The sequence below is a fragment of the Meles meles genome, chromosome 8 (genome assembly GCF_922984935.1).
Source record: "Meles meles chromosome 8, mMelMel3.1 paternal haplotype, whole genome shotgun sequence".
NCBI lineage: Eukaryota > Metazoa > Chordata > Mammalia > Carnivora > Mustelidae > Meles > Meles meles.
This window is the reverse complement of record NC_060073.1, coordinates 58,750,188-58,894,366: the sequence shown is the minus strand read 5'-3', so window position 1 is coordinate 58,894,366 and position 144,179 is coordinate 58,750,188. Positions and strand designations below refer to the sequence as shown.

Sequence of the window (144,179 nt, the reverse complement as noted above, 5' to 3'; positions counted from 1 at the left end):
GAGTATCTGGAAGGCTACTTGCCAAGGATGCGATTTTTATTAGTGGGAGAGTAAAAGTAGCCCACTTCAAATCTCACTCTCCTTTTTAAATTATGTTTTGTTAGTCACCACACAGTACATCATCAGTTTTTGATGTAGTGTTTCATGACTCACTGTTTGCATATAACATCCATTGCTCAATGCAAATCTCAGCTCTCCTAACTCACCAACTGTGTGGTCGCAGTCAATTCACCCAAACTTTGTCAAACTGCTTCCTCATCTGTGACGTGGAGAGGTTGATTCCTACTTCAGAGGTTACTGTGAGGAGCGCTGATGGGGGATAGTCATCTGAAGAGCACTACATGGTGCATAGCAGTGATCAAGAAGTGTGATATATTTGTAAGTCCCTTTTATCTGAAGCAAAGACCACCTCAGTGAGAAAATGATCTTAGTGCAGCCAGGTCGTTGGCCGGCTATTAGTGTGCATATTATGGGGTTGAATACACAGACAGACTTACCAAGTCTGGGGCAGGGAGTGGTAGTGAAGTCTCAGGTCCTGTAGGGATTAGTGTGTGGGGAGCAAAAAGGCTGGAATATTTATCCTATTAAGGCCCTAACTGAGAGTAAAAATTCCCTAGGGATGAAGACATTTAAAAAGACCTTTGGGATTCAGAAAGAGGCGGAAAATTGAAGCTAGGATATTTAGCTAAGGGAGGGGGGAAAACAGGGTAATTCATATTTATCCTGAAAGCTCGGAGTAGATAGGAAAGGGGTGGACAGGCACCTGCACACAAATAATACTAAAGGCTTTCTGGCATAGGAACACAGTTTTATAAATTTCGCTTTTTCTCCTGGTCCCTTCCATGTGTCCTAGATATTTACTTCTCAATGTTTCTTTTGGTTAAACTACTTAGCTTCTCTGTCAGTTTTCACTGCAAAATGGGGAGGCAATGAATATTAAATGCGATGACATATGCAAGGTAATTATTTTGCTTGGTCTGGGCCCAGCACTTGGTAAAAAATTATTTCATTATCTAACACAATGATCATTGACTGAGCATCTACTATATGGAAAGAATTATGCTAGATGTGAGGGCATAGAGTTGAAGGATCACACCTTTTTGTTCATAGTCTGGTTTGGGATGGGCAGATATAAAAATTAGTTATAATTTAATGAGACCTATAGATATAAAAGACACAGGCTCATTCAGCAGAAAAGCAGTTAGTGCTATAAAACTTAGTCAAATATTCAGAAGTAGAAAGTAGGCTTGGAGGAAGGTGCACATGAAGGAGAGAAGACAGCAGGTGTAAAACATGGCACACAAAGGATAATAGGCATTTTCTGGCAACCAGTGAAGCCCAGTTCAAAGTTAACATTTAAAAATTTTATTTGACTATAGTGGACACACAATGTTACATTAATTTCAGGTGTACAACATATTATTTCAACATCTCTATACATTATGCTATGCTCAACACAAGTGTAGCTACCATCTGTCACCACACAGCACTATTACAATATCATTGACTATATTCCCTATGCTCTGCTTTATTCCTGTGACTTATTTAAGCCTGAATCTCCCATTCCCCTTCATCCATTTTGCCCGTACTCTTACCCCAACCCACTAGAACAGAGAACCCAGAAATGAACTCTTTCCTACATGACCAATTAATCTACAAAGGAGACAAGAATGTACAATGGGGAAAAGACAGTCTCTTCAATAAATGGTGCTGGAAAAATTGGACAGCAACATGCAAAGGAATGAAACTGGATTGCTTTCTAACACCAGACACACAAACAAACTCAAAATGGTTTAAAGACCTAAATCTGAGACTTGAAATGGTAAAAATCCTAGAAGAGAACACAGGCAGTAATTTCTTTGACATTGAGTGTCAATGTCAAAAGAGATAAGTCTCTTAAGACAACGGAAACAAAAGCAAAAATAAAATATTGAGGCTACCTCAAAATGAACTTTTGCACAGTGAAAGAAATCATTATAAAAACAAAAAGCAACCTACTAAATAGGAGAAGATATTTGCAAATGACATATCCAATAATATACAAATAATGAATCATGGAACACTACATCAAAAACTAATGATGTACTGTATGGTGACTAACATAATAAAATTTAAAAAAGGGGGTTAATTTCCAAAATATATGAAGAAATTATACAACACCAAAAAAATCCAATTAAAAAACGGGCAAAGAAACTGAGTAGGTATTTTTCTAAAGAAGAAATATAGATGGCCAGACACATGGAAATATGCTCATCATCACTAATCAGGAAAATGCAAATCAAAGATAATCTGAGCTGTAGTGAGTATCCTTTCTTTCCTTTTATCCTCACAACACTTTATCAAATGCTATTGTGTGTGATACTGTCACTTTAAATTTTATTGGTGTAACCTTAGTCAAATAACAGCTCTTAGCCTCTTGTTCCCCATCTGTAAAAATGGGTAGGGTTATCATGAGATAGTACATATAAGACGTTTAATACAGTTCATGTGACATGAAAAATCTTCACTGACTATTGTTGTTATGATCATTACATTATTATCTTTCAGTCATATTCCTACACAGTGGGTTTTGTGAAGGCAGATACCAGGGTGAATTAGTCTTTGATAGTACTCAAAAGAAGATAGTAATGATGTAGGGTATAGAGAGAACACTATTGAATGAACACATGGGATTCTAATTAAATGTAGGGCAGGCAGACATGAAGATTGACTTCAGACAATAAGTCAACAAACCTAGGGATGACACAATTTTTTTCTGACATTGTCTTAGAGATACAAAGACTAGAAAAGATTCTTGCAAATGCAAATCAAAACTACAAAGATATCACCTCACACCTGTCAGAATGGCTCAAATTAACCACACAAGAAACAACAGGCATTGGCAAGGATGTGGAGAAAGGCAAACCCTCCTACATTCTTGGTGGGAATGCAAGCTGGTGCAGCCACTCTGGAATTGAAAATAGAGCTATCCTATGACCCAGCAATCGCACTACTGGGTATTTACCCTAAAGATACAAATGTAGTGATCTGAAGGGCACAGGACTTGAATAGCTATTTCTCCAAAGAAGATATACAAATGGCCAATTAGCTCAAGAAAAGATGCTCAACCTCACTAATCATTAGGCGAAAGCAAATAAAAACACCATGAGGTACTACTTCATATCCATTAGGATGGCTATTATAAAAAAACAGACAATACTAAATGTTAATGAGGTGTTGAAATAGGAATCCTGTACCTTGTTGATGGGAATGCAAAATTGTATGGTTGGTTTGGAAAATGGGATGGTAGGCAGTTCCTCATAAAATATTAAACACAAAACTACCATGATCTTTCCCTAATTCAACCTGGGTACTTCCTCTCTGACTGCTCCCAAATGAGCTTGTGAACCTCAAATCAGGATCACCACCCGTCTCTGTCTCTGGAGTTTAACTCAGACTTCAACACAAGCTCTGTGTAGAAGGCTTGCCTAAGACCAACGTGTTCTGAAGACTCTAGGTGAAGACAATTCAGTGCTTGTTCCTGAAGAACAAGACTTAGAACATGTAATATAGAATCTGGATGTTTCTGTCAGATGAGATGGGAAGCCAGAAGTATATAGTCTCAGTAGGAGCTGTTGGGCTGTCTCATGGAGAATTAGTTCAGGTTAAATGACAGAGAAACCCCTGTGAAAACCAAATTCCCCTCTCAGGACTATGGCAGAATAGCAGATGCTGAGACCAGTCATAGGAGGAAAGCATTCCCTTTGGTATTGTTATTAATGGTTGATAGTTAACTGAGTAATAAAAACATGGATGAGTATAGCTCAGTGATTTCACTGGATCCCAAATTGTGAGAGGTAGGCAGGACTAGGATAATTGTCCCCATACGTTGGATAAGGAAACAATCCAAGAAACAGAAGTTAAGTGCCTCATCAAGGTCACAAATTGGGCTTTAAACCTAATCTCCCACTCATAACCTCAACTCATAATTCCATCCACAAAATGAAACAAAGCATCAAAACCCCAAACCCAAAAAACAAAAAATAAAAACCCAAAACCAAAAACCAGATAACGATCTCGTTAAAACTGAACCCCAGGTTTCTAAGTCACAATCCAAGTACACACAGCAGGCATCCATTTGCATATTCTGAGGTGGCTCTATTTTTCAGTAGGCACTTCAGGGCAGGAAGATGAGGGTGGAAAGAGGCCCAGTGATTGTGAAGCCAGACTACACTGTGCCTTAAGGGAGGCACTGAATGCCACAGAGTGGTGAGAGAGTAGGATCTGTAGGAAGACAGAAGCAGGAACTCCTGAAGATCACTGGGACAGAAGTCTCTAGAGTGACCTCCAGGGAAGACTCCAGGCCCATCTTGGGTCCCTTTCAGGATGTTCCTCAGGGATTGGGCCTGCTGTTTCTTTTGGGAAAAGAGTAGGTGATTATGAGGATATAGCCAGGCCTCTCCTTTCCAACTCTCTCTTTCCCAGCCTTCTCTCACTAAGGAAAACTGTATCAGGTTTTCCTAAAGCCAGCAGAAAATGAACTGAGCCTCCAGCTGGGGGGTGAGAGCACGCCAGGTTATTGGTGGTAGGGAAGACCAGGTGTACACAAATCATAGTCAGGGGGGTAGTGTGAATGGGGTGAGGAGCAAGCAGACAAGGGAGGGGCTAGGTCAGTCAGCTCCTAGAGGGCTGGAACAGGGTACCTGGAGGACATAAGTCAAGGAAAGCAGCCGTGTGAGCTCGGCTGACAGAGAGAATTAGAATAACCAGGATAATGGCAGAAATCAGACTGAAAATAGTAATGACTAGAAGGAATACCCAAAGGCTAGGAGAAGTGTGTTTAACGTTTGAGGGGAACAGACTAGGTTAGTATGTATGGGGAAGTGAGCTTTGGAGTGCATGGGCAGAGTCCCTTCCTCAGTACCTCTCATACCCAAACAATTTATCCTTGTTTCAGGCATTATCTCACCTCCTGATTCTCTTGTCTTCTAGCATTCTCATCCTTTATGTCTTTCTGTTGAACAGAGGACCTGCTTTCTATCCTCCTGAAGGCTTTATCTTCTACAGATTTCAGATGCTCCCATGTTGCCATTTGAAGAAATCCTTTTCTGCTTCCCAGGGCTGTGCTTCTTCTGTATGGTGCATTAGGGACCACTTTAAGAAAGCCTTAACTAAATAACCCATACCAGGTTAGTCAATCCCTTATTAGTGCCACTTGCTTTCCTCCTACTTCACATTCTGGCCTCACCACAGTCAGAGCTGGTGTGATAGTCCTGGGACAAAAAGGAAAAATCTGAAATAGGGAGATGGAAGGACCAGGTCAGTTATACTTGCTTATTAAAGGCATTAGCAACAACTAGCTGTATCATTGCAGCATGGTCCTATAAACAGAATTCTGGCATGAGGGTCAGAAGTTGTAGAATCTAGTCTTAGCTCTGCTACTTACTTCCTCCATGACCATTTGGGGACTTAGTTTCCCAATTACATCTTTCTAAAGTCCTCTCAAGTTAAAGGGATAGCCAGTTTATAATACTGACTGAATATTTCAGGTACAGAGCCACATGCACTTTTGGGGGAGACAAAGAAACAAGTGACCCAGATTTCCTTTTGTCATTTGCTGATGTCTTGACTATGCAAACAGGAGGCATAGTACAATGACATGTAAGGGCTGGATAAAACTCTCATACCAAGCAGGTTAAGAGTGCTGGGGTCGGAGGAGACTGGATAGGCAGGGTTGGATTGTGAATGGAATCAGAGCTAGATTTCATTTAAATTTGGAAAGAAGGAAGCTTGATGAATTATTAAGGCATTTAAACAGAATAGGCAAGCTGTGAGAATGAGGTATATGGGCAAATAAACCTGAGGGCTAGATATGGGCAACAGGAGCATACAGAAAGTAAGAGACAGGGGCACTCAGGGAAGAGGGGTTACGTGTTTGAAATCTGATCTACGTAACTAAAATTGGTGAGGATTTCACAGAATTTCTATCTGTGGATGTGCTCAAAACTGGGTGGTACTCAGTAAACTTCAATTTGAATTAGATGGTAGTATATAATACACCAGCAGGAGAGGAGAAACTTTCTCCAGAGAGTCATTCATACATTTATTTAAATAGCACTTATTGATCCTCAATAATGTTCAGTAGAGTCTGTAAATATAGAAATAAGTCACAGCCCTTGTATTAGCAGCACTCATTCAAATGGACAGACATTTGCACTGGCAACAAGGATCATACTCTCCTTATGTTATTTAATTCAGGGTATTAATGAGTCCTCATTGACAACACTTAGAAAAATCTGCCCGGAGGAGTCTGAGAAGACTTTACTAAGAAGGTGGCAGGATCGTGGCCAGGTATGGAAAGGGGCAGAGGAAAGCATTCCAGATAAATAGTATGAGCTATAAGCATGCTTTTCAGGAAGTGACAGATAATCCAATGTGGCTGAAACCAGGATGAATGTTTTGGGGAATGGTGAAGAAGTGAGGTTAGTAACTTAGGCAGGAACAAATTAATAAGCATGTTGAGTAGTTTTTAATTTTCCTTGTAGCAGTAAGTTCTTATAAGCAGTTTTCAGTAGGGATAGAACATGTGGTCTGTCACATTGTAGTGGTAGATTGAGTAGGGGTAGAAGACTGAAGAGGAGGTTTTTTATTCAAATATGATTAATATGGTGTTATTTTAGTTTCAGGTCTACAGCAGAATGATTCAATAATTGTATACATTACTCATCATTCATAATTGTACTCCTAATCCTCTTTATTCTTCCCATCTCACCACCCACTACCTTCTGGCAACCACCAGTCTGTTCTCTGCCTTTAAGACTTTTTGCTTGTTTTGTTTCTTAAATTCCACATATGAGTGAAATCACATGATATGTGTCTTTCAGACTTACTTCACTTAGCATTATACTTTCTAGGTCCATTCATGTTATTGCAAATGGCAAGATGTCATTATTTATGGCTGAGAAATATTCCATATATTGTGTGGTGTATGTGTACATATCACATCTTATCTATTCATCTATGGATGGACATTTGGGTTGCTTGCATGTCTTGGCTACTGTAAATAATCCTGCAATAAACTAGGGCTGCATATCTCTTTGAATTAGTGTTTTCATTTTCTTCTGGTGAATATCCAGTAGTGGAATTACTGGGTTTTATGGTAATTCTAATTTTTTGAGGAACTTCCACGGTTTTCCAGAGTGGCTGCACCAACTTGCATTCTAAGCAACAGTGCACAAAGTTTCCTTTTTTTCCACATTCTCACCAATATTTGTGTGTTTCTTCTTAATTTTAGCCACTATGACAGGTATAAAGGGGTAGCTCATCCTGGGGTTTTCTTTTTTATAATTTTATTTTTTCAGTGTTCCAAGATTCATTAGCCATCACGGAGATTCAAATCATCCTGGTTTTTATTCACATTTCTCTGGTGAAAAGATGTTCAACATTACCAATCATGTGTCTGTTGATCATCTGTATGTCTTTGGAAAAATATCTATTCAGGTCCTCTGTCCATGTTTTAATCAGATTGCTTTTTTTGGTGTTGAATATATTCTCCCATTCAGTAGCTTGTCTTTTTCTGTTGATAGTTTCCTTCACTGTGCAAAAGCTTTTCATTTTGGTGTGGTCCCAATGGTTTAATTTTGCTTTTGTCTCCCTTGCCAGGGGAGAACTATTTGGTTCTACAGATCCATGTGTCTATTTTTGTGCCAGTACCATATTGTTTTGGTTACTACAGCTTTGAAGAATATCTTGAAATCTAGGATTGTGATACCTTGATTGCATTGAATCTGTAGATTGCTTTGTGCTTCAGATAGTATTGACATTTTAATAATATTCATTCTTCTAATACATGAGCATGGAATTTCTTTGTGTCATTTTTAACTTATGTAAAGGGGTAGTCATTATAGTGACACAGGCCAGTGATATGAATCTGGGAAGACAAAAGTCATTGAGAGGAGAAAAGCAGCATGAGAGACAATTTAGGGGCAGGATCAAGAGGCATCACTGACTTAGAAAGAGCTCCAGGAGCTGCATCTGATAGGAGTCTATGACTGGAGCATAATGAAGGGAGAGGTGAGAGGGGATAAAGCTGAATAGTGAACAGGGGCCAGACCATGCAGAGACTTGTAAACCAGAGTGAGGAGTGTGGATTTCATCCTCTGTGCAATGGTAATTCCATGAAGGTCTTGAGACTAGCCCTGGCCCAGTATAATTTGCCTGTTTAAATGGATTATTTGGTTATAGTATAGAGAATGGAGTGTGAAGCGCCCAAGATTCAGACTACAGAGACCAGTTATAAGGCTTTTGTGGTCTAGACGAAAGATGGTTAATTAAATGAGAATGCTGTCAAGGGATAAGGAAAAGAGTAGGGAGTAAATTACATTTTTTTAGATTGATAGGATTTGCTAATGAACTGGATACTAAGGAAGGGGGAAAGGATTAAATCAAGGATTATCCCTGGGTTTCTGACCTTGCTACGGGATAGATGGCCAGAATATGTGTGAGATGGACAATGCAAGGGGAGGAAATAGTTTGTGGGGAGATAAAAAGATTTCCGTTTTGGCTGTATTGTTTGATATGAGTGTGGAACATCTAAGTGGAGAGGTCCAATAGACAGTAGGATACACGCGTCTGGAACTCAGAGTAGAAGCTATGCATTTGACAATCCCCTGAATATAGATGGTAAAAAAACCAAAACAAAACAAAAACTAAAAACCAAGTGGAACAAAAGTGAGCACCTAGTAAGGTAATATGAAAATAAAAGAGGGAATAAAAGAAGACAGAAAAGGAGAAGGAGAGAGTGAGGGGAAAAATATAAGGGAAGGAGTGGAGATGGGAGGTGGCTTGGAAAGGATTGGAAATTAAATGAGAGATGAGGAAGTAGAGATCAAATATAGTCAAGTTTTTATAAAATTGTGCTGTGAAGGGGAATCAAGTTAAGGGGTGATTAGATGGAAGAGACAAAGCCAAAAAATACATGATGGTGCTGATATTAATCAAAATAAACATTGTAGAAAGGGGGGCAGACAGTAGGGACAAATAACATGTGCACAATGGGTCACAGTTTGTGAGGTCTATTCTCACATGTTTTTGTCTTTCCTCACCATAAAACTTGGAGAGATGGCTGTGGGAAGTATGTCGTGGGAAGTATGGTTATTACCTTCAGTTATAGGTCCAGAAGCTAAAACTTTAAAAATATCAGAGATTAATGTTAGTTTCTGCTGGTAGACTGATGACACAATCATTCCTCATGCCTAAGGCTTTAGAATTCTAAAACTTTTCCCTATACCGTAGTGAGGAGTTAGAGTTTTATTTCTTTAACGTGGACATGCTGAATTTGAACTGTCTGTGGAACAACAAGGTGGAGGAAGAATATAGCAACTTAAGACATTGGATTTGAAGGCAGGAAACAAGAGTTCTCAAAGTTCAGGTTTAATATTTGACATTTTCTAAATATGTGGTTGTCAGTAATTTAACTTTTAGTTTCCGCAATTCAAAAAAATGCCTATATTTACTAAGCACATTTTTGTATTCTAGATTTGTGCTAATGGTTTTAATTTTTAAAATGAATTTTTCCAGCTTTAAGATATAATTTACGTAGAATTATATTAGTTTGAGGTGTTCAACAATGATTTGATATATATATTATAAAATGGTTGCTACAATAAGTTGAGTTAGCATTCGTCACCTCGCATAGCTACAATATTTTTCTGATGGTGAGAACTTTTAAAATATTTTATTTATTTATTTGACATAGATCATAAGTAGGCAGAGAGGCAGAGAGGAGAGAAGGAATCAGGCTCTCTGGCAGGGAGCCTGATGTGGGGCTCCATCCCAGGACCCTGGGATCATGACCTGAGCCAAAGGCAGAGGCTTTAACCCACTGAGCCACCCAGGCACCCCTGGTGAGAACTTTTAAGATCTACTTTCTTTGCAACTTTCAAATATATGTTATAGTATTAACTACAGTCATCAGGCTGTACAGAATATCCCCAGACCTTATACCTGGAAGTTTGTACCATTTGTCTACCTTCACCTCTTTCTCCCATCCCTAGTAGCCATAAATCTGTTTTGTTCCTAAGTTCATTTTTTAAAAAATCTTAATTTCAATGTAAATAACATGTGTTCTATTAGTTTCAGGTGTACAACATAGTGATTCAACAATTCCATATATCACTCAGTGCTCATCAAGATACTCCCACCTATTTCACCCATCCCCCACCTACATCTTCTCTGGCAACCCTTTGCTCACTATAGTTTAGAGTCTTTGGTTTGTCTTTTTTCCCCCCTTTGTTCATTTGTTTTGTTTCTTAAATTCCACATATGAATGAAATCATATGGTGTTTTTCTTTCTCTGACTGGCTTATTTCACATAACATTATACTCCCTAGATCCATCCATGTTTTTGTAAATGGCAAGATTTCATTTTTTATGGCTAAATAATAGCTTCCCTAATTTAGATATTATAAATAATGTTGCAATAAACAGAGGTGCATGTATCCCTTTGAATTATTTTTGCATTGTATTGAATTTTGTATTTTGTATTGAAGTGTTTTTGTATTCTTTAGGTAAATACCCAGTACTATGACTATAGGATCATAGGGTCTATTTCTAAATTTTAATGAATTCCTATAATGCTTTCCAGAGTGACTGCACCAATTTGCATTCCCACCAACACTGCATAATGGTTCCTTTTTTCTACCTATTCATTTTTTAAAGATTATACACAAAAGTGAGATTGTACAGTATTTTTTAAAAGATTTATTTTTTTAAGATATTATTTATTTATTTGACAGAGATAACAAGCAGGTAGAGAAGCATGTAGGGGGTGGGGGATAGCAGGCTCCCCGCTGAGCAGAGAGCCCAATGTGGGGCTCGATCCCAGGACCATGAGACCATGACCTGAGCCAAAGGCAGAGGCTTTAACACACTGAGCCACCCAGGCACCCCGAGATTGTACAATATTTTTTATCTGACTTATTTCAGTTAGAATAATGTTCTCAAATTCCATCTATGCTGCTACAAATGGTAAGATTTCCTTCTTTATGGCTGAATAATATTCTGGTGTGTATCACATTTTCTTTACCCATTTATCCATTGTGCTAATTGTTTCACAATATCTCCATTCTCAGAATAAACCTTTAAAATATAAACTGAGAAAAAAGTGAAGAAAGCACAGATCAAATTTCTAGGAAACAAATGTTTAAGCTTTTTCAAACAGAATGATAAAAGGGATAAAAAGGAATAGAAAGATAAAGGATCCCAGAATGAAAAAGAATGGTGTAAAGTTCAGTCTTCCAAAAAGGTGGGAGTGGAACATCTCTTCCTTTGAATGTCCTGGACGTTAGAAAGAAAAGTGGGTGAAGGTAGAAGCATGTAGAAATGGAAGTTAAAGTTAGGTGAAGGAAAACAATGTTAGGTCTTTTCATGTTCTCAAGTTGGCTGCAAATACGCCTTTAGTTTGTGAGATTGCTGAGCATTAAATAAAGACCCATGGAACCCTTGCTAGAGAAAAAATTTATAGAATGTGGAGGAATGTGAAATATGAGAAGGTGCTAGCCTTAATTATTTTTCATACAGCCAAGATAGACATCTGAAGGACAGAGACACTCCTTTCATAATTAGAGATGCAGCCTGAGTTTGGAGCCAACAGGAAGACAGTGAATGTCTTGGGTAAGATTTGAACATAGCAGGGATCTATATCTTTTACAAAGTGGTTCTGGGCCGCACAAAGACCACAGAAAGCTCTTTTTCCACTCAGTTCCTTAATGAAGAGTGTCTTGTGATATTTGCTCAATTGGTATTGAATGTTGATTACCCAATGATTTAAAAAATTAATTAATTTATTTATTTGACAGAGATCACAAGTAAGCAGAGAGGCAGGCAGGGGTGGGGGGGGATGCTGAACAGAAAGACAAATGTGGGGCTTGATCCCAGGACCCCAGGGACATGACCTGAGCTGAAGGCAGAAAATTTAACCCACTGAGCCACCCAGGTGCCCCTTACCCAATGATTTTTAAGCACGTTGAGGGCAGAGATCATGTATTTCTCATAATGTATATTAGGATTATTTTCTAATTGAAGGACTAGAAATGAGATCAAGAGCTAATCCTTCCATGTGAATCGTCAGAGTTTGAAATTGAATGCTATAATTCTGCTGATACTGGATACCTTCTGGAAGAGCCCTGTGGAAGTAGACGATAGGAAGAAAATTTCCAATGTCCACGTCAATCTCCAATATCACCTCAACCCATCCGGCAGTCTTTGTGTTAATGGGAATCCCAGGCCTGGAGCACTTACATAACTGGATTTCCATTCCCTTCTGCTCAGCCTATACTTTAGCCCTGCTAGGCAACTGTACCCTCCTCTTCATTATTCAGGCAGATGCAGCCCTCCATGAGCCCATGTACCTCTTTCTGGCCATGTTGGCAAGCATTGATCTGGTCCTCTCTTCTACAACACTTCCCAAAATGTTAGCTGTTTTTTGGTTCAGAGATCGGGAGATCAGCTTCTATGGCTGTCTGGTCCAGATGTTCTTTCTCCATTCCTTCTCTATCATGGAGTCAGCAGTCCTGCTGGCCATGGCCTTTGACCGTTACGTGGCTATCTGTAAGCCCCTGCACTACACTACGGTGCTGACTGGGCCCCTTATCACCAAGATTGGTATGGCTGCTGTGGCTCGGGCTGTGACACTAATGACTCCACTCCCTTTTCTGCTCAAACGCTTCCACTACTGCCGAGGCCCCATGATTGCCCACTGCTACTGTGAGCACATGGCCGTGGTAAGGCTGGCCTGTGGGGATACTCGCTTCAACAATATCTATGGCATTGCTGTGGCCATGTTTATAGTGGTGTTGGATCTGCTGTTTGTTATCTTGTCTTATATCTTCATCCTTCGGGCAGTCCTACAGCTTGCCTCTCAGGAGGCCCGCTACAAGGCCTTTGGGACTTGTGTCTCTCACATAGGTGCAATTTTAGCCTTTTACACACCTGTGGTCATCTCCTCAGTCATGCACCGTGTGGCTCGCCGGGCTGCTCCTCATGTCCACATACTCTTTGCTAATTTCTATCTGCTCTTTCCACCCATGATCAATCCCATTATCTATGGTGTCAAGACCAAGCAGATTCGTGAGCGAGTCTTAGGACTATTCCCAAGAAAGAATGTCTACGTGTAGAGTGAGAAGCAGGTGGAGAAAGAGTGGGACAGACTGAATGCTGGAATCGGAGCAGGGGTATGAGAGGAAATAGAAGGATGCCAGAGTTTCCATGAACAAGGAGGAAAACTAAATGATGTCCTGGTATAATGAAAAAAAAATTAATTGATGCCCTGAAACTCAGTCATCAGTCTGATCAGGATTCATGGTGCAATGTCCTTTGGTAGCCTTTGGATTCAAACTGCTGACTTTGCTTTCTTCCCAAAGAGTCCACTCTATCAAGAGGCATGACAAAGGCTTGACTCACTCTATCTTTGGTAATGTCATCTAAAGACACAAAGATGCTTTCAATTTCGTTTACTAAGATTTTGAGAACCTGAGTTTCTCTCCAGAGTCACTGGGATTAGTACCTGGGAAGGACCAAAATTTCATCTGAGGCAAGAGTAACTGTAATAATCTGAAACCTGATGTCCAGTTTCTGGCTAAACACAACCAGTTTGGGGGAGCTCATGATCTTCCAGCACTACAGGTTCTAAGTCAGTTTTGCTTGTTAAAATTTATTTCTTTAATTGAATCAGCTTATGTAGTCTTTGACTTCTTTTGAGCTCTGTATTCTAATGGCCAATCCCTTTCATTAAACATTTTGAGTAAAACATGTCCTCTGACATTTTGTTATAAATCATATAACACTTTCTTTGCAAATATATGTAGCTTATGTTTTCACCAAGAATGTGAATTCTTCATTTACTTGATAATTCAGTCACAAAACATTGAGTACCAAATCTATGCTGGGTACTGGGAATACACACACACACACACACACACACACACACATATTTAAGATGGGCATGCTGTACTTATGTCTATGTCCAAAGAGAGAAAAGTCTGCTTGAGATTTTTCTCCTATCCTCTCTGTCTCCCTCTGCATCCCACTCCTTGCTCAGGCATGCTCCCTAAAATAAATAAATAAATCTTAAAAAATCTTAAAAAAGTGAAGGTGTCATGTGGAAATCTCACTTTGTCTCAATATCCTAGGTGATTATCTATCATGGGAGAGTGCTGAGTCCACATTACACCAAGGCCAAAGTTAGGAAAGATAAAGTAGGATCCAGTATACTTCTGTCAAAAGGGAATATGTATAGCTGGGGCATAGAGCTCTGAGATTGCTTTTAAAACATAACCTACCAAAACGAAATTATGCAGAAATAGAAACCCTAAGCATAACTTGTGTGAAGATTAAATCAGTAATGAAAACCTCCCATTAAAGAAAAACCCAGAAACAGAGGGTTGCATTGGTTAATTCTACCAAATATTTAAATAACTCCTTCTCAATTTTGTAAATTTGTAAATAAACAAAATTTGTTGGTTTACTCCTTCTCAAATTTGTAAACAAACAAAAAAACCATGACTCTGTACAAAAACTGTACCTATAGTCAATAATGTATTATACACTAAAAATTTGTTAAGAACACTTAATATGAGAGCTATCCTCTGATCACAATAAGACAAAATAAAGACAATTTAAAGCATCTTTAAAATTAAAGTTATGGATGGGGCACCTGGGTGGCTCAGTGGGTTAAAGCCTCTGCCTACAATAACAAATAACATGGAGGACATGGGGAGATGGAGAGGAGAGGGAGTTGAGGGAAACTGGAAGGGGAGATGAACCATGAGAGACTATGGACTCTGGAACAACCAGAGGGTTTTGAAGGGGCGGCGGGGGGGGGTGTGGGAGGTTGAGGAACCAGGTGGTGGGTAATAGGGAGGGCACATACTGCATGGAGCACTGGGTGTGATGCCGAAACAATGAACACTGTTATGCTGTAAATAAACAAATAAAAGAATAAAAAAAAAAAAGCCTCTGCCTACAGCTCAGGTCATGATCCCAGGGTCCTGGGATCGAGCCCCACATCGGGCTCTCTGCTTAGCAGGGAGCCTGCTTCCCCCCTCTCTCTGTGCCTGCTGCACTGCCTACTTGTGATCTATCTCTCTCCCTCTGTCAAATAAATAAATAAATAAATAAATAAAAATTAAAGTTATGGAAAACTGTAGTGGGCAAAGTCCATGGCAGACCCTGGTATTAACTAGTTTCCTTCTTTGAAAAATAGCATGAAAGTCAGCTGTTGGTAGACTATCACTCTTATTTATAAATATCTGAATTATTAATAAGTAATCACATCATCATCAACATCATAATGGCTTCTTGATTATATAGTTAGTGATCTATTCTTCCTGTGATTTAGGAACAATGGAATTATTTCCATTTTAGAAAAAGGAAACAGATCTGAGATCAGGGAAGTGTCATTCCAAAGTTACAAGCTAGAAATCTGCTTAGCTTCAGTCAATATGTAAAATATATGTAAAATAAGATCAGATAATTTTGCTTGGTTAAGGTGGAGATCCTCCCCTTGCAGGTCACAGTCAGACAGGAATTGGGTGAAGTTTATGTTTTAATGAGTCTCTCTTTATTAGAAGACACTGCAAGGAGTGGGTAGAGGTAAGCAGAAGCAAATTAAAGACCAAGGCACAAGGATCTACCTGAAGGGCTTGGTGTCTGGAGAGTTAAGCATGACCCCTGGGAGGTATGGTTTGTACCACAAAAGAGAAAGGGGCATGGGCTGCAGGAAACTCCAGGGATGGGAGGCCTGGGTCCCCTTGTGTTAATCCCTAGAGAAGAGGGGGAGCCTTTCATGAGCCCCTGACAACCCTTCTCAAGTGCAGCAGTTTGTGCTTCTACAACCTTTTCAGAGGAGATCAGAGGCTTGCAAAGATAAAGCCAGTGGCTCCCTTCCCAGCTCCCTCCTTCTCAAACTCCTTCCACTAAAGTTGCATGAAGCTAATGGACTGGCCAAGAATTCTACTTCAGACAAAGCACTGTGAGCAGAGCTGGACTAAGGGAAACAAGAAAGAGGTAACAGGTGTGGAGAGTGAGAAAGGATAAGGGCACTCTCAATTTCCTCCTACAGCTAGCCTCGGTATCAGCTCCCTGCTCGCTCTTCCCAATTCCTTTATTGCCTCTATTTTGGCTCTTTTTAAAAATTTTATTTTTTCAGTGTTCCAAGATTCATTGTTTACGTACCACATGCAGTACTCCATGCAATACGTGCCCTCCTTAATACCCACCACCAGGTTCTCCCAACCCCCCACACTTCCCCTCCAAAACCTTCTGTTTCTCAGAGTCCACAGTTTCATGGTTTGTCTCCGCCTCCCATTTCCCCCAGTTCACTTTTCCTTTCCTTCTCCTAATGTTCTCAGTGTTATTCCTTATGTTCTACAAGTATTTTGGCTCTTCAACTGAGGAGGTAGATGTCCTCACAGTCCAACCCAAATATTTTGTCTACAAACTCCAGAAACCCCCACCACTACAGAGGAAGACTATTTCTTTCCTATGCCAGACACTAGTTCACCTCCAAGAAGTTTGGCTGATTATTTCTAAATGCATCCTATCACTTCTCACTGATCATTTCTTTTCCCAGATTTGCTAGTATCCCTGTTCCAATTAGGAGTCTTCTGCATTAGTCAAGAGAGAGAAAATGAGGACTGAACTAAAAAGATATAGGGAGAGGTCAAAAATATGTATTTTTGAATAATGACATGTTTATTGAAACATGCTAGTTCCACCACTGTCTAATTGTCTCTTTCTAGGAAATTAGTGCTTTTTAAAATTTTTTTTTAGGAAATGTGTCTTAAGGGAAAAGATTAGAGCCATTTATTTTGGCATTATTCTTTAAAATAGTCTTTAAAACAACCTCTGCCACACTGTAAGCTCTATAGGAAATAATTTTGCAATGCCATTTCAAATATATGGAGCCCAAATAATCTTTGCAATAAGAATATGGTCTTGGAAATTCAAGATTCTGAATCAAAGAAATAAGGGAAAACAAATGTGATTCTCCTCTACTCTTTTTGAAACAGACACAATTGAGTATTATGATAGAGACTGTACAGTAGAGATTGATGCAATAGAGACTGGTTTAGAAGTGTGCACAAATTGTCACAACAGTGCAAACTTTCACTCTTGCTTAACTATCATCGGCAAAGACTTTCTAGTGGTAATCACTTCATGCCCCTCTCCAATAAAAACTCACATTTTGCTATATCCCCTATGAATTCAATCATTTTATACTTCAGTATTTATACTTGGATATAAATTTTTAAATCTTGCAAACAAAATATGTGAGCATCTCACATTTATAAATTTGAGTCCATACCCTTAAAACTCCATAGATAAAAATATCTGTAATCTTCAAAATCTTTTACTATTCCTAGAGCAGTCAGACAGATACTTTGTAAAATTTTATTTTTTCCCTCCATTTTTGGAGTTCCAAGTTCTTCCAGAGTTGCTGATGGGCTAATCATTCTGGCACCTTTTGAGTGGTGCAATGGGATACATTTAGGTTCTTCTCCCACAAGCCATATCCTTAAAAGACCTTAGGTCAGTGACTATCTTCCTGTCTCTGAGTCTTAGTTTTTCAAATTCATCATTTGGTTACCTTTTTAAGATATATTTATTGCAAGCATAACTGAGTACTTTCTGTGTACGGAGACTTATCTAAGCACTTTTGGGAGAAAAAAATAGACAAGTTCTGTGGTCTAGTGTTGACATTTTGGCTCTTGAAATAGTACAGACAGGATAAAATATTCCTACAAAACAGGTTCCTGGGTTCTGGATAGTAGGGGAAGATGACTGGATCCATTCATTCTCCTATACTAAGATTCTGATTCTGAGAGAGGTATATTTTTTATGAGCTTCAACAGAAATAGGGTTCATGCACTGTTGGACACCCTGTGTTTGGGGGAAGAAATTACAAAGAACAGGTAACTTTCATTGTGTGAGGAATTGTGATCAGGTCACAGGGTCATCAGTTATGTTCAGAAGGTAGACAGTAAGCCAGAAGAATGTAGAGACTGAGAGGTAAAGTCAATTATGTTAGGTTTTGCATATTTACTGAGGGTTAAGATGCAACAGGTATGTTGGAACATTAATCATTTATAGAGTGCATTATGTAGCAGGCACTGTTCTTGGCACTTCTGAACATATGCTAGTGAGAAATGAAAAAAGTTCCTGCTGTCTTAAGTTTGCTTCCTACAAAGCCAAGAGCTCAACTTGGCAAAGAAGTGCAAATATTAAAAACACATGGAAAAACCCTCTCCAAGGGGATTTGGAATTTATTCTGATGCATGTAACCAAGGCTGGTGTAGCTTTCTTAGAATTTCTATCCTGATTCAACATTGAATTAGAATATAACCAAATATTCTGGGCTTGGATAGCACAGGAAGGTCTGATCAGGGTGAGAAGACCTATTTTCCAGTAGTCTGGTTGTTTATGCTTCATTTGATGAAATAGTTAACATTTACTATGTATGCGAGAGGCTGAAGTTATAGAAGTGAATAAGGCATAGTCCCTTCACTCTATAATATGGATGGTATTTGGAGAAGGATAGAAACTGAAGGAAAAAACAGGAATCTGTATACTTGTTAGGCATCTTTTTTTTTTTTTTTTTCCAGTCTTGAGAGATAATAGTCCTTGAATAGTGCGGACATTAATTGGAGTAAGCAACTTTCCAACTTAACTGTGGAGGTTGATCCAGTTGGACCTGCTGACAGACTAAATCAAGGATGACTTGATTTTAGGTTGAGCAACTGGTTGGAGAGGATATAATGTCCTGAGATGTGGAATGCATATGAAGATTAATGACTTGAGAGTGAATTGAGATATCTGTGACTGCTACAATGGGATATCAAATTGTTGGATAGATTAGCTTGCTGCTTAAAGAGGAAGATAGGGAATTTATATTCAAGGTTTTAAGATCTGATAACCAAATTCATGGTAAGTAGGTAGAACACCTAGAAAAAGGATTATGTTAAAAGACTGTTACAAAGCAATATTTTCATTTCTGTCCTATATTTTAAGGCCCCTTCCCACTGGATAATTCTGTTTCATTTAAAAACATGCCATTTCCCCCTTCCTTCTTAAAAACAATTGAATACTCACACATACAACCCACATACATGCATACAAACATGCACATGCACAAATAGCCTTCCCTTTACTGTACTTCCCTGTGCAGCCAGTATCCCTTTTACTGTTGGCCTTTGCAGCAAACCTCCTCAAAAGAGGAAGCCATATTAACTGACTTTAGTTCCTTCCCACACTCCTCCTCCCCCATCTAACCCAATCAAAACAGGCATTGTCTCCCTCTATTCTAGAAAAATTTCTTACCAAGGTATCTAACCATTGCATTTCTAAACATAAGGCGAGTTCTGTTTTGGATTATCTGACTCACTAGTAGCATTAAACATGGTAATTGTTCCCTCCTCCTTGATGCATTCATTACATTCAATAGCCTATCAAGAAACAGATGTTCTGGAAATGTTGACAAGATGCCATTTTCAGTCTCTTTTGCTGACTTTTCCTCAACTCCTTACCCCAAATCCTTTCCATCCTAGTTCTTACTGTTGGGATTGAGCCCTTGGTTCTCTGTTCTTCATGAACACTTATTGTCTCTGTGATTTCAGTCTTACAGATATTATCTGTTCCCAGTGATACCAAGTTTTTATCAGCAGGCAAAAATCTCTCAAACTTCAGTCTCAAGTGTACAAATGTGTCAACATGTTCACTTAGATTTCTGATTGACCTCTCAAACAACAGATACACAGTTAACATCTTGATCCCCTCCTCCACAACCTTCCCCCACCTCAGTTGAGAAAATTCCTTTTATTGGTGTTCAAGCCAAATCTCTCCCTAACATCTTTGACTCCCTTTTCTCACATGAACAACATTTAATCTGTTAGATTCCATGGTTCTTTTCTCAAATATATCCCAAATCGGATTGCTTCTCACCACAAACAGGGCCATCCTTGTTCTTAACTAACATCCTCCCTTCCCTAATCTCTGGAATAGCCACAGAGTCTTTTCTGCTTACACCCTTACACTTTCATGCAATTCTTATCATAGAGGCTAGAAGAAACTTAAAATTTGTCAAGGATGTCATTTCTTTGCTCTAAAGATATCTTCGAGAGAAATGAACATTTGCCAAGTTCTACAAAGGGCTACAAGGCCCTGTGTGGTCTGACCCCATCTTTATGGCCTCTATAGCTCTCTCACTCATTCACATCATCTAGCTACACTGGCCTGGTAGCTCAGCTTTGAACATTAGGCATATTTCTGTCTTAGAACATTTGTTCTGACTGTTCCTTTTGCTTAGAGTTTGTCATTGAGGGCTATTTCTTTATATTTTTCATCTCTTATGCCTCACTTCCTCTCATTCACCTTTTTGTTTTGGTCAATGCTGTGACAACCACAGGTATAGCCTTAGCGCAGGTATAGCCTCACTTCAGCTGCATTCTGCCTCCGGGCTTCTCTGCTCCATTACATGGGGCACCTGCAGGAGACTGCTCAGCTACCCTGGTGCATATGTGAACCTGGAAGTATGAAGAAATTAACACTCTCTGGGTGAACACTTGCCCTGGGTGGGGTGGAAACCAGTGGATAAATATACCGCTCTTCCATGTCTCCAGTAGACAATTCTGAGGTGCCTTCTAAGTGGTTCTTCCTGTGGGACTGGACACATAGATCAACATGACCCAGCTCAGTAATGCATGCTTGGTTAGGATTCTGTGCTTTCCTGTTTCATTCTTTCATCTTATTCTTGCTCCCCATCATTTTCCCCACAAAATTACCTGTATGGAACCCCAGGTTCTGCCTTTTAAAAAGAGACTAGATACTAAGCTATTTTCTTACCTCATTCAATTGTTGCTCAAGTTCCCTTCCCAATGAGGCCTATCCTGATCTCTTTATTTAAAATTGCTACATTCTCTCTCTCTCCAGCCTCAGGACTTCTTCTCAGCCTCCTTTTTAAAAATAATACCTTCTATGCTGAGTGACATAAGTCAAGCAGAGAGAGTCAACTATCATATGGTTTCACTTATTTGTGGAGCATAACAAATAACATGGAGGACATGGGGAGATGGAGAGGAGAAGGGAGTTGAGGGAAATTGGAAGGGGAGATGAACCATGAGAGACTATGGACTCTGAAAAACAACCTGAGGGTCTAGAAGGGGAGGGGGGTGGGAGGTTGAGGGAACAAGGTGGTAGGTATTAGTGAGGGCACGGTGTTGCATGGAGCACTGGGTGTGGTGCAAAAACAATGAACACTGTTATGCTGAAAAGAAAAAAAAATGAAGTGATATATGTTTAAAAAATAAAATAAAATAATACCTTCCATTATACTATGTAACTTACTAATTAGGTTATTACTGTTTTCAAATCTTTAGTAAATGTGTTCTATGAAGGTATCAGCATGCTTTGGTCTTAGATTTATCCTTAACCAATTTAGTAAAAATATTTACCCTCCCCAAAACTTGTTGACTATATTTACTGTTTTCTGAATATAAAATTGAATGGAATATATTAATAAAAAATAAGAAATTAAAAAAATAAATAATAAAGGCAAAACCCACAAAAAACAATTGAATGGAGTTTGATATTGAGCCCTGAAGAAATTCAATACTCAGAGGTAATTAGAAACTGGAGACTGAAATGACAAGCTAAGGGAGATAGAAATAGTAGCATCAATGTACCCAACAGTAAAGAGGGTTTTAAAAAAGAGACCATTGTCAATTCAGATAAAAGTTGCTGAGAAGTCAAGTTGCTTGAAAGCAGGTAAGTTACAATGGCACCATCATTCTGGAGGTCTTTGGTGGCCCAGATGAGAGCAGTTTCAGGAAAGTAATGAGAATGGAATACATATTGGAATGTTTGATTGCCAGATGATATTTGAGAGAATGTTGAGACAGAATATAAGCATTTTCTATATGTTTTCTGTGAAGAGAGGCAGAGATTTGCATAGGAGGATATAAGATCAAAGAAGGGAGAATATTTTTTAAAGTATGGTTCTATGGAGGAAGAGAAATATATACTTAAATGACAAATAAGGCTCAGCAAACACTAATTGAACAAAAGGATTTTATACATATTCCCACTTACTACCCTCCCTTACAATTCTCACATAAAAGCAGGGGATTGCTATTCCTCATTTACAGGGGGGGAAACAGAGGCTTGGAAATAAGGGATTTATGCAAGGTCATGCAGTCACCTGATCCCAGAACTTAAGGTTTTTAAAAATTTTCTGTACTGCATGGAAAGAAATTAGTTTTCAATTTGGATATGCTGAGTGTGTGTTACTTATTAGGCATTCAGATGGGAACAAGACAGCCCAGTTATTTAGGACACTGGAATTGGAGAAAGCTAGAACTCAAACTCAGTTACAGAACTATTAACTATGCTATCTTAGACATATTAAGTTTTTGAAATTGATTTAAGATTGAAAAGAGACCAAGTTTTTTCAGAACTTGCTTTGTTCTGTTATATTGGAAATGTTTTAAGTATTATCTCAATGCTTACAAAACTTACTTGGATCCTATAAGAGAAAAGAGATTACATAAAAACAGGGCAATTCCAATGTTTCATGATTTGAAAGAAGAAAAGTGAACTAGAGGGAAAAATAAAAATTGTTAAGAATAAAGAGCATTTGTTATGGAAGCCAGATATCAGTCTTGCTAAAGATAAGAGTTCTTCTGTGATGAAAACGAAGAAGCTGGGAGATGAGTGGAGGGAAACTCACATGAATAGGGATTTTAACACAAATTTAGATGGAGAACCAAAAGGCATAGCTCCTTATTTTCTCAATAAGCTGGGGCCGAGCTGTGCTTAGAGATTTGTGGATGTGGAAAGGACCAGAAAGACAGAGCAGTTCTCTCAAATAGAACTTTCTGCAATGATGGAACTATTCTGTATCTGAACAGTCCAATATGGTAGCCACCAGTCATGGTGGCTATTGAGCATTTAAAAACTATTGTGACTGAGATACTGGATAACTTTAAACAAAATTTTGAACAAATTTAAACAGCCACATGTGGCTAGTGGCAACCATATCCAATAGAGTAGTGTTAGAGGAAACAGATACTGTGATTAATAGGGAATTAGAAATTGCAAGTTTAATTGACTTATATAGATATGCAAAGCCTAAGATTTCATGACAGAAAATTGGTTTTTGTGATTGTGAGCTTATCATGTAGAATGGTACCAACACATATTCTAAAAAATGAATTGATTTAAACATTTTCACTTTTTTTTAAAATCAGGGTATTCCTGGTGTTACCATGAGCACAGAAAAATACGACCTTTTTCCCATTCCTTTATGTAAGTGACTTGTGATATCAATTCTAATGCTGTTTAATATTCTACCTACTCAATGAGATTCAAAGTTTCTTGAGGGTAAAAATATGCATTATGCCTATCCAAGTCTATGAGGACTACTAACTAATTTTGCTTAAGGTATACGAATGGGAACAAGAGCTAATTCTGCTAAGAAGGTATATATAGAAGGTGAAGGGACCCTGTAAAAACGAACAAAGAAAACTTCTACAAACCATGACAACCTCCAATATTACCACAACCCATCCAGCTTTCTTCTTGCTGGTAGGAATTCCAGGTTTGGAGCACCTGCATGTCTGGATCTCCATTCCATTCTGCTTCGCCTATACTCTGGCCCTGCTAGGCAACTGTACCCTCCTCTTCATTATTCAGGCTGATGAAGCCCTCCATGAGCCCATGTACCTCTTTCTGGCCATGTTGGCAAGCATTGATCTGGTCCTCTCTTCTACAACACTTCCCAAAATGTTAGCTGTTTTTTGGTTCAGAGATCGGGAGATCAGCTTCTATGGCTGTCTGGTCCAGATGTTCTTTCTCCATTCCTTCTCTATCATGGAGTCAGCAGTCCTGCTGGCCATGGCCTTTGACCGTTACGTGGCTATCTGTAAGCCCCTGCACTACACTACGGTGCTGACTGGGCCCCTTATCACCAAGATTGGTATGGCTGCTGTGGCTCGGGCTGTGACACTAATGACTCCACTCCCTTTTCTGCTCAAACGCTTCCACTACTGCCGAGGCCCCATGATTGCCCACTGCTACTGTGAGCACATGGCCGTGGTAAGGCTGGCCTGTGGGGATACTCGCTTCAACAATATCTATGGCATTGCTGTGGCCATGTTTATAGTGGTGTTGGATCTGCTGTTTGTTATCTTGTCTTATATCTTCATCCTTCGGGCAGTCCTACAGCTTGCCTCTCAGGAGGCCCGCTACAAGGCCTTTGGGACTTGTATCTCTCACATAGGTGCAATCTTGTCTACCTACACACCTGTGGTCATCTCCTCAGTCATGCACCGTGTGGCTCGCCAGGCTGCTCCTCATGTCCATATACTTCTTGCTATTTTCTATCTTCTTTTTCCACCCATGATCAATCCCATCATCTATGGCGTCAAGACCAAGCAGATTCGTGATCATGTGCTCAGTCTATTCTGGAGAAAGAATGTGTAGATGCTATTGAGTAGATGGATGTTGGATTGAGGTGGTAGGGAAATATCTTAAGTAGGAAAACTGTAATCTCCATGTTTGGCAGTTCTTTAGTATGACAAGGAAAATGAGGTTTCATTCCTCACAGATGCAATTAGATCAAATTTTGGCCCGATAGCAGAGATTTGACCTTCCTGTTCTCATAAACTCATCACATGACTAAAGAAAACAAAGAAGCTTCCAAAAATGCTATTGACATCTAGGTAAAAGACAATAGGAATATTGGTTGAGGTTGGCACAAGAATTTAAGGTTTTGGTGAACTCTTCATCTGGACTATGAATGAGGAATTGAACCACATGTTTTGTGACCCAAAGGCCAATAACACTTCAAGTACTAAAACTGCTTCCATATCTTTTATAAATGGCATTCATGCCTCTTCCACTCTATTAGCTTACTACCACCCAATGTTATTGGGTCTACATTTGGATAGATCCACTTAAAAAAAAAGATTTACTTGAGAGAGAGAAAGAAAAGAGAGAGAGAGAAACGAGAGAGAAGAGAGAAGAGGTGAGGCACAGAGGAAGAGAGGGTCCCAAGCAGGCTCAGCACAGAGCCCAATGCTGGGCTCTATCCCATAATCCCAAGACAGCAAGACCATGACCTGAGCTGAAACCAAGAGCTGGATGCTTAACCAACTGTGGCACCCAGGAGCTCCTGAACAGCTACACTACTAAGCAGACTTATTTCTTCTATTAAATCAGTAGGAGTCAGAAAAGAAGTCCAAGGAACTAATAGCCAATTCCTTTGTCAAACATTTAGCAAAGGAGGCTTCTGACATTCCTTTACGTAAATTTATATCACATAACTTTCCATGTGCATATGTATTTTTTCTCACTTAGTAATATTTACTGAATGAAGAGATGAATACCATCTTTGAGCTATGTATTATGGAAACAAAGATTAATACCCTTTCCTCTTGAAGCTGAGACTTCTGAAACTAAAAAAGTTAAAATATGTAGTTGTGATAGGCTGTATTATTGTTCACAGATATTTGCTTTCCCATCTCTCTACCATGGAAGGGGAATTTTCTCACTCTTGGAATGTTAAATATTGATATGTGGCTTTCTTAAGCCATTGGAGTTTGAGTGGTCTTAAAATATTCCACGATAACGAAAAACTTCAAAATGTGTTCCTGTAGCTTGGTCTAGTCTGTCTTGCTTTTTGCTTGTGTTAAAAGAATGGGCATGTTCCAGGACAGAATTTTTCCTTCAACCTAGACCAAGAGCCTCTGACTGTTCCCTGACCCTACTCAAACTCTTGCTTGGTTTTCTTCAGTAGAGATGGGGCATTGTGCATGATAGATTAGATTACTATTAAAAAAAATACTTACTCTCTCAGGGTGTAAAACCTCACTGACTATGGGATTGGCTGTCTGCACCACTTTGGTCAATGGGGCATTAGTAGATGTGGTACAACCAGAAACTTGAAATTTGCTTGTGCAATGGGGCTCGTCATCTTCTGACTTTGCTGCACCATAAGGATATACCCTGGTTAGCCCATTTATCCAATGATAAGAGGAAAAAGTGGAGTAGAACTGCCTGATCAACTTGCAGCTTGAAGTAGAACCTTAACAACCAAACCCACCATGGATCAGCAGATTCCCCAGCTTACTTGTGCATGGATAAGCAAATTCAGCTGATAACAGCAGAGTCATCTCAGCCAATCTCCAAATGTATGAGAGATACATTTTTATTGTTATAAGCCACAGAGTCTGTGGATATTTTTTCCCACAGTACCTTCTAGAAACTAATTATCTGTCATTGTTATTTAGTAAACTGAATATAGTAAATGGACTAATAAGTATTTCCAGGCCTCAAGATCTGATTTGTCCTTATGTTTGGTACAGAAATGAACCTGCCCTTCAGGTGATACTCCTACCCTCCACAGAGAGTGATTTTGTCCAACATATAAGTCTAGTAATATATGAAATCAATTACTATGTAATAAATGTTCTGCATGACTAGTTTTATTCACAATAGTCAAAGTTGAATTATTATGTATTAATACTATGTGCTTAGATGGAACATAACAGTATGAGAATACATGCATGCTATTTTTGGAGTTGAAGTTTTTACAGTTACATAAACGATCAGGAGGATATGGAAAATGTGTACTAATTCAAACTTAATCATGACATTTCCAACAATTCTTGCACCCTAGTTCTGGCTTTTTGGACCCTGAGTAATTGTCTGTAAGTTGTCCCAACAATGCTTCTTCATGGACCCTTGACTGACTCAGTTTTAGCTATGGTAGCCCCAAACACACTGATAGCTTAGAATGGCCAACTGACAGAGTTGGACTGCAAACGAACATAAAGAAGACAAGCTTCACCCAATATTTTAATAAGCAATGTTAGAAATAAGCACAATTCCTTGAATATAATTTCAAATAGTGTTTTGTTCAGGATGCTTTCCTATCATTATTGTGTCTGTTATATCCGTTTCTTGTATTTTTCAATGATACTGTAATTTCATCTGATATTGTAATTAGTAGGTAAGTGTATATATTTTATCTCAGATATTGTAATTTCCTTTTTTGAAAGTTTGATTTAGGCATTTTTTTATATCTTTGATGTCTCTAAACATGCTCAATCTTTCCTCTAGCCTCTTAAACAGTTATAAATGTTTACTGTATATTCAACCTCCTTATTTACTAATTTTATTATCTGTACATTTTAAAAAATTTGTTTTTATTTTTCTTATGTGTATTTCCTGATAATTTTTGATTGAGTGCCAGATATGTTGAATTTTACTTTTGGGAACTGGATACTTCTGTATTATATATATATATATTCTTGAGATTTATTCTGGGTCATGGTTAAGTTGATGGAAACCACTTCATCCTTTAGGCTTTGTTAGGACCAGAGCAGCTTTTAGTTTAGGCTTAATTTGTAACCACTATTGAGTAAAAGGATTTTTGGAAAAAAAAAATCTGATGACTCATGAGGATTTCCACTCTGGCTTGTGGGAACAAGAACTATTCCCAGTCTAGTGGAGAACTGGAGATTTTTTCCTCTAATATTCTGGGGGTGGTTTTATGTTTTGGGTAATTTCCTCCCCAGTAATCACTGAATGGTACTCAGATGATGGACTGCAGATCTCTAATGCATTTTCTCTCTTCTCTGGTATTCCAACCTATGAACTCTAGCTCCTTTGGACATTTATGTTTGATATATTATTTGGGGTACCACATATGTGAAATTAGAAGTCAGATTTTTTAAGAGTATGTGATCACCTATGTAGATAGAACAAATCCAAGGACATAGCTAGATCCTGGCATCAAAAATATTTTTATTTTGAGAGCAAGAGTGAGCAGGGCAGGGAGGAGCAGAAAGAGAAAGAGAGAGAATCTTAAGCTGTCTCCATGCTTAGCATGCAGCTCAACATGGGGCCCAGTATCATGACCTGAATCAAAACCAAGAGTTGGTTGCTCAACCAACAGAGCCACCCAGGTGTGCCTGGATCCTGGCATTTTACCGCCATGGAATAGAACAAAAGTCAAGAATGATATGAAATTCCTCATATTAGAGAGATCATATGATAACTATCTTTCTCTGATTGACTTATTTTGCCTAGCATAATACCTTGAGAGGCAGGGTAGGGGGATTTTGGGGGGAGGGGAAAAAAAAGAAACAAGGTGGGACCGGGGAGGGAGACAAATCATAAGAAACTCTTAGGAAACAAACTGAGGGTTGCTGGGGGAGGGAGGGGAGGGATGGGGTGGTTGGGTCATGGACATTAGGGAGGGTATGTGCTATGGTGAGTGCTGTGAATTGTGTAAGACAGAGGATTCATAGACCTGTACCCCTGAAGCAAATAATACATTATATGTTACTTAAAAAAATGCAGTTACCATATGACCTAGGTCCACCCAAGAAATGAAAACATATGTCCACATAAAAACTTATACTACAAATGTCTACAGCAGCATTATTCAAAATAGCCAGAAGATGAAGACTGATGAATGGATTTTTAAAATATGTTAAGTTCATTCAATGGAATATTATTTGATCATAAAATAGAATGAAATACTGATACATGCCACAACATGGATAAACCTTGAACATGTTACATCAAATGAAAGAAATCAGTCACAAATGTTCACATACTATGTGATTTTTATATAAAATGTCCAAAATATGCAAATCTAGAGAGACACAAAATAGATTCATGGTTGCACAGGGCTCCTGGGGGAATGCAGGGCTAGGGAATGTGATGGTTTTTTTTTAAAGCGATGAAATGTTCTAAAATTGATTGTCGGTGGTGTTTGTATTTATCTGTGAATATACTAAAATCCATTAAATTATATACTTTTTTGTGTGAATTGTATGGCATGTGAATTATATACCTCAATAAAGCTGTTTTTCAAAATAAAAAAAAAAAGAATGACATGAAAACAGGAGTGGTCCTCAGACTTTAAATACAAAGTTGGATAAAAGACTGGAGGAGTCAAGGCCTGTGTCTCACCTGCAGACCAGTGGCAATGCAAATGTACCTCATAGAATCTGTGGAAGGATAAAGAAACAATGCCTGCTGGGCACTTACAAGGTCATAAAAGCCACATTCCTTGAAAAACATGGCAAAGGTTTGCTTGCTCATAACTGTCAGACCAGTAGCCGAGTGACCTTCTCCCTACACTTTGGGAAGTCAGCTGGTCCAGAGCTTTGGAAAGCAGGGGTGCCAGGCAGAGGCAGGAAAGGTCTGAGAGTGCCTGTTGCATGGATGGAAATACTCAAAAGAGCTTCTTCTGTTTGTTGATCACCTCCTGCATGCACCAGTTAGCAAACTGGCTCAGTGAATTGCCATCATAAGATCATAAGATGGGTATTGTCTTTAAGATGGGTGTCAGTGCCCCCGCTTTACAGATGAGAAGAGTGAGGTTCAGGGAGGGAAAGTACTTGCCTAAGGTCACACAGCATGCTTATTCTAGTGCTGGGCTTAACACCGGCTCTGAGGCTCAGCCTGAGGTCTGGACTGTGAAAATCAGTAAAGGAACCTTCACTAAAGTGGGATGGGGAGGCTGGAAGGTAGGGTCCTACCACTCAGTACCAATTACAGGAAGAGTTGTCAGTTACGGACCCCCAACAGAAGAGTCCTCAGCAGGAAAAAAAATCATCATTACAGGCTCCCTTAGGGAAAAGATGTTCACTGCCTCTCCTGCAAGAAATCTACTACTCCTGCAAATCAGCCAATGAGAAATCATCATCACCCTGAACTCTTGCTTCTCTCTGGTAGATTTAGGTTCGAAATAACCACTCTTGACTTCCTCCTCCTTCTCCATAAAATAATGCTTCTCTGCTTCATTGGGCTTGCCTATGGTCTTGCAGTAGCTTGCATGTCCCAAGTTGTAATTCTCTGCTATTCCTGAATAAACCCATTTTTGCTGTTAAAAAAAAAAAAGACTGGAGGAGTCATGAAGTGATAGAACGTCCATAAACTACAGAAGATGTTGAAGTTGTACATATGTCATCTTGTAGATTCTAAAATCCCTAATTGCCTAAAAAGGATGGTTTGCAAAATAGGAGCACAAAATGGCCTACTCGGGTAGAGAAAATCTTAGAATTCATTTCTTGCTATTTTCTTCAGCCTTTTAATATTTACATCATTGTAGGTTTCCTGATATAAAATATAACAGTATGTGAGGTTAAGTACATATTTATAGGTTATGTACAATTATAGAAATACAATAATCAATGTGTCTAATATTTGCATATGTGTGAGTATATATACACACATGTAAATGATTGAATTTATACTTCACTGACTTGGATTTCCTAGATCTACTCCAGCCATTTGTACCTCTTTCTTGGGGAAGCACGTTCTGCTTTCTGCTCTGATCTTGGCATTAAATCCCTCCCTCTTCCCAGGAATGGCACTTGGTCTGTGTTTCAGGTAGTATTGACATCAGGTAGAGTTGAATTCTAAAATATTTCTATCACCACTCTTTGAAGAGATTGCCTGCCTGTGTTTGGGAAGGGAGTTAAAGACAGAGAGACCAAACTTACCAGGACCAGACTGAATGGTCCTCGATGCTACCCTCACGATAGTATCACCTCCACAAACGACATGACTAAAAGTCCAGGGATCTGAGGACCTCTCCTTTGGGTTAGATTCCAGTTTGGGAAGTGTCTAGTCACTTTTAGTTGATGAGTTACTGTAATGCTGAGACCTCCCTCTGAGAATGTGGTTGGTTGGTCCTGGCTTTGTATCTCTCCTTAGTTCTCTCTCTCTTTTTTTTTTTTTTTTTGGGTCCCTCCTTAGTTCTGAAGCTTTTTGTGACACTGGCAATGTAAAAAACACTTTTCAAGACAAGTGCGATAATTTACAGAGAAAGAAGGATGATGTAAAGTTTGACTGTTAAAGATATTATCCTTATTTTAAACAGATGGGTATCAAAATATTTTTACAACACTGAATCCATTTAAAAGTTTGATATAGCAGTTTTATTTTACAATGCCAATATTTAATGCAATCCAGGAATTATATATTTGAACTAGAGGACAAAAATTCTAGATGCTAACTTGATTTTGAGAAATTATATATCTCTTTATGCAGTTAAGGAGTTCACTTATAAGAAGTTAGAGAATCTCTTCTTTAAAGCACATAAGCAGACCCTAGTGTTTGACTTGAAACTTCCAAAATGGGCAGAATTTGGATGGGCCTATTTTCATTCTATGAAATGCAACTCGAATACCTTAGCCTACACTTCAGGACTGTATTCTGATTGTGATACCAATCCCAATCCCTAATGATATTACACACTAGCTGAGGAACTAATATCATGTGCATGGCAATATCAGCTTATAGATAAATATGAAAATATTTGATCCTTAATACTGATTGCTAAGTCCATTGTTAGCACTTGGCTTGGGCTATAACAAACAGCTATCTATGACCCAAAGATTTTTTTCCTGAAGACTTAAGACTGCAACATCTTAATTGTATCAAGTTATAAAATACCTGGATGATATTTGATCATCTCATTCATCTGAACTTAAAGAAATTCATGCATCATAAATTCATTCATTTATCCATATATCCAAACATTTGTTGATGCCTTAAATATGTTATGGGTGGCATTTTTGTACTCATGAATTACAGGATCAGAATAGGACAGTGTGACAGACTCATATCAAAGAAACTTGAATGCTAGGATCTAGAACCACTGTCTCTTCAGCACCCAATTCGTAACAGCCCATTCTGCCCTAATTCTGTTTTATCATCTGCTTAAAGCTTATTTTAAAAATTATGCTCAGTTAGCCAACTTATAGTACATCATTGGTTTTTTTTAGTTTGATTTTTTTGCTGACTGCTCAAAGTTTTGCCCAAGAATTAGTTTGGAGTCTAAGTACAGTCTATTTGATGACTGACACCTTGTTTCTTCCAGTCTCCTGACTTTGGTTCACCTTCTTGTAAGCTGCTGTCATTATCAGGAATATCACCTTCAGGAAAGGGAGTGTGTAGGTATATAAATGGAAGGAAGATGTTTGGATCCTGAATCATGAGAAATGGAAGTTTCTATCCTTATTTAATGGGAGATAGAAAGCACAGTAAGTGAAGTCTTCTGAAAGATTCTTAATGGAATACTTCTCCCTCCCATAGCTAGTGCTCACAGGCATGTAAAATGTTCCTTTCCTGTCTTCCCTTGGTAAACAGACTTTTTCAATTTAGGATCTAGTAAAAGAGCTTAGGTGTTGTCTTCTAAAATCTTATTTTATAGATGCCAACAAAATTCCCAAATTAGTAGGTAAAAATCTCATTCAAGATAATAAAGTAAAAAAAAAAAAAAGATAATAAAGTCATTGGTCCTCTATGTGTTTTTAAAATAGTCATAAAATGTATGGCTTGATTTTCACACAAAGCTAACCCAGGAACCTAGAATTTTAGGGAAGCTTGGGAAGATTCAGATTGGGGAAACCTGCCAGTCAAGAAGATATTTCTCTTATGTAAGACTATATTGTTAATTCAGAAAGGGCCTTAAGTGGTGTGGAAGTGGATCCTAAGCACTCCTGAGGTAAGTGAGACTAAGGTTGGGTGAAACAAAGTAAGAGTGATCAGTCTGGCCAGTTTGTACACAGCTCTGCTGCTGGGGTAAAGGAATGAGAATTAGAAGGTTATAGAGGAGACCATCCCTGAGAGGATCCGGTGGGGACATGATTGCAGTATCAGTGGATCAACAGTACTAGAGAATCTAGTAAGAGACGGTCATTTTCCATAGTCACAATGTGAAGATGTGAAGAAGTATCATAAATATAACATAAGGATGTATTTGGGGTCAGAGCCCAGGTGAGGAATAAGGAAGGAGATAGTCCTCTCCTATGTGACTGCCATGGTGGAAATCTTACAGGAACACACCCATCCCGTACTGCAGTTTTAAGTTTAACACAAAGAAGAAGGTGACAGAAAAACTTCTAGGGGACTTTTAAAACCTGTATCAGACTAAACTACAAATTGGAATTAAGTTTTATAGCTCAATTTGATTTTAATTTTACTCAATTTTTAATTTTAAGTCCTATTGTGGGTGATGCAGGAAAAAAAGCTGAAGTGATATTTTGTAAAACCGAGCCTGTGACTTTGGATCTTTTTCACTCGTTATACAGGAAATGTTTAGAAGTATTTGGCCTCTTACCATCCCAAGACTAAATAAATGGGTGTTACTAGTTGAAAATCCTCAGATGTACATGAATGGGTGCTGGGGCAGCTAAGGAGACCAGAGGAAAGCTGGCTCTGTGAATGGACTTTCTGCAGAGAAGCAAAGAGCAGAGTTTCCTAGAGCTGAGGTTGATATATTCATGAATGAGAAATAACTACAGATATTCTATTGCTATTCCAGGAACTTGCTTCAGTTATTCCTCTCCTGGGTCTCTCAGTGCACAATAAAATACTATTATTATTAAAAGGCAAGTTTTTTCTTTATGTGAGGAATTATGCAGGCATTTTAGATTATCTCATTATATCCTTATAAAAAACTCAAGAGAAGCTACTATAGCTACTTTTTAAAAAAATTATTTATTTATTTTTTTTTATAAACACATAATGTATTTTTATCCCCAGGGGTACAGGTCTGTGAATCGCCAGGTTTACACACTTCACAGCACTCATCATAGCACATACCCTCCCCAGTGTCCATAACCCCACCCCCCTCTCCCAATCCCCCTCCCCCAGCAACCCTCAGTTTGTTTTGTGACATAAAGAGTCACTTATGGTTTGTCTCCCTCCCAATCCCATTTTGTTTCATTTATTCTTCTCCTATCCCCCTAACCCCCCATGTTGCTTCTCCATGTCCTCATATCAGGGAGATCATATGATAGTTGTTTTTCTCCAATTGACTTATTTCACTAAGCATGATACCCTCTAGTTCCATCCACGTCATCACAAATGGCAAGATTTCATTTATTTTGATGGCTGCATAGTATTCCATTGTATATATATATACCACATCTTCTTTATCCATTCATCTGTTGATGGACATCTAGGTTCTTTCCATAGTTTGGCTATTGTAGACATTGCTGCTATAAACATTTGGGTGCACATGCCCCTTCAGATCACTACATTTGTATCTTTAGGGTAAATACCCAGTAGTACAATTGCTGGGTCATAGGGTAGTTCTATTTTCAACTTTTTGAGGAACCTCCATGCTGTTTTCCAGAGCGGTTGCACCAGCTTGCATTCTCACCAACAGTGTAGGAGGGTTCCTCTTTCTCTGCATCCTCACCAGCATCTGTCATTTCTTGACTTATTAATTTTTCGCTACTTTCATTTTTAAGAAAACTGGGGCTTAGATTGTGAATACCTCCAAAGCCTAACAGTTATTGGTTCAGATCCATCTCTGCCTTTTACCTAAGTCCAGAGCCCAAGTTCTTACTCACCTGTCACATGACCATTTACAAATAACTGTAAGGATGTCCCCTCCCTCAACTTTACCCCAATCTTCACTTCTTCCATCAAGACTTACTTGCAGACCCAAGAGGTGCTGAGTATCTTTTCTTCCCATCTTAAGTGTGGGTGATAGAAAAAGGACAGAGATTTGAAGAGGCACATGCACCCCAATGTTTATAGCAGTAATGTCCACAATTGCCAAAATATGTAAAGAGCCTAGATGTCCATCAACAGATAAATGGGTAAAGAAGACGGGGAGGTTTTATATAAGTATATATTATATGGGACTAGAGGGTTTTGCTTATTATGCTAAGTGAAATAAGTCAGAGAAAGAAATACTGTATAATTTCACTCATATGTGGAATTTATGAAACAAAACAGATGAACATAGGGGAAGGGAAGGAAAAATAAAGGGAAAACAGAGGTGGAGGCAAACCATAAGAGACTCTTAACTATACGGAACAAACTGAGGGTTGCTAGAAGGGGAGTGGGTGGGAAGATGGGGTAACTGGGTGATGGCACTTGATGGAGGGCACTTGAAGTAATGAGCACTGAGGGTTGTATGCAACTGATGAATCACTGAATTCTATCTCTGAAACTAATAATACACTATATGTTAAATTGAATTTAAATAAAAATTAAAATAGTCATTTATGTGGAGAAATGAAATACTGTATTTGAATAAGATGTTCAGTTATTGGACTTGTCATGTCCCCATACTACATTCACTGGGGTACATTCCCTTCCATATTCTTCTGAGCTTAGCCCCTTCATGAAAGTTATGAAAGAGCCCAGACAGGACTAGGGTTGACAATGGGATTAAATGCCCTATTATAACTAAGCTTACACCCTGAGTCTGATAGGTCTGGGTGTTGTCATGGGTGGTTGTCCCTGGATGGAATGGGAGCCCACGTTTGCCTGGTATTTCTTCTCTTTACTCCCAATCATTCAATGTCATAGGGGGATGAAGCTGGAGATGGTATTTAGTTTTGGTCTATAGTAAACACAGAAGATCATCTAGAAACACCATATGGAGGTATTTCTGAGATTATTTGGCTAAAAAGTTCTTAGTAGTAACCCTACTAAATGCAATTTAAGCCGAAAATAAAAGCCTTGGAAACCACACACACTCTCTGCATTATGTAGTATAAATCACAGACTTAAGGCAATATGCCAAAGAACTATCCCATGACAAAGGTTCCTTGTCATTCCCTTTAGCACTGGTGCCACTGTTGGGTTTGAACATTTTTCTTTATTTTCTCTGAAGTCCAGGGCTGTGGTTAGGAGATAATTCTGTAAAACAAACTTTCAGCTCTGGGACTTCTATATTTTCATCAATTCCTAATTAAGAATAAAAATAAAAACAAAAATATAAGTAGATAGGTTATATTTAGCACCAAAATTTATATTCATAGAACACAAGATTTCTAAAATAAGTGAACTTGGGTTTGGCACTGGACTCTAGAATCCTTGATAAGGAGATGGGAATGAACACCCCTCATCCCAAAACAGAGAAAAATTAATATGCCCCAACTAACCTTAGTGTTAGGCATAGGATTCTGAACAAATAAAATATCACAAATTCTTTTCTAAAGTTTAGCTTAAACTCCTAGCTAGTTCCAAGTTTGTTTTCCTTTAAACATTTTTTTTTGGAGGATATGAGGTTTGAATACTGTTCTTGCTTAATCACTGACTCCTTTATATTATGCTTTCAAAACACTAAGATTTATTTTTAACCTAAGGTAATTCATCTTAGCTTTTGTAATTGTTTGTAAAATGAAGTTAAATGAACATTTTGATTTAGAACTAAAATAGACATACCATAATTCTCAATCACTAGAATTGGGAGTAGTTGCTTTATTTTTCATGCATTCCCACAAGATTCTTGTAGGTTTCTAACCTGAAGTAATCATCTTGTTACAGAACTTCTATGATCAATAAAAGGTTCAAATCATAAAAAAGTAAGTATGAACCAAGAATTTTCTTAAAAGATCTGAAGTTATTTCAAGGTTTGTATCTACTACTTAATCATTTTTACTCCATTCTCTACCCAAATTCTTTCATGTCAGTAATCCCACTGTTACTTTCTTCCCTCTTCGTCATTTTATTATTTCAATGTGGCTACTGTACTTCAGGACCATTTCAGGACCGTCAAAACAAAATCTCCTAGTGTTCTTCTGTCTTTTCCTCTCTGTTGCCAGTTAATTATTAAGAGGAAATGTGGAATAGTGTATTTCCATTTATTTAAATGGGGGAATAACCTGGCTTGAGAACTTTAACGTCTATGGGCAGGAAGGTCCCAATCTAAGTCCTATTAGATAAAGATTTCTCACATTCATATTGCCATTCACCCTCAATGAAAGGTCTTTTCTGGGGCAAGCCAAAAAGATTGGAAAACTAGCCAGTGCAGTTGAATTTTTACAAGTCTTTACTAAAAATTTGTAAATGGTCTTCGAGAAGGTTTTATAGTAGAATTTTATCTTCTACAAATTGTGCAAAACATTCTTCAAAGAGAAACTAGAAATCCTTTATAAAAAATGTCAAATAAACCTATTTCTGTGGCCTTGCAATTAATTTTATATCAAATATGAAAAGGGATACTGTATAAAAACTCATACCTTGATTTCCCCAGGTATTCCTCTCTCCACTTTGAGAAAATCCACAGTCAAGTGGAATATATTCTAGCATTTTTCTTAGACCTTTATGGCCACATCTCAGGTAAGCCCGATCTTCATGGGTATTATTGTACTGGCGTCCCCAGTCAGAGTCATTTCCTGCTATCCTTATCTGTATGCCCTGCAGATGCAGAATGGTCACTTGGGTTGAGTGCCTGCCTTGAGAACGTGGAGAAGTCTCTCTCGAATCTGTTTGGTGCGGACAGCATAGACAACTGGGTTGAGGATGGGTGGGATGAGAAGGTAAAAGTTGGCTAAAAGGATATGGATATGGGGAGGCACATGATGGCCAAAGCGGTGAGTGAGAGAAGAAACAGCAATAGGGATATAGAAAACAAGAATGGCACAAATGTGAGAACTACATGTCCCTAAGGTTTTAAGCCTAGCCTCAGGGGTGGCCAACCCCATTACAGCCCTGAAAATCATCACATAGGAGGCAGTGATGGCGAATGAATCCAGGATCAATACCAGGAAGCCAATTCCCATTCCATATAAGTTGTTGACTGTTGTGTCACCACATGCCAAGGTAACTATCGCCATGTGCTCACAATAGGAATGGGCAACGATTTGGGTCCGGTAAAGAGGCAGCCTCAGGCGAATCATCAGAGGCAGGGGTCCAATGTAGAGTACTCCACGAAGGAGGGCAACCAGGCCCAAACGACTCACTGCGGCATGAGTGAGCACGGAGGTGTGGCGTAATGGGTCACAGATGGCCACATAGCGGTCAAAAGCCATGGCAAGGAAGATTCCTGACTCAACAGTGGCAAAGCAATGGATGAAGAACATCTGGGTCAAGCAGGCATCCAGGTCAATGCTGTGGGCCCCAAACCAGAAGATGGCTAGCAGTTTGGGCATGGTAGAGGTTGACAGGACCAAGTCAATGACAGCCAACATGCACAGGAAGAAGTACATGGGTTGGTGCAGGCTGCGTTCCACCTTTATCACTGCCAAGATGGTCACATTCCCCACTACAGCCATCAGGTACATAGAGCTGAAGGGGATGGAGAGCCAGATGTGCAGGGATTGCAGCCCTGGAATGCCAGTAAGCCAGAAAGAACTAGGCACCAAGCAGGCATTATTAGACATGAACATGTTTCAGGCAGTGGAATATCCAGGAGTCAGGAGCACTTAGATTTTTTACTCTTATGACAGATACTATTTCTGGAAACTGTAGACTAGATTCTTACATTCATCCTGTGCAATTGGTGGAGCCTATAATAAAGAATTCTGAATGTCTCCTTGGTATGTTACAGATTTTATTAAAGAAACTACATGGGGTGCCTAAGTGGCTCAGTAGGTTAAATATTTGCCTTCAGCTCAGGTCATGATGCCTGGACTGAGCCCAAGGTAGATGTTTAACCACCCAGGCACCCCAAGAGCACAGAGTTTAATTCAGGTCCTGTCCTGGTTAGGGTTGCCATCTTACTGTTTCCCATCAGATTCTCAGCAATATTAAGTCTCAGATTCCCCATCCTCACCAGGGTGACTTTCTTCACACAGCCATGTTTGTGCTGAGAGGTCTCACCACCTTTTTGGTTTTTACCCAGGCAAATTCCCCACATACTTCAAGGCCCATCCTGGATCATTTCTACTCTATGAAGCCTTCTTTGGGATCTGTAGTCTATACCAGAACGGGTGAGTAGTCACTAAATTCAAACAAGCCCATGCACATTTCAAATATACTTTTAATTGTTTTTTTATATTTTAGGTATTTCCATGGCAAAGAAGCATAAAAATGGCCCTATTTAACCTCAGGGATTCCTAATTCTAGCTCCAACATAAGTTTTTACAAGGTTGCTTAATTCTTGGTCAGCCATTGATTGCTGAAAAGAAAAAGGAGTTTTGTGAACTTTAAAATATTCCACAAGTGTTCTTGTTATATTATCTCACCAACTTCAGCAATTCTTTGAATTAAGTACTTTAATATGCCAGTAAGTGATAACATGGGAAGTTTTTTCTTCAGAACTCAATTGTGAGCTTCTGTGGATTTATGGGACAGGAAAGGGAAAGGCATCTGGAGGCTGCACCACAGGGCACAAGCTTTGCCATCTAATAAACCAGATTTCCCATTCCATACCTTTATTTTACTCTGTTTCTGGGCAGGTAGCCTAACCTCTTGACAGTTCATTTTTTTCTGTATAAAATATGGAGAGAATATCTACTATAAAGGATAATTATAAGGAACAAATGAAAATTAGTATGAGATTCTTGGCACATGGCAGCAACTTTCTCTCCCTGAATTCTTACTGTTCACTATGGGGAACAGATAAGAACTTTAGATTCTGCAATTTGGAATATTTTCTTTTTCTCTGTTACATGGGACATCTGAGGAGGTCTCAAAAATCTAGGAATTACAGAGATGGGAATGCTAATAAATATACAAAATAAATAAGTGGAATAATAAATAATAAATAAAAAATAATAAATAAGTGGAATGCTAATAAATATACAATTTTATCTCACACCAAGGAGAATTAAGTTTTGTCTAAAAATACTGTGATAGACCCCCAATCCAAAGCAGAGAGAGGCCTGATTACTCAGTGTAAGGTAGGTTACTTATGAAAAAAAGAATTAATGTTCATAGGATGGACTTAAACCCAGATTTCTGATTTGTGCCAAACCCAAATTTTGTACTGGGACAAGCAGAATATGAATATTTATAAAAGTAAAATCCACCAAGTTGATAACTGGCATCTTAAGGGGTGGTCTGAACTAGATTGCAGTCCTGGAATTTTGTTACTTTACATAGAACATTGCAGAGAAACAGTTTCTGTGTCAGCCCACATAAAGGCTTCCCCACATGGACACTGTCTCCAAGTCCTATTAGAAGCTTCTTGGTAGGTCCAAGGCTTCTGAGAAAGAGGTTTTATTATGACAAAATACATAATGGATTAGCAGCAAGATAAACTTAGGTTCAACTACTGTTTCTGGGTCTGATTGAGGGAGTATATACTTCGCCTCTGCTTTCAATCCTGTTTCCTAGTCTGTAAAGTGAAGGAAATAGCTACTGTAGAGTTTCTTCATGTATTAAATCAACTGTCTATAAATGTGTGAGTTTGAGCATGCAGAAGGTCAAGTGTTAGGAAGCCTGCCTCCTGGAATAGGCACTGTGTTCCCTCCTTATCTACTACTTCTCTCTGTTCTTTGCCCTCTTCCACAGAACACAGACACATAGTACTATTTCTATAGGACCTTGGTGACTCCATATCCTTCTTTCCTAACTATATGAATAGCTCTTTTAACATGGGTATAGTCAGTTGAAGAGACCTGCTGATGGTATAAGGATTAACTCAGGAGAGAAATTTGTCTGACTGTGGGGGAAGAGACCAGAAGACCGATACGGTCCAATAGTCCAATTTTTCCTCTTGTGTTCTGATGGACAGTACTAGGCAATGAGGTTCCTGACTTGGGTTTCTCCTTTTTCTTCATAACCCAGGCCAACTTGTACTCTCTTTATTCTACTTTTGACTAGACCCAGGAAGAAGATAAACCCTGGCTGAATCAGAAGACAAATGCAGTTTCTGGAACTTGGAATTTGTGCCCAATGACTTTGTCCCCCTGTCTGAAATGTACTTACCCAATGGGAGTGCTGTCCACAGAGCCCTATGCTGTGTTACTGACAGGGGTCACCTCTTGACTGTGTACTTGGACAAATTTAACTTAGAGTCAAGGGGAGGGCATAGCCTGGATCTCTTCACTATTTTGTCCAGTGTCCTCTTAATCCAGGTGCTGAAAATAGCCAGTTCTTTCCCAAGGGCAGCACAAAGAAACCTAAACACTTTCCCCTGGACCTTCAGTTACCCTTCCTTGGGAACAGTCTTCAACTCCTAATCCCACTTCACTCCCAGCATTAGATTATAGACTTAACCTCTATTCCCCTGGCTGGGGTTCTTGACTGGCTCCAGGTTTCTGACTACCCAACCCCAAGACGGAGGTATTTTAAGGACTCCAAAGGGGATACTGGGAGAAAGTTCACAAGAGAAGGGTGAAAAACCACCAGCTATTTATATAATCCCTATGGATACTTTAGTAATTGTTTATGTTATTAAAAAAATCTAAGCTATGTCCTAGGTTTACTTTATATACTATGTATATTTCACCAACATTGTGAATTTCCCTTCTTTCTAAAAAAGCATGTTTGGGGCACCTAAACATCCTCAGTTGGCGCTCAGTTGGTTAAGTCTCTGCCTTCAGCCCAGGTCATGATCCCAGGGTCCTGAGATCAAGCCCCATGTTGGGCTCCCTGCTCAGTGGAGAGCCTGCTTCTCCTTCTCCCTCTGCCTGCCAGCTCTGCCTACTTGTGCTATCTCTCTGTCAAATAAATGGATAAAATATTTAAAAAAGCACGTTTGATTAAAAACAAGATTTGTGGGGCGCCTGGGTGGCTCAGTTGGTTAAGTGTCTGCCTTTAGTTCTTCACTTGCCTTATTGGCTCTTACTTTCCCTCTTATTCTCCTTTCTAGTTCTTGGGTGCCATTATGAAAGTACAAAGTTGACTGTTCATTCACTAAATGTTAATAAAACTTTGATTTTTCCCATCTAGCTCTAAATATTCCAACCATTTCTGGGAAGAATCTATTTTAACATACATTAAGATCCCCAAGTAGTTCAAGGGAGGATGGTCTTCTCTGTGAAGATTCAAATTAAATAACTGTTAACATCTTAGGCAAAACAGGAAGATATAGAAATTTGGATGTAGGAGAGAGGCATCAAACCGGATTTTAAAGCTCTTCCCCCCACCAGGTTTGAGATCTAACTGGCATATTACATTTGCTTGAGTTAAGGTGTATAAGGTGATGATTTGGTACATATATGTTTTCAGATATTTACTACAATAAGGTAGTTAAAATATCCATCACCTCACATGATTACCATTTTTTAAAATTTATTTATTTATTTTTTCAGCGTAACAGTATTCATTGTTTTTGCACAACACCCAGTGCTCCATGCAATACGTGCCCTCCCTATTACCCAACACCTGGTTCCCCCAACCTCCCACCCCCGCCCCTTCAAAACCCTCAGGTTGTTTTTCAGAGTCCATAGTCTCTTAAGGTTCACCTCCCCTTCCAATTTTCCTCAACCTCTTTCTCCTCTCCATCTCCCAATGTCCTCCATGTCATTTGTTATGCTCCACAAATAAGTGAAACCATATGATACTTGACTCTCTGCTTGATTTATTTCACTCAACATAATCACTTCCAGTCCCATCCATGTTGCTACAAAAGTTGGGTATTCATCCTTTTTTTATTTTTTTTATTTTTTTATTTTTTTAAAGATTTTATTTATTTATTTGACAGCGAGAGATCACAAGTAGACAGAGAGGCAGGCAGAGAGAGAGAGAGAGAGAGAGAGAGAAGCAGGCTCGCTGCCGAGCAGAGAGCCCGATGCGGGACTCGATCCCAGGACCCTGAGATCATGACCTGAGCCGAAGGCAGCGGTTTAACCCACTGAGCCACCCAGGCGCCCCCTCATCCTTTTTTTAAAAAATAAACATATAATGTATTTTTATCCCCAGGTATACAGGTCTGTGAATCATCAGGTTTACACACTTCACAGCACTCACCATAGCACATACCTCCCCAATGTCCATAACCCCCACCCCCTCTCCCAACCCCACCTCCCCCCAGCAACCCCCAGTTTGTTTTGTGAGATTGAGAGTCATTTATGGTTTGTCTCCCTCCCAATCCCATCTTGTTTCATTTATTCTTCTCCTAACCCCCTACCCCCCCATGTTGCATCTCCACATCCTCATATCAGGGAGATCATATGATAGTTGTCTTTCTCCGATTGACTTATTTTACTAAGCATGATACCCTCTAGTTCCATCCATGTCGTTGCATATGGCAAGATTTCATTTCTTTTGATGGCTGCATAGTATTCCATTGTGTATATATACCACCTCTTCTTTATCCATTCCTCTGTCGATGGACATCTAGGTTCTTTCCATAGTTTGGCTATTGTAGACATTGCTGCTATAAACATTTGGGTACACGTGCCCCTTCGGATCACTATGTTTGTATCTTTAGGGTAAATACCCAGTAGTGCAATTGCTGGGTCATAGGGTAGTTCTATTTTCAACATTTTGAGGAATCTCCATGCTGTTTTCCAGAGTGGTTGCACCAGCTTGCATTCCCACCAACAGTGGAGGAAGGTTCCCCTTTCTCCACATCCTTGCCAGCATCTCTCATTTCCTGACTTGTTAATTTTAGCCATTCTGACTGGTGTGAGGTGACATCTCATTGTGGTTTTGATTTGTATTTCCCTGATGCCGAGTGATGTGGAGCACTTTTTCATGTGTCTGTTGGCCATCTGGATGTCTTCTTTGCAGAAATGTCTGTTCATGTCCTCTGCCCATTTCTTGATTGGATTGTTTGTTCTTTGGGTGTTGAGTTTGCTAAGTTCCTTATAGATTTTGGATCCTAGCCCTTTATCTGATATGTCATTTGCAAATATCTTCTCCCATTCTGTCAGTTGTCTTTTGGTTTTGTTGACTGTTTCCTTTGCTGTGCAAAAGCTTTTGATCTTGATGAAATCCCAATAGTTCATTTTCGCCCTTGCTTCCCTTGCCTTTGCCGATGTTCCTAGGAAGATGTTGCTGCGGCTGAGGTCTAAGAGGTTGCTGCCTGCGTTCTCCTCAAGGATTTTGATGGATTCCTTTCTCACATTGAGGTCCTTCATCCATTTGGAGTCTATTTTCATGTGTGGTGTAAGGAAGTGGTCGAATTTCATTTTTCTGCATGTGGCTGTCCAATTTTCCCAGCACCATTTATTGAAGAGGCTGTCTTTTTTCCATTGGACAGTCATTCCTGCGTTGTCGAAGATTAGTTGAGCATAGAGTTGAGGGTCTATTTCTGGGCTGTCTATTCTGTTCCATTGATCTATGTATCTGTTTTTGTGCCAGTACCATGCTGTCTTGATGATGACAGCTTTGTAATAGAGCTTGAAGTCCGGAATTGTGATGCCACCTACTTTGGCTTTCTTTTTCAATATTCCTTTGGCTATTCGAGGTCTTTTCTGGTTCCATAGAAATTTTAGGATTGTTTGTTCCATTTCTTTGAAAAAAATGGATGGTATTTTGATAGGGATTGCATTAAATGTGTATATTGCTTTAGGTAGCATAGACATTTTCACAATATTTATTCTTCCAATCCAGGAGCATGGAACATTTTTCCATTTCTTTGTGTCTTCCTCAATTTCTTTCATGAGTACTTTATAGTTTTCTGCATATAGATTCTTAGCCTCTTTGGTTAGGTTTATTCCTAGGTATCTTATAGTTTTGGGTGCAATTGTAAATGGGATTGACTCCTTAATTTGTCTTTCTTCTGTCTTGTTGTTGGTGTCCAGAAATGCAACTGATTTCTGTGCATTGATTTTATATCCTGACACTTTACTGAATTCCTGTACAAGTTCTAGCAGTTTTGGAGTGGAGTCTTTTGGGTTTTCCAGATATAATATCATATCCTCTGTGAAGAGTGATAGTTTGATTTCTTCTTTCCCAATTTGGATGCCTTTAATTTCTTTTTGTTGTCTGATTGCTGAGCCTAGGACTTCTAGTACTATGTTGAATAGCAGTGGTGATAATGGACATCCCTGCTGTGTTCCTGACCTTAACAGAAAAGCTTTCAGTTTTTCTCCATTGAGAATGATATTTGCGGTGGGTTTTTCATAGATGGCTTTGATAATATTGAGGTATGTGCCCTCTATCCCTACACTTTGAAGAGTTTTGATCAGGAAGGGATGCTGTACTTTGTCAAATGCTTTTTCAGCATCTATTGAGAGTATCATATGGTTCTTGTTCTTTCTTTTATTAATGTGTTCTATCACATTGATTGATTTGTGGATGTTGAACCAACCCTGCAGCCCTGGAATAAATCCCACTTGATCGTGGTGAATAATCCTTTTAATGTACTGTTGAATCCTATTGGCTAGTATTTTGGTGAGAATTTTTGCATCTGTGTTCATCAAGGATATTGGTCTGTAGTTCTCTTTTTTGGTGGGATCCTTGTCTGGTTTTGGGATCAAGGTGATGCTGGCCTCATGAAGTGAGTTTGGAAGTTTTCCTTCCATTTCTATTTTTTGGAACAGTTTCAGGGCATAGGAATCAGTTCTTCTTTAAATGTTTGGTAGAATTCCCCTGGGAAGTCGTCTGGCCCTGGGCTTTTGTTTGTTTGGAGATTTTTGATGACAATTTCAATCTCCTTACTGGTTATGGGCCTGTTCAGGTTTTCTATTTCTTCCTGGTTCAGTTGTGGTAGTTTATATGTCTCTAGGAATGCATCCATTTCTTCCAGATTGTCAAATTTGTTGGCGTAGAGTTGCTCATAGTATGTTCTTATAATTATCTGTATTTCTTTGGTGTTAGTTGTGATCTCTCCTCTTTCATTCATGATTTTATTTATTTGGGTCCTTTCTCTTTTCTTTTTGATGAGTCTGGCCAGGGGTTTATCAATCTTATTGATTCTTTCAAAGAACCAGCTCCTAGTTTCATTGATTTGTTCTATTGTTTTTTTTTTTTTTTTTGGTTTTAATTTCATTGATTTCTGCTCTGATCTTTATGATTTCTCTTCTCCTGCTGGGTTTAGGGTTTCTTTCTTGTTCTTTCTCCAGCTCCTTTAGGTGTAGGGTTAGGTTGTGTACTTGAGACCTTTCTTGTTTCTTGAGAAAGGCTTCTACCGCTATATATTTTCCTCTCAGGACTGCCTTTGCTTTGTCCCACAGATTTTGAACTGTTGTTTTTTCATTACCATTTGTTTCCATGAATTTTTTCAATTATTCTTTATTTCCTGGTTGACCCATTCATTCTTTAGAAGGATGCTGTTTAGTCTCCATGTATTTGGGTTCTTTCCAGCTTTCCTCTTGTGATTGAGTTTTAGCTTCAGAGCATTGTGGTCTGAAAATATGCAGGGAATGATCCTAATCTTTTGATACCAGTTGAGACCTGATTTGTGACCCAGGATGTGATCTATTCTGGAGAATGTTCCATGTGCACTAGAGAAGAATGTGTATTCTGTTGCTTTGGGTTGAAATGTTCTGAATATATCTGTGATGTCCATCTGGTCCAGTGTGTCATTTAAGGCCTTTATTTCCTTGTTGATCTTTTGCTTGGATGATCTGTCCATTTCAGCGAGGGGAGTGTTAAAGTCCCCTACTATTATTGTATTATTATTGATGTGTTTCTTTGATTTTGTTATTAATTGGTTGATATAGTTGGCTGCTCCCACGTTAGGGGCATAGATATTTAAAATTGTTAGATCTTCTTGTTGGACAGACCCTTTGAGTAGGATATAGTGTCCTTCCTCATCTTTTATTATAGTCTTTGGCTTAAAATCCAATTGATCTGATATAAGAATTGCCACCCCAACTTTCTTCTGATGCCCATTAGCATGGTAAATTGTTTTCCAACCCCTCACTTTAAATCTGGAGGTGTCTTCGCATCTCAAATGAGTTTCTTGTAGGCAACATATTGATGGGTTTTGTTTTTTTTTATCCATTCTGATACCCTGTGTCTTTTGAATGGGGCATTTAGCCCATTAACATTCAGGGTAACTCTTGAGAGATATGAATTTAGTGCCATTATTAGCCTGTAAGGTGACTGTTACTGTATATTGTCTCTGTACCTTTCTGATCTACTACATTTAGGCTCTCTCTTTGCTTAGAGGACCCCTTTCAATATTTCCTGTAGAGCTGGTTTGGTGTTTGCAAATTCTTTCAGTTTTTGTTTGTCCTGGAAGCTTTTTATCTCTCCTTCTATTTTCAATGATAGCCTAGCTGGATAGAGTATTCTTGGCTGCATGTTTTTCTCGTTTAGTGCTCTGAATATATCATGCCAGCTCTTTCTGGCCTGCCAGGTCTCTGTGGATAAGTCTGCTGCCAATCTAATATTTTTATCTTTGTATGTTACAGACTTCTTTTCCCGGGCTGCTTTCAGGATTTTCTCTTTGTCACTAAACTTGTAAATTTTACTATTAGGTGATGGGGTGTGGACCTATTCTTGTTGACTTTGAGTGGGGTTCTCTGCACCTCCTGGATTTTGATGCTTGTTCCCTTTGCCATATTAGGAAAGTTCTCTCCAATAATTCTCTCCAGTAGACCTTCTGCTCCCCTCTCTCTTTCTTCTTCTTCTGGAATCCCAATTATTCTAATGTTGTTTCATCTTATGGTATCACTTATCTCTCAAATTCTCCCCTCATGGTCCAGTAGCTGTTTGTCCCTCTTTTGCTCAGCTTCTTTATTCTCTGTCATTTGGTCTTCTATATCACTAATTCTTTCTTCTGCCTCATTGATCCTAGCAGTGGGAGCCTCCATTTTTTTTTTTTAAGATTTTATTTATTTCACAGATCGTAAGTAGGCAGAGAGGCAGGCAGAGAGAGAGAGGAGGAAGCGGCTCCCTGCTGAGCAAAGAGCCTGATATGGGGCTCGATCCCAGGACCATGGGACCATGACCTGAGCCGAAGGCAGAGGCTTAACCCACTGAGCCACCCAGGCACCCTGGGAGCCTCCATTTTTGATTGCACCTCATTAATAGCTTTTTTGATTTCAACTTGTTTAGATTTAAGTTCTTTAATTTCTCCAGAAAGGGCTTTTATATCTCCAGAGAGGTTTTCTCTAATATCTTCCATGCCTTTTTTCGAGCCCCGCTAGAATGTTCAGAATCGTCATTCTGAAGTCTTGATCTGACATATTACCAATGTTGATTAGGTCCCTAGCCTTTGGTACTGCCTCTTGTTCTTTTGTTTGTGGTGATTTTTTCCACCTTGTCATTTTGTCCAGATAAGAGGATATGAAGGAGCAAATAAAATACTAAAAGGGTGGCAAAGACCCCAGAAAAATGCGCTGTAACTAAATCAGAAGAGACCCCAAATTGTGGGGGGGGGGGAGATAGGGGATAAAAAGAGGTTCAGAAAAAAAAAGAAAAAAATTTAAAAAATAAAACAAATTAAGAAAAAATTAAAAAAGAAAGAAAAAATATATATTTTAGATAAACTAGTCAAAAAACGTTAAAAATGAAAAGGGTAAAAGTCTTAAAAGTTTAGCAGAAGAAGAAAAAAGAAAGAAAAAAAATTGAATAAAAAATTGAATTAACCACAAGACTAAAGAATCATGGGGAGAAATCCATGAGTTCCATGCTTTGCTTTCTCCTCCTCTGGAATTCCGCTGCTGTCTTAGGTATTGAACCTGCTTTCCTTGATAGGTGAACTTCGTCCTGGCTGGATATTTTGTTGATCTTCTGGGGGAGGGGCCTGTGGTAGTGACTCTCAAGTGCCTTTGCACGAGGAGGAATTGCACCACCCTTACTGGGGGCCAGACTAAGTAATCCGCTCGGGTTCGCTTTTGGGAGCTTCTGTTCCCTGAACACTTTTCGTAGAGTTCTGGAGGACGGGAATGAAAATTGCAGCCTCCTAGTCTCCGGCCTGGAGGAGCCGAGAGCCCAGGGCCCCACTCCTCAGTTCGCCCCAGAGGACAGCACCCAATCACTCCCGTATCCCCGGCCTCCAGCTGTGCTTCAAGCTCACCCAGCCCATGACCAGTTCAAGGTAACCCCGAGCTGAGAGTTCAGTCCTTGGCTCCGTCTCTGTAGCCGGCTTCTCTGTTCTAACACCTGGGAGCTCTGTGACACTCCAACACCTGATCTGTCTGTGACCCTGCGGGACTTGGGGCCACACTGACCCCGTGTGGGCTTCACCCTGGTTCAGCCTCTGGAGCAATGTCCCTCAGTGGAACAGACTTTTAAAAGTCCTGATTTTGTGCTCCGTTGCTCAGCCTCTTGCCAGGAGCCGGCCCCTCCCCCCGCAGTCTATCTTCCCATCGTTTAGATTCACTTCTCTGCCAGTCCTACCTCTCAGAAAGTGGTTTATTTTCTGTTTCTAGAATTGCTGTTCTTCTTCTCTTTGATCTCCCGTTGGATTTGTAGGTGTTTGCAATGTTTAGATAAGCTATCGAGCTGACCTCCTGCTACCTGATGTAGTCTCAGCCTGCTACTTCTCTGCCATCTTGACTCCTCCTTCTGATTACCATTTTTTGAAGGTAAGCACACTTAAGATCAACATGCTTAGCAACTTTCAAGATATTGCTAACTACAGTTACCATATTATAGAGGTGATCCACAAAACTTATTTTTCTTATAACTCAAAGTTTGAATCCTTTGATAAACATCTCATTTCCTTTGACCTCCAGTTGCTGGAAAACACCATTCTACTGTTGCTAGGAGTTTGGACTTTAAATTCCATATAGAAGTGAGATCATGTGCTATTTGCCTTTCTCTGCATGACTTATTTCACTTAGCATAAAACAATAAAGGTCTGTCCACACTGTCAAATGGCAAGATTTCTTTAAAAAATTTTTTTTATTTAAATGTTTTTTTTAAATTACTTTTCAGTGTACCAGAATTCATTGTTTATGCACCACACCCAGTACTCCATGCAATATGTGCCCTCCACAACACCCACCACCAGGCTGGCCCAACTTCCCACCCCCTGCAGGATTTCTTTTTTATGGTTTTATGGTTTATAACATTTTCTCTTACTGCTATGAGGTATTTATTCTTCAGTCAACCCTTATGAGGGCACTTATGATTGCTAACTACCAAGCAGAAAGATCTCACTGCTAGTGTACAAAACTCCTATCACATGAGAAAATGTATGGTAAGGCTATTTTCCCAACCAAGGGTGAGGGACGGGGTGGGAGGAAGGAAGGAAGAGACTGAGAATGAGAGTGAGCCACCACTGGAACATATTCCGTGTGGCCCAGGCACATATTCTTTTCTCTGCATCAGGTAGTCCCATGGGTGAAAATCTGCTTCTCTGAGTATCATCTACTAGTCCTAGATCAGTGCTTTAATTGATGGATTCATTGTACAGGTCTATGATTTATTTGTCCTTAGTATGGATAACACTACAGTAAGTTATCTTATTGTAGCATTAGAGAAGGAAGAACATTCTGTCTTTCAGAACCGAACAAAGTTATGTTATATTGTGTATATCATTGTTGAATAATGGGCTACATGTCTCATAAAATAGATTAGATGGTAATCACATACCAGGTATGTTATTAAACCCAGATATGTGATTAAAAATCGCCACCAACAACAACTAAACAGGACACATATTATAGAGACTCCCAAAATGGTTAAAAATAGATCTGTATGACCCAGTAACTCTACTTCTGGGTGTATACACACAAAGTAGATGAAAACAGGATAACAGATGTAGGTATTTCCATGTTTACTACAGAATTATTCACAATAGCCAAGATAATGGAGACAAATTAAGTGCCTATCAATGGATGAATGGATAAGGATGTGATACACATACACACAGGAATATTATTCAGCCATGAGAAAGGAGAACATCCTGGCATTTGCAACAATATGAATGTACCTTGAAGACATTCTCAGTGAGGAAAGTCAGAAAGAGACAAATATTATATGACATATATATCCACATATCATATATAGATATGGATATATATGATATGTGGGCTCTAAAAAAGCTAAACTCAAAAAAAGTGCAACATAGTTCAGTAGAGAATGGGCGTGTGTGTGTATGTGTGTGTGAAGGAGAGAAGATGAGTGTTTAAAAGGTACAAACTTTCAGGGCTCCTGGGTAGCTCAGTGGGTTAAGCCTCTGTCTTTGGCTCAGGTTGTGATCTCAAGAGTCCTGGGATCAAACCCCACATTGGGCACTGCTCAGCAGGGAGCCTGCTTCCCCTTCCCCCCACCCCCTGCCTACCTCTCTGCCTATTTGTGATCTCTGTCAAATACATAAATAAAATCTTTAAAAAAAGGTACAAAACTTTCAATGAGTAGTAAATAAGTCCTAGAAATCTAATGCACAGCAGTGAATATGGGCAATATTGTATTATAATCAAAGCTGCTAAGAGACTGGATCTTAATTATTTCAACCAATGAAGAAATTATGTGATGTAATGGAAATAGCTAATTATCATTGCAATGGCAGTCACAGCAAAGCATATAAATATATCAACATGTTGTTTACTATGTGACATAATATGTAAAATTAAATTTCAATTAAAAAATTGCTGTTTAAGTGCTGAAAGAAAAAACACTGTCAACCAAGAAATCTCCAAACTATTCTTTAAAAATGGAGGGAAAGAAGACCTTCCCAGAGGAATGGATTCATTGCTGGCAGAGTTTAATTATAAAGGTGCTGTCCTTCAGGCTGAAAAAAAAGGATACCAGAGGGTAAATCAAGCATGTAAAAAAGAATGAAGACCATTAGAAACAAGGGAAATTTCATGGCAACTGTTAGGTTTTCTTCATTTATCGACCTATTTATGTATATTCTATATACACATAACACAGCACCAAAACATAGGGAGGAAAAACTGAATTGAAGGGAAAAATAGTTGGAAATTTAAAAACCATATTCAATTTATGTAATAATTAGCAAGGATATAGAAAATTTGAATACCATGAACCAAATCATAGTTGACATTTATAGAACACTATACAATTATAGTAGAACACACATCTTTTCAATCATGCATGGAACATTCTCCAGGATGAACCATATGGTATTCCATAAAACAAGTTAATAAATTTTGGACTGAAACTGTGTAAATATGTTCTCTAATTACAGTGGAATTAAGTTTGAAGTCAACATTCAGGAAATCCTGAATATATGTAAATTAAACTTCTGAGTAATCCATGGCTCCCAAAAGAAGTCTTATATGAAATTAGAAAACATTTTGAACTGAATGAAAATGAAAACATAACCTATCAAAATTTATGGGATGGAGCTCAAGCAGTGCTGTGAAGGAAATATATAGTTTTAAGTGCCTGACATATAAGGAAGAAAGATCTCAGATGAAGAGTCTAAGCTTCCATCTTAAACTATAACAAGAGCAAATCAAACCCAAAGCAGGCCAAAGCAAGAAATAAGAGTTGGAATGGCTATCTGTAAAATAAAACAGAAAAGTCAACAGAGGAAAAAATTAGACCAAAAGCTAGTTCATTTAAAAAGAACTGTTGATCAGTCTTTAGTTAAGACTCAGGGAGAAAGAGACAAATACTAAAACCAGGAATGGAAGAGGGGACCTCATTGGTGACCCTGAGTTTTGTGGGTATGGAGAGGGCATGATATATATATATATATTTAAATTTTTATTTATTTATTTTTCAGCATAACAATATTTATTGTTTTTGCATGACACCCAGTGCTCCATGCAATACATGCCCTCCCTATTACCCACCACCTGGTTTCCCCATCCTCCCACCCCCTGCCCTTCAAAACCCTCAGGTTGTTTTTCAGAGTCCATAGTCTCTCATGGTTCACCTCCCCTTCCAATTTCCCTCAATTCCCATCTCCTCTCCATCTCCCTATGTCCTCCATGTTATTTGTTATGCTCCACAAATAAGTGAAACCATATGATACTTGACTCTCTCTGCTTCACTTATGTCACTCAGCATAATCTCTTCCAGTCCCGTCCATGTTGCTACAAAAGTTGGGTATTCATCCTTTCTGATGGAGGCATAATACTCCACCGTGTATATGGGCCACATCTTCCTTATCCATTCGTCCATTGAAGGGCATCTTGGTTCTTTCCACAGTTTGGCGACCGTGGCCATTGTTGCTATAAACATTGGGGTACAGATGGCTCTCCTTTTCACTACATCTGTATCTTTGGGGTAAATGCCCAGTAGTGCAATTGCAGGGTCATAGGGAAGCTCTATTTTTTTATTTTTATTTTTATTTATTTGACAGACAGAGGTCACAAGTAGGCAGAGAGGCAGGCAGAGAGAGAGGAGGAAACAGGCTCCCCGCTGAGCAGGGAGCCCGAAGCGGGGCTCGATCTGAAGACCCTGGGATCATGACCTGAGCCAAAGGCAGAGGCTTTAACCCACTGAGTCACCCAGGCGCCCCGGGAAGCTCTATTTTTAATTTCTTGAGGAATCTCCACACTGTTCTCCAAAGTGGCTGCACCAACTTGCATTCCCACCAACAGTGTAAGAGGGTTTCCCTTTCTCCACATCCTCTCCAACACACATTGTTTCCTGTCTTGCTAATTTTGGCCATTCTAACTGGTGTCAGGTGGTATCTCAATGTGGTTTTAATTTGAATCTCCCTGATGGCTAGTGATAATGAACATTTTTTCATGTGTCTGATAGCCATTTGTATGTCTTCATTGGAGAAGTGTCTGTTCATATCTTCTGCCCATTTTTTGATAGGATTATCTGTTTTGTGTGTATTGAGTTTGAGGAGTTCTTTATAGATCCTGGATATCAACCTTTCGTCTATACTGTCATTTGCAAATATCTTCTCCCATTCCGTAGGTTGCCTTTTTGTTTTGTTGACTGTTTCCTTTGCTGTGCAGAAGCTTTTGATCTTGATGAAGTCCCAAAAGTTCATTTTCGCTTTTGTTTCCTTGGCCTTTGGAGACATATCTTGAAAGAAGTTGCTGTGGCTGATATCGAAGAGGTTACTGCCTATGTTCTCCTCTAGGATTCTAATGGATTCCTGTCTCACATTGAGGTCTTTTATCCATTTCAAGTTTATCTTTGTGTATGGTGTAAGAGAATGGTCGAGTTTCATTCTTCTACATATAGCTGTCCAGTTTTCCCAGCACCATTTATTGAAGAGACTGTCTTTTTTCCACTGTATATTTTTTCCTGTTTTATCGAAGATTATTTTTAATGGCCTCTTAGAATTTTGGAAAAGACATAAGCTAGGGTTGGCATAATTCAACTTTAGAATGTGTATAACTCCTTTAGTACCTTAAAAAATTTTTTTTATTGTGTTATGTTAGTCACCATAAAATACATCACTAGTTTTTGATGCAGTGTTTATATACAACACCCTGTTCTCCATGCAATACTAATAAAGTACAGGCCTGACTAATTACTAGAGAAGGAATTCATCTCCCCACTAGACATCTGCTTGGGTGAGACTAGAAAAAGTTCTGAGATCCTTCTGGACAGACTGCAGTACAATTTATTTACTCCTGAGTTCTTTCCCAGTCTCATCTACTTCCTAAATATTTTAAAAATCGTTCTATTTCCCTTCAATCCCACTGTTCTCTCTAAAACTGAGTATAGCTCCTCAGTAACCCACAAATGTTTAACAACTTTATCCATCATCCACACATCTAAAGACAAATGGTGAAGCAAGTACAAGATAACTGCAATGAAAGGGGAAGTTATAATTTGGAGTAGAGGAGGTTATCAAATGACCACTGACAGCCAGAAATAAGATGAATCAGTCTTCTTAGGCTGCCAAAGCAAAATACAGCAGACTGGTTAGCTTAATAAAAATTCAGTTCTAAACAAGATGGGATTGGGAGGAAGACAAACCATAAGAGACTCTTAATCTCACCAAACAAACTAAAGGTTGCTGGGGGTAGCGGGTAGGGAGAGGGTGGCTGGGTTATGGACATTGGGGAGGGTGTGTGCTGTGGTGAGTGCTGTGAAGTGTGTAACCTAGCGATTCACGTACCTGTACCCCTGGGGCTAATAATACATTATATGTTAATAAAAAAATAAAAATAAATTCAGTTCTAGGGCGCACCTGGGTGGCTCAGTGGGTTAAACATCTGCCTTCAGCTCAGATCATGATCCCAGGGTCCTCTCCCTCTGCCATTCCCCTGCTTGTGCACACTCTGTCAAATAAATAAAATCTTAAATTCTCAGTTCTGCAGGCTGGAAGTCTGACCATGGTATCAGCATGGTTGATCTACAATAAGGGCTCTCCTGGATCATAGTCCACCACTTCTTTGCTATGTCTTCATATGGCCTTTCCTTAGTTGTGCATACATGAAGAGAAAGTGAGAGCTTTCTAGTGTTTAATTCTATGAGACCCTACCCTTATAACCTCACTTAACCAAAATCAATTCTTAGAGGACCCATGTTCAAGTAGCCATACTGGGGCTTTATGATATTTGGGGTGGGGTGGGGTAAGGTGGGGAAACACACATTCAATCCACAAGTTACTCCATGGATGCCCACAAGACTTTTTGCCCCTTTACCTGATCAAAGAACTCATTCTATTACCTGGAAAGTCATTTGTCAGTTAGTTGAAAGATTGCATACACTGGGAGATCTATCCTTGAACTTTGTTTTTTTTCTTTTTAAATAAAATTTAATTATTTTTTCACTGTTCCAGGATTGTTTATGAACTTTGTATTTCAATGCCATCCCTAACAATGACCCTGAAAGGAGTCCCCTCCTGGGGGTATATGGCCTCAGTACAATTCCTAATTAGTGGTGGATGGAGAGAAACTTCGGGATTGCCTCAGATACTGAGTAATCACAGTGCTCCCATTTCTCCACTCTCTGGTTTTGCATTTTAGTAACAATTTAACTCCTTTAAAGCCCAAATTGAAGTTGGCAGTCTATCAATTTGTAAGGACCACTTTGGTTAACAATTACAGAAGTTATGTTGAATCATGATCTCTGTACAAATCAGTGTTCTGAAGGAATGCACTAACTCCATATGCTTGTTATGAAGAGGCAGAGACCATGGTTGTGATACTGGTTTTCAAGGTCAATAGTATAATGGAGTAGTGCGGCAGGAAGAGTGGTTTTGTTTCTATAGGTCGTATGTTCAGTTTGGTGGGGTTTATGGCTGGCAGGAGTTATTTGGGATATAGCAGCTAAAAATCAACTACAGTTAAAGCCAGCAGAGAACACTTTGATCCCTACTCACATTCTACAACATTTTACATTGCTCTTTTTTTTTTTTTGAATATAGATTTCTCCCTTTTTGTGCTTTCACCTAGTAAGTCTTCCTTACCCTAACTTTGTTCATGGGAGGAAGAATCTGGCCTACTCCTCAAATTTTGGATTTGTCACCTTCCTTATTATATAAGCCAATTCCTTAAGATTACGCCTACCTACACACCCACCCACCCACTCTTCTGGTCTGTTTTTCTAGAAATCCCTAAACTCAGCTTTTGGAAATTAGAAGAAGAGACTTGTAAAAGTGAGTTTTCTAAATTGATTCTAGTGTCTAGAATTGGTTCTCTGATCTGATTATATTTAAAAACACCACTGTTTCCAGCATTAAAGAATGAACAGTTCATGGCATTATAGGTCAATAGAGATACATGAAGTATTACCACGGATACTTGTAATCGAATACTTTTAGGAGGCAAGGTTATAAGTGACCCTGTAGGACAGCATCAAACATTTGTTAAGTTAACAAGTAGAATGGAATTGGCTGGTTATTCCTAATGTCGCTGGATAAAGTGGGGGAAAAAAGATGAGCTCCAACGTTCTACTTCCCAGTTCAAGAACTATATAAATGACCTGAAATTGTCTATGTGTACCCTATGGCCACAGGCCTGAGACTGCTGGGGGAAAACAAATAGAAACGACACAGATTATCCTGGGACTGGCTCAATTACAGTGCAAGTTGAACTCAGTCTTGCAGGGTCTCTAAGAAAGTAAGGGTCTTGACTGGGAAGAAATGGGATCCTGAAAGTTGGAATGGGGATATAGGAGAAGAACCTGATAAGGCTGAGACATTGAGCCCTTTTATTCTGATGAATCTTCTTTGCCAGTGAAAGTGGCCTGTCTGAAGGGGATTAATCCTAAATTGGCTGAGGAACCTGTAGTGGCTTCCCCTAAGGCAGTTGTCATACAGGATAATGCAGGCTCTCCTTGGGATCCACTTCCACTCTACTTTTAGGCCTATTACTATGCTCAAGTTCCAGAAAGAGCTCTAAAGATGGGGTATAAAGTGTCACCTATGAGAAAAAGCACTATACTCTAAAAGAACTCAACTTTTTGGGACACCTTGGTGGCTCAGTGGGTTAAGCCTCTGCCTTCAGCTCAGGTCATGATCTCAGGGTCTTGGGATTGAGCCCCGCATTGGGCTCTCTGCACAGCAGGGAGCCTGCTTCCCCCTCTCTCTCTGCCTGCCTCTCTGTCTACTTGTGATCTCTCTCTCTCTCTGTTACATAAAGAAATAAAAAAAATCTTTAAAAGAACTCAACTTTTCTAATTCATACAGACAAATCCAGAGAATATGTGTGGTAATGGACACTAAGTGTGTTGGGTAATAGTGGAAGGAAGGTCAAATGGGATCTGGTTAAGTTTATTGAGGGGAGTCCAATAAGCAGAGATTCCAGATTTAATGTTGCAACTCAAGGAGTTATAAAAGGTCTAACAGTGTGGTTTATTGGCTAAAACATGGACCAAAACATGGCCCACAATAAATTAACTTGAAATGCCAAATCTGCTTTGGAAAACTCTACAGAAAGGAATTCAGAGACTGGAAATGGAAAGTTAAGGTAGATCTGTCATTTAATTTCTGTTTGCCCACCCTTACAGGGTCCAGAGAATATACCTTTCACCCCAACTGTGACAAATAAGTTTGTCAGGGGAACCCCAGTGTCTTTGAAGAGCTCTATGATTGCTCTTTTCTGTAGGTCAGACCTTGGAGTACATGCAATGGGAGTAATCCTGCAATCCCAGTATCCAAGTGGTAGCACTTAATTGCCAGAGATATGGTAGGCATGTTTACGGTGATGGGCAACAGAGTGAAAGTACCAATCAGGATTTTCTGAATAGTATAGACCTATGGCTTTGACTAGTTGATCATGGTATTCCTAGAAATGAAATAGACAGGAAGTCTACTAAATCCTTACTTGATCTGTAGAAGAAAATTCTAGGTAAAGTCTAACTTGACTCTCAAAAACAGTCATGGCCCCTCAGTCAGTTCCCAGACCTGAACCAGTTTACAGACCCACAGCCTCCTGAATGAGTGGGAGGCTGAAGCCTCTTTAGGAAATAATACCTTGTATACTACCCTAAGTTTATACTGTTAGTCTTTCTCCCAATCTTCCCAAGATACATATTGTTTGTATCCAGGGTAACTGTTCCTGGAGGGAAAAATAATCAGACCTTTTGGGGAACTACTAGACACTGGCTCTGAATGGACACTAATTCTAGTATACCCCAAATGTCACTGTAGTCCAATCAAAGTAGGGCCTATAGAAGTCAGGTGATTGAGTTTCAGCTCAAATCCACCATACTCTAGGCTAAGCAGGTACCCAAATCCATCCTGTCGTTATTTCCCAATTTCAGAATGCATAATGGAAATGGACACACTCAGCAACTGGCAGGAGCCCCCTACTGCATCTGTGTAGGTTTCATTGTAACGAATGTACTGTTCTGGTTGGGCATATCAGTAATAAAATTGACTATGTGTCATGTGTCAGGGACAGGGGGTATATAGGAAGTCTGTACCTTCTGCTCAATTTCACTGTGAACCTAAAACTTTTCTATGAAATACAGTCTACTACATTCAGGGTCCTTCTACCTCAGTGAAACATTTATGGGTTCAGTATCATGAGGTCTGTTGAGATACCCCTTCTAAAGTGAAGGATCAGCTGTTGCACTTGGTCCCTCCAATAATCAGAAGGGGCACAGTGCCTAGTGAGCTCCTTTGTGTTTTCAGACAAGATATTCCTCATCTGCCATTCCGTGGGTTGCCTTTTTGTTTTGTTGACTGCTTCCTTTGCTGTGCAGAAGCTTTTCACCTTGATGAAGTCCCAAAAGTTCATTCTCGCTTTTGTTTCCTTGGCCTTTGGAGACATATCTTGAAAGAAGTTGCTGTGGCTGATATTGAAGAGGTTACTGCCTATATTCTCCTCTAGGATTCTGATGGATTCCTGTCTCACGTTGAGGTCTTTTATCCATTTCGAGTTTATCTTTGTGTATGGTGTAAGAGAATGGTCGAGTTTCATTCTTCTACATATCACTGTCAAGTTTTCCCAGCACCATTTATTGAAGAGACTGTCTTTTTTCCATTGTATATTTTTTCCTGTTTTGTCAAAGATTATTTGACCATAGAGTTGAGGATCCATATCTAGGCTCTCCACTCTGTTCCACTGGTCAATGTGTCTGTTTTTATGCCAGTACCACGCTGTCTTGGTGATCACAGCTTTGTAGTAAAGCTTGAAATCGGGTAACATGATGCCGCCAGTTTTGTTTTTGTTTTTCAACATTTCCTTAGCAATTCGGAGTCTCTTCTGATTCCATACAAATTTTAGGATTATTTGCTCCAGCTCTTTGAAAAATGTCGGTGGAATTTTGATCGGAATGGCATTAAAAGTATAGATTGCTCTAAGCAGTATAGACATTTTAACAATGTTTTTTCTTCCAATCCAAGAGGAGAAAGGGGAACCCTCTTACACTGTTGGTGGGAATGCAAGTTAGTGCAGCCACTTTGGAGAACAGTGTGGAGATTCCTCAAGAAATTAAGAATAGAGCTTCCCTATGACCCTGCAATTGCACTGCTGGGTATTTACACCAAGGATACAGATGTAGTGAAAAGAAGAGCCATCTGTACTCCAATGTTTATTGCAGCAATGGCCACAGTCGCCAAACTGTGGAAAGAACCAAGATGCCCTTCAACGGATGAATGGATAAGGAAGATGTGGTCCATATACACGATGGAGTATTATGCCTCCATCAGAAAGGATGAATACCCAAGTTTTGTAGCAACATGGATGGGACTGGAAGAGATTATGCTGAGTGAAATAAGTCAAGCAGAGAGAGTCAAGTATCATATGGTCTCACTTATTTGTGGAGCATAACAAAGAACACGGAGGACATGGGGAGATGGAGAGGAGAGGGAGTTGAGGGAAACTGGAAGGGGAGATGAACCATGAGAGACTATGGACTCTGAAAAACAACCAGAGAATTTTGAAGGGGCGGGGGTGTGGGAGGTTGAGGAAACAGGTGGTGGGTAATAGGGAGGGCACGTACTGCATGGAGCACTGGGTGTGGTGCAAAAACAATGAACACTGTTTCACTGAAAATAAACAAATTAAAAAAAAAGATATTCCTCATCTGGGTATGTTACTTGGGCCCACTTACTGAGTGACCCAAAAATCTTATTTTCAGTGGAATAGGACATGTAACAGACCCAGGCTACTGTGTGAGCTGCTCTGCCACTTGGACCATATGATCCAGCAAATCCAATGGTGCTTGAAATATCCTTGGCAGGTAGGGATGCTGACTGGAGCCTTTAGAAGGCCCCTATAGGTGAACTGTAGTGCAGGACCTTAGGATTTTAGAGCAAAACCTGCCATCTTCTGTGGATAACTCTCCATTTAATAAACAGTTCTTAGTCTGCTATTGGGCCTTAGTAGAGGCTGGATGCTTACACATGGGCCATCATGTTACCATGTGGCTGGAGATGCTCATCATAAACTGGGTCTTACCTGACCCACTAAGTCAAGAAGTGAGTGTGAAAGGCAGTACTCCATCAAATACAAGTGGTCTAAATATGATCAGGCCTAAGAAGGCCCTGAAGGTACAAGGTACATGAAGCAGTTCAAATATTCATGGTTCCCTCCCCTAATATACCTTTTCTTTCTATGCCTGTACCTAGAGCCTCATGAAGATGAAGACAAGACTTAAGACTCACTTAAAGATGGCTCTCTAAAATATTCAGGTGCCACCTCAAAGTAGGGAGTATAGTACTTGAAGCAGTCTTTCAGGGACATTGCTGAAGGACAGAGGTGGAGGGAAGCCTCTGCAGTGGTCAGAACTTTGAGCATTTGGATTTCTTTTTCTTGGAAGGCGAAAGGGCCAGAGGCACAATTACATATTGGTTCATGGGCTGTGGGCAATGGTTTGGCTGGATAGTCAGGGACTCGAAGAAACAGAATCAGAATAATTGTTAACAAGGAAATCTGAGGATGATAGACCTTTCTGAATGGGGAAAAAAGCCAACAACAACCACCACCACCACCCACAAAAAAACCAAGCCAAGATATTTGTGTCCATGTGAATGCTCACCCAAGGGTGACCTCAGCAGCAGAGGATTTAATAATCAAGGGGATAGGACAACTGCTCTATGGATATCAGTGAGCCTCTTTTCCCAGCCATCCTTGCAATTACCTAATGCGTTTACAAAGTGGACTTGGTGGAAGGAATGCACGGCCTCAGCAATATGGACTTCCACTCACCAACACCAACCTGACTGTGGTCACTGGTGAATTCCTCATCTGCCGTAGCAAAGACTAACACTGAGTCCCTGATGTAGCACCATTCCCTGAAGTGATCAGCCAGCTACCTGGTGACATTGATTACACTGGACTGCTTCTACACATGGAAGTAGAAGCATTTTTGTATATCTTTTAGAGAAATGTTGTGTTTAATGGTAAAGTTTAGCACACTCCAGCACCAGCCATGGCCTGAAGTTGAAGCAGCAGGGTCAGGTAGGTGACCCTCATGGAACCTCACATGGTGAAGAGGATGAGGAAGGTGACTATCAGACAGAAGAGCCCCATGGCCTCAGACAGGGCAAAGCCCAGAATGGCACAAGAGAAGAGCTGCTGCTTGAGAGACAGGTTGTTGGCATAGCCAATCATCAAGCTGCCAAACACTGTTCTAATGCCAGTCCCTGAACCAGCCACATCAACTATGGCAGCCCCAGTGCCAATAAACTTTGCTGCTGTGTCAGTGTCCCGGGAGACAACACTGGTCTGGAACTCTAGTCTGGCCACTTGGACCAGGGAGCTGCTGTAGGATGGCTGTTTAGCTGGGATCTCTGGCCTTCTCAAGAGGGAGGCAAACACAGGCCTGATTAGATCCCTAGTACAACAGCAGATCAGAGCTGGAGAAATGAGTAGTGCCCCTGTGGTCGCATTTTCTCAGTCTCCTGGTGTTAGCTCTAGGCCTCAGCACTCAGCTCCACCTCATAAAAGCCATCTGTGAAAAGCCCACAGCAAATATTCTCAATGGGGAAAAACAGAGCTTCTCCCTTAAGGTCATGAACACAACAGGGATGCCCAGTCTCATCACTGTTGTTAGAAGTCCTAGCATCAGCAATCAGACAACAAAAAGAAATATAAGGCATTCAAACTGGCAAAGAAGTCAAACTCTTTGCAAATGACACACTATGTCTCCACCCCCAAATTACTAGAACTCATTAAGCAATTCAGCAATGTGGCAGGATATAAAAAAACCAATGCACTGAAATCAGTTGCTTTTCTATACACTAACAATGTAACTATAGAAAGAGGCTAGGGAATCCATTCCATTTACAACAGCACCAAAAACTGTAACATGCCCAGGAGTAAACCCAACAAAAGAGGTAAAGGATCTATACTCTAGAAACAAGAGAACACTTATGCAAGAAATTAAGGAAGACACAAAAAGATAGAAAAACATTCCATGCTCATGGATTGGAAGAATAAACATTGTTAAGATGTCTATACTGCTCAGAGCAATTAACACTTTCAATGCCATTAAAATACCATGGTATTAAAATACCATTGACATTTTCCAAAGAGCTGGAACAAATAATCCTAAAATTTATATGGAACTAGAAAAGATCCTGAGTCACTAAGGGAATACTGAAAAAGAAAAAACAAAGCTGGGGCATCACACTGCCTGATTTCAAGCTATATTACAAAGCTATGATCACAAGACAGCATAGTATTGGCACAAAAACAGACACATAAATCAATGGAGCAGAATAGAATTTCCAGAAATGGACTCTCAACTCTATGGTCAGTTAATCTTGACAAATCATGAAAAAATATCCAATGGGAAAAAAAGACACTCTAGTATATGGTGCTGGGAAAAATGGACAGCTACATACAGAATGAAACTGGATCATTTCCTTACATAATACACAAAGAAACTCAAAATGGATGAAAGGCATCAATGTCAGATAGGAATCTATCAAAATCCTAGAGAAGAACATAGGCAGTAACCTCTTGGACATTGGCCACAGCAACTTCCTTCAAGATATATCTCTAAAGGCCCTTCAAGGTTCGCCTCCCCTCCCCAATGTCCATAGCCCGCTCCCCCTCTCCCAATCCCACTTCCCCCCAGCAACCCCCAGTTTGTTTTGTGAGATTAAGAGTCATTTATGGTTTGTCTCCCTCCCAATCCCATCTTGTTTCATTTATTCTTCTCCTATCCCCCTACCCCCCCATGTTGCTTCTCCATGTCCTCATATCAGGGAGATCATATGATAGTTGTCTTTCTCCGATTGACTTATTTCACTAAGCATGATAAGCTCTAGTTCCATCCACGTCGTCGCAAATGGCAAGATTTCATTTCTTTTGATGGCTGCATAGTATTCCATTGTGTATATATACCACATCTTCTTTATCCATTCATCTGTTGATGGACATCTAGGTTCTTTCCATAGTCTGGCTATTGTAGACATTGCTGCTATAAACATTCGGGTACACGTGCCCCTTCGGATCACTATGTTTGTATCTTTAGGGTAAATACCCAGTAGTGCAATTGCTGGGTCATAGGGTAGTTCTATTTTCAACATTTTGAGGAACCTCCATGCTGTTTTCCAGAGTGGTTGCACCAGCTTGCATTCCCACCAACAGTGGAGGAGGGTTCCCCTTTCTCCACATCCTCTCCAGCATCTGGGGTGGGAGGTTGGGGCAACTTGAGGGTTTTGAAGGGTCAGGGGTGGGAGGTTGGGGGAACAGGTGGTGGGTAATGGGGAGGGCACGTTTTGCATGGAGCACTGGGTGTTGTGCAAAAAGAATGAATACTGTTACGCTAAAAAAATAAATAAAATGAAAAAAAAAGATATATCTCTAAAGGCAAGGGGAACAAAGACAAAAACAAACTTTTGGGACTTCATCAAGATAAAAAACTTCTGCACAGCAAAGGAAACAGTCAACAAAACTGAGACACAACCCATGGAATGGGAGAAGATATTTGCAAATGAGAGTACAGATAAAGGGTTGGTATCCAAGATCTATAAATAACTTCTCCAGCTCAACATCCCAAAAAACAAATAATCCAGTAAAAAAAAAATGGGCAGAAGACATGAACAGACACTTCTCCAAAGACATATAGTTGGCTAATAGACACATGAAAAATGCTCAACATCACTTGGCATCAAGGAAATTCAAATCAAAATCACACTGAGAGGGGTGCCTGGGTGGCTCAGTGGGTTAAAGCCTCTGCCTTCGGCTCAGGTCATGATCCCAGGGTCCTAGGATCGAGCCCCACGTCCAGCTCTCTGCTCCGCAGGGAGCCTGCTTCCTCCTCTCTCTCTGCCTGAGAAGAATAAATGAAACAAGATGGGATTGGGAGGGAGACAAACCATAAATGACTCTTAATCTCACAAAACAAACTGGGGGTTGCTGGGGGGAGGTGGGATTGGGAGAGGGGGAGGGGGCTATGGATATTGAGGAGGGGAGGTGAACCATAAGAGACTATGGACTCTGAAAAACAACCTGAGGGTTTTGAAGGGTCAGGGGTGGGAGATTGGGGGAACAGGTGGTGGGTAATAGGGAGGGCACATTTTGCATGGAGCACTGGGTGTTGTGCAAAAACAATGAATACTGTTACGCTGAAAAAAATAAATAAAATGGAAAAAAAATCACACTGAGATACCACCAGTTAGAATGGCAAAATCCAGCATCCGTTCCTGATGAAAATGCTTCAAAGTATAGGGACAGAGGGAACATTCCTGAACTTCATAAAATCTATCTATGAAAGACCCACAGCAAATATCATCCTCAATGGGAAAAAGCTTGCAGCCTTCCCGTTGAGATCAGGAACACAACAAGGATGCCCACTCTCACCACTCTTGTTCAACATAGTATTAGAAGTCCTAGCAACAGCAATCAGACAACAAAGAGAAATAAAAGGTATCCAAATTGGCAAGGAAGAAGTCAAACTCTCTCTCTTCGCAGATGACATGATTCTTTATATGGAAAACCCCAAAGACTCCACCCCCAAACTACTAGAACTCATACAGCAATTCAGTAATGTGGCAGGATACAAAGTCAATGTACAGAAATCAGTGGCTTTCTTATACACGAACAATGAAAATACAGAAAGGGAAATTAGAGAATCGATTCCATTTACTATAGCACCAAGAACCATAAGATACCTGGGAATAAACCTAACCAAAGAGGTAAAGGACCTGTACTCGAGGAACTACAGAACACTCGTGAAAGAAATTGAAGAAGACACAAAAAGATGGAAGACTGTTCCATGCTCTTGGATTGGAAGAATAAACATTGTTAAAATGTCTATACTGCCTAGAGCAATCTATACTTTTAATGCCATTCTGATCAAAATTCCACCGGCATTTTTCAAAGAGCTGGAGCAAATAATCCTAAAATTTGTATGGAATCAGAAGAGACCCCGAATTGCTAAGGAAATGTTGAAAAACAAAAACAAAACTGGCGGCATCACGTTACCCGATTTCAAGCTTTACTACAAAGCTGTGATCACCAAGACAGCGTGGTACTGGCATAAAAACAGACACATTGACCAGTGGAACAGAGTGGAGAGCCCAGATATGGACCCTCAACTCTATGGTCAAATAATCTTTGACAAAACAGGAAAAAATATACAGTGGAAAAAAGACAGTCTCTTCAATAAATGGTGCTGGGAAAACTGGACAGCGATATGTAGAAGAATGAAACTCGACCATTCTCTTACACCATACACAAAGAAAAACTCGAAATGGATAAAAGACCTCAACATGAGACAGGAATCTATCAGAATCCTAGAGGAGAACATAGGCAGTAACCTCTTCGATATCAGCCACAGCAACTTCTTTCAAGATATGTCTCCAAAGGCCAAGGAAACAAAAGCAAAAATGAACTTTTGGGACTTCATCAAGATGAAAAGCTTCTGCACAGCAAAGGAAACAGTCAACAAAACAAAGAGGCAACCCACGGAATGGGAGAAGATATTTGCAAATGACAGTACAGACAAAAGGTTGATATCCAGGATCTATAAAGAACTCCTCAAACTCACACAAAACAGATAATCCTATCAAAAAATGGGCAGAAGATATGAACAGACACTTCTCCAATGAAGACATACAAATGGCTATCAGACACATGAAAAAATGTTCATTATCACTAGCCATCAGGGAGATTCAAATTAAAACCACATTGAGATACCACCTGACACCAGTTAGAATGGCCAAAATTAGCAAGACAGGAAACAACGTGTGTTGGAGAGGATGTGGAGAAAGGGGAACCCTCTTACGCTGTTGGTGGGAATGCAAGTTAGTGCAGTCACTTTGGAGAACAGTGTGGAGATTCCTGAAGAAATTAAAAATAGAGATTCCCTATGACCCTGCAATTGCACTGCTGGGTATTTACCTGAAAGATACAGATGTAGTGAAAAGAAGGGCCATCTGTACCCCAATGTTTATTGCAGCAATGGCTACGGTCGCCAAACTGTGGAAAGAACCAAGATGCCCTTCAATGGACGAATGGATAAGAAAGATGTGGCCCATATACATGATGGAGTATTATGCCTTCATCAGAAAGGATGAATACCCAACTTTTGTAGCAACATGGACAGGACTGGAAGAGATTATGCTGAGTGAAATAAGTCAAGCAGAGAGAGTCAAGTATCATATGGTCTCACTTATTTGTGGAGCATAACAAATAACAGGGAGGACATGGGGAGATGGAGAAGAGAGGGAGTTGAGGGAAACTGGAAGGGGAGATGAACCATGAGAGACTATGGACTCTGAAAAATAACCAGAGGGTTTTGAAGGGGCGGGGGGGGGGGTGGGAGGTTGAGGAACCAGGTGGTGGGTAATAGGGAAGGCACGTACTGCATGGAGCACTGGGTGTGATGCCAAAACAATGAATACTGTTATGCTGTTAAAAAAAAAAAAAGAATGGCAAAAATTAACAAGACAGGAAACAACAAATGTTGGAGAGGATGTGGAGAATGGGGAACACTCTTACACTGTTAGAGGGAATGCAAGGTATATAGCCACTTTGGAAAACCGCATGGAGGTTCCTCAAGATGTTGAAAATACAGGTATCATATCACCCAGCAGTTGCACTACTTGGTATTTACCCCAAAGATACAGAAGTAATGAAAAGAAGGGGCACCTATACCCCAACATCCAGAGCAGCAATGTCCACAATAGCCAAACTGTGGAAGGAACAGATATGTCCTTCAACAGATGAATGGATAAAGAAGATATGGTTTATATATACAGAATATTATATATACAGAATATTACTCTTTCAACAGAAAGGTTGAAGACCTACCCCTTACATCAAGGTGGATGGAACTGGAGGCTATTATGCTAAGTGAAATCAGAGAAAGAAAATTATCATATGGTTTCACTCACTGTAGAATATAAGAAATAGCACAGAGGATCATAAGGGAAGGGAGGGAAAACTGAATGGGAATTAATCAGAGGGAGGCAAACCATGAGAGACTCTCTTCTATGGGAAACTGAAGGTTGCTGAAGGGGAGGTGGGTAGGGGGATGGTGTGTCTAGGTGATGGGCATTAAGGAGGGCATGTGATGTGAGCACTGACTGTTATATGCAATTGATGAATTATTGAACACTACATCTGAAACTAGTGATGGCTAATTGAATTTAAATAATTAAAAGAAATCAATGAAGTTGAAAACAGGAAGTCAATGGAGAACATCAACAAAACCAAGAGCTGGTTCTTTTAAAGAATCAGTACAAGTGATAAACCTATAGCCAGGTCAAGGAAGAAAGAAAAATTACTAATAACAGAAATAGAAGGATCACAACCACCGATCCCATGTAGGATTAATAGTATTTTGAACCACTCTATGCTCATACATTCAGTAGCCTAATGAAACAGACCAGTTCCTTGAAAGACAGGCTACCAAACTCAAATAAGGAAAGTAATTAATAACCTTCCATAGTGAGACACCTGGTCCTGGTGGGTTCATTGGGAAATGTCTCAGAAACAAAAAATCCTCTGCAAAAGCTAGCAAACCAAATCTGACAATGCATAAGCATATGCTCTGTGACCGACGGATTTATTGTGTATGCATGACTCAACATTTCAAAAAATTGTTGTAATTTATCTCAACTGTCTAAAGAAAAAATCATGTTATTAATAGATGCAGAAAAAGAATCTGGCATTCATAAACTATTAGCAAACTAGGACTAAAAATGTAAAATTTAAGCCTACCCAAACTTTTGTTTTTCATTGCTACCTATGTAAGTTTCAGGCAAATTAGTTAGCTTCTTTGTGCCTCAGTATCTTGATCTGAGAAGTGAGGTCATATCTCACTAAGATATGCTTCCCATATCTCATATCTCATAAGAGCTCATATCTCAGAGTGTTGTTTAGGTGAAAAAAAGAAGGATTTGGGAAATGATAGCCAGAGGACCCAAAGTATAGCAGCACAATATAGTAAGGGGATGAGAACATGAGACAGAAGAGCAGTACTTGATACTGGCATAGCAATTTCATTTAATGAGTTAAACATTAAAAGAGCTTCTAATTCTCATTGGTATAATACAACCTATCATTTGTCAAGTCATTCTGACACCTGAATGAACAGAGATTTTGAGTGGTATCTAGACTAATCTCATTGTCTTATGAGGACATAGATCTGAAGGGGATTCCCTCATCCAGCTATACATCCATAGTTGCTTTAGGCTCTAAGAGAAGCCTTCCACATACTGGAAAACACAGAAAAGAGGAGATTATTAATGGCCCTGTGTAGGGACTGGTTGAGGGAGGCTAGAGATTGGATGGTCCAAGCTGAGAAAGTTTATTGGAATAAGGGATATACAGGGGGTTCAAGATGAAGAAGGGTGTGGGGAAGCTCACCGAGTGAACCAGGTTTAAGGATAACTTCATCAAGGACACAGGTCTAGTTAGTGTCCAGTACTGGCAATTCACTAGACAGATGTGGGCTAAGGTCTATGCTCCTAACCACTATGGTAGACCAGTTCCCCCAGAAGTGAGCAGGAGATCAAATTTGATACCAGATTCTAAATCCTGGCTCTACCACTTGTAAGAAGATTTGGCAAAATTCTTTATATTGAGCATCAGCATTCCCCCATTTATATATATAAGAAAATTCACCTTTAGACTTCAGAGATGTATTCATGACACCCAAATATTTATTTCCACATACTCCAATTCAGCAGCTAGCCTAACAAGCTTAAGAGTTCTTTTCTAGAATTGCACGTGAAGGATGGCTTATTTCAAAGCAGAATAGTACAACTCATTGATAAAATTATAAACCAGAAATCTAGGTACTCTGGTATCCTTAGGCTGGCCTGACCTCTAATCTTCACACCTTTGACCTCCATGGTAAGGCAAATTGTAATAAGACAAGGCTCACTGGATGAAGACAAGCCAAGTTAGCACATTCAAATGAAGGATTAAGTATCTAATAAAGCTTGAAGTTTTCCTTTGTGTTGTGGAGCCCAGACTGTCATGGTATCTCATCCTTGGGCCACGATGCCCTCTCCTGGACAATGCTAGACTCAACAGGGACCATGTTTATTTTTGATTCACCTCTGCTTCCAAGGCTGAATAGACGCCTGACACATTTAACATAGATTTAAGATATTAAATTATGGGGGAAGTTAATACCTTTAATGTTTTTACACTGCCCCTAGGCATACCTCTCACAATGTGAATGGGGAGAGAAAATTGCACAGTTATCTAATTTTTAGGGAATAGGCATTCATTTGTCTTAAAGTTAGTTTGAGAAATTATCATCCCCTCCAAATACTGTAAGATATCAAACTTCATTAGAGATTTACAGCCAGGCTGAGCTCTAATTCTAAGGAGATTTCTCATCCTTTCTCTAGAAAGGCCTTTCTGATTTCTATTCAGTGTCCTCAGAATACCTGCAGACTCCAGGGAGGCCAGATACAACCAGCAAGAGCAGGACTTGGATCCTACCCAAGGGATCATGACTCAGTTAGAAAGTCTATTTTCCCTAGACGTCTCTGGATGAACTGTGACATACTAAGCATAGCTGCACTTAAGTTTAGATTTTACATTCATTCTTCTGGGAAAAAGCCTGCTATTTTCCATGTCCACTGAGGGAAGTGGGAAGGTTACCAGTCCAGATGGAATTCCCTTGGCCCCTAAACAGAATGCTTATAAGTGCTAAGCCTCAGAGACATTTGCAGAGCCCCAGGCTCTTGCTCTGACACTACCCAGCCTAGGTAAGAGCATCTTGTAAAGGGGAATCTGAAAGAACAGAGATCATCAGGAAGGGTTCCAAGCCTTTTAGGATGAACAACCTTGGGACCCTTAGGCATTCTACTTCTGATTATATTCCTGTAGAACTCTCCAAGACCAGACTCCAAGGGAAGGAATTCTCTTGCAAGGGGATGTGAAGTGTGGAATTCGCAGAGTCCCACTCAGGAAGTCTGAAGCAGCCTCTAGTTCAATGGCAACACAAGGCCCTCCAAAACACCTCCAGGTGCTTTAAATAGGCAATAGGTTATTCTTATTTGACATATCCAGGCGTTGGGCTCTCACAGGAATTACACTAGAGAATAAGATAGGCATACTCTCTATTCTATGAAATATAGATTCTGTTTGAGGAATCATGCATGAGAACAGGCAGTTCAGAACACCGTGGGTACAGTACAAAATTAGGCACTGAGCATGGAGGGAGGGTTAGAGCAGGTTTAAAGGGACATCTAGGCTATGGCAAAGGTGTATACATAAAGGATTAGCTAGGTGAGGAAGAGGAGTATACCATCACAACACCAGGAGAAAACATGGGTAATTCTCAGGCAAAAGAACATGCTATAGTTGGAAAGTGGAAAAATTCAGCCTTGTTGGAAGGTTGTGGGCAGGGTGAAGAACAGTAAGAGCCATGGCTGGTGTTTTTGCATAGAGCTCAGGTGGCATGTTGTGACTCATACCCTCACAATTATTCTGAGCAGGAGCAGCAGTAGCCTTTTTCTGTTGTATTTAAAGTGTTAAGGTTGCTTCTGACTAGGGAGGCATAAGCTAAGGAAAGTTAGGATCTTAGGGAACGAATGGGGGTTGGCAGAGTTAACCAAGGCTCAGCCCAACCCCATTTCACAGTGGAAGTGCATCTCTCCCGTCATGGGTACCTTCTTTGTTGTGGTGGGGTGCTCCTGGAGATGGATAGGAAGAGGAAGCTGCTATTGGGAAAAGAGCTCTGTATGTTGTCAGGTATAGGATAAAGGAAAGAAATCAAATCCACCTTCAGGGCTTGAAACTAGTCCAGAGGAATGAAGACTTGTGGGTTGGCTCTAAGAAGGTCTATGATGTAGTAGAGGCTGGCTTGCTGGCTTTCAAGAGAAATTTCTTCCCATTTCTAGAATTCCCTGGGTATATTTAGCCTTGTATGTACCCTGGGTTGTGAGATCCTCCTACAACAGGAGGATCCTGCCCAAACTCAGAAGGAAACTCGTGATCCAGGGTGTGACTCAGTAGTGCTGGGACTCAAATGGCTTCAAAGCAATGAGACTGCTGAAACCACTTCTGCACTAACACCGGAGAAGTGTAACTGCTATGATGGGGGAGGAGCATGGGAAGAGAAGACAAATTCGCTTGGCAAGTCCTGCCAACTTTTCCATTCAAAGACTTTTCCTTTCTGGAGTAAAGCTTACTGTCTACTTGAATACAACTTTGTTTAGTATAACATCAGGTTATGAAGGCCAGTCAAGTAGAAGCAGGGGTGAAGGAGCCAAGTCCCCTCTTATTTTAAGTTTAGAAGTCCTGGTAGAGGTCATTTAACCCTTGACTATCAGGAAATTGTTTTGCCTTTAGAACCAATTCAGTAAAGTTGACAACTTTTAGATTATGTGTCCTGCTGAGGACGCAGACTGCTTTGCAAAGACAATACTGAGTAAAGATTGTGTACTACTGGGATCTGGTCTGACCCAAACCAGTGGCCTGGTGAAGGGAGCAATTGAAAGGACTGTTTTCTGAGGCCTGGGAAGAGTTAAGGAAACTGAATAAGGGATGGTGAAGCACCAGAACAAACTTTGCACAGCATGGCCTGATGACAAAAGGGAAGACACTATTGCATTTGGTAGAACACCATGTCAGTGCCATGTTTGGCAGGAAGGGAACTGGGGGAACAAATTCCTGATCTCTAGTCTCACTTTCCTATCTCCTACTGGCCTCATTTTGGTGAGCCCACCCAGAAACCACAAGAGAAGGGAACCTCAGTGAAGCAATCCATAAGTATCAGCTTCTAGGGACCTATGACAGAGCTTCAGATGGACAAATGGAGAATAACTAGCACATAGAGTGAAAAGACCAAGAGAGGCTCCCTTTACTTGAGCTCACCTGGTCTCTTCAATCATGGGCTGGTTCCTGTGTGCTCGTCTTGCTCAGCCGCACTGACCCAGTGTTCTTACCTTGCCTTTTTATGGCTATTGCCAACACTGTTCCCATTTGTACTGACCTAGGAGAATCTTGAGTTGGAGAGGAAACCCAGCTCATGAAGAATTTTGTGGGATAAAGTCACTACAATGGTTGTCATCCTCCCTGTTCCACGGCTCCCTACAGAGACAGGCATTCCAAAGTTTGAGCTTTACCAGATGTATTTTTCATTTCAAACATTATTCTCAACAACTAGAAAGAGCTAATGATGCTTAGTGTTAATGTGTCACACACTGCATTCTCCTTTAATCTTCATGCCTCCTCTAGGCCACAACTGTTTAAGTTTGTTGTCATATGAAGTCATGCATGTAACTGATAGGATAATAGCACTTGGGTCAGCTCTTACTGCCACAATCTGAAACCAGATCTGGAAAATCCCAAAGCCCAGACTACTAACTACCCTGCTGTACTCAATCCTACAACACTCAAGATCTAGGAGACAAAGCTTCTTATAAGCGTTTCCATGTCCTTGTCATTCCTCTAATATGATAGGAAACATTCCAGTATGATCCTTTAGATCCTAGAAAACAAAACCCCAAAACTGTTCCCACGTATTTTTTACATATTAATCTCTCTGAAGCTGGTTGCTCTGGACTCTTGAGTATGGTCATTCTTCTCTGGCCAAATACCCATCTGCTAGGCTTCTTGCCACTAGAGCTTAATGTGTTTTCTTTCTTCCTAGGGATGACCCTCTTCTCTTCAGCAATCTTCTCTATTCAGCCTCCATGAAGGGAGAAGGCCCTTGCAAGGACCTGCCTTTGGGCAGACGTACAAACTGTGCTACATTCAGCAGCTTTCACCTTTCAGGAATCCCTTTGTTTCCATCCTCTGAAGTCCTTTATTGGCCCATATCTCTGCTTTGTGATTTTTGGCCTGCAGGTTAAGTGTTTCAACTCATGTATTAGCAAATGCGGCCTCTAGCTTAAACTTCAAATTTACCATACAGCCTAGACAGTCCCAGGAGTCTCTTACTTTATCTTTCAGCATCAACTATTTCTTCTTTTCAAGAAGCTTGCATTTTGAGACCTTCTAATATAATCCTAATATAATCCTGGGAGATGTCACTTAGCCTACCTACAGAGTTAAAGGACTAAAAACTAGTACTAGTCTGTCTCATGTAATTTTATTTATTGATGCAAGCACATTACTCTGAGAGTCCTATTATAAAGAAATACTCCTACATTCATTTGAATATGTGTTTAGCTTTAACTTGGCAAATTTTTTTCAATACTATGAGAGTACTGAAAAGAAAGAAAGAAAATGAAAGAAAAATACTATGAAAGTACTATGAACATGACACTTAAACTAGGACATTGTTCTATAGTTTCTTCTAAGAAAGTCTGTAGCATCAACAATCTTATTTTTTATTATAGAACTTAATAAAATATTCTCATTTTTTATTTCTAGAAAAAGTTTCTACTGCATTTTGGGCCACAGGTGAGAAGGTTCATTTGTGAATCATGCTCCCTTCTCACAATGTCTGTTCAATACCCAGCTCCTTCCAGCTCACCGGCATCCCAGGGCTGGAGTCCCTGCATATGTGGCTTTCCATCCCCTTTGGCTCCATGTACTTGGTTGCTGTGGTGGGGAATGTCACCATTCTGGCTATGGTAAAGGTGGAACATAGCCTGCACCAACCCATGTACTTCTTCCTGTGTATGTTGGCTGTCATTGACCTGGTTCTGTCCACTTCTACTATGCCCAAACTGCTGGGAATCTTCTGGTTTGGTGCTGGGGACATTGGCCTGGATGCCTGCCTGGCTCAAATGTTCCTCATCCACTGCTTTGCCACAGTCGAGTCAGGCATCTTCCTTGCCATGGCTTTTGACCGCTATGTGGCCATTTGCAACCCACTCCGTCACACTACAGTGCTCACTCATACTGTGGTGGGACGTTTGGGGCTGGCTGCCCTCCTCCGAGGTGTACTATACATTGGACCTCTGCCTTTGATGATCCGCCTGAGGCTACCCCTTTATAAAGCTCGTGTCATCTCCCACTCCTACTGTGAGCACATGGCGGTGGTCACCTTGGCGTGTGGTGACAGCAGGGTCAACAATGTCTATGGGCTGAGCATTGGCTTTCTGGTCCTGATCCTGGACTCCATGGCCATCGCTGCCTCTTATGTGATGATTTTCAGGGCTGTGATGGGGCTGGCCACACCTGAGGCCCGGCTTAAAACCCTGGGGACATGTGGTTCTCACATCTGTGCCATTCTGATCTTTTATGTTCCTATTGCTGTTTCTTCTCTCATTCACCGATTTGGTCACCAAGTGCCTCCTCCAATCCACACTCTACTGGCCAACTTCTACCTCCTCATTCCTCCAATCCTCAATCCCATTGTCTACGCTGTCCGTACCAAGCAGATCCGTGAGCGGCTTCTTCAAATCCTAAAGACAGAAACCAAGAAGAAATGACTTACTTTCTTTTTCTTTTTTTTTTAATATTTATTTTTATTTGTTTATTTACAGCATAACAGTGTTCATTGTTTTGGCATCACACCCAGTGCTCCATGCAGTACGTGCCCTCCCTATTACCCACCACCTGGTTCCTCAACCTCCCACCCCCCACCCCCACCGCCCTGCCGCCCCTTCATAACCCTCTGGTTGTTTTTCAGAGTCCATAGTCTCTCATGGTTCATCTCCCCTTCCAGTTTCCCTCAACTCCCTCTCCTCTCCATCTCCCCATGTCCTCCATGTTATTTGTTATGCTCCACAAATAAGTGAGACCATATGATACTTGACTCTCTCTGCTTGACTTATTTCGCTCAGCATAATTTCTTCCAGTCCCGTCCATGTTGCTACAAAAGTTGGGTATTCGTCCTTTTTGATGGAGGCATAATACTCCATTGTGTATATGGACCACATCTTCCTTATCCATTCATCTGTTGAAGGGCATCTTGGTTCTTTCCACAGTTTGGCGACCGTAGCCATTGCTGCAATAAACATTGGGGTACAAATGGCCCTTCTTTTCACTACATCTGTATCTTTGGGGTAAATACCCAGCAGTGCAATTGCAGGGTCATAGGGAAGCTCTATTTTTAATTTCTTCAGGAATCTCCACACTGTTCTCCAAAGTGGCTGCACTAACTTGCATTCCCACCAACAGTGTAAGAGGGTTCCCCTTTCTCCACATCCTCTCCAACACACGTTGTTTCCTGTCTTGCTAATTTTGGCCATTCTAACTGGTGTTAGGTGGTATCTCAATGTTGTTTTAATTTGAATCTCCCTGATGGCTAGTGATGATGAACATTTTTTTATGTGTCTGATAGCCATTTGTATGTCTTCATTGGAGAAGTGTCTGTTCATATCTTCTGCCCATTTTTTGATATGATTATCTGTTTTGTGTGTGTTGAGTTTGAGAAGTTCTTTATAGATCCTGGATATCAACCTTTTGTCTGTACTGTCATTTGCAAATATCTTCTCCCATTCCGTGGGTTGCCTTTTTGTTTTGTTGACTGTTTCCTTTGCTGTGCAGACCGTACACAAAGATAAACTCGAAATGGATAAAAGACCTCAACGTGAGACAGGAATCTATCAGAATCCTAGAGGAGAACATAGGCAGTAACCTCTTCGATATCAGCCACAGCAACTTCTTTCAAGATATGTCTCCAAAGGCCAAGGAAACAAAAGCAAAAATGAACTTTTGGGACTTCATCAAGACTTACTTTCTTTTATTTCAAGTAAGCACATAGAGAAGGAATTGAAATATGGTAGGCAGCTTGCCAAATGGGAACTTCAACCAGTCTGTGATGTTGGGCCCAGTGTTCTCTAGTTTGTGTGATTCCAAAGGAATGCCAAGACAGGACAACTCTAAATTCTAAGGGTAGTTGTTTTTTCTTTTCTTTCTTTTTTTTTTTTTTTGAAGACTAAAGGGTATTTGAGCTTTCAAGGTGAAATCATGATGACATCAGTAATATAAATAGCAGTTAGCATCCAGTCACTACTTATGTAAGTCTCACAGCTATCCTAACATCTTTAGGAGTTAGCTAGTTTTGTTCACATTTTACACATTGGAAATAGGACAGAATATTTTTGCTTTATAAACTGCATATGAGGTTTCTAAGATGCATAGATCAAGGGGCACCTGTGTGGCTCAGTGGGTTAAAGCCTCTGCCTTCGGCTCAGGTCATGATCCCAGGGTCCTGGGATCGAGTTCTCTGCTTAGCGGGGAGCCTGCTTCCCTCTCTCTCTCTGCCTGCCTCTCTGCTTACTTGTGATTTCTGTCTGTCAAATAAATAAAATCTTTTTAAAAATACATAGATCAAATGCTTTGGAGTTGATAACACTGTTATATAATATATTCTACTCAGTCTGTTTTTATGTATGTTTTAAATAAATCCTAAAAACCTGGAGTAATTTCATTTTAGTGGCCTTAGCAACAAGCAAAGCAGTTTTGATTTAAGCCTTTAGCAGATGCTACCAAAACTCGCTTGTACTAAGAAAGCATGGAGTGTTCTAAAAGAATATGGCCTGGGAAAATGTCAGAGTAATGAGACAAAACCACAGGTCTCAACACAACACTTGTACTTCCCTTGCAGGCCCACTTGCGTCAAGTAGCCTGAAGCATGGGAAGGGTCCATGAAGATGAGAGCCTCCTTTTTGCACAGGAAGTCTCCGTGGGTCTATCTGTAGTATCCCTGATCATGAGGTGTGTTCTTTTGAATCAATCACAAAATAAGATGAAGTTATGAATTCTAGCATGTCTAGATACATTAATCTTACCTTCCAAACTATTAGTTCAGTATCTACAAGGTGACTATAAAGCACTTTGCTAGTTAAGTAGCTGCTGAAAGTTACTAATGTAATCCTTACAACCACACTGTACAGGCAGAAATTATCTCTGGTTTGCAGAAGAGAAAAATTGACATTCCCAGAACTGATAGAATTGTCCAAGGTTACTCAGAATTAAAATCAGGAATTTGGCAGTTTAAAAACTCCAAAGCTTCTAATCCTTCTAACCTGCATTTTACTCAGCCATGGAAAAGCTGCCAAGCCTCTTCTCCAAGGATTAAATGGTTGTATATTTAATGTTCCTTATACAGCAGACATTATACTCCTTACTCCCACCTGGGAATGCACAGCTCAGTCTCCTCTCACAAGGGTAGAGCTGGATTCAATCCAAGTTTGCTTACAAATCCCTAAGTATAACTAGGCAGGGAGATGTTGTATACCAAAGCCTAGTAGATACAAGTATTCACAGAACTTAGTATAAAGGGAAGTAGTCAAGTACAAAGGAAAGATCACTACAGGACAACCTGAATAAAGGACTTCTCATTTTTCTTTGGCTATTCATTAATTGCCTCACTATTGGGGTGTCTGAATGTGTGATCATTTTGGGTTCTGATTTTATCCATATTTCTTTTAATATATCTAACTTCTATCCCATCCCATCCCATCTTTCCATCATGGTGTTTTATTTTCCTGAACCTTATGTCTGAATTTGGGAAGAGTCAAATATTCTCCATATGAATGGAAAAGCAATCCAGTCATAATCCTATTTTGCCTATCCCCACCATGGTTGGGGACCAAGGGAAGAGGTTTAGAGTTAAGAGCCACTGCTCACTGGTTCTCAGGGCCCTCTTGTTGGAGTGAAAGAAAGGGTAAGGCTCAAAGACCCAGAATTACCTCTGAAGCTCTAGCATTTAAGCAGGTTAAGATTGGAAATGTTAGAAACCTTGTTATTCTCCTTTAGTGCAGAACATTTAAATTTTCTGAAGGAGAATATACTCAAGGGAGTTGGACATAAGCTCGGACCCAATTTATGGCACCTATAGTTTGGAATTGAGCCTAGCATGTGAATTTGCCTTTATACTCCAAAGACTGAATTTTATCAGACTGGCTATGGAATACCACAGTCCCTCAATTCTAAGGTATTAATGTATTCTTTAAGATTTATTGAGATAGAGAGCACATGCAAATGGGGAGGGCAAGGATCTCAAGTAGAGCCACCACTAGCACAGAGCCTCATGTAGGGCTCAATCCCATGACCCAGACATCATGACCTGAGCAGAAAGAGTCAGACACTTAAACTACTGAGCTATCCAGGTGCCCCTAAGTTTTTTTTTAACTTTTTTCAGTGTTCCAAGATTCATTGTTTATGCACCACACCCAGTTCTCCATGTACTAAGTGTCCTCCTTAATACCCACTACCAGGCTCACCTAAATATTGTGAAACCTGCATGTAGCCAAGAGGCATTCAGTTGGCTACCTAGCCAGAAAGACTAAGGTTTAGAGAGCATACAATAAACCATGGAGATTGTTGTGGCAGCCTCTAAATATGCCTCCCAGATCAGTGTAGGAGTGTGATCCACTGATAGCCTTAGCTGTTGCCATCTAAAACCCATCACTGTGTTCTGCCAAGGTCACATTTCCTCACAAGAAGCTCATAGCTAATGACTAGGCATTATAGGGATGTAAGGTAGGCCCATTCCTTCTGACAGGGAACTATGGCTCCAGGACTCCTCAGTGGCCTTGCTGATGCTTTTATATGTACAGTGAAGTCTGAGACCTTTTCTTCCTTAGCCTTCTTCAGTCTTCTACAGATGTCAGACTGGCATTGTGATCTGATGGCTTGCCCAGCATCTAGCTCCCTCTGCATTTCCCTCACAGTCATAGCTTCCAGTAAATTTCACATGTGTAATCCCATCATGTGGTTCGCTCCTTGGAGGACCGAGAGTGGTCAAAGCAAGCAGAAGGTAAAATGGGGATCTTATTGGATCACAGCTCCAGCAGCAGCAAGAGATGGAAGTTTTTCATCCAGGATCAAACCTAGAAAGACCGGAGGGCTTAAGTTGCAGGAGCAGGTATCCTAGGCTCATGCCCTCTACAGCATTTTCACCAATCCTTCTCCCCCAAAACACATCAGTGGCTATATGAAGGGTCTGCTAAACCAACAGAAAGAGGAAAAAAAATCAGGGGCCGGTTTCCATTAGGAGTTGGGAGGCATGTGTTCTGCACAAGATTTTGTAGCCATGTTTTGGCTTAGAAAAGGGATGAAAGCTATTATAGAACGCTAATAGAAGGAAGGAATCTACACATAAGTGAAGGTAGTAGCAGGCAATAAATGAGAATAAGGCCAAGTTACATCAAATCAGGTACTTAAAACAGCCAACTTCCTTAGCTGGGAAAGCCCAGTGGAAACAGCCAGGCTGGAGTCCTGATAAGAGGCCTGGGTGGAGCATCCTCCCCTCAAGGGAGACATCCAAATGATGATCCCCATAAGGGCTAGGATTTATAGGACAAATAATAGGTTTGAAACTAAACATCTGCTTGCCTACGTGCAGTTTGGAGCGAGCTGCATTTTTATGTTAGCATGTTTCCAGATTCTCAAGGGACTGGACTATGTGTGTCTGCCTCCCCTCTGGGATTCCATTCTGGGGTCCCAACCCGGACTGGAGCTGGGTGGGGGACATGATTTGTAGCTCTTGACATCCAGAACAGAAGGGCCAGTTCCGAACCTGTAGGCCAGATAATACATTTTCTACTAGGCTCTCAAGGTTATTCACACAGCAGGAGTCTCACAAATAACATTCCTTAGTCTGCCTGTGTACATCTACATCCACATCCAGGTGGTCAGTTATGTGGGACAAATCACAAAACCATCTTTCCATAAGAACAGCAGGGCCTAAAATGGATGGCAGATGTATTACAGTTACACACAGGAGTGGCCTTGAGGCGTTGAAAGAGTAGAGAACGTGAAGTCTTCCCAACTGGCACAATTTCAAGTGGTACAATGGGTCATTCCTGCTGTGTGGACGGTCATATGGTCCAAGAAAATGTAAGTCTTTGGGGGAGGGGCCTAGAGAGTAAGAGATAGGTGATTTAAGGCAAAGAGGTCTGAGGTATAAAGATGGACATAGGGGACTTGGGCCCAAATTGAAGATCTTTCCATCTGTATAAAGCATACACCCAAAGGGGCTCTAAACAAAGCCATTGAAGTGACTGTTCCAGTTGACATTCATCAGCGATCAGCTCAGAACTGGTATGATGGGTTATTAGAGTGGCAGCCATAACAGCAAAGGAGACTATGTGGGCCCATACAAGTAGAGTCCCAAAGACCAAAGTTGAGTAGCTACTACTGCCTCTGAAGTTCAGCGATAGAGATCAATGCTGAAACCCAGACGTAATACTCTTCCTCAAGGAGGTCACCCGATGGCAAGTCAACTATGCTGAAGGTTTGTACTGCCAGTGCTATGTATTTCTGGATATGGATTTTCCTTTCTTGTCCACAGAGCCTTGGCTAGTAGTACTTTTAGGCCTTTGAATAGCTGATTTTTGGGCAAGCGATCCTACATGACACAGTAACAAAAGAGTGGGCATTCTTAGCAGTAGGATATGCAGGATAGGGTTCATGGCCATGGAAATCCACTGCAAGAATTAACATTACTTCACACCAACCAGGAACAGTTGGCCTCAGAATGCTGGAGCAGTCCTCTGAAAACTAAAAAAGCAGCTCAGAGGCAACACTTGACAAGAACAGAGTTATCTTTCCTTAGGATGCCACATTTGCATTAAATCAGATTTCTTTCTGGTGCTTGGTACCCAACAGGACATAGAAGTCCAGAACAAAAGTGTAGACACAGGAATATTCTACAGTCTCCATGATCTACTAGGGGACTTTGGTTTCCTGTCCCAGGAACTCTTCAGTTTTTCAGTATTGGAAGTCCGGATCCTCCTAGGATATAGCAAGGGTTCTACTGAGCTACAATTTACAGCTGCCATTGGGCTACTTTGGATTCCAGTGCTTAGGGACCAACAGCTAAGGAGTTACCTTACTGGCAGAAGTAACTGACCTAATTGAAGAGACAGCTGCTTTTTACAATGGAAACAGGGAAGAATTTGTAAGAGAGAAGCCAGAGGGATCCATTTGGGCATTTTCTGGTACCCATGCCATGGTGTAAGCAGGAGTGTACATATGCAACAACCCCCACATTTGAAGAGTATGATTACCAAGTGTTCAGCCTCCTCATAAATGAAGAATCATGTTACTCCCTCAGGTAAGCCACCAGGATTGCAGTGGTGATAGTAGAGGGTTAAAGGAACTCCAAATAGACAATGGGAGGAGAAGACAAGTGAAAGTTGTGGTTCTGATAGGAGTTTGAGACTGGAGCTGCCATTCTCCCATCAACCTTCATCTAATTTACCCTTAGCAAGTGCTCATGAAAACTATGAAGTGCTGCTACCAAAATCTGAATGACTGCTATACAGTGGAAGAATGGATTGTGGTCGCCATGCAAACATGCTGCTCAGATCTGACTGCAGAAAGCATGTTTGACTGACAGCCTCTATCATTATGCTCAGAAATCCATGGCACTGCCTAGGTTCCACAGCCAGTTAGTGGCTTCCAACCAAATCAATGAGCTTAATACTAAGAGGCACACCCTTTCTTGAGGGATGCTGGAACTGGACTCCTCTTATGGATGCCTTTGGCACAGGGAATCTCTGGCCTTGACAAAGCTTTCTTAGAAATGCCGAGTCTAAGACCTTCCTTCCCTTAACCTCCCTCCCTCCCAGAGATCATACCTGCATTGTAATCTCATATTTCTTCCCACCTCAGGATCCCTTTGTATCTTCCTTCAAGGGCATTTCCCCCTGAATGAAGAAACCTCTGACACATCTCATTCCATCTTGGCATCTGCTCTTTGCAGAACCTATTCTGATGCAATTATGGGGAATCCCACTGAAAAATCTTCAATTCATGTTCACAAGTTAGTCCTGTGGGAAAAGCTAATACTACTTATGAATATAAAACATTCAATGAAGACTGACTTTCCAAGGACTGCTCAAACATTTAAGAGCACAAAAGTCACATAATCATCACAATACTCAGTAAGCAGCTCAACAATGCCTTTCTTACACTAGAACAGAAGACATTCTAGTGCTGATCTAAATCTGTAAGACCTAGTGTCAAACATGTGTTATACCAACTGAGTTTAAAGTGCAGTCTTAGGCAGAGCCACTCTCTTGATATTACCACAGGCACTCCTCAGAATCAGTTGGCACTTTATGTAAGTGAGAGAGCACAAGAATATCTATTAGTCCAGAGCAGTCCTAGGCTATTGTTACAACTCCATTTCCTCAATTTCTTTGTAGCAGCTTGTTTTTATGTGAAGTTTACTTATGTATAGGGAATTTAGGTTTCTACTCTAAGCTACTTCTCTCTCCCTCCCAACTCCTGGACTTAGAATAGATGAGAATACAAAGAATATATTATCAACTGCCTGGCCCTTACAAGGGCAAAATTTCTGAACAGCTCTGGGTTCCAAGAGCAAGTTAAAAAAAGGAATACTGCTGGAGGAACTTCAGGCACTCAGCTGAATGTTCTTTGTGTGGACTAGCTGAGTTGCTAGGATCTCTTGTGTAGAGGTCCCATTACCCATCTCTGTTCCATGAGGTGGTCTTCTGCTAAGCTCTACTAAGCCCACTCTTAGAAAATGTCTGTTGATGGGATGCCTGGGTGGTTCAGTGGTTTAAGCTGCTGCCTTCGGCTCAGGTCATGATCTTGCGGTCCTGGGATCGAGTCCCGCATCAGGCTCTCTGCCTGCTTCCCTCTCACTCTCTCTGCCTACTTGTGATCTCTCTCTGTCAAATAAATAAATAAAATCTTTAAAAAAATCTGTTACCTAAAATGGACATTTTTGGCCCCAAGCGAAGGATTTACTATTAGAACATTCATGGCTATATTTTTGCACAGCCTTTGTGACAAACAGTGGGATTTGTTTCACACAAGATCAAATAGCTTCCTACTCAGACTATACCTCTATCCACAGAGTGCTACTGAATGATGTGTTTTCAGCACAGCTATAAGTAGATGTGTACACAAATGAAAATATTTTTCAAAGTTCTACAGCACAGTATCACACACAAGTACCTCCAACATGAAGTCCAAGGCTGGCTTAATTAGCACCACAGGGGTAATTGTGAAAGATTAGGACTGAGCCCCCTGAGCATCTGAGAAGGTCTTTCCAGGTGTGAGATCCACAGGGCTCTTAATCTCAAAAGGTGGACCAGTATAACTACTGGCTGCCTTCCAAGCTCAATCTCAAAAGGTACCCTGTATGGGAAACTAAGATAGAAATTGAAACTCTGGGGGAGGCTGGGGTGGGAAATAACCAGCATGTTTGCAGGATAGTAACTTTGGCCTGAAACAGAAGACAGACATCCAAGCATGGCTACGGGAAAATGCAATCAGTGACAGACAGCAGGAACTTGGGTCTTGTTCTTCCCCTGCATTGCCTTGGAATAAGCAGTGTCTAGTTAACACTTGTTTGTGTGGACTCAGTTGTCCTCAGAAGTCCCATCATAGAGCAGGTCTGTGCTGATGAGGTCCCATGAGAAATAGGTAGGGTACAACTAACCTCAAGTACCTGCATCCCCGCCTTCTGACATTCTCAAAATTGACAAGTTGCCCAAGGAGATTTCTCCTTTAAGTCTTGTCCCTAGGGAACACAGAAGGTTTAGATTTTTGTGGGAAAGGAAAAGATTTACTATCTATATTTGGCACCTTGGGCTCTTGTTCTGGAGCTCACATATCTGCTCATTGGTGCTGGGAATCTGCAGTGCCATATGAATCACATATTGTCTGATAGTAGCCAATACCACCAGGAAAGTGAACTCACAGGGCAGAGGTTTAAGAAACAACTAATCCAGTAGGTAAACAACCCACTGAAGTAGGATTAGAACAGATCAACCACTACTAGCAGCAGTCACACACACTTGGATTAATATCTTCATAAGGCAAAAAAAGTTTTAACCTGGCACAAAGCAGCTCATCATGCTCAATCCCACTGGTACATTCTATGTCTGCAGCTTCTTGTATTGCTCATCCCCACAGGGGTGTGAAGACTTGTTAAAGATGATGCTGAAACATGTTATATTCTGTCTTGGTATAGATTATAGCATAGATTTCCTATGGGAGTCTTGTTATTTCAGCTATACAGGTTCAAGACCACTCTCCCAGGCCCCCAAGTCCAGGTATAGTCTCACAGACAGCTGACTCCTAAAGGAGACCATCAGCTCTTTGTACACAATATTCTCTTAACTCAGGTCACTTACTGAAAGGAGGGATATTCGATTAGTCTAGCTGGGAAAAAAAATCATTCACACAGAAAGTCGGATGATTATTTCCATATGTAAAAATAAGCTCCACACATTAAGGATTTATATATGAAAATAACTTTTCAATTCTTGGTAATGAAATATGGATAAGTTTTAGGCCTTGGGACTGATGAACTTTTCAAAAAAGATCTACAAGAAAGTTAGAACTTCTGACTAAATTCTTGAGAGCTGCCTTAAATTGAGAGGTTACAAATGGAAACTCAGGATATACACAAGACTTATAAAGAACTACCATGAAGAATCAATATCAAGAGACAAAAATGACAAGTTATTTCACAGAGAAGAAAATCTTTAAATACATGAGAAGTGACTCATGCTCAGGAGAAATATACATCAAAATCGTAGTGAATTCGTTTTTGAAAATTAAAGGTCTAAAATTAAAAGGTTGGAGAGGATGTTGGTTCAGAGTTTCCTCCTATGGTGTAAGTTAATGCAAGGACTTTGGCTGATGGTTTGGTATTGTCTCCTGAGACTAATTTTGTGTACCCTATACCTTGACTTCTAAGAGTGCCAAGAGACCAACATGTATGGTAGTAGACATGTAAAGGTGCTCATGACTGCACTTTTCTTAATAGCAAAGACCTAGAAACAATGCAAACATTCATGAGAACATGGTTAAGCTAATAATCACACAGTGGAATGTCAGTCAAAGAACTATAGCAACACACATGGATGAAACCTTCAAATACATTATGTGAAGATAACAGCGTCAGAGTAAAAAAATGACTAGGTTCTAATTTCATGTATTAGGTAAGTGAAAAACACGGTTTTTCTCCTATTTACTTTTTAAGTCCGAGCCCAATTCATTTGGGCTGCTACAAAAACAGGTGAATCTTGCAGAGTACCAACTTGGAAGTACCACTTGTTTTTACATAGGCATCTTGTCTTCACCACTCACTGGCTTTCCAAGCCCTCTGAAATTGGGTAGTGCTAGTCTGTCTCTAGGTTTCTGTGGGATGATGGGAGCCTAACTTCAGCTAATACTTGTCTCCATGTTGCAAATCTACTTCCCATTCTGAAGATAGAAATTTTTCCTTTGGATAAAGGCAATTAAGCACAGGTGGCTATCTCAGCCACCAGGTGAATTTAGGATGAGGCGGCCAGAAGTGCTATTAAGTTCTTCATTATTGTCTATCTTGATAGCCAAGTAGATATACCCCATTACATGCATGCTAAGTGTATAGTATTTCTGTCTTTGTAATCTTTAGCCTGTTGCTTGTCATGTGCATCACATGCTAGTATTTATTCAGAACTCCTCTCTACCTTTGTAGAGAGGTTCTGTTGCCAGGACATTGTGTTTTTCTGTTTTCCTGAGACTTCAAAGCAGAGTTGCAGCTAGACAATACAATGCCTCAGAATCCTAGCTGAGGATGCTAAATTTATGGGTATCTCAGATTCTTATGGGTAGCTCATATTCTTCAACCAGAATCTCTCAGACTAAGTTTAGTTATAGGAAGACTTTCCCAGTTTGGAATGGGTTTAATATTATCCATGAAAGATAACTTATCTGACATTAGGAAATGCTCTGATCCAATCTGGCAGTGACCCATTTTATTCTTATTGGATTGCAAGGAGTTCTGGGAGATGGTGTTGTAATTGGATCACTTGTTTTGGGGTCATACAGCCTGTTTCACAGAATTAAGCAAGCATCTCCTGCCATAATAAATGTTATTAGCTTATAAAGTACTCTGAATATTGCATTGGAACAAGTTTGATTTAAATCACTTGACTTGTAGCCCCTGATTTGTTTTTAGATTCAGATTATGTAGTTAACCCATATTTCACTAAGGCTCTTGGCAAAATGCCACCTTTCTTGGTTTTAGTGGGTTTTTTGTTTTGTTTTAACTTGACTCCCACCCTCATTACAGTCTAGAGTTTTGAAAACGCCATGGAGGACAAATTCAAGTGCAGCTTAAAGCACTCCAAAGACCTGTATGCTAGTTGCCCCAAGGTTACCTAGAGATTGTGGAAGTGTGAACAATGTGCCTCCCACAGGAGGACTTAAGCCATTAAAAAAATAAAAAGTAGAATGAGCAAGTGTGGTAAAGAGCAGGAGAGAGAGAATCCTCAAGCACACTTCTCCTGCCCCTTAAATATGGAGCCCAAAGTGGGACTTGATCTGAGGTCCCTGAGATCATGACCTGAGCTGCAATCAGGAGTTGGATGCTTAAGTGACTTAAACACCTAGGCACCCCAACATTTATTTTAAATGCCTTATCGGTGCTGCTTAGCACAATGTGTTTACATAGGAGTTCCAAGTCTTACCCAATCTGAATTCTGCAGACTACAGCAGATAGCTAGCTTGTCAGAATTGACAATTGCAATCAATGCACATTTAGTTCACAGGCCAGTGTTACCCAAGTGAAGGAACTAAGAGGATATTCTTACATTCCCAGTAGTTAAAGCTGTATGTTCAGTTAATTAGCAAATATACATTTGGAGGACTAGTTATGCAGTTGGTATTTTGGTCAAGATTCAGCTCACATACTAGTTAATATATATGCATTAGTACATATAGTGGGGTTCTTTGTGTTAAGCAGATTTAGAAGTATGCAAATCTGTTATTTCAGCTCCTAGCAGGGAGATTATTATGGCTTTGCCTAATTATACACCCAAACACTACTCTAGGAAACAAACAGTATTTTCCATATCCTTTAAGTGTCTATTTCTGGAAAGCTAGAAGTTAGTGATACATTCCATATTTAGAGGGAACTCCTGGGTCTCAATTGATCTCTTGTCAGAAAACCAGAATTTTTAAAACTAGTTTTAGAAGACTTGTTACCTCCATAAGGAACTTTACATAATTGCATTCTTTATAGGAGTTTTTGTTAAAAGCGGAGTTTGGAACATTGGATGTTAATAAATATCACTTGTTAAAGTGTAACTTCTGTTTATAAGAAAACCAAAATACCAAAAGCCTAGAATATCAAGTTAACTGTAGCTCTTTTATTGCTTATCATGGCTGTGTAAACACTTCAAGGAAGAAGTCAGTGTATCCTTTTCATTTGGAGCAAATCCCAGACTTGACTATACATACTCAGTAAACTTGTTGAAAGTACAAGTTGAGTGCTATTGAGCTCACTTAGGGTGTCTTACATGGGGTTGAGAAAAATCAGTGTTTACTATAGATGCCATAGGTGATATTGGCCTAGCTGGTCCAGTTTTTGGTAACTGAAACTCATTTTCTAAGAAGGATATATATTTTTACAGTTCAGGTAGAAACTGCTTTCAGAAAGTAGCCATATTTGACCCCTTAAAAATAGCAATTACTTTTTTTTTCTTTTCAGCGTAACAGTATTCATTGTTTTTTTTTAAATTTTTTCCATTTTATTTATTTTTTCAGCGTAACAGTATTCATTCTTTTTGCACAACACCCAGTGCTCCATGCAAAACGTGCCCTCCCCATTACCCACCACCTGGTTCCCCAACCTCCCACCCCCCGCCCCTTCAAAACCCTCAGGTTGTTTTTCAGAGTCCATAGTCTCTCATGGTTCATCTCCCCTTCCAATTTCCCTCAACTCACTTCTCTCCATCTCCCCATGTCCTCCATGTTATTTGTTATCCTCCACAAATAAGTGAAACCATATGATACCATTTCAGTAGTGGGGTGCCTGGGTGGCTCAGTCTGTTAAGCAACGGACTCTTTATTTTTTTATTTCTTTTCAGCATAACAGAATTCATTGTTTTTGTACCACACCCAGTGCTCCATGCAATACGTGCCCTCCATAATACCCACCACCTGGCTCCCCCAACCTTCCACCCCCTGCCCCTTCAAAACCCTCAGGTTGTTTTTCAGAGTCCATAGTCTCTCATGGTTCATCTCCCCTTCCAATTTCCCTCAACTCCCTTCTCCTCTCCATCTCCCCATGTCCTCCATGGTATTTGTTATGCTCCACAAATAAGTGAAACCATATGATACTTGACTCTCTGTTTCACTTATGTCACTCAGCATAATCTCTTCCAGTCCTGTCCATGTTGCTACAAAAGTTGGGTATTCATCCTTTCTGATGGAGGCATAGTACTCCATCGTGTATATGTACCACATCTTCCTTATCCATTTGTCTGTTGAAGGGCATCTTGGTTCTTTCCACAGTTTGGCGACCGTGGCCATTGCTGCTATAAACATTGGGGTACAGATGGCTCTTCTTTTCACTACATCTGTATCTTTGGGGTAAATACCCAGTAGTGCAATTGCAGGGTCATAGGGAAGCTCTATTTTTAATTTCTTAAGGAATCTCCACACTGTTTTCCAAAGTGGCTGCACCAACTTGCATTCCCACCAACAGTGTAAGAGGGTTCCCCTTTCTCCACATCCTCTCCAACACACGTTGTTTCCTGTCTTGCTAATTTTGGCCATTCTAACTGGTGTAAGGTGGTATCTCAATGTGGCTTTAATTTGAGTCTCCCTGATGACTAGTGATGATGAACATTTTTTCATGTGTCTGATAGCCATTTGTATGTCTTCACTGGAGAAGTGTCTGTTCATATCTTCTGCCCATTTTTTGATATGATTATCTGTTTTGTGTGTGTTGAGTTTGAGAAGTTCTTTATAGATTCTGAATATCAACCTTTTGCCTGTACTGTCATTAAGCAACGAACTCTTGATGTCAGGTCCTGAGATTGAGCTCCCTGACCACACTCAGCACAGTGCCTGCTGGAGATTCTTCCCCCCTCTTCCTCTCCCTCTGCCCCTCCCCCTGCTCACGTCTAACTAAAATCTTTAAAATACACTTTGGTAAAAAGCTCACAGAGGCCTTCATGTTGACTAAATGAAAGCAAAATAATCATTTTAAACTTACCTCAGTTACATGTGTTTAACAAGAGCTAGATTTCAAATTCAGCTAAAAATTTAACTTGAGAATCCTTGATTATGGGATTTCACAGCCAGTTCCACATAATTCAAAAGCTCTCATTTTAGAATAATTGAGTGAAGAATTAATTACCCAAATTGAGGGCCTGCCTTTCCTTTGGGCTCTTGGCAAGCCATGCCTGTATCTTTGTTTACCAGGTGAGGGAGGTGGGATGGGGGGACATTTTGGACCTCACTAGATAATGTGGCTTAGGGTTGGGTTTTGGATCACACTTATCTTGATCTCAAGAGGGACAGGAGACTGAATTTGGCCACATGGGCAGTCAGTCTGATCTGTGTGACCAAGCTCCAATAAAATCTCTGGATACAAGTTTCCGGGAAGTACCCCTGTATAGTCACATTGTTGCCACGAAAGTTAGTGCTGTCTCACTCCACTGGAGGGGGCAACTGGAAGTTCTGTGCATAGCCTCTGTGCATGTAATTATAATTCTAGGTTCGAGAACAGCACTGAGCCATCATTTGGTAACAGAATATCCTGGCTTTGTCCCTAGAAACTCAGTGACTGTACTTGAAGTGTCTTGGTTAACTTCATGGGGGATGAAGTTAAGGAAGTTATCTTTACCTTGTAGGGTAAGGGAGAGTGTGGAGGAAGAAAGCATATCCTGGGATCAGAATCCCCCCTTCTTCAGACCTTGGACTGAATGGGCAGCCATACTTTCCTAGGGCCTTGAGTCCCACATAGAGGGTAGGAGCCTAAAAACTTCAGTACATCTGTTTTAAGGATCGTCAGAAGGATCTTTGCCAACAGTATAGTTCTCCTTACCACTTTTAAACAGGATTGCATTTTCATGGTTTAAGCATAAAACAAAAAGTCAACTGAGTTTCATGTGCTCTAGAAATCAATGGTGTATGGGACTCCAAGTTTCTAGAGCTATGCACAAGTAGGCAGCATTATGTTAATTGGCCCAAGTTGTTTATTGATTTGAGAGGCTTTTTAGGAACAAAGGAATCAAACATCACTAGCTTGAGCATATAAAAATAGCTGTTTAGGAAGTAGTTGTAAGTCACGTTAGAAATAGGAGTATCCGGGGCGCCTGGGTAGCTCAGTGGGTTATGCCACTGCCTTCGGCTCAGGTCATGATCTCGGGGTCCTGGGATCGAGTCCCGCATCGGGCTCTCTGCTCAGCGGGGAGCCTGCCTCCCTCTCTCTCTCTCTCTGCCTGCCTCTCTATCTACTTGTGATCTCTCTCTGTCAAATAAATAAAATAAAATCTTAAAAAAAAAAAAGAAATAGGAGTATCCGATTATCCAGCTCGTCTCTTCTAGAGAGAAATAAAATGCAACAACAATTGTTATTAAGCTCAGTAGTTGGAAAAACAAATAGGTTTGGTCAGGAGAGCGGGAGAAAATCCCTGTTGCCTGTCTTTTGTGCTTTCTCCCATGAGGGTTTCTTTCCCAGAAATGAATATTTTTGTTCCTTCTTGGACTTATTCCTTCCCAAGAGGAAAATATTTGATTGTACATTAATAAAGCTGATGCTGTATTCTGATCTGGTTGCTTGTGCTGATTCCATTGTCAATGACAACCTCAGGAAAGAGGGGTTTTGTGTTCCAGGAGGGCTGATAACCTCTATTCCCACCTGTTTAGAGAAATGAGTTACTGTGTGCAGCACTCATGAAGTCTGCTTAGCTGTTTGATTTCATCTGTTCCTTTCAGATTATGGAGCACAGAGAGCTTAGAATGGCAAAGAGTCTGTTTTGCTCCATTCTTATGTGGCAGGAATCACAGGATCCTAGATATGCCTGATGAGGGGCCATCACAGCCCAGCACAGAAGATTTCATTTGAGTTACTCTGGATCCAGAGAAGCTTGCCAAAGGAAGGTAGCTACAGGTGAGAACAATCTAACCCTGCTGGGCTAATAGTCTCCGGAAGTGTTGAGAGCCATTTGTGAGCTGCTCTATTTAGGGGGTTCTGGAATTTCTTAACAAAATACAATTATGAATCTGTTCCGGAATTTGAGTCTGATGACCTAGGTCAACCTGTAGGGACCTACTTAGCCAGAGCGACTCCATCTCGGTTAAACAGCCATTTTGTTGTTTGTGCAGTAAAACTTAAACTGACCCTGCACTGCCCCCCCCCCCCAGGAACTTACTTACTTATTTATTTATTTATTTATTTATTTTTTAAAAGATTTTATTTATTTATTTGACAGAGAGAGATCACAAGTAGGCAGAGAAGCAGGCAGAGAGAGAGAGAGGGAAGCAGGCTCCCTGCTGAGCAGAGAGCCCGATGTGGGACTTGATCCCAGGACCCTGAGATCATGACCTGAGCCGAAGGCAGCGGCTTAACCCACTGAGCCACCCAGGTGCCCCCCGAGGAACTTACTTAAAAGCAAGTCTGGGAAACTAGTAAAATATGGTTGACTAGTCCCTGAAAACAGAGCCCAAATACAAGGACAGGTCAGGTCAGGTAGAGATAACAGAGCCCAAATACAAGGACGAGTCAGGCCAGGTGGAGACAATTTCACTGGCCAGGCTCAACCACATGACCTTTTCTCTATAAAAGCTAGTCTGTGAAGCTGGGGGTGGTCGCTCTCTCCATGAGAGACAGTCCCGGCCATCGGTTTCTTGGTGCTGGCATGAAATAAAGCCTTGCTTGACCTTTGCTTTGTGTCAGTCTTGCTCTTTTGATCATGGACCCCATCAAACCCTTAAGCATTCAGGAAGAATTAACTTTTCATGTGCTTTAAGGAAAAATACTTGGGATCTTGTTGCTAGGAGAGAACCCATAATCAGATGGGAAGGCTGGGCGCCTGGGTGGCTCAGTGGGTTATAAGACTCTGCCTTCCGCTCAGGTCATGATCCCAGGGTCCTGGGATCGAGCCCCGCATCGGACTCTCTGCTCAGCAGGAGCCTGCTTCCTCCTCTCTCTCTCTGCCTGCCTCTCTGTCTACTTGTGATCTCTCTCTGTCAAATAAATAAATAAAATCTTAAAAAAAAAAATCAGATGGGAAGGCTGAAGAGCAGGATGCAAATTTGGGTGTGTAACTAAATTCCTTAACCATTTCATTTCTCCTGATCAGTTCACCCTATAAATTTTAGCTAACTAGTTTAGTTCAGTACTACAAGGTGGTTTGATTTTCCTGCGAAAGGGAGTACAGAGTCCCTACTAAATTGTGGATGTTGTAGTTTGAGTTGCTTCCTGAGGGGGAAAAAATTCTTGGAAACAGGCTTTTTTTTTAAAGATTTTATTTATTTATTTGACAGAGAGAGAGATCACAAGTAGGCAGAGAGGCAGGCAGAGAGAGAGGAGGAAGCAGGCTCCCTGCTGAGCAGAGAGCCTGATGCGGGGCTCGATCCCAGGACCCTGAGATCATGACCTGAGCCAAAGGCAGAGGCTTAAACCACTGAGCCACCCAGGCACCCCTGGAAACAGGCTTTTAAGCCTCAACGACTGTATCACATTTTCAACAGCATAACATAGCCCTTTCCCCAAGGGACAGAGTGGTTGTATCTCAGAGCTTCCCATACCTTCCCCTCCTATCCCAAACTCTGTACTGCCCCACTATCCCATTAAACACAGTATCATTCTTGACCTCTCATTTCTGATTTTTTTTAAAGATTTTATTTATTTATTTGTCAGAGAGAGAGAGGGAGAAAGAGCGAGCAAGCACTGGCAGACAGAGTGGCAGACAAAGGCAGAGGGAGAAGCAGGCTCCCTGCTGAGCAAAGAGCCCGATGTGGGACTCCATCCCAGGAAGCTGGGATCATGACCTGAGCCGAAGGCACCAGCTTAACCAACTGAGCCACCCAGGCGTCCCTCATTTCTGATCTTTTGGTGAGATACTCCTGCATTCGTTTTCACTCAGCCAATATATTGAAATATATTCTGCCACTACAAGGTTTCAGCTATTGGTCATATAGAGGTGAACATATCTCACAATAGGAATTAGTCTAGCAGGAAAAAGGGCCTCAAAACAAACAAAGAAACAAACAAACAAAAACAAAACATGCTTTAAACAAGGTTCCTTCAAGCGATAGCTGAAGGCTAAGTGATAGAAGACAAAATTACACCTATAAGAAGAAATCTTCCAGACTGAGGAAACTGGAAGTATGAAGATGGAGAAGGACAGAGCTTGGTATTTCCAGGAAACAGAGTTGGTGGGGCTAAACTGTAGAAGAGCTGGGGTTCCCAAGTGCTAGTTACATTCCATCTCCTATAGGTGCTTAAACAATTAACAGCTGTGAACCAATATTTTAGTGCCTGCTATCATTTAGATACTCTAAGCTTTTTATATCCATTTACTCCCTTGGTTTTCATGACCATCTTGTAGTCTAAGTACTATCACCCTGTTTTACAGGCACTGAGGAGCAGAGGTTAGTTTCAGAGGACACACAAGTCCTAAGTAGGAGAGCTGTGAATCAAGTCCAGATAGTCTGGCAGCAGAATCCAGGCTTCTAACAAACACTCAATTGCCTCACCATAGGAACTGAAGTATTGGTTTGACAGATTCAACTGAACTGGAGTATGGGAACAAGATCTAAAACCATTCACTACACATCTGCTTCTCAATCCAAGGGAATAGTTTAGCGGGCTGAGCAAAACACTAGCCCACTTTGTGAAGAAGTCCCCTTTTATTGCAGCTTACAGATGGCACCAGGATTAGATGTAATGGCTTAGAACAGTGTGGACCAGTACTTGGCTTTTGCCATCTCCATGAAGCTGATGGATCTATAAGCATCCCTTGTGAAAGTGTGGTGGAGAGGAGTTAGAGGTGGTTTCCAATGCTGCTCCCTTTATAGGGGTGTAGAGGTCAGACTTCAGGGACATGGAGATTAAGCGGTCACCTTTTCATTGATCCAGCAGTGGAGGCAAGCAGGAATGGGATTCCCATAGTACACCAGAGTTTGTGCATTCAGAAAACTAGAGACTGTTAAGCAAAGTTCCAATTTCGAGAACCACATGCAAAGTTCTAAAAGAACCTTGTTAAGTATGAAGATGATTTTTGTGGGCAAGGATAAGAAATATTTTGAACATTAGGCATCCATCAGTGATGAAGGGGACTGCTTATAAGAGCTGCTGTTAGAAGGATGGGTGTTTGTGTCTTGTGATTTGACAAAGTGATAGAGAATATACATTATTAAAGTAATTGCAGGATTACAAATATGACAAAGCAACAAATAACAGCAGCTAGAAGGAAAAATGTACTACATTTGTATTAACCATATGTACCCACCAACACATCCTTCATGGTTGTTAATGCCACTAGCTCTATAAAAACTTGGAGTAAAGCATGTAATCACAAGTCTGCTTTTAGGAACAGAGGAGAAAAATAACTTGCATTATGAATTTTTCTCCTATGCTAGTTGAATATAGCCTGAAATCAAGCACTTTTGAAGGTGAGAAGAATGGGTTCAAAGATACAGGTACTGCAGTCATTAGTAAGGGCTACAGTAAATTCAGGTATCCCACTGCAGAAAGGCCTTTAGTATAGGTCTGCGAAGGGAATCTGGGCTTTCCTGTTTCCAGAAGGACTGCTTCCTATCTCCATCTACTCAAGTGAAGTCTTAGTACAAATGCAGACATGCAAACCCTGGGGAGCCTTTGATTGGGACTTGGGATTGTCCGTGACAGAACACAACAGTGAGAGCTGAAGATGCAGTCACCATGGCCATGTTTTTTGAAACTGACCATTCACCTTGCCCTGACCTTGACTGCTATCATAAGACCAAACAGCCCTAGTGTAAGAGTGCTTTAAAAAGCATCCTAGGGGCGCCTGGGTGGCTCAGTGGGTTAAAGCCTTTGCCTTCGGCTCAGGTCAAGATCTCAGGGTCCTGGGATCAAGCCCCACATTGGGCTCTCTGCTTGGCAGGGTGCCTGTTTCCTCCCTCTCTCTTTGCCTGCCTCTCTGCCTACTTGTGATCTGTCAAATAAATAAATATATATATATATTTAAAAGCATCCTAAATTGAATGCAGCTCAGGAGCCATCAGGTCAGAACAATAAACAAAACACTCTCAGGGGACTGGAATAATTTTCAGCTGAAGACATTACTCAGGTACAGAAATCTAGTGAACCACCAATTGGATCACCAACCTTCAGTTTGTAAGGGAAAAAAAAAAAATCCTTTGGTAAGACCAAAGCAATACTGGGAACCAGTGTGGAAACAGGAAGATCTCCACTGGGATGTAATGTCTCCAAGTGTCAGCACTAGGATGTGTGTTAGGTTGAGCAGCAACTCCAGTAGCCCTGCTGCACTTCCTCAGGGGGATCCTTGAGGCACCGAAAGCCATGGTGCCCCACTACCAGGAACACCTCCTGGAGCCAGCAGGCCTCAATTGTCCCCACCCTTGTCTTCCCTGATCCAAACTCCTTCAACCTTTGATCCAGGTTTTTACTACCTTCCTCCCCCCCCCCCCCCCCAAAAGGTCAGCTTCCACTTTCTACCACTCCAATTGCCATTGTTAGGGGGTAGTTTGTCTGCTGGAGGACATCTTTAGATCCAAACCTTTGACAATTACTAGGAAACAGATCCTAAGATATTCCTATCATGAGTCACAAAACAGGAATTTTCATTTTACACTGAATCAGCATAAGCTCTCCAGGGGAAGCAGCCACAGTGAGATGATCCAACTCTGCTGGGTTGTCTTGTTAATGAGTGATGAACAGCATCGGAGTTTCTGAATTAAGGACACAGCTCATTCCTCAGACAGGAATAACTCCTTGTATACTTCAAGGAAAAAATAACCTTAAAATACCCTGTAAGGGACAAAGAATTTCTCCTATAGCAAAGGCCCTTAGAGTTCACCCCTCAATATGTTCTCAATGCATTTCATGGCTACTTCTGCTGGCATCAGGATTCATGCCCTGAGTACAGAAGTAGCATGAGGGAATGAGCAAAGTTTTAGGATCAGCACCACAATCCCATCTCCTGGTTCAGTTCCATCCCCTCTACAGCTCAAACATTCTGGGGATCTTGTTGCTTAAATCAGTATTAAGTGGAGACCCTTTAGGCTGAGCAATGTCTGAATACAAAACCCTAGGAGACAATGGAGTTCTCAGGCAAAGATTCTTGAAGTATCTGTAGGTTCAACACGAGGAAGTAGGAAAGGGAACTCTTGGGTCCAGGATCCCACAAAAACACTGAAGACTGGACTTAAAAGGACTGTTATGATCTATTGTCATCTAAACCCCAAGGGCAGGAAAGATTGAAACGAGTCCACTTGAGACAGAAAAAAAAAAAATAATCTCAAGGACTAGAACAACTAGGGGCCCAGGAAATACACAAGAGGGACCATATGCTTTTATGAGGACAAAATAAATACCAAATCAAGAGCTTCAAAGAAAGAGGGAGAACTGAACAGGAATAGAACTATGTCCCAGTAAAAGCCATTCATTTAGAGCCTGCCTCTCAAATTCCAGCAAGATGAATCAGAACTTAAGTGAACACCGAAGTGTTTCTCTGCTTTCAAGCTACCTGATTGAGAGGAAATATAGAATTAAGGAATGTTCAAACAGTCCAGGGGTCTTGACGAAAGGGTTTGTAAAAGATCTCAGACAAGGCAGTTATCCTATAGATTTCTCTAGACATTATGAATCATTCCTCAAAGAAGATTAGGATGGCTTGGAGGCAGAAAGTAGCTATAAAGCCAGCCTACTGAAAGCACCAGGAGGATAATGGGCTACAGGCAAAGGGCTCTTCTGACATGAGATATTTTAAGTCAGAATAGGAAAGATAATAGCCAGTAACACTATCAAGAATGAGGGAGAGTAGTTTTATGAGATTATGCCAGAGTTAGAACCAAAACTTGAAACAACTAAACAAAGTCTTTCCTGCAACCTTGCATTGTAAAACACAGTAAATCTAGGAGTTAGAAATACTCTTCCTAATAAAAGGTGGGTTAATTCTCTTATCCCAACCGGTAGCTAGCATCAACCTCCAATGTTCTTCAGACACCATTCCCTGTCCCAGGTTTTCCAGCAATCACAACAGCAAAGTAAAGGAAGCCTGGATAGGAAAACAAGCTCCACCTGGACTAAAATGGTTTCTAGTATTTGATCAGTTCAAAGTGCTTCTCTCAACTCAATACCAAATTTTGCTCCTGTTAGTGAAAATAAATAAATGAATAAAATAAAGTGCTGTTTACTGCTTAAGTCTCAACTAAATTTTGTGATTTAGTGAGATAAAGGGAATTAAGTCTAGGTGTCTTGTTCATCTTGCTTGTCTTTCCCACAGCTAGGCAGCAGGAAATTCCTGGTCTCTTAAAGAACGCAGAAAGAGAAAAGCAGAGAGAAAGACGCTAAAAGAAAAGAGAAACTAACTGATAGATCCAGTCACCCACATTCAACCCTCAACTTAGTTAGCAGCACAAAGACCCTAGTGGACTCCGGAAGTCTCACTTAAATAGAAGATGAAAGGACATGATTGGGCAGAGTTGGAAGCTGGACATGATTAGTCAGGCTGGAGCCTGAGCTTCCTGTGTCTTTCTAACCATAAGTAAAGTGGCATCCCAGGACAGGTGCTGTTTTTTTTTTTTTTTTAAATTGGGAGGCCCCCCCTCAGGGTGTACACCTGAATGATAATTAACTCTCTAGCATTTATTTTCAGGATTCACATGGGGGTAAAAATGTTGCAACTATCAGAAATAGGCTAGAATCTGAAATTTGGTAGTAAAGAAAATAAACTCAGTAAATAGTGATAGGACTCTATTCCACATGAAAAACAATAAATATTTTTTCCTTATTACTACAGATGACCCAAGTCATATAACTTTCTGTGTAAACAGAGACCACTGCCAACACCTCCTTTTTAAGGTCTTTTCTAAGACTAAACTTCTTCCTCCAGAAACATATTTGGACAAAACAAGAATGGGTAACTAGTGCCATCCAGTCACTTTGTGGCCTCAAGCAGATGGCTTCTCTTGATATCAAAACCTACTTTTCATGTCTGAGATTGTTTCTCAACAATACATCCATGTCCTCAGCACTGAACTTGGTGAAATCTCTAAGGTGGGCAGCAGGAGTACAAGTATTATCTGTGCTTATTCATGCAATTCATTTTTCTAAGTATTCCTGGCAGGTTTCAGACAAGAAAAAAGAGATCTCAGGTGTGGTTATTATATGGTTATTTTAAATCCATGACTTATTTTTCCTAGGTTGCAGAAAGTTATCAGAGGTTAGGTGTCCACCCAGAGAAGAGGTAGATGGATCATATTTCAAAAGGTTTCTATGGGTGGGAGACACAGCTGCCAGGGATCCTACTAGTAGTACTTAAAATTCCCCATATATGGAAGCTTAAACCTTGTTCCACCTGCCTCTTAGGTTGGGGAATTATGTCACCACTCAAGAAAAGTTTAAAGGGGCACCTGTGTGGCTCAGTGGGTTAAAGCCTCTACCTTTGGCTCAGGTCGTGATCCCAGGGTCCTGGGATCGAGCCCCACATCGGGCTCTCTGCTCAGCAGGGAGCCTGTTTCCCGCCTGCCTCTGCCTGCTTGTGATCTCTGTCTGTCAAATAAATAAATAAAATCTTTTAAAAAAAGAAAAGTTTAAAAAGTAACAAGCACTAATTTTATGTGTGTCCTTCAAGGGAATGTTCACAGGCATCAGCTCCTCTGTCTTCTTGAACCAAACTCTATGTCAATTAGGCAATATTTTCATTCATGGATAGAAAGCAGAATGAGTGCCCATGAATTCTTTTTTTTTGCCTGAATCTTTAAATAACATTTCCACCTCCAGATTCTTTAATTCTTAAAATATCATTTCCTTTCAATTATGTTAATAGAATTAACATAAAATTAATATTTCTTTAAGTTATTTAACAAATGTTTAACTGTCTATTACTTGATAGGAATGTCACTGAGGAAAAAGTGGGCAAACCAGAAAGATACAGTACTTGCCTGTATAGAGGACAATTCTAGAGTAGAAGCTTAAGTGTTTTTGCCTGGGTTCCACTGGAAGGAGAGCCTGAGTCATTAGCTTATTTACTAGTGCTTTATTGAGGGTTGTAATTTCAGGCAAGCAGGAGAGATGGAAAGGGGAAATGATTAGATAAAATAGGCCAGTCAGTGTAATGTTTTACCAAGCTGGTCACCATTTTGTAACAAGTGTGATTGAATGTTACCATCATGGTACCATCTTGTCATTTCAGAAAACCTACTCAGAGTAAGGAGAGAGGGAGGAGAATTTATCTGCTAGCTTCCATATCTTGTTAGAAAATAAAGGTTGGTTGTTTTAGGAGTTAACAGGTCCTGCTTCTGCATTGTCCCTGTATGAGCACCAAGCAGATTTTATAGGATCTTACGACTTAGTGTCAACAAGAAAAACTAGAGAGTGAGATAGGTTCTTTTGGGCAAGAACTGTCTGCTAGTGCACACATGAACTTGATCAGGCTCCACATGGAGAAGCTGCTACATCAGTGGAAGGAAACAAGCAAATTTCCAGGGGACAGCTGATGATGAGAGGACCCAAAATGGTGTGTACAAAGAGTTAGATATATTGAACTCCTTGCACCATGCATATCTACCCATGCCCCATTATATCCAGCTCCTCTACCACAGGAAGTACAACAGTTATGTAGGAGAATGCTTAGGAGATGCACATTGGAGTAAAGGCACACTGTCCTCATATGTGTATCAAGTGTATGTGTAAGATATGGTTTTATATATATACACTCATACACCTATCCATGTGTGCATTTAAAACAAATATGGCAAAATGTTAATTATTTAATCTAGGTGGGGGGTTTATGATATTCATTGTACTATTTCAATGATTATGCATATTTAAAATGTTTTATGGAGTTGAAAATATTGTCCTACCACTCCATCAACTTTGCTTTCATGCTTGTTTGAAAATGAATACTAATGAAACATTGAACACTACATCAAAAGCTAATGATGTACTATATGTTGGCTAATTGAACTTAATAAAAATACATAAAACAAAAAAATACATAAAACATTCAAAAAGAAAGTGAATGACACTATTTTTAGAGACAGATGTCATTGAAGTCAACTTGTGAGGAAATACAGTACTCAGTTATCCACTACTATCCTAACCCTGAAGCCATGTCCTTTTTATATGGTTCCAAACATGCAATTCATCACTAGATTCTGGGGCTCTATGCTTAGCACTTGATTTGGAAAGGCTCATATTAATAGGGCTAGGGGAAAGTATACTGTAAGAAGTATCAACCCTCTGTTTTAGTTACCTATTGCTGTATAACTAACTACCCCATTTAAATATAATGTTTATTCTGAATTGAAATCAAGATCTTCAAGATATATCAGCACCCTTTTGTTCACTGCAGCACTATTCACAATAGTAAAGATATGGAAACAACCCAAATGTCCATCAACAGCTGAATGAAAGAAGAAAATATGTATATACATAGAATGGCATGTTATTCTGCCTTAAAAAGAAGGAAATACTACCATTTGTGATAACATGGATCAACCTAGAGAACATTATGCCAAGTGAAATAAGAGAAGGCACAGAAGAATACATACTGCATAATTTCACTTATATGAGGTATCTAAAATAGGCAAACTCACAGAAGCAGAGAATAGAATGGTGGTTTCCAGGAGCTGGGGGGAGGAGAAATGGAGAACTGGTGCTGCATAGATATACAATTTCAGTTCTGCATGATGAAAAAGTTCTAGAAATTTGCTGTACAATATAATACTCATAGTTAACAACGAAGTATATGCCCCTTTAACACATGTTAAGAGAACAGTTCCACGTTAAATGTTTTTTTTTTTTTTTTTACCACAAACATACAGATATATGGAAATTTCTGGAGGTGGTGGATATGTTTAGTATCTTGATTGTGATGATGGTATCACAGGTATATGTACATGTCCAAATTGAATGTGTAAATTAAATAGATGCAAATTTTTGTATGTCAATTATAGCTCAATGAAGCTTTAAAAATGTAGGTTTAGAGCTTAAAACAAATGTTTATCATGTCACAGCAGTCAGAAATCTGGATATGACTCAGCTGGATGGTCTGCAGTCAAGGTGTCATCCAGGCCTTAGTCATCTCAAGGCTCAACTAAGGGAGGTTCCGTTTCTAAGCTCACTCACCTGGCTCAGCCTCAGGTCCTCTCTGGCTGCTTGCTGAAGACATTGATTCTCCATTAAAGAGGCTCTGAGAGGGAGAAAATAAGAAGGTCAGAAAGACGGAACTTTCGGTAACCTCATCTTCGAAGTGAATTTCAATGCTTTTGGCACATTCTACTTGTTAGAAATAAGTCACTAGATATTTTCACTCTCAAGGGGAAGTAATTACACAAAAGCATGAATACAAGGGGAGTAGGGATCACTGGCCCCCATTTTAGAGGCTGCCTACCACATCCTTCTGCTTAAACCCTAATGTCCATGATCAGATTTAAAAGCAACTCAGAATAAAGACAAACAACTCATATTAGTTAACTTTTATTTCTTTTTTTTTTTTTTTTAGTCGGTTCTGTGCCCAGCATGGAGTCCACTGAGGGGCTTGAACTCATTACCCTGAGATCAAGACCTGATCTGAGTTAAGAGTCAGATGCTTAACAAACTGAGCCACCCAGGCACCCCCATATTAATTTTTAATTAACTTTTCCTACTCTTAAAAAAAGTACCTTTTAATTAGCAAGAGAAGAAGAAAAGGGAAGCATATGGTACCACATATTAAGAGCTCCTACTGGAATTGTGCCCAGGGCGGCTGAGAGGGCAGTCTGTGGGCCTTGTTTTCAGCCTGCCAGCTTGTAATCCCAGTTGAATCTACTTTCTATGGTCATTCTTGCCATCAACTGTCTTGGACTCTGAGAGTTTTTCACACCCAAAGTTTATCATAGAATATGCTCAGGATGAACACCTTGTGTGAACTATGCAGAGAGAGAAGGTGAATTACAACACAGTTTCACCAGACTTCTCAGCTGATCCTATAAGGTAGTTTGGAGTGAAGATAGCCCTATACACTTGTCCTGATTGGGTAATGGGGACAAATCCTTATACCTAGGATCAAGCAGACATTAGATATAGTAATTGCATTAGGAGGGTGCATAAATTAAGGTGATGGAGTATCATCTGGCTGAAGGTAATTCTTAGAAAGGAATGCAGCTGTGAGCCTTCAGTGGTCAACACTCCTAGCTACTGAGTGAAATGCTTCAACCCTGCAGGGGATCTATGTGGTGCTCTGCAGTCTAGAACTAGGGAATGTTCATAACTAATTAGTCTTCTAAGGGGACTTGGAGGTGGGCGAGGAAATAAATCCTTATTAAGTATTCCTGGTTGGAGAATGGACTCTTCTACTGTTGCTTCTGTGCTTAATATCATATTTCTTCTTGGTTAAGAAATCATGAAACAATGGTCGCCAAACCATGGAAAGAACCAAGATGCCCTTCAATGGACAAATGGATAAGGAAGATGTGGTCCATATACACAATGGAGTATTTTGCCTCCATCAGAAAGGATGAATACCCAACTTTATAGCAACATGGATGGGACTGGAAGAGATTATGCTGAGCGAAATAAGTCAAGTAGAGAGAGTCAAGTATCATATGGTCTCACTTATTTGTGGAGCATAACAAAGAACATGGAGGTCATGGGGAGATGGAGAGGAGAAGGGAGTTGTGGGAAACTGGAAGGGGAGGTGAACCATGAGAGACTATGGACTCTGAAAAACAACCTGAGGGTTTTGAAGGGGCGGGGGGTGGGAGGTTGGGGAACCAGGTTGGAGGGTAATAGAGAGGGCACGTATTGCATGGAGCACTGGGTGTGGTGCAAAAACAATGAGTACTGTTATGCTGAAAATAAATTAATTAATTAAAAAAAAGAAATCATGAAACAGATATCATAAAAGTGAAAACCGTTTTTAAAGATAATATTAAGACCAAACAAATAAGACAAAAATCCCAGAGAGAGAATGTAAACAGACATTATAACAAAAATACATCTACCTCAATTTTGATTGTTACTTTTCAGATACAAATAAATGAGATATAACTATTACAACTAAAATATGAGAAACGCATCAATTTGGAAAATAAAATCAAGTAATTTCTTTTGTATTTATTTGTTAACTTTCTTTTGTTTTAATTTAAATGAGAGATTGTGGGCTCTGAGAAATAAACTGAGGGTTTTGGAGGGGAGGAGAGAGGGGGTTAGGTGAGCCTGGTGGTGGGTATTAAGGAGGGCATATGTTGCATGGAGCACTGGGTGTGGTGCATAAACAACGAATCTTGGAACACTGAAAAAATTTTAAAAGGATTTTGTATGATAATATTCACCTAAAATTAATAAATTTTTAAAAAGATTTTGTATGATAATATTCACTGAAAATTAATAAATTTTGTCAAAAATTATATTCAATTATCCAACATACATCATTAGTTTCAGATGTAGTGTTCAAGAATTCATCAGTGTTTAACACCCAGTGCTCATCACATCACATGACCTCTTTAATGTCCATCACCCAGCTGCCCCATGCCCCAACCCATCTCTCCTTCCACAACTCTTTTTCCAGTCAAGAGTCCTTCATGGTTTGTCTCCCTCTCTAATTTCTTCCCATTCAGTTTTCCCTCCTTTCCCCTATGATTCTCTGCACCATTTCTTATATTCCATGTAAGTGAAACCATATCATAATTGTCTTTCTCTGCTTGAATTATTTCACTCAGTATAATAGTCTCCAGTTCCATCCACGTCAATGTAAATGGTAGGTATTCATCCTTTTTGATGGGTGATAATATTCTACTGTATATATAAACCATATCTTCTTTATCCATTCATGTCTTGAAGGACATGTCGGCTTCTTCCACAATTTGGTAATTGTGGACATTGTTGCTATGAACTAGGGGTGAAGGTGCCCCTTATTCTCACTTATCTGTATCTTTGGGGTAAATACCAAGTAGTGCAATTCCTGGGTCATAGGGTAACTCTATTTTTAACTTTTTGAGGAACCTCCAAACTGTTTTCCAAAGTGGATATACCAACTTGCATTCCCACCAACAGTGTAAGAGATTTTCCCTCTCTCCACATCCTTGCCCACATTTGTTGTTTTCTGTCTTGTTAATTTTAGCCATTCTGACTGGAGTGCGGTGGTATGTCATTGTGGTTTTGATTTGTATTTCCCTGAAGCCAAGTGACGTTGAGCATTTCTTCATATGTCTGTTGGCCCTTTGTATGTCTTCTTTATAGAAATGTTTGTTTATGTTTTTTGCCCATTTCTTGACAGGATTGTTTGATTTTGGGGTGTTGAGTTTGAGAGGTTCTTTCTAGATCTTGGGTACCAGCCCTTTATCTGATATGTCCTTTGCTAATATCTTCTCCCATTCTGTAGGTTGCCTTTTAGTTTTGTTGACTGTTAACTTTGCTGTGCATAAGATTTTTATTTTGATGAAGTCACAACAGTTCATTTTTGCTTTTGTTTCCTTGCCTTTAGAGATATCTCTAGCAAGAAGTTGCTGCAGCTGAGGTGAAAGAGGTTGCTGCCTGTGTTCTCCTCTAGGATTTTGAAGGATTTCTCACATTGAGGTCTTTTATCCATTTTGAGTTTTTCTTTGTAAATGGTATAAAGGAATGGTCCAGTCAGAAGCAAGATGGTGGAGGAGTAGGAAACTGAAATAGCATTAGGTCTCGGGAGTTCAGCTAGATAGTTATCAAATCATTCTGAACACCCACAAACTCAACAGGAGATAAAAGAGAAGAAGAGCAGCAATTCTAGGAACAGAAAATTGACCACTAAAAGAAGTCCTAGCCTCAGCAATCAGACAACAAAAAGAAATAAAAAGCATCCGAATTGGCAAAAAAGAATTCAAACTCTCACTCTTTGCAGATGATATGTGCAAATGTGGAAAACCGAAAAGACTCCACTCCAAAACTGCTAGAACTCATACAGGAATTCAGTAAAGTGTCAGGATATAAAATCAATGCACAGAAATCAGTTGTATTTCTATACACCAATAACAAGACAGAAGAAAGGGAAATTAAGGAGTGGATCCTATTTAAAATTGCACCCCAAAACACAAGATACCTAGGAATAAACCTAACCAAAGAGGTAAAGGAGCTATACTCAGAAAAGTATCAAGTACTCATGAAAGAAATTGAGGAAGACACAAAGAAATAGAAAAACGTTCCATGCTCCTGGTCTGGAAGAACAAATCTTGTGAAAATGTCTATGCTACCTAAAGCAATCTACACATTTAACACAATCCCTATCAAAACACCATCAGTTTTTTTTTTTTTCAAAGAAATGGAACAAATAATCCTAAAATGTATATGGAACCAGAAAAGACCCCGAATAGCCAGAGGAATGTTGAAAAAGAAAACCAAAGTTGGCAGTATCACAATTACAGACTTTAAGCTCTGTTACAAAGCTGTACTCATCAAGACAGTAGGGTACCGGCACAAAAATGGACACATAGATCAATGGAACAGACTAGAGAACCCAGAAATAGACCCTCACCTCTATGGTCAACTCATCTTCAACAAAGCAGGAAAGAATGTCCAATGGAAAAAAGAAAGTCTCTTCAGCAAATGCTGTTGGAAAATTGGAGAGTCACATGCAGAAGAATGAAACTGGACCATTTCCTTACACCACACACAGAAATAGACTCAAAATGGGTGAAAGACCTCAATGTGAGAAAGGAATCCATCAAAATCCTTGAGGAGGACACAGGCAGCAACCTTCCAACTTCAGCCACAGTAACTTCTTCCTAGAAACATTGCCAAAGGCAAGGGAAGCAATGGCAATGATGAACTATTTGTTCATCAACAAATGATGTATATTTGTTGTTTCCTGTCTTGTTAATTTTTGCCAACAAAACCAAAAGACAACTAACAGAATGGGAGAAGGTCATTGCAAATGACATATAAGATAAAGGGCTAGTATCCAAAATCTAGAAAGCGCTTACCAAACTCAACACCCCAAGAATAATCCAACCAAGAAATGGGGAGAAGACATGAACTAAGATTTCTGCCAAGAAGACATCCAAATGGCCAACAGACATATGAAAAAGTGCTCAACATCACTGGGCATCAAGGAAATCCAAATCAAAACCACAGTGAGATACTACCTCACACCATTCAGAATGACTAAAATTAACCAGTCAGGAAATGACAGATGTCAGTGAGGATGCAGAGAAAGGGGAGCCCTCCTACACTGTTGGTGGGATTGCAAGCTGGTGCAGCCAGTCTAGAAAACAGTATGGAGGTCCTCAAAAAGTTGAAAATAGAGCTACCCTATGACCCAGCAATTGTACTACTGGGTATTTACCCTCAAGATACAAATGTAGTGATCCAAAGGGTTATGTGCACTCAAATATTTATAGCAGTAATGTCCATAATAGCCAAACTATGGAATGAACCTATATTTCCATCAATGGTTGAGTGTATAAAGAAGATGTGGTATATATATATATATATATATATATATATATATATATATAATGTAGCCATCAAAATAAATGAAATCTTGCCATTTGCAAGGACATGGATGATACTAGAGGGTATTATGCTGAGTGAAATAAGTCAACCAGAGAAAGACAATTATCATATGATTTCTCTGATAGGAGGAATTTGAGAGGCAGGGAAGGGGCTTGTGGGATTACAGAATGAAAAATATGAAACAAGATGGGATCGGGAGGGAAATAATCCATGAGACTCTTAATCTCACAAAACAAACAGGGTTGTTGGGGGTTGTGGGGTAGGGATAGCATGGCTGGTTTATGGACATTGTGGAGGGTATGGGCTACAGTGAGTGCTGTGAAATGTGTAAGCCTGATGATTCAAAGACTTGTACCCCTGGGGCAGATAATACATTATATGTTAATAAAAATAATTAAAAAAAAAGAATGGTCCAGTGTCATTCTTCTGCATGTGGCTGTCCAATTTTCCCAGAACCATTTATTGAAGAGACTGTCTTTTTTTCCATTGGATATTCTTTCCTGCTTTGTTCAAGATCAGCTGACCAAAAAGTCAATGGAACAGAACAGAGAAACCAGAAACAGACCCTCCACTCTGTGGTCAACTATTGGTTAATTTTTTAGCCATGGAACCTTAGGGAGGAATCCATATAGAGAACTGGAAATAACAGATTATCATAGCAGGAGCCAAAGATCTTTAGTAATTGATGTCTCTAACTGCACCCTGACCTCAAGAGACTGATTAAACTTATCCAACTCTAAGGAGGATTATTTTGCTGTTGGGAAAATTCTGCTTCATTTTCTACACAAAGAGACAGTTTTGGTGAAGAAACAACTGAAATCTTCATTAGGTGGTATTGTGGCTGGCTCCTAATGCCACAAACCGAAATTCTTCCCTTGGAAGATACAACAGGGTCCTAATGAATAGTATCTCCAGCAAAAAGGGCTGTGTGATTGGAATGCGATTGTGTATCAGTTCTTATTTGTCAGTATATACATATGAACACACAAACACTCCTGCACATATACACCTGACATTTGCCCTTATGCCTAGGTTTTATGTCCAAACACAGTATTGGCCTAATGAACTGTAGACAAAATTTCCTAGTTCCTCCAACATAACTTCTGAGGTTCAATGCCTACAGTCAGTAAAGATTCCCACTACTGCCTAAAATCCATCCAACTGTTGACTAAACCCTCTCTTCCTTCCACATTCTACTTTCTTATTTTATAATGTATCCTAGGCCAGTTAAGTGTCAGATTTTCATTTTTAAAAAGACCATAGAGTAATACTCCATTGTATATATACCACATCCTTATCCATTCATCTACTGATGGACACTTGGGCTGCTTCCATAATTTGGCTATTGTAAATAATGGCACAATAAACATAGGGGTTCATATATCTTTTTAAATTAATGATTTCATTTTTGTTAGTTAAATATCCAGTAGTGCGATATTACTGGATGACATGGAAATTCTATTTTTAATATTTTGAAGAAACTCCATACTGTTTTCCACAATGGCTATACAGTTTGCACTCCCACCAACAGAGCACAAGTGTTCTGTTTTTCCTACGACCTTGCCAACACTTGGTATTTCTTAGATTTTTGATTGTAGCCATTTTTACGTCTAAAATGGCTACAATCAAAAATCTAAGAAATACCAAGTGTTGGCAAGGTCGTAGGAAAAACAGAACACTTGTGCTCTGTTGGTGGGAGTGCAAACTGTATAGCCATTGTGGAAAACAGTATGGAGTTTCTTCAAAATATTAAAAATAGAATTTCCATGTCATCCAGTAATATCGCACTACTGGATATTTAACTAACAAAAATGAAATCATTTTTAAAAATTATTAGCTAGAGCATTAGCCTCTCCTTCCTGGCTGCACTCTGGGACTCAAAGCCATACTCCTGATTTGATTTTTGTTTTTTAAAGATTTTATATATTTATTTGAGAGAAGGAGAGAGAGCACAAAGGAAGAATGAGAGGGAGAAGCAGACACTCTGGTGAGCAGAGAGCCGGATGCAGAGCTCCATCCCAGGTCCCTGAGATCATGACCCAACTGACTGAGCCACCCAGGCACCCTGATGAGATTTTTAAAAAGGAGTGGTCCATACTAGAGCTTCTCAAGTGTTAGTATGCATGTAAATCACCTGGAAGGTCTTGTTAAAATGTAGACTCTGATTAAATGAGTCTGAAGTGAGGGTGCCTGGGTGGCTTAGTTAGTTAAGCATCTACTTCAGCTCAGGTCATGATCCTGGAATCCCAGGATTGAGTCCCATGCTGGGTTCCCTTCTCAGTGAGAAGTCTGCTACTCCTTCTGTCCCTCATTCTGCTCTCATGCTCAAATAAATAAATAAAATCTTAAAAAAATAAAATTAAAAAAAAAACGAGTCTGAAGTGGAAGACAAAATTTTGTATTTTTAACAAGCTCCCAGGTAATTGTACTACTGGACTAAGGATCATACTTTGAGTAGCAAGAGTTTAATAGACCCTGATCATTTCTTATAGTATAAAGACTCTTCTACCTGTAAATTTAAAAACTCCTTATTAAACAACTCTGGGTGGAAAGGAAGAACTAAACAAATGTAGAATTTCAAAAAATGGTATATACTGAAGATACTTCACATTAGAATATATGTAATAAAATAAAAGCAGAAGTCAAAGAAAAAAAACTTTACTTTTTAAAACAATTTTTATTTTCTTTAGACACAGAGAGTGAGACAGAGGGAAAGAGATAGGGGCAGAGGGAGAGTGAGAGAATCTTAAGCAGGCTCCACACCCAGTGCAGAGCCTGACACAGGGCTCAGTCTCACAACCCTGAGATCATGACCTGAGCTGAAATCAAGAGTCAGACACTTTATCAACTGAGGTACCCAGATGCCCCAAATACCTATTTTAATAAAATAAGAAAACTAAATTTACAAGGTTAGAACAAATTAAGCTAAAATAAACCAAAAAGAATAAAGATTAGTGAAAAAGTAAATACATATAATTTAAAAACAATAATAAATAGAATAAATAAAAATTCTAGTAATGTAATACAGTGAACACAGCAGAATAAACTAGCTGAAATAGGGACACTAAAGGACTCCATTAAAAAGTTTGTGTTTTTCTCCTTTTCCTGCTTCTGTTTTTGCTAGGACTTGCACCCCTACTTTACACATACAAGCAATGTATATCCTCCTGTAAGAGACAAAGAGTTAATGATTTCTTTGGAATCTTCCAGCACAATAGGTAACATCCAAAGATGACCATCATATGCATATTCCAGACCACTGGCACTAGACATCTTGATGTTCAGACCCCCTGGCTCCAAGGAAATAAATGACTTATGAAAGACACCAGGACCATTGTCCTGGAAGCCTGAGAGGACACACACAGCAGACCACCATCCTCCAAAAAAAAAAAAAAACAAAAAAAAAAAAAAAAAAAAAACCACCCCCAAAACAAACCCAGACCCTAGGCAAAGATGAGACTTTTTCCTTTCTGAGTCTCTCAGGTGCTCTGTCTGGGTCTACACTCTTTCTATATCTTCGGTAAACTCTACTCTCACTCCCTCTGGGCTTATGTTTGATTTCTACCCCGTATGTAGCCAAGAATTCTCCTAGTGGGTTCTGTGGGAACCCCTCTGGGTCCTTGGACTCAGCCTGCCCATATCGTAGCTAATCAAATCAAGGATAAAAGGGATAGCCCTAATATATAAAATAAAAAAAGGACAAGAGGAAATACCACTGAAACTGATTAAGGAAAATAAAAATGACTAGAGAACATTTTGCACAATTCTATGCACATAAATTAGAAAACCTAAATGAAAATGATATAGTATAATGCAGTACATTCTATCAAAATTGATCTCAGTAGAAAGCACAAATCTGCACTAAAAAAAAAAAAAAAAACAAAAAAAAAAAAACAAAAGAATTACTCCTGATACCGAACTGGGCCCTTGGGCTCTCTAAACAATGGAAATTGGTAAGAGACCAAATGGGATTTTCAGGCAAGACTTTTTTGGGTTTATGCTAGCACACAAGGGAGGCAGCACAAGGGAAAGAATCCTCAGACTGACTGCCCAAGGAGAGGTAAGGGAGAGTTTTTTCAAGAAACATGGGTGGTGAAAGGATGATGTTAAGTCTGGAGAGGTGGGTATTTCTTAGCACCTATGCACTTAAATGTCATGCTTCCTCATGTGCTGCATGTCTAATTAATATGTTAAATCTCCACCCCTGGGAATGATGTTTAGTGTTATAATGATGGGAAAACGTTGGTGAAAGTTCAGCAGTGGGGTCCATCTTGGGGCAGATTCATTTGGTCAGGTCTTCACCAGTTTTTGTAGTCTAGTCTCTCCTTTCTGTAAGCCTGCTCCTTTTAGTAAGTATGCTGCCCCCACATTCCTGAAACATATGCTATGCAAGAGCATGGAGTTTTAGCTATCCCCGGGAGATCTATTACTCAAGCACATACAGCTTCAGCTACCAAGGATTGCTTGACTTGGTGGTTAGGGTTGAGAGGACCAGAGTCCAGTCCCTGCTCTCACTGCCACAAAACAAAAACAAAACGCAAAACCCCACTAGATTTAGACAATTTTATAGGAGACTAACAGAAAGAGAGAGAGAGAAATTGTAGAGAAAGAAAAACAATTCATTTTTTTTAAATTTCTTTTCAGCGTCACAGTATTCATTGTTTTTGCACCACACCCAGTGCTCCATGCAATACTTGCCCTTCCTAATACCCAGCACCTTGTTCCCCCAACCTCCCACCCCCTGCCCCTTCAAAACCCTCTGTTTGTTTTTCAGAGTCCATAGTCTCTCATGGTTCACCTCCCCTTCCAATTTCCCTCAACTCCCTTCTCTTCTCCATTCCCCATGTCCTCCATGGTATTTGTTATGCTCCACAAATAAGTGAAACCATATGATACCTGACTTTCTCTGCTTGACTTATTTCACTCAGCATAATCTCTTCCAGTCCCATACATGTTGCTACAAAAGTTGGGTATTCATCCTTTCTGATGGAGGCATAATACTCCATCGTGTATATGGACCACATCTTCCTTATCCATTTGTCCATTGAAGGGCATCTTGGTTCTTTCCACAGTTTGGCGGCCGTGGCCATTGCTGCTATAAATATTGCGGTACAGATGGCCCTTCTTTTCACTACATCTGTATCTTTGGGGTAAATACCCAGTAGTGCAATTGCAGGGTCATAGGGAAGCTCTATTCTTAATTTCTTGAGGAATCTCCACACTGTTCTCCAAAATGGCTGCACCAAGTTGCATTCCCACCAACAGTCATATTTTTCCTTACAAAGTATTACACTCATGGCTGTACCTGGTAAAAGCTGCACAAAAAAAGGGAAACTAAAGACTAACTTCCTTACAAGTATTGATATAAAATTCTATTATCAGCAATGCAGAATTCTTGTACCACACCAATTTTTCTGCTTTATTCCTTTTCAGGCTATGTGTGATAGCTTTGTCCAATAATTAGTGGTATAAAAAGCCGGGTATCCTTCCATATTATGCAGGCTATGACATTCTGAAAGGAGAAAAAAAGATGCTGAAAAGTCTTGCTTCTACATAGAATACCTTTCCTTTATCATTATTCCCTTGGGTCTTTGTCCTTTTGGGAGTGCCTCTTCTTCCTCTTGGAACTCTTCTGCATGGGACTGCATGTGGTGACCTAAAAGCCACCCCTTGTTTGTGCGAATCCACCACTGCCACTTATGCCTCTGCAGGAGCCAGGGTGAACCGCAGGGGAAAGCAGTCCATCTGTCCCGATGAGCACTGTTGCAGCTTAGCTGCCTCATCTCACACTGGGGCTACTAAGGTTAGCAGTCCTTTTGTCTCTTGCATTTCACTGCCTGCCTGATTTTCCTACCAGTATTCTACATTGTTGTTTAGGTTTACATTCTGGCCTGTTCTCTGAATTATCCTGTAGACAATAGGGACCGACAAGTTTTAAAATTTTTAGTACAGCAGTTTTGGGGACTAGTTTTCTTGCAGGTGTGAAGACTGGACCTTCTAATAGATGCTAAACCTAGTAAATTGAACTTAAACCACCCTGTGTCATCATTAGGAATATGCCGTCAGGCTGAGAAAGACATGAAGCACCCTTCCTCCTGTCAAAGGCAACAGAATGCCTTCACCATTCACATCACTGAGAACTCTGTCTCTGATGAGAAATTGGGGAGCTGGGAGCATGCAGCATTGTCTCTTGACTTTTTTGTATTTCCAATCTTTTCTATATCCTTTGCCATTAGAAAAAAAAAAAGAGAGAGAGAGAGAGAAATTTTACCTTGTGCTGGTTGGGCTTCTCTTTTTATCTTCTTTCTTCTCATTCCTGCCCCATCATGATGCCTAGGCAGAAGTCATAGCCTTTAAAATGTGGTCCATTCAACCATCTAGCCTCATTTACTGTCATTCTCTTTCAAGTACCCTGCATTCTATCTTCTCTGGTTTATTCTCTGACAATATTTTGTCTTTTTGTGCTGAGGTCCATGCCCTTCCCCAGTTTGAAAAGCTTATCTTCCTTGGTCTACCTTATACTCTTTCCCTTCTCAAATAAGACTTTATAACACAGTGATGTGAGATATATTTAGCCCAACCTAAAAGCCCAGGCAGAACTGAGGAACAGTGAAATGAACTTTGAGTGATTAAGTATACTATCAGCGTGAAGAATTCTACAACAAAGTAAAATGAATTATAACTACTAGAATTTGAATCCTGGTTCTCTGGCTTAGAAGCTTCATGACCTTCTATGCACTTCAGTGCCATCTATAAAATGTTGATGTGATGATCGTTTAGAGGGTTATGAAAATGCAACAAGAGATCACCTTTTTAAGTTGTTAGCAGGCACTTGGCACAAAGCAGGTTTTAATAAATCTAACTCATTATGGGTCTTTTGTTTTCTTTTCAGGATTCACTCTATATTCTTAGGTATCTTCTGAGCACTTGAAAAAACAGACTCTTCATCTGTTAATCATCTGCTTCCTTCTGTAATCTGGAAAGCCCCAGAGGCCAGAACACAGAGGAAGAAACAAAAGACCAGTCTCTGGAGGAGTTGCAGTATTTGGCTGTTGGCAGAGGCCAAGAGAAGCGGGGGTGTCCAGGTGGAAAGCAGGATGATAGAGACTCTAAAGGAGAAAAGAGGACTCCAGTGGGAGATCTTTAAAGGTGATAACACTCCTCATTGTGACTCTGTTGTTCATCTTTGATTTTATGTGGCTCTTCCGGCTCCTCCTGAAGGGTACTGAATAAATCCCTCTTCTTATGAGTGAAAAGAAATGTGGACACATCAGAGGAAGCTGAATAGAGAATACAACAGCAGTGTGGGTAACTGACCTGGGGACTTGGTGTGGGGCTGATGGGAGTTTAAAGGCCAGGATCAACCTAGAAAGGAAGATATAAGTCCTCCATCACACTGTAAAGGGCTGGCCAGGTCTGGTGGGTAATGCTGATATGAAGATCACCACTTGGAAATGGTGAGAGGGTGGAAGGAGAAAGAAGGATCAGAGAACACTTTGCTTTGCTTTAAAGCTGAGAAAGGAAGGAGTAAGTCCAAACTTTTGATAAGGGAGAGCCAGTTTTCAGAGTCCAAGGGAAGTTTTGAGAAAAGAAACTGAGCAGTAGGACTGATTGGGAGCACGTTTATTTGGTTGCAGAAGGGAGGCACAGGGTTATTATAAACACAAAGGCTCCATTCAAGTAAGTTATGCATTATTGCTTTTTTCTTTAAGACAATTTAGATTTGAACTGTGTATTTTTGACACTTTAAATAGGAATGAAAAATCCCCTGTATCTTCTGATTTAGTTACTGAAGTTGACTTGTGTAAACTTTTCTTTAGTGATTGGCCCTCCAGGTTTTCATGTAAATTTCTACAGGATTGAAGGAAGAGGCAGATTCTGGGCTGGAAAAGTCTTAGAAGAGCTTGACCAAAGCTTTCTGAACAGTACACCTCAACAATCAGGAAGGAATTTTATCTGCATGTTGCTCTAGGTAGTAGCTAGGTGGGTGTGTTCATGTACTAACTTTATAAAAATCTATCAAGCTGTACCCCTGAATCTGTGCACTTTACAGTATGTATGTTGTACTTCAAACAAAAAGCTAACAAACTCAGGAACAAACAGTAATGTTAAATGTTTTGGATAGGGCAAGTAAAATAAATAATGAAAAGAAACTACTAGATCGGCCACACATCATTGATGGGGACCACCACTGATCTTAGCAAGAAAATTTTCAGTAGCAATAAAAAATGAAATAGGGGCGCCTGGGTGGCTCAGTGGTTTAAGCCGTTGCCTTGGGCTCAGGTCATGATCTCAGGGTCCTGGGATCGAGTCCCGCATCGGGCTCTCTGCTCGGCAGGGAGCCTGCTTCTCTCTCACTCTCTCTACCTGCCTCTCTGCCTACTTGTGATCTCTCTCTGTCAAATAAATAAATAAAATCTTTAAAAAAATGAAATAAAAATGAAAAGAAGACTAACCTGTCCTGTCATTCAAAAAGACTAAGAAATTATATATAAACCTCCAACTGTTCTAATTAAGATGTAAAACATACGAGGACAAAAAACCCTCAAGGGAATGAAAGGTATGCCAAGAGAGAAGTTGCCAGGGCTGAATAAAGGAGGGATGAGCAAGGAAAGCTGGGACAGCCCTCAGAAGAAAGGTGGATATAGGGCAGGGCCGGAGGAGGAAAATCCTGGATCAAAGGTGAGTGGGATGGTGGGGGAGGCATTCTCGTCCCTCAGGTTCCTCTTCAGCTCTTTAAGCAATGATGGGTCAGCTCTAAGTTTGTGGCATCCAGAAAACACAGGACAGTCTTAAGGATATGATGAATTATTTTTTCCCCCTTCTTTACTACCATCTTACTTCAAAAAGCTTTCCACTGTCTTCTCATTGTCTATTACTGACAATGTCTCACCCAGTGGCTATACACAGCAAAGTTCTTTTAATATGACCATGAAGCAGAGCTCAGTACTTTATTCAACCTGATCCATTATAAGGCATTTCTATGTTAGGAATTTTTGTTGTTGTTGTTGGTGGTGGTGGTGCTGGTTTGTCAGTTTCAATAAAGACTAGTTTGCAATCATCCTAGAAATTTGGATTTTCAGAAAACTTCTGAGGACTCCCTTCAAGCCTGTTGGTATCTGTGTGTGAAGTCAGTTAGTGCTAGTGGCTAAATGGAAAGAGCAAATATATGTTCTATGGTTAAGACTGGGAACCAGGAAGAGTGTCTACTGCTTGGTTAACAGAGAACATGTCTACTGCAGTCTGGGATCCTGGGGCCAGTCCTTTCCATCAATCTGACAAAACCAATTATTTAGGGATAAACAACCTGAGGGTTTTGAAGGGTCAGGGGTGGGAGGTTGGGGCAACCTGAGGGTTTTGAAGGGTCAGGGGTGGGAGGTTGGGGGAACAGGTGGTGGGTAATGGGGAGGGCACGTTTTGCATGGAGCACTGGGTGTTGTGCAAAAAGAATGAATACTGTTACGCTGAAAAAATAAATAAAATGAGAAAAAAAAAAAAGAATGAATACTGTTACGCTGAAAAAATAAATAAAATGGAAAAAAAAAATCTTTTTTAAAAAATAAAAAAAAAAAAATTAAAAGGGAAAGTGGGGATCATAAATATTTCTGGACAGTTTATTATCTCCCACAGAAAGCACTAATATTGTTCTCTTATCTTCCTGAATCCATCAATTTATTTCTTCAAGGATGCTTTATTCATCTATTGTCAAGGCACTGTACTGAAGACACAAAATGTGATGTGTTCAATCTTAAGAAGTTCATTGTTTCATTCAATAATTAAGGATCAGAAACTTAACATAAAAAGTTAGAAGACAAACTCCTCTGTTTTCTCATTCATTCTATGGAAACTGTTTGCCATGATCCTTTTTTAATAGACTTGTGTATCACAGTTATGGGTCAGACACTTGGTATAAGGCCATGAATAAGACACACATAGTTAACTGAATACAATAACATCATAGGTAGAGTATTAGGATTTTCAGTTTATGTCCTTCAGAGGTCAACATGGGAGATTCCACGGAAGCTCAGAAAAGGATACCTAATTTAGCCTCAGCATGGGATGGGTAATGAAGTAGAGAAGACTCCTCAAAGAGATAAGCCATGAGCCAAAACTTGAATAATGAACATAAATTAGGAAGGCAAAGAATACTAAGAAAGATGGAAGGAGGAACAGAATAAATTGTCAGATTTCAGTTTTCTGATCTTGTAGTCCACTGAGTTGAAAATGCCACCAGGTGTCCCTAGCACTATACAGTGGGGAACAAGTCTTACACGACTACATCTATTTCTTACATTGTTTAATGTGTTAATAGGAAAGCAGTTTCATCTGTGATGCTGGGGAAACCATATAACCACACAATGGAAAACCCTGACACCTTCTTCCTTGTGGGCATCCCAGGTTTGCAGTCTTCACATCTTTGGCTGGCTATTTCACTGAATGCCACGTATATCATTTCTCTGTTAGGAAACATACTCATAATGACTGTAATCTGGATGGATTTCACTCTACAAGAGCCCATGTATTGCTTTCTGTATATTCTGGCTGCTGTGGACATTGTTATGGCCTCCTCTGTGGTACCCAAGATGGTGAGCATCTTCTTCTCAGGAGACGGTTCCATCAGCTTTAGTGCTTGTTTCACTCAGATGTATATTGTCCATGTAGCCACATCTGTGGAGACAGGGCTATTGCTGGCCATGGCTTTTGACCGCTATATAGCCATCTGTAAGCCCTTACACTACAAGAGAATTCTCACACCTCAATTGATGCTGGTAATGAGTGTGGCCATCACTATCAGAGCTGTCATATTTATGACTCCATTGAGTTGGATGTTAAGTCATCTGCCTTTCTGTGGCTCCAATGTGATTCTCCATTCCTACTGTGAGCACATAGCTGTAGCCAAGTTGTCATGTGCTGACCCTATGCCCAGTAGTCTCTACAGTGTGATTGGTTCATCCATTATTGTGGGTTCTGATGTGGCCTTCATTGCTGCCTCCTATCACCTGATTCTCCAGGCAGTATGCGGTCTCTCCTCAAAGGATGCTCAGCTGAAAGCATTAAGCACATGTGGCTCTCATGTGGGGGTTATGGCTCTGTACTACCTACCTGGGATGGCATCCATCTATGTGGCCTGGCTAGGGGAGGATACAGTGCCCCTCCACACTCAAGTGCTGTTAGCTGATTTGTACCTGGTCATCCCACCAACCTTAAACCCCATCATTTATGGCCTGAGGACCAAACAAATACGGAAGCGAACATGCAGCTTGCTGATGCACTGCCTCTTTGACCACTCCAAACTGGGTTCATAAACACACATTCTGTTCAGATCTCGAGCAATCAAGATGACTCAAGATCAAGTATTCAAAGACGTCTTAAAAATCTGTAGAGCTGGTTTGGTGTGCCTAGCACCATAAAGAGTTCTAAGATGAAGCTATAAAGTATATTCTTGTCCAATTTTCAAACTTCTAGCAAGAATGTGTATGAAATGATTAATTTTCTGACATTTTTAATGATTTCAATCAACTAGTATCTGTGTGTAAATCTGGGCAGAGAATATAGATTTGGGGTTCTTTCCTTAGCTTCTGATCCTTATTTTCAAATGAGTATCAGTTGAACCAACTGTTTGGCCCCCCACATCTGACTGATTTTATCAGGATTACTAATTAACTCATGTGATTATTATAGAAGCAACTGTTAATATGTAACCCTGCCTTCTGGCCCAGTGATGAATCCACTCGATCTGGGTCTACTTGGGTTATGTGCTTATACATGGACCAGAGTCCTCTAGTCAAACTGAGTCCCAGTTTATCTGAGGAGATATAAACTTAGGATCACTGACTATGGTCATTTTCTAACCTGTGAACTTGGAAAGAGAAACATGTTCCACAGCAAGATAAGCAGATTAGCAAGATGAGATGAAGAAATGGGAGTCTCTGGTTCTCTAATTCCAATTCATTTTGGGCACCTAGGTGCATCCCTGTTATTAAATTCTGTAAGATACTTCTATAATCTTTCAATTTATCCCTATTGTTAAGCTAGCTGGAGTCAGCATACTAATCACCAGCTTTTTTGCTTTGAAGTAACAGAAGCTAAGGCAATGTGAGTTTGATTGTGGACATCTTTCTCTTTGCTTCCCAGTCTGGTTCTGTATAACTTAACTGTAAGGCATAAAAGAAAGGGATCAAATATAATATAGGTCTTTTTTCAACTGGACACCACCATGGAAGTATGCTCTGGGATGAGACGGTTAACAGAATACAGTATCAGTAACAAAGCTGAAAGGTCCCTGTTCTTTTCCACATTCCAGACATGTATTTGGTCTTTGTTTTTATTTTTCCCTTTCGGAAAGTCTTTAAGTGAATAACCAGTGTATATTGAAAGAAAAAGATTTCAAATGTAAAAGATACATATATTTGACTCTGGTACATTTGAAAATCTTAATAAAACATAATTTCCTAGTAGTGTTGATAACAAGTTATTATATCTGAGTCTTACTATGTCCTTGCTATTGATGGAGGATACAATGCTAATTCAAAGAAGATATTAAAGATTAAAGAAATGATTAATAGAAACCACATAACACAACATCTAACATATTGTCTGTACTTAAAAATACACTAAATAAATTTCTAATTCCATACTTTTAAGGAGTAGTTCAAGGCACTATTGAAAGTGTATTCCCATGTAGGTCAACACTCATGTGATAGCTGTTCCAAACAATCTGCTTAACAACTTGGCATCCATCCCTTTTGCCAGTACTAAAATTACTTGCTTTCCTAGAATGTATTCTATTTCTGAATACCAGTGAAGTAGGAATCAGCTTCTAAAAACCTGGTAGTGATGCACTGAGTTCCCAAAGAGTATGAAAAAGAAACTCCTCCTCAACGTAAAAACAAATCAACATCATGAGGTGGTTAAATGCATTTGATAAGATTTCTATTTTGAAAAGTCACACTGTTGTTTCCCTATAAGCAACCCAAAAACTATGTTCATCAAATACAAGAATATTAGATATAGTAAAGAATCTGATGTAGAGCAACAAAGGCATAGTTCAGCCTGTACTAAAAACAGTAATTTCTCCCAAGCATTTCCCTCAGAAGTCTGCCCTGCTTTGTGTTTCATTCACACTGGAATTCCCTGAAACTAGCTGGGACCCACTGTTAGTGCTCAGATATTGAACTACATACTTCCAAAGTGGACTAGTTCCCTGCCATGGCTACCCCCAAACAGAAAATCCTGTGCTTCTCCTAATAGATCAGATATGACACTAATCAATATACGCCATTTAACTAGTGCCTAGGACCCACAAAGAATCTGTGTTTGGATCTTGAGAGAATAAAATACATCCTGCTTGAAAAATGGGAGACTGGATTTCCTGTAGGGAGTCCAAGAATTCTCCCCGTCTCTCTGCAGGACTATCTATTTCCCCCTTTCAGTCTTTTGCCTCAAGGCTCAGGCACTGCACCCCTTGTTTCTCTGCGAGTAGAATAAGGATGGGCAAAGCTTATACCTGCCTTGTAGTTAATGATCTCACCTAGATGGAGGAGATATCCTAGACATTCAAGGGAGTGGTGCAGATACTCTATTCTCTGCATGACCCCTGCTTCCTCCATTTCTGGGCCACTTTTGTGATTATCTATTGAATCATGTTTTTTTCAACAGAATTATAATTAAATACCATATAGTTGTTCACACCCCTACAAGACAAAAGCTTACTTTTGTTTTGATTCTAGGCATATGAATGAAAGTTCCCTCATTTAAATATTTACACACACACACACACACACACACACACACACACACATATACACACACACAGAATGCTAGACTGGGCTAAAATTGCAAACCAGACAAATAAGGTTCTTGTCTTCACGGCGTTCTTAGAAAGGAAGTATAAGCAGCTATTCTAGAGAAAAGGGTTTTCATATACTTAAGATTCAAGATTCTTGCCTGGTCTTAAAAATCAGACAATATGAAATAAACAATGTGTTTAACCTTGTACTTCTCACAGGTAATCATAGCACCCAAATCAGCTTATAAAAGTAAAAAACAAAACAAAACAAAACAAAACAAAAAAACCCTTCCCAAAACAGCATGTTAACATGAAGTCATTCCACTACTCAATTCACTCTACATTTAAATGATTTTATCAGCTAAAAATCCTTTTCTAAGAGACTTCCAGGATTGGTCCTATAAAACCATAGTAAAAGAACAACACTAGTTTGTTTCTTAGCTTCTTCTGCTAAGTGTCCATGGACATAACTGGAAGAACTTCCTAAAAATTGGTTTTTCAAGTTTATAAACAATTCCCCAGGGAGTCCCCCTAAACAAAGACATATGGTCCCTTTAGTGTAGGTCAGCTCAATCCTTTGCCAATACCAGATCTGTGACTTACCAGTTCATTCCTCTCCAAGCAGAGAATGGAAACTTCTCCCCTTCTACTAATGCCTGAGGACTGACTTGGAAGCATAGTGGGCAGAATAAGTTTATTTCTCCATTTTAGCCTGTTTTACCTCTTCCATATGGGAACAACCAACACAATTAAAGTTTAAAGACAATATTTACTCTTCTTTATTACAGGAATTACTTTGCTTCTGCCTATACCTGATCTGGTAATTACTTTGCTGCCCAATCCTGACTCAACAGTCACTACTTTCAAGCTTCCACTACATCAGAAGATGTGTTCCACAGCACCACGGCGACAATGTTGATGTACACATCAGAGCCCCCTGCAAAAGGCAAGGCCAATGGTTTCCACATGCTTGCCTTGCAATTTATCTCCAGGCACAAGCATTCTCACATCATACTCTTAAGCTCTGTAATGTATTCTTTTTGGCACATATAACCATCACTCTAAGGTCAACAGCCCAGATACATAGTTTTACTTCCCTTTCATTATAACGTATGGATCCTAAGCTGGCTTTTCATGCCCTTTCCTTCTTCTGTCATAGATTTAGAGAAGAGAAAGGCAGACTATTATGTAGTTACCAGAGCCATGAAGAGTCCTTTGGTGACAAAAAGATCCAAACTTTAGCCCAACTAGCTTGTGGGTGAGCCTTCTTTCCAGTGCATCTGTTTTAAATTTTTCTTCTTATTATTTCCATTCTCTACCCTGATGTCACAGTCCCCATTCTAATCCAAACAATAACACATACAATAGATGCACAACATATCATGGTGGCCCAGAGTCTGCCACTGGCAAGGGACCTTTCTGTCTAACTGGCTGAGATTATCAGGAGAGGCTCTACGAAACAAAGGCACTGCTGTACGGATGCTGGCTCTAAGCAGGCAAGGCGGGAAGGCTACTGCAGGCAAAATCCATGGCCTGCCTTTCTCCATGCCTGAGAAAGGAAAAATACAGGATGGATCTGAGATCTTCAAAACAATCCTGTGAGGTAGGAGAGTCTGCAATTTCTATACCCACTTTTCCACTGAGGACACCTAAAACCCTTCCAACACTGGGATGTTTCAGACCCAACTGTAATGAATGATATGCAGACAGGTGACCTGAGAAGCAAGCCTGTCCATCTTGTTTCAATTGAATGTGGGAAATACTTTATATGCTTTACAATCTTTTTTTCAACCGTTTTGTGAGAAGTTACTTACTGCATTTAAGGCCACTTCAGTTTTTTCATCCATAAAATGAACACAAGAACAAGGCTCACAGGTTTTCTGATCCTGACACTTGGAGAAAAGGCAGGACCAGGACACAGATCTCCTTAGGTCTGAGATAGAGTGACTTTCCCGGCTTATGCTCAGAGAGGGGATGCATATTGGGGTGGCCTGTGCAATGCTGCAAGGCACTTCTCTAGTTAGGGGGTAAGAGAGTTGGGGTCAAATATGGGTTGCTCAGTAGCAGCTCTTAGGTAGAGCAAAGCATCCTCTACTAGTATCAGCACAGCAACCAGCTCTGGACATGAACAAGTATCTTTTGGCTTTTTGGCAAACCCTATGCAAAGGGTTTCCTCTAGGTTGGATCTACTTCATCAACCTTGCTGACTTAATTATGGCACCCACTGGGACTGGGGAAGAGGAGCATGAACTACAGAAAGGACAGAGTCCTGACTCTCATAGCAACATGTTACCTTACAACTGCTCAGATCCTTGATCTTAGCCCTGTCATGCTTCCTTCACTGGGGTGCCATGCTCATTTGACTGCACCTCAGCTTTTTTATATGAGTAGGTTAGTGAGAGACCTTGGCCCAGTTGCAACACACTACTGGGTCAGGCGGAGGGCTCCCTGGATCTTAGACTCAGCATAGTTCAAGGGGATCCTTGTTGGTGGTGGACCCTCCAAAACCTGTGTGGACCAGGTGTTACTCCGAGGCCTCTGGCTAGGATGGTGGCCCTCTTAGTCCTCCCCGTCCAGGGAGCAGATGGCCAGAGGAGCCGTGTTGTTCGCTCCAATGCTGTAGCAAGGACTAAAGTAGGGCAGGAGACGTCCGGGGAAGGGATAGTGGGGGAAAGTGAAAATATGGGAGCCATTGTCAGTCACATTGTAGAAAGAGATATCATGGGCCTCATAATCCAGGAAGACCCCCACCCGGCGGGGAGGGACAGGCAAGGACAGGAGTGGGTATTCATCGGTTCCTGCTCGGTACTCATTTCCCTTCCGCAGCCTGATCACCCAGAATCCATAGTGGGGGGATAAATAGACCACCTCCTTCCGGTCTACATTTTCCTTACACACTCCCAAGCCCCATTCCGACCTGTCTCCCACTTCCACCTCCCAGTAGTGCCGGCCGGAGGAGATGCACTGGCTTCCCAGGACGATATTGTAGCGGTAAAATCTCTCAGGATTGTCAGGCAGTTTCTGCTTGGTGTCTCCATAGCGCACGCATTTTCTGTCCTCAGACACAATGAGGCGAGAATAAGCGGTGTCTGGATCCAGGAGCACGTCAGCTGGGAATAAAGATCCTGGTTGGAGACACTGACATGCAGCAGAGGGTGTGGGCATGGTCTGATAAACACAGCCACAGGTTTCTCAGAGATGAGCAGGACAGGGGAGAGCAGGGGCATCCAGAAGGCACTCAACCATTTTCATTCTCTAGGAGGGGTCCCTCCCACTGCCCACCATAACCTCTCCTAGCATTCGTTACCTGCGTATGTCTTCAAAATCTCTCTTAGCCCCAGCACACGACAATCTGTCTTTAGCTCCAGGGAGACTGGTTCTGGCCTCTGCAGACTCCAAGACTTGCTCCTGGCAGGGAAGAGGTAAACTTTGGGGCCAGAAGTCCTGCTTTGCTATATGGGCCTTCCATACTATAGGAAAGATAGGCTTGGCCAGAGATGGTCAGTGGGGTGCCCCTCCCCAGCAACACCAGGCAAAGCAGAGATGTGATGATTATTTGACTGAGCGTGGACGGTTTGTGGCACAGAGAGAACCCTGGCATCCCCATGCTGGGGGAGGGGGAGATATGCATTTGGCACTGGGAGAGGAAGCAGTGTGCCACAAAGGAGGAAGGCGGATACTCAGGCTAGAGGACAATTGGAGACATCTGCGGTCTTTGTTCCTTTTTTGGGCAATCCACCTGAGACTGTGTAATCTATAACTTTGTCTGAAATTCTTAACACTTGAAATGAATTTGACTGAGTACAACGGAAAAAGAATGAGGAACAAAGCTTCTTTAGCAAATATAATGAAAGATGATGCTTATGCACCACTCTTCTGTGGGTACTGGGTCTATGTTCCTTTCCCATTTCTCCCTCTGACCCGGGCCCATTATCCCCTTATAGGGCTGCTTAGGGGCTCCAAGGATGGAACATACCTGTTTAAGACTTCCTGAATACCCTAGAAGGAGGAAAAAAAAAAGCAGCATATGAGTATGTGTTATTCCTCAGATGGACCAGACAGCAATGAGCTCTGGGAGGGGGTTTCTCTGAGGGTAAGGGAGGTAGAGAGCAAGGCTGGACTTCTTAACTTCAAGCTCCACCTTGATTCCCAGGCCAGAGGGGAGGGGTGGGTATTATGCCAGAGCTGCCTAAGTGCTGTCCCACCTACCAGGCGACAAGAGACCATGCCAGGGGTAGAGCAGCAGCATAGTGGAGGGGGTGGTATATGGGATCCACGTCTGGTGGGCACAGTGCTGACAGGTCCCACTGAAGACTAGTTAATCCTCTCCTGGAGTCCCATACCATCTTCAGCATTCTTTGAGTGCCCAGAAAAACCCGCCACTCACCTGCAGCATCCAGCGGACAGGCCTCTGAGACCTCTCTTCCAGTTCTGCAATCATCCTCCACAGCACCTGGCTCTGCTGGACGAGCTCATTATGATTCTGCTCCAGTTTTTGCACAGTCTCCGCCTCTTCTTGCTCTAGGCTGGCCAGAGCTGCGGCTGCTTCCACCTCCAGCCGCCGACCTGGAGGCTGTGTTTTTTTTAGTAATCGCCGGTATTTCTCAAACTCCCACATGATACTCTGCTTTCGAGTTTCCAACTGTATCTGGAGGGCCAGGCAGGACCAGAAATCAGCACTGATTCTGACAGGACCCCCCAGGACTGAGGGTACTGGCACATGCATACACACACACACACACTTTGGAATGTGTGGGTACCATGTAAAAGGCACTACAGAAGCCACAAGAAAGGAGATTGTTTTGCCTACCCCTCTGTTCCCAGAGCTCCAGCACATGCTTCTGGGTCCCTATCACTACTCTTACTGGGCCTAGTAGGGCCTAGTATTTTGGTACTATATGCTCTAGACTATTTTCTAGTCTCAGAATAATATATTCCATTTTTAGAATAATGACCAGAGGGATTACACTTAGGGCTCTAAGGCAGTGTAACTTAACTACACTGTGAGCTTCGCTCCTTACTGATACCATATCAGTTCACTATGCTTTCTTAGGTAGGCTGAGTGTTACCCTCTGTGGATCAAACATTCTTGTCCTCAAATTTATTACAGGGATGATTTTCTAATATTTTAATAACTTTTAGTAAAAATAGCTCTACCTAGGGAAAGTGAAACAGAAACCAGGCTTTACTAAGCATTATATAATTCTTACCGCTGTGAACTATCAACACATACCTGAGTCACATGGTTTTCCTTTCTCACATATACAGACATAAACCCAGAGGTTATACCTTTATCACTACCAAGAAACTGGAATTGGGAGGGTACATGGCCTGCCTAAGGTAGAGTATGCTGGTTGGAGAACCCCAGGCTCTCTAACTTCAACGCCACATTCTGCCTCACAGAGACAAGGAAGAAGTGACCACAGGCCAGCTCCCAGACAACACAGTGACCATCCAGCCTTCCTTCCCCAGGTGGCAACCTGCCTTCCAGGTGGCAGTTCGTTTCCTTTCACCAACTTCCAGCTTCCAGGCCTCATCTTGCTCTTTCCTCAGATGCTCCAGAGCCTCATGGAGTTTCCACTGAAAGAAGTAAAAACCTTGTGAGGACACATCAGGCAGCCCAGGTTGATGATGAGGCTTTCTAGTGTTGGCAGGTGATCAGAAAACAAGCATTCCTTGGGCAATGGGCCAGAATGAATGTCACAGGGGGAGTGATTCCTGCCCAGACGACGTCCAGGGCAGTCTTCCAACTCACAATCATATCAACATTTACAGTTCCTAAGTTTCTGTGAAGTAGAAGAAAAGGTCCATCTCCAACCTTAGACATTCCTATCCATGCTTATTTTTATCCGTATCTGCCTTGTTATCTCAAGGCATCTTAAAACCTTTTTATTCAAAGTGTGGTCCAAGAGAAAAGTAATAACCACATTACCACAGAGCTTGCTAGAAATGCAGAACCCCAGCCTCACCCCAGGATTACTGAATTAGAACCTGAATTCTAGCAAGATTTTCAGGTGGATCACGTGCAAATTATAGGTAAGAAGCACTATCCTAAAATACTGCAACAGTAGTATATTGTTGGAAACCATAAAGTGTTCTGATAAAAATATTAACCATTCTATTAAAGATTTACCAGGTGCCATAAGTGGCTTCAGCACTAAACCTACATTTAGTACTCATGACCCTTTAAGTATTATCCCTATTTTATAGATAAGAAAACTGAGGCTCAGTGAGTGAACTACCCAAAGTCATTCAGCTAATAAGTGGTTGGGCTGGGATTTAACCCAGTTCTCTAACTGCTATGCCTATATTTCATTGCCTTCCTGTTTTAAAACTCAAAGAAAAATGAGTGGGTAAATACTTGTAATTTTTTAGAAATTATTCATGCATTGGAAAACACCTAATTTAGGGGATTTGTCATACGTTCTTACCTCCTAACCTTAACTTCAAGAAAGAGAATTAAGACCAGTACTAGATCAATGGATCACAGTCACTGGGATAATGAATCTGATAGACATGTCAGCGTGGACATCTGGAAGCTGATGAAGGTAACAACAGAAATGGAGTAGCAGGTGTGACAGAGATGACCCCTTAACTTAACATCTTATAAAGTTAGATTACTCCCATTCAATCCTAAATAATTCAGCCACAGTCCCTTCTAGCTCTAAAATCAACTATCATGCCCTCAAATTTCTAAGCCTCAGTTTTGTTGATAAAAGAGGAAATTGAAGTGACTGCAAATGACTATTGGTGGCAGTTTGAGGAGTCTGTGGGTTCTGCAGGTTGCAGCCTTGACTATCTCATGCCCAAACTCCTCGAAGGCACTTGCGGGAGCTAACCCAAATTGGCTCCTTCAAATTCTCATTGAAAGCATGCTTGGATTAGGCATTAGCCATGCTGGGATCAGGGAAGGGGTGTGGACATGGGAGGTTCCCATGCAAGGAGAGGTGTGGCTCAACTGCATCAGGGCCCCAGGATCTGTGGGTGGGAGGAGCCAAAGGAATCAGCTTTCATTTAGTCTCTGGGGCTCCTGGTCAAGTTCTAGATCTGGAGATAGTCAAGAATGGGCCAGGGAGAGGCTGGGATGGCTGGCCTCCCATCTCCCACCTTATATTCCCAGGTGACATCCTCCATGGGTACCACACTGTGGGCCTCATGCTCAGGAGACTGGCTGCAGGCCTCACAAACGATCAGTCCATCTTCTTTGCAGAACATCTTTAGCTGTTCCTTATGGAGCTCACACACATCACCCTTCAGTCCCATTCCTGGATGCAGCCCCAGCAGACGAACTTTTTCTACGACATTGGCCAGCTGCCAATTGGGTCGCAGGTTTCTTGGCTGAACCGGAGCCCGGCAGAGGGGACAGGTGTAACCCCAATTCTGGGATTCTCCTGGGACCTCCCACAGTCCAGAGAGACAGCCATGGCAGAAGCTGTGGCCACAGTCGATGCTCACAGGCTCCCTCAGGAAGGTCATGCAGATAGGACAGGCCACTTCTTCCACCATGGCTTCCACCAATGCTGAAGGATCCATGGCTCCTTCTCACTCTATCCTCAGACAGCCAGGTAGAAGTCGTCAAGGCTGAGAAGAAGAAAAAGAAAGAAGTAAGATAAAAATGTTCTTCTGTTAAAGAGCAAAGGGATCAGCAAAAGGGAGAATTAGTGACTGAGGAAAAAAAAACCCAACAACCCAACAGCTTCCTCCTTTGGGTCCTTTATTGACCTTGGTTAACGTAAGTGGTGGCCTTCCCAACTGAAATTTCAACTGGGTCACATTATCCATACCACTGTAGAGACATCTGGCGATGCCTAAGTAAGTGGATATTGGGAGTTTTCCGTTTTCATTCATTTGGACATCTCTGAATCTCCTCTGAGTTTGCTCACCAGACCATTTCCACCCTACTTCAATCACACTCTCCAAATCAGTATTGTTTCTCTTGAGCTTGGGAAAGGTCCCACAAAATGTGGTGTTTTAGTATCCAAAATAAGGCCAGAAATACCCCTAGTCTTACTCTTTAGTATGTTTGTATGTATATATTTTTCAAGGTGCAGAAAAGGCAATACACTGGGAGACCATTGCCTATATGCTCAGTTTGTTCTCCTGTGTTGCACACTTGAGTATAAGGAATATAAAATATATGTAAATTTCTCCACAGCCTCTAAACCCCTGCCCATTTCTCTAGCACTAGCATTCACTAAATTGCCAAGACACTCTCCTTCACGTTCAGTGGTATGTTTAGAAGCAGAGATGAAATAACACCCATTGGAAGATAAAAACACAGCTCATTTGATGATAGTCAAACCCATATTGATGGAAGTCACTGCCTCAGCAAGAAACCTGAGATTTCTGACCAGATATGAGTATGGAACTTGAATGATCAATGGCAGGCTCTTGGCTCAGTAGGCAGTATTTCTTTGTTTACTATCCAAGTTTGTGCTACTGGCTAGAATCTATAAAGGGAAGAACACTGTAGCTCTTAGTCATGGCTGTATCCTCCACACTAAAACGGTGCCTGCCATTCTGCTGTTGTTGAATAAATAAACTAGCCAGACAGGAAAAGCTCCTAGACCTAAAATCTTTTTATAATTTTTTAGGTAACTGAGAGCATATTATACAGTAAAAATAATAGCAAACACTCCTCAAGCACTTACACTGTGTGCCAGGCAATATTCTGAGCCTTTTACACAGATTAACTCAGTTTATTTCACAACCCTAAGTCAAAACCATTATTCTATTGTTTTCATTTTACAGATGCTTGGTCCTGGGGTCCACCATTCTATCTTGGGCAAATTACTTAACCTCTCTACCTTCCAGGTAGAATAAAAATTCAAGAGAGAGAAACTGGGTGCCTGGGTGGCTCAACTGGTTAAGCCTTTGGCTCATGTCATCTCAGGGTCCTCAGGGATCATCAGGCACCCTGTTTAGCAGGAAGTCTGCTTCTCCTTCTCCCCCTCCTCCGTGCTTGTGTGCGCTCTCTCTCGTAATAAGATCTTTTCTAAAAAGAGAGAGTGAAATCATTGTGATTTAGGGTAGTTCAGTAGGCTTCCTGAAGAACCTGGAGTAGTATGTAGATTTTGCAGGAGTCTCTGTTACAGGCAGCAGCAGGTCACACCTTCTCATTGGCCTCTGTGCCTCCTGACAGTCCACCTCCCACTATCACTGCCAAAATGCAGGACCCAGTATCCTCAAACCTAGTTTTGTGAAATCCCTAACCTATGGAGGTCCTCTCCTGGTTCCCCACCATCAGTCCAATAGGGAAGCTCTCTCTTTAACCCTGAAATAGCAACTGTGCCCAGTTAAGCAAAGAGAGAAACTTCCACTTTCTTACAGATCCCATGTCCATTTATTCTGCCTCACTTGGATCCCTACTGTTTTCACAGCTTGAAATGACTTCTCCATGATCCTACTCTTAACATCATCTGATACACACACGTTTATCATCTTACTTCCCACACCGGAAGCGTCACAAGGATTCTCTTACTTTGTTCCCTACTATATCCCCAACATAAAGGAGAGTGCCTCAAACATTTTTTGAATATGAAAGAATTAAGTGTAAACGTTGAGGTCTGATAGTAGGTTGGGAGTGGAAGTATCAATACCCTCATCTAACCGAGTGGGGCACCAAGAGCTACCACCTAAGGGTGACACGAGAAGTTGAGATCTATGATTTAAAGCCACAAAGATCAACAGGAGAACGCCAACAGAAATAAAAAATTGAGAAGATGGTGGCAGTAGGAAGGTGAGGTAAAGAAATATCAAAACGATACATCAAGAAATGAGGCAAAAGCATATTTTAGATTTCTGAGTCATAAAGATTTAAACATGGAAAAGTTCAAAGTGGTGGCCTCCACAAGAAGGGCTTAGGGTCACGTAGCGACTTTTGCTCTCCCATATAACACCGACTTTATTGATTTATTTTTTTATTATACATGAATTGCTTTGACAAAATTTTAATTATTAAACGTTTAATTGCTTCGACCTTGCCTTTACCAGGGTGGGGAGCCGGTGTGGGAAACACATTTCAGGGCGGGGGCCAGAGCGTGGAAAAGCCTGGGGAGGAGAGGCCAGAGTGAAGAGAGGGGCGAGGGAGACCGTGGCCCCCGGGGGGGTTCTGGAGCAGAGGGGGATGGTAACCTCCCGGCTACGAGAAGGCGGAGCAGGGCCCGCGGACACCCCGACAGCCGACCGGTCCGGACAGAAGAAGTGAGCCTGCAGGACTTCCGACTTCAGAACAGGCACAGCTGTCCACCCACCTCCCTCCTCAGCCGGGTCTAGCGCCCCGCGGCGGAAACCGAACGTGGAGACTCCCGGTTGCCACCGCCGAGCGCTCCCGACGGCACAAGCGCCCGGTCAAGCCACCACAGCACTTACCACCCGTGGAAGATGAAGGCCCCAAAACACCCGGCTCCCCTGCTCCCGCAGGTCTCCCAGGCCCCGCCCACAGGCCCGGAGCCAATGAGCGGCGGGCAGGGCCCGTTCCCCGGATCGCACGCCGCAGGCGTCTTTGTGGGAACAGCCAATCACAGACCGGGATCCAGACAACTCTAGTTAATCGGAGATAGACTCTCGGCGTGCGGGTGCTTTTTCTCTGCTACGTCGTTTTTTCTGGCTACTTCCACTCGGAGTCGTTTAAACTGTGAAGGGGCTCAGGAGGCATTCCCACGTCAGGGGGAGGGGTGTCGGCTCCCGAACGAGGCCGCCGGAGCCCTGCCTTAACAGAGGCCCTGCTGACTCTCGACCCACGGGACACACTCAGTCTCACACTTCTGTTCTGACGACAGGCCCTGCAGAGCGAGCCTTGTTCCTTCCGGGTAATAGCACGGGAGACCTAATGGTACTCCTTTCCCAGTTTTCTGTGTGAAACTCAGCAGCCTGTGGGGTCCGTCGCGTATAGTTCTGTGACCCCAGTTTATTTAGCGCGGGGCTGAGCACTCATATGCAGTTTCTTGTCAAATGAGCGACCTCTCCTGGCTCCAACTGCAGATACTGGGTTCTTAGTGAAAAACAAAACACCTCCCCCCACCCCCGCCCAAGCCCTCCTACGTTTTCCTGGAAAACTCTTGTCCTTTGATACTTAAGCAGGCAGCTTCTTATTATTGCCACAATCCATTTTAAAGTTAGAAACAGAGATGGGGGTTAAGGAGTGCACTTTTTTGATGAGCATCCCGTGATGTATGGAACGGTTGAATCACTGTCCTACACCTGAAGCAATAACGTTGTATGCTAACTAACTGAAAGTGAAATAAAAACTTAAAAAAAAAAAAAAAAAGAAACATACTGGGATCTGGTAGAGTCGAAGTGGAATCCCTGGTTACAAATTCTAATTATTATTACTATTTTGTAAATTTTAAATGACTGCCCCCTCCAACAAAAGACATAGAGTCGGTCATGTGCACACACAAACTGCTATTTAAGGCAATGATTTGGGTTTTTCTTTGCACTTACAGCACCTTGTCCTTTTCCTGATATTTAGGTGTTTACTGAATAAGCAAATAAAGGCATATCCTGTGGACATGGAATATAACCAGGAAATGCTTCAACTGAAGCCCAGTTCCAGACGATTTCATTGTTGGGATTCCTTGGATCCTCATGCCAATGTCTGGGCTCAGACCATAGTTAAAACTCTGAAGAGTGAGGACCAGAAAATTCCTGAAACAAATGGGGCCATGAGCAAAAAAAAAAAAACAAAAAGAAGAGAGGTAACTGATGTCTCAGTTGGATCATCTTATTCACCAGGATGTGGACAAATTGTTGCGGTAACAGAAGAGTCAGTTGGTTGAGTTAACCAAACCACTTTAAACATTTATTGAGCACCACATTTTTCTAACATTTTGTACTGGGTGCTGGTATTTTATCTATGAGCCACACAGTCTTTATTCTTCAGGAGGTCAAGATCAAATTGGTTGTGTTTTGAACATTCTGTGAAGTTAAAATAGTTAATTGGGAGATCATTTTCATTTGTAACTTGCAATTGTCCATGACCATGACTGACTCTCAAGGGCCCAAACAAAAGGGCACCTTAGGGTTGCTGGAGGAGAGGGCTTGTGTTCACCAAGGGAAGGCTGGACAGAGAGCTTTTGAAGGCCTATCAGCCCATCACCCCTCCAGAGAAGCTGTCCTTCCCAACCTCACTCAGGGTGCCTTTTTTGCTGTGAACGGCAGACATGTGTATGCAGGCGAGGCTCTGTTTCAGAGACATTCCATGGCTATAAGTGCAGACCACAACCCTCTGCCTGAATCCAATACAGACCAGTACAACAAGCTGAGTGGCTAGCTGTGAGATGGTGTCTGTGCTGTGGGTGAGGAATGTTACCATAAAAGAAGTAAAGACTGAGAACTGACTGGGGGGCAAGGAAGAAGGTGAGGGCACTGAGGAAGTAGGGCTGAGGAAGTGGGACTCAAGAAGGGGTGGGAAGCCAGTGCAAACCCTGGGGCCTCAATAAGCTTCATACAAACTTGGGCTTGAACTTCAGAAGAGAGCTGCCCATGATGGTGGCACAGCAGTCAGAAGAAAAACATGTGAGGGGTGGAGGCTAAGAGGAGTGCACCTCAGACAATGGTTAGTTGCCCCACTCTACTTCAAAAGTCTCTTTCTGGGCCTTTTATAATAGAATAAAGCCTCCTGTTCTTCCAGTATTCTAGATTGTCTTTGGTTTCCAGAAAGCAAGGCTGATACTTTGTCAGAGTCCCACGTAGGGGAAGTTAGGGCTTCTTCCCCTATCCACTCAATGTTAGCCCAAGCTAAGAGAGAAGTCCCAGCTCAGAGCAGCAAAGCCACAGACCTTTGTTAATACTCTTACTTAGGCAGGGAAAGAGAGCCTAGAAGCTAAAACCTAGAATTCTGTCTAGAGGACATGGAGAGCCTTTTCTGTCTCCTGAGTCGCTCGAGGCCTCTGAAACTGACTGAGGAGTCATTGAGAGTGTATATTAGTTATCCCAAGATGCTGTGAACAGGGAGTAGAGAGAAGGGAGCAACTCTAGAGGCAAAGGAAAGGAGCAATAGTATGAAGAAGACTTACTTCGACGTGAGATGCCAAGGCTGGGAATATAGCTGTCTGGATGTGTGTGTGAGATGTTCTCAAAAATAAATATGTATTTCTATTTTTAAATTTATAGTTACTGAGATGTGTTTATATCTTTGTTGTCTATATGTGAGAATATAACTGTATATTACAATGGAAACTGTTAATATAACAATATATACAAATGGCAAGGTGTTGGGATGGTTGGCTGAAGAACGAGCCAGACAAATACTGTTCTTGGTTTTGATATCAGTGTTGTGTTGGATTAAAAAAAAAAAAGAAATAGCTTTATATTCATTGTATTGGTATTTATTTAGATTTCTTTCAACTTTAATTTGTTTTAGTAAGTTATTATCCTCAAAATGTCAATGTTTCCATAATTTATGAGTGTGTAATTATACAAAGTTTTGATATTGTGGTTTATAATAAGAAATATATATTTGGTCTTCTTTCCTACATTTGGCACAGAGCTCCTGAAACCCTTGGAATTTTGTGTGTCATGAAAGCCCCAAAGGTGTCTTTTGTTATGTTAATGAGAAGACTTTTGGACCTCCCTGAAGGATGGGGAGGGCTTGTAGCCAGGAGAACTCATGTTATGATTAGAGGATTGTGACTTTTAGTCATACCCTCCCCACTACGTCTGATATCCAGGGGAGGAGAAAGGGATTGGATGTTGAATTAGTCACCAATGGCCAATGATTTGATCAGTCGTGCCTACATAATGAAGCCTCCATAAAAACCCAAGAGGACAGGGTTGGGAGAGCTTCTGGGTTGGTAACTGTGTGGAGGTGTTGGGAGAGTGGCATGCCTAGAGAGGTCGTGGGGGCTCTGCACCCCTTCCTGTACCTTGCCCTCTGCATCTCTTTCGCATGGCTGTTCCTGAGTTATATGCTTTAATAATAAACCAGTAATCTAGTAATGGTTCCCTAAGTTTTGTGAGCTGCTCTAGCACATTAATTGAACCCCAAGAGGAATCTGTGGTTTATAGCCAGTAGGTAGAAGTATATACCTATATAGCCAGTAGGTAGAAGTATTTACCTATATAGGTAGAACCTATATAGGTAATAACCTGTGTGTATGTGGTGGGGGAGGGCAGTCTTGTAGGACTGATCCCTTAACCTGTGAATCTGATGCTATTTTTGGGTAGACAGTGTCAGAATTGAGTTGAATTCTCACCCTGCTCGTGTCTGGGAATTGATTGTTCCTGTGGAAAAATGACCCCTACTCCTTCAAAGGTTGAAATTGGGTCCAGCAACCTAAATTAAAAGTAACTTTTATTTTTCTCCATTTATAGGCTTTTTCTTGATTATGATCTCTAATATTATGTTCTTACCACTACTTTTTTTTCTCCCAAGAGACTTATGTTTATTGCCAAATGTGTCTAATTTATGTTCATTCAAGTTACCTGTTAATTTATGGTTATTTTAACTTGCTTTTTTTCCTGATTTTATCCTTACTGTATTTTCCTTTTTTTTTTTACTTTTGCTCATTCTTTTTTTCCCCCCTTGCTTCTTGCATTACTTTTTATTTATTGGGGAGTGTAAAGTTTTCTCTAAATTAATGTCAGACTGTATTTCATATACTTAATGACACATTCGTTGTCATTAAATAAACTGTAACTACAATTTTGAATTTAGTTTTCTCCAGAAATTGTTGGATTAGGTATTTTTTTTTTGGATTAGGTATTGTTTTTTTAAACTGAATATAGTTGACACACAATGTTACATTGATTTCAGGTGTATAACAGTGATTTGACAAGTCTTTATGTTATGCTATGGTCACCACAAGCGAAGTTTTGTTTTTTTTTAAGGTTGTATTTTTTTATTTGACAGAGATACACATAGCAAGAGAGGGAGCACAAGCAGGGGGAGTGGAAGAAGGAGAAGCAGGCTTCCCGCTGAGTAGGGAGCCTGATGTGGGGCTTGATCTCAGGACCCTGGGATCATGACTTGAGCTGAAGGCAGATGCTTAACGACTGAGCCACGCAGGTGCCCCACAAGTGAAGTTTTAATTATATAAATACAGCTGACCCTTGAACAACACAGGTTTGAACTGTGCAGGTCACTTATACACAGATTTTGTAGAGTACAGTAATGTAAATGTATTTTCTTTTCCTTATGATTTACTTATAACATTTCTTTAGCTTACTTAATTGTAAGAATGAAGTATATAATACATATAACATACAAGATGTCTGTTAATTGACAGTTTATGTTATTAGCAAGGCTTCTAATTAACATGAGGGTATTAGTAGTTAAATTTGCAGGGAGTCAAAAGCTAAATGTGGATTTTTGACTGTACAGGGTATATGTGGGGTGGAAGTGCCCTTAACCTCCATATTATTCAAGGGCCACCTGTAATTTTTTAAGACTGGCTCTTATTTTATGACCCCATGGCATAAAAATTTATTTTTAAAATGCCCTTACAACCTGCCTTTGGGAAAATATTTTGTGGCCAACTGTATAAATATAGTATTATTCAGTAGGTTTTGGAAAAGGAAGTATATTTCTACAGTAGAAAAGATTAAATTGATATAGTCTCTTTATCAGAGTGTGATAGAGTTTAGAGGTATCTGGCCAAACTCATTGCCTTGGATGTGGATAGCAGAAGACTGAGTCAGGAGCCAGCCAGCCAAAATGCTGACTAAGAACAAGAGTTTAAAGTTCCAGGAATGTATTTTAATCAGAAAAAGGACTTATTAAGGAGTATTAGGTAGCTCATGGATAATGCAGGCAGGAACATTATCAAATTACTCTGTAGGTTCACTCTGGTAGAGATGTCACTACTACCCCCATGGCGTGTGGTTAACTTGGATCTCACTTTCAAACATGGGCACTAGAAGCTGTCACTGTGATAGCTTCAAGTGAAGTTAATCTTAGGGGAAGCAAACAGAAAACTGGAGGTTTTGGTGGTGTGCAATAGAGGAACATGGCTCAAGAAACTAAACAAAGCCAAGTGCCTCTGCTTTGTTCCGCTGGCTGCGGATTTTATGGAAACCCTTGTACAAAGGGCATGTGTTCAGTATGCTCTAAAGGACATCCTCAAAGACGGAATAGCACTAATGATAGAATAAGCCCACCCACAGTTTCTGTCAGTAGTGTGTCTGAATCTTTACCCATCCCAGTGCACGGACGGCAGTGTCCCCGACGCTCAGTCACCGCTAGACTCCAAGTCTGCATCTGTGCAGCCAAGTGCTGTATCAGATCAGTCATCTTTATCAGAATCTGCAGCATCTTCCCAAGTGGATATTGCATCTGTGGACAAAGCAGTCCCTGAAACAGAAGGCCTACAAGAGTCAGTGTCAGATACGGCACAGCGACCATCTGAAGAGCAAAGCAAGGCTCTTGAAAAACCAAAACAAAAATAGAATCACTGTTTCATGTGTAGGAAGAAAGTGCAACTTACTGGGTTTGAATGCTCGTGTGGAAATGCTTAGTGGGGCATACACCGTGACTCCAGTGTACACAGTTGCTCTTACAAAGCTGATGCTGTGGAGAAAACCAGAAAAGAACATCCAGTAGTTGTTGCTGAAAAGATCCAGAGGATTTCAACTCCTGCTGGAATACAAAATCCTTTGATCATCTGCAAACTAAAAATTCACTGAAAGTTTTTCCCCCCGGTCATTAGGAATGTAGAGCAATGTATCTTGCATAGACATTTTAATCATGCATGTCATCAGAAGAATAGATCTTTGTTTTTGTTTTGAAAATGACTCTTGACATTTATTTCCATTGCAGTTTCTGTGGCTAAAAAGACTTAAGTAAACTTTACAAGTATTATCCTTTAAAGATCATTTTAATTTTAGTTGAGTGCGGAGTGCTTTTATAAGAAACATGGAGAAATTTTGGAAGGCCATGATTTTTCCAGTATTAAACATGCATGCGTTGATCTTACTTTTTATTTTCTGGTTGTGTGTGTACATAGATTTTTTTCCACAGCACATTCTCTGTTGATGGTGCCCCTTCAGGGCACAACTAGTTATGAGTCACTGAATGTGTCTTCATCCTTATGGCTGCTTCTGGGTTTTCATTAACGAAGGTTCTACATGTATCTGTTAGCCATGTGTGTGTCTTTTTTGGAGAAGTGTCTGTTCATGTCTTCTGCCCATCTTTTGACTTTTGGTGTTGCATTTGAGAAGTTCTTTATAGATCTTGGATATCAGTCCTTTATCTATAATATTAGTCAGCCATCAGAAAGGATGAATACCCAAATTTTGCATTAACATGGATGGGACCAGAGGAGATTATGCTAAGCAAAATAAGTCAAGCTGAGAAAGTCAATTATCATACAGTTTCACTTATTAGCAGAACATAAAGAATAGCATGGAGGACCTTGGGAGAAGGAAGGGAAAAATGAAGAGGAGGAAATCAGAGGGGGAAACAAACTGAGGGTTTTATATAATTTTTAAATTTAATTTTATTATTATCTTTTAAGATTTTATTTATTTGAGAAAGAGAGAGCATGAGAGGGGGGAGGGTCAGAGGGAGAAGTAGACTCCCTGATGAGCAGGGAGCACAATGCGGGACTCCATCCCAGGACTCCAGGATCATGACCTGAGCCAAAGGCAGTCACTTAACCAACTGAGCCACCCAGGTGCCCCCAGTCTGAGGGTTTTAGAGGGGAGGAGGGCAGGAGGATGGGTGAGCCTGGTGACAGGTATTAGGAGGGCATGTATTGGATGGAGCACTGGGTGTTGTACACAAATAATGAATCATGGAACACTACATCAAAAACTAATGAGGTATTGTATGGTGAGTAACATAATATAATAAAAAAAAGAAAAGTAAAAAAACACAAAAAACCAAAGGTTCTACATTTGTTAGCATATGGTTTCTTTGTACCCATTATTAATGTCTGAATCATTTGTTACAGGAGAGTATGTGCTGATAAATTCTAAGTTTGTGCATTTTTTAATTTTTTTGAGTGGGGGACGGAAAATCTGTATGCATTTCATTGCCAACTGCAGGTTTCTTTCTGATTATGTTCATTGGCCTGTGTATATACAATACAAAGAATGATCTGAATTAATTGTGCTGTATTTATGTTTATCCACCAGTATTTGATTAAATAAAAAGGCAAACCACAAAAAAAGAAGATTGTGTCACTATAATCTCTACCTCTGCTTTCTCTAGAAGATGGAGTCTTCTTTTTCATTTTTATTTATTTTTTTAAAATTTTTTATTTTTTTATTAATATATAACGTATTATTAGCCCCAGGGGTACAGGTCTGTGAATCGCCAGGTTTACACACTTCACAGCACTCATCATAGCACAGACCTTCCCCAATGCCCATAACCCAACCACCCTCTCAGCAACCCTCAGTTTGTTTTGTGAAATTATGGTTTATCTCCTTCCTGATCCCATCTTGTTTCATTTATTTCTTTCCTACCACCCCCCAATGCCCTCACGTTGCCTCCAACTTCCTCATATCAGGGAGATCATATGATAATTGTCTTTCTATGATTGAGTTCACTAAGCATAATACCCTCTAGTTCCATTAACATCATCGCAAATGGCAAGATTTCATTTCTTTTGATGGGTGCATAGTATGCTATTGTACATATATACCACATCTTTGTCCATTCATCTGTTGATGGACATCTAGGTTCTTTCTATAGTTTGGCAATTGTGGACATTGCTGCTATAAACATTCAGGTGCACATGCCCTTTGGATCACTACATTTGTATCTTTAGGGTAAATACCCAGTAGTGTGATTGCTGGATCACAGGGTAGCTCTATTTTCAACTCTTTGAGGAACCTCCATGCTGTTTTCCAGAATGGGTGCACTAGCTTGCATTCCCACCAACAGTGTAGGAGGGTCCCCCTTTCTCTGCATCCTCGCCAGCATCTGTCATTTCCTGACTTGTTAATTTTAGCCATTCTGACTGGTGTGAGGTGACATCTCATTGTGGTTTTGATTTGTATTTCCCTGATGCCGAGTGACGTGGAGCACTTTTTCATGTGTCTGTTGGCCATCTGGATGTCTTCTTTGCAGAAATGTCTGTTCAAGTCCTCTGCCCATTTCTTGATTGGATTATTTGTTCTTTGGGTGTTGAGTCTGATAAGTTCTTTATAGATTTGGATACTAGCCCTTTATCTGATATGTCGTTTGCAAATATCTTTTTCCATTCTGTCAGTTGTCTTTCGGTTTTGTTGACTTTTTCCTTTGCTGCGCAAATGCTTTTGATCTTGATGAAGTCCCAATAGTTCATTTTTGTCCTTGCTTCCCTTGCGTTTGGTGATGTTCCTAGGAAGATGTTGCTGTGGCTGAGGTCTAAGAGGTTGCTGCCTGTGTTCTCCTCAAGGATTTTGATGGATTCCTTTCTTACATTGAGGTCCTTCATCAATTTTGGGTCTATTTTTGTGTGTGGTGTAAGAAAATGGTCCAATTTCATTTTTCTGCATGTGGCTGTCCAATTTTCCCAACAGCATTTGTTGAAGAGACTGTCTTTTTTCCATTGGACATTCTTTCCTGCTTTGTCAAAGATTAGTTGACCATAGAGTTGAGGGTCTATTTCTGGGTTCTCTATTCTGTTCCATTGATCTATGTGTCTGTTTTTGTGCCAGTACCATACTGTCTTGATGATGCCAGTTTTGTAATAGAGCTTGAAGTCCGGAATTGTGATGCCACCAACTTTGGCTTTCTTTTTTAATATACCTTTGGCTATTTGAGGTCTTTTCTGGTTCCATATACATTTTAGCATTATTTGTTCCATTTCTTTAAAAAAAAATGGATGCAACATGGACGGGACTGGAAGAGATTATGCTGAGGAAATAAGTCAAGCAGAGAGAGTCAATTATCATATGGTTTCACTTATTTGTGGAGCATAACAAACAACATGGAGGACATTGGGAGATGGAGAGGAGAAGGAAGTTGAGGGAAATTGGAAGAGGAGGTGAACCATGAGAGACTGTGGACTCTAAAAAGAACCTGAGGGTTTTGAAGGGGTGGGGGGGTGGGAGGTTAGGGGAACCAGGTGGTGGGTAATAGGGAAGGCACTTATTGCATGGAGCACTGGGTGTCGTGCAAAAACAATAAATACTGTTACACTGAAAAAATAATAATAAAACTAACCTTTAACAAGAAAAAAAAAAAAACGGATGGGATTTTGATAGGGATTGCATTAAATGTGTAGATAGCTTTAGTTAGCATTGGCATTTTCACAATATTTGTTCTTCCAATCCAGGAGCATGGAACATTTTTCCATTTCTTTGTTTCTTCCTCAGTTTCTTTCATGAGTACTTTATAGTTTTCTGAGTATAGATTATTTGCCTCTTTGGTTAGGTTTATTCCTAGATATCTTATGGTTTTGGGTGCAATTGTAAATGGGATTGACTCCTTAATTTCTCTTTCTTCTGTCTTGTTGTTGGTGTAGAAAAATGCAACTGATTTCTGTGCATTGATTTTATATCCTGACACTTTACTGAATTCCTGTACAAGTTCTAGCAGATTTGGAGTGAAGTCTTTTGGGTTTTCCACATAAAGTATCATATCATCTGCCAAGAATGAGAGTTTGATTTCTTCTTTGCTGATTTGGATGCCTTTAATTTCTTTTTGATTTCTGATTGCTGAGGCTAGAACTTCTAGTACTATGTTGAAGAGCAGTGTTGATAGTGGACATCCCTGCCAAGTTCTTGACCTTATGGGAAAGGCTTTCAGTTTTCCGCCATTGAGAATAATATTTGCTGTGGGTTTTTCATAGATGGCTTTGATGCTATTGAGGTATGTACCCTCTATCCCTACACTATGAAGAGTTTTGATCAAGAAAGGATGCTGTCCTTTGTCAAATGCTTTTTCAGCATCTATTGAGAATATCACATGGTTCTTGTTCTTTCTTTTATTAATATGTTGTATCACATTGATTGATTTGTAGATATTGAACCAACCTTGTAGCCCTGGAATAAGTCCCACTTGATCGTGGTGAATAATCCTTTTAATGTACTGTTGAATCCTATTGGCTAGTATTTTGGTGAGAATTTTTGCATCTGTTTTCATCAAGGATATTGGTCTGTACTTCTCTTTTTTGATGGGATCCTTGTCTGGTTTTGGGATCAAGGTGATGCTGGCCTCATAAAATGAGTTTGGAAGTTTTCCTTCCATTTCTATTTTTTGGAATAGTTTCAGAAGAATAGGAATTAATTCTTCTTTAAACGTTTGGTAGAATTCCCCTGGAAGCCATCTGGCCTGGGCTCTTGTTTGTTGGGAAATTTCTGATGACTGCTTCAGTCTCCTTACTGGTTTTGTGTCTGTTCAGGTTTTCTATTTCTATTTCCTGGTTCAGTTGTGATAGTTTTTATGTCTCAAGGAATACATCCATTTCTTCCAGATTGTCAAATGTGCTGGTGTATAGTTGCTCATAATATGTTCTTATAATTGTTTGTATTTCTTTGGTGTTCGTTATGATCTCTCCTCTTTCACTATATATTTACCTCTCAGGACTGCCTTTGCTGTGTCCCACAGATTTTGAACCATTGTGTTTTCATTATCATTTGTTTCCATGAATTTTTTCAATTCTTCTTTAATTTCCTGGTTGACCCATTCATTCTTTAGAAGGATGCTCTTTAGCCTCCATGTATTTGGGTTCTTTCCAAATTTCCTCTTGTGATTGGGCTCTAGCTTCAGAGCATCGTGTTCTGAAAATATGCAGATATGATCCCAATCTTTTGGTACTTGTTGAGAACAATTTGTGACCCAGGATGTGATCTATTCTGGAGAATGTTACATGTGCACTGGAGAAGAATGTGTATTCTGTTGCTTTGGAATGGAATGTTCTGAATATATCTGTGATGTCCATCTGGTCCAGTGTGTCATTTAAGACCTTTATTTCCTTGTTGATCTTTTGCCTGGATGATCTGTCCATTTCAGTGAGGGGAGTGTTAAAGTCCCTACTCTTATTTTATTATGTGTTTCTTTGATTTTGTTATTAATTGGTTTATATAGTTGGCTGCTCCCATGATAGGGGCATAGATATTTAAAATTGTTAGATCTTCTTGTTGGACAGACCCTTTGAGTATGATATAGTGTCCTTCCTCATCTCTTATTATAGTCTTTGGCTTAAATTCTAACTGATATGATAGAAGGATTGCCACCCAGCTTTCTTTTGATGTCTGTTAGCATGGTAAATTGTTTTCTAACCCCTCACATTAAATCTGGAGGTGTCTTTGGGTCTAAAATGAGTTTCTTATACATAATATATTGATTTTTTAAAATCCATTCTGATTCCCTGTGTCTTTTGATTGGGGCATTTAGCCCATTTACATTCAGGGTAACTATTGAGAAATATGAATTTAGTGCCATTCTGTTGCCTGTAATGTGATTGTTACTGTATATTGTCTTTTTTACTTTCTGGTCTGTACCTTTCTGATCTACTACTTTTAGGCTCTCTCTTTGCTTAGAGGACCCCTTTCAATATTTCCTGTAGAGATGGTTTGGTGTTTATACATTCTTTCAGTTTTTTTTTTTTTTTTTTGTCCTGGAAGCTTTTAATCTGTCCTTCTATTTTCAATGATAGTGTAGCTGGATATAGTATTCTTGGCTGCATGTTTTTCTCATTAATGCTCTGAATATATCATGCCAATTCTTTCTGGCCTGCCAGGTTCTGTGGATAAGTCTGTTGCCAACCTAATATTTTTACCATTGTATGTTACAGACTTCTTGTCCTGGGCTGCTTTTAGGATTTTTGCTTTGTTGCTAAGACTTGTAAATTTTGCTAGTAGATGATGGGGTGTGGACCTATTTTTATTGAATTTGAGGGGGGTTCTCTGTGCCTCCTGGATTTTGATGCTTGTTCCCTTTACCATATTAGGGAAATTCTCTACAATAATTCGCTCCAATATACCTTGTGCTTCCCTCTCTCTTTCTTCTTCTTCTGTGTAACTGTCCCTCAGAACAATTTGTTACTTAAAGCATTACTCATGAGAAATTATACTAGTTACCAACCATGTTTAGATATAGCCTTAAGAAAAACATATACTGGCAACAGGCCTCTGGGGGAGGGGATGATATACATCCTTGAAGCTGAGCAGCTGGGGATGCCTGGCTCACTCAGGGTGGAACGCTCCTGCTTCATGGAAGCCAAGCAGTTGGGAACGCCCGGCCTGCTCAGGGCGGAATGCTGCCTGCTTCATTTTTCCGTTATTTCCCCTTCCCCCTGCTTCATTTTTCCATTATTTCCCCTTCCCCTGAGAGCACCTGTGGCTAATAGATGAGCCCTTTGAATGTGCTTTCTCAACTATAAACTTTACACTGCTTGACAGGATATATTTTGCCTTCCTTCTTGCTTATCTACAAGGTGTATGATTAATGTTTATTCTTCTTCAGCTCCTTTGTTGATTACTGTCTATATCTAATAAATATGGGACTGAGGAGTTGTTAGGGTCAACAGTCTTTTCTGCTGTTGTCCCCTGCTTCCTTTCTCTTGCAGGTGACTTGTTTGTGCCTCATTCTTCTTCCATGCACTGTCAAGAAGTGGCATTCTGGAATTCCAATTATTCTAATGTTTTGTTTTTTTTTTTTGTCTTATCTTGTCACTTATCTCTTGAATTCTCCCCTTGTGGTCTAGTAGTTGTTTGTCTCTCTTTTGCTCAGCTTCTTTATGATCTGTCATTTGGTTTTCTATATCACTAATTCTCTCTTCTGCCTCATTTATCCTAGCAGTAAGAGCCTCCAATTTTTAAAAAATTATTTCTTTTCAGTGTAACAGTATTCATTGTTTTTTACCACACCCAGTGCTCTATGTAATACATGCCTGCCCCAATACCCACGACCCGGTTCCCCCAACCTCCCACC

The 144,179-nt window shown here is 40.5% G+C and overlaps 7 protein-coding genes and 1 pseudogene across 10 annotated transcripts; 5 read left to right on the top strand and 3 right to left on the bottom strand.

The window, feature by feature from the left end:
- The first annotated feature begins 12,197 nt into the window (after positions 1 to 12,197).
- Positions 12,198 to 13,154, top strand: LOC123948775 (olfactory receptor 52K1-like). The gene has a single exon (XM_046015928.1). The coding sequence runs from the start codon at positions 12,198 to 12,200 to the stop codon at positions 13,152 to 13,154; it is 957 nt and encodes a 318-aa protein (XP_045871884.1).
- Positions 13,155 to 23,568: 10,414 nt separating this feature from the next.
- On the top strand, positions 23,569 to 24,513 carry LOC123949798 (olfactory receptor 52K1). Its single transcript, XM_046017430.1, has one exon. It carries the CDS (start codon positions 23,569 to 23,571, stop codon positions 24,511 to 24,513), a length of 945 nt encoding a protein of 314 aa, XP_045873386.1.
- A 12,728-nt stretch (positions 24,514 to 37,241) lies between these two features.
- On the bottom strand, positions 37,242 to 38,195 carry LOC123950003 (olfactory receptor 52M1-like). The gene has a single exon (XM_046017817.1). It carries the CDS (start codon positions 38,193 to 38,195, stop codon positions 37,242 to 37,244), a length of 954 nt encoding a protein of 317 aa, XP_045873773.1.
- A 23,118-nt stretch (positions 38,196 to 61,313) lies between these two features.
- On the bottom strand, positions 61,314 to 69,148 carry LOC123948774 (ATP synthase F(0) complex subunit C1, mitochondrial-like). The gene is made up of 2 exons (XM_046015927.1): positions 69,121 to 69,148; positions 61,314 to 61,726 (listed from the first exon to the last, which is right to left on the bottom strand). Exons 1-2 carry the CDS (start codon positions 69,146 to 69,148, stop codon positions 61,314 to 61,316), a joined length of 441 nt encoding a protein of 146 aa, XP_045871883.1.
- Positions 69,149 to 73,566: 4,418 nt separating this feature from the next.
- Positions 73,567 to 74,641, top strand: LOC123948440 (olfactory receptor 52M1). The gene has a single exon (XM_046015543.1). It carries the CDS (start codon positions 73,688 to 73,690, stop codon positions 74,639 to 74,641), a length of 954 nt encoding a protein of 317 aa, XP_045871499.1. The 5' UTR covers positions 73,567 to 73,687.
- TRIM68 (tripartite motif containing 68) lies at positions 74,537 to 133,356 on the bottom strand. 4 transcript variants are annotated; one of them, XR_006819977.1, is made up of 10 exons: positions 130,739 to 133,353; positions 127,475 to 127,948; positions 125,852 to 125,947; positions 124,755 to 125,015; positions 124,344 to 124,366; positions 123,675 to 123,775; positions 123,285 to 123,477; positions 112,850 to 112,911; positions 101,239 to 101,302; positions 74,537 to 74,614 (listed from the first exon to the last, which is right to left on the bottom strand). XR_006819977.1 is itself a non-coding variant. In XM_046015540.1 (9 exons), exons 2-9 carry the CDS (start codon positions 127,898 to 127,900, stop codon positions 112,008 to 112,010), a joined length of 1,245 nt encoding a protein of 414 aa, XP_045871496.1. In that variant the 5' UTR covers positions 127,901 to 127,948; positions 130,739 to 133,356; the 3' UTR covers positions 111,754 to 112,007. The 4 variants fall into 4 exon arrangements, 2 of the variants coding, with proteins under 2 accessions (XP_045871496.1, XP_045871495.1); XR_006819976.1 differs by lacking the exon at positions 74,537 to 74,614 and adding an exon at positions 78,396 to 78,994; XM_046015540.1 differs by lacking the exons at positions 74,537 to 74,614; positions 101,239 to 101,302 and adding an exon at positions 111,754 to 112,090 and having other exon boundaries at positions 130,739 to 133,356.
- LOC123948439 (olfactory receptor 52I2-like) lies at positions 116,176 to 118,850 on the top strand. Its single transcript, XM_046015542.1, has one exon. The coding sequence runs from the start codon at positions 116,910 to 116,912 to the stop codon at positions 117,882 to 117,884; it is 975 nt and encodes a 324-aa protein (XP_045871498.1). The 5' UTR covers positions 116,176 to 116,909; the 3' UTR covers positions 117,885 to 118,850.
- A 2,917-nt stretch (positions 133,357 to 136,273) lies between the features above and the next one.
- On the top strand, positions 136,274 to 136,993 carry LOC123948773 (annotated as a pseudogene).
- The last annotated feature ends 7,186 nt before the right edge of the window (positions 136,994 to 144,179 follow it).

Excerpts from the sequence above, each read along its gene's own strand:
- LOC123948775 (XM_046015928.1), top strand. The coding sequence starts at position 12,198 with ATGTCCACGTCAATCTCCAATATCACCTCAACCCATCCGGCAGTCTTT.
- LOC123949798 (XM_046017430.1), top strand. The coding sequence starts at position 23,569 with ATGACAACCTCCAATATTACCACAACCCATCCAGCTTTCTTCTTGCTG.
- LOC123950003 (XM_046017817.1), bottom strand. The coding sequence starts at position 38,195 with ATGTTCATGTCTAATAATGCCTGCTTGGTGCCTAGTTCTTTCTGGCTT.
- LOC123948774 (XM_046015927.1), bottom strand. The coding sequence starts at position 69,148 with ATGGAGGTCAAAGGTGTGAAGATTAGAG. Across the intron at positions 61,727-69,120 it reads CAAAGGTGTGAAGATTAGAG|AAAATGCGACCACAGGGGCA; the intron begins GTCAGGCCAGCC and ends CAGGAGACTGAG.
- LOC123948440 (XM_046015543.1), top strand. The coding sequence starts at position 73,688 with ATGCTCCCTTCTCACAATGTCTGTTCAATACCCAGCTCCTTCCAGCTC.
- LOC123948439 (XM_046015542.1), top strand. The coding sequence starts at position 116,910 with ATGCTGGGGAAACCATATAACCACACAATGGAAAACCCTGACACCTTC.
- TRIM68 (XM_046015539.1), bottom strand. The coding sequence starts at position 127,900 with ATGGATCCTTCAGCATTGGTGGAAGCCATGGTGGAAGAAGTGGCCTGT. Across the intron at positions 125,948-127,474 it reads ATGTCACCTGGGAATATAAG|TGGAAACTCCATGAGGCTCT; the intron begins GTGGGAGATGGG and ends TACTTCTTTCAG. Across the intron at positions 123,776-124,343 it reads ATTCAGGAAGTCTTAAACAG|GAGCAAGTCTTGGAGTCTGC; the intron begins GTATGTTCCATC and ends CTTCCCTGCCAG.